This window comes from Microtus pennsylvanicus, chromosome 6 (assembly GCF_037038515.1).
Source record: "Microtus pennsylvanicus isolate mMicPen1 chromosome 6, mMicPen1.hap1, whole genome shotgun sequence".
Lineage (NCBI taxonomy): Eukaryota > Metazoa > Chordata > Mammalia > Rodentia > Cricetidae > Microtus > Microtus pennsylvanicus.
Genome location: NC_134584.1, coordinates 3,957,935 through 4,079,830, shown reverse-complemented (window position 1 = coordinate 4,079,830; position 121,896 = coordinate 3,957,935). Strand labels below are relative to the sequence as shown.

At 41.6% G+C, this 121,896-nt stretch overlaps 4 protein-coding genes and 1 pseudogene across 6 annotated transcripts; 2 read left to right on the top strand and 3 right to left on the bottom strand.

The window, feature by feature from the left end:
- Positions 1-6,050: 6,050 nt before the first annotated feature.
- Pdcd6 (programmed cell death 6) lies at positions 6,051-29,549 on the bottom strand. Of its 3 annotated transcripts, none has more exons than XM_075975686.1 (6): positions 29,312-29,549; positions 28,623-28,684; positions 16,780-16,824; positions 15,222-15,380; positions 11,060-11,169; positions 6,051-6,602 (listed from the first exon to the last, which is right to left on the bottom strand). In XM_075975686.1, exons 1-6 carry the CDS (start codon positions 29,410-29,412, stop codon positions 6,504-6,506), a joined length of 576 nt encoding a protein of 191 aa, XP_075831801.1. In that variant the 5' UTR covers positions 29,413-29,549; the 3' UTR covers positions 6,051-6,503. The 3 variants fall into 3 exon arrangements, with proteins under 3 accessions (XP_075831801.1, XP_075831799.1, XP_075831800.1); XM_075975684.1 differs by having other exon boundaries at positions 15,228-15,380; positions 29,312-29,548; XM_075975685.1 differs by having other exon boundaries at positions 6,366-6,602; positions 15,330-15,380; positions 29,312-29,516.
- Positions 29,550-34,352: 4,803 nt separating this feature from the next.
- Positions 34,353-62,516, bottom strand: Sdha (succinate dehydrogenase complex flavoprotein subunit A). Its single transcript, XM_075975681.1, has 15 exons — positions 62,134-62,516; positions 57,012-57,098; positions 53,837-53,998; positions 51,203-51,346; positions 50,718-50,882; positions 48,779-48,927; positions 45,393-45,517; positions 43,441-43,609; positions 42,478-42,673; positions 41,611-41,782; positions 39,116-39,234; positions 37,881-37,992; positions 37,564-37,694; positions 35,842-35,955; positions 34,353-35,296 (listed from the first exon to the last, which is right to left on the bottom strand). Exons 1-15 carry the CDS (start codon positions 62,194-62,196, stop codon positions 35,210-35,212), a joined length of 1,995 nt encoding a protein of 664 aa, XP_075831796.1. The 5' UTR covers positions 62,197-62,516; the 3' UTR covers positions 34,353-35,209.
- Ccdc127 (coiled-coil domain containing 127) lies at positions 62,282-71,979 on the top strand. Its single transcript, XM_075975683.1, has 3 exons — positions 62,282-62,392; positions 65,179-65,309; positions 68,348-71,979. The coding sequence occupies exons 2-3, from the start codon at positions 65,189-65,191 to the stop codon at positions 69,007-69,009; spliced, it is 783 nt and encodes a 260-aa protein (XP_075831798.1). The 5' UTR covers positions 62,282-62,392; positions 65,179-65,188; the 3' UTR covers positions 69,010-71,979.
- Positions 71,980-72,581: 602 nt separating this feature from the next.
- On the bottom strand, positions 72,582-75,688 carry Lrrc14b (leucine rich repeat containing 14B). Its single transcript, XM_075975682.1, has 2 exons — positions 74,723-75,688; positions 72,582-73,367 (listed from the first exon to the last, which is right to left on the bottom strand). The coding sequence occupies exons 1-2, from the start codon at positions 75,655-75,657 to the stop codon at positions 72,722-72,724; spliced, it is 1,581 nt and encodes a 526-aa protein (XP_075831797.1). The 5' UTR covers positions 75,658-75,688; the 3' UTR covers positions 72,582-72,721.
- A 10,685-nt stretch (positions 75,689-86,373) lies between these two features.
- Positions 86,374-91,394, top strand: LOC142852735 (ubiquitin carboxyl-terminal hydrolase 43 pseudogene; annotated as a pseudogene).
- The last annotated feature ends 30,502 nt before the right edge of the window (positions 91,395-121,896 follow it).

Below are 121,896 nucleotides of genomic sequence, written 5' to 3'. Positions count from 1 at the left end.
AGTTTGTGTGTTGTTATTTTGGGCATAAGCTAGCAGGTGGCTGGGGTGTTGGGTACGCAGCCCCGCCGCTCTTATTACTACAGAAAGTACTACCTTTAAAGCCAGGAACACAGCAGATAGAGCACCCAGTGTTGGAAGCCCTAACTCTTCGGGTATTCCACATCAAGATGACTCTGGATTCCTCAGCAGTGTTTCCTGGACACAGGGACTAGTCTGTACTTACATGATGTGGGTTTCTCCTCTGTATGCTATGAATATGTTTCATTACCTTTGGTTAATATCAGGGAAGTTTCTGTTCAGGTCACAATCGTAATTTTCCCTTCTGATACTGAATAATTGCTGCATTTCTTGACAACTTCAAACCCATCTGGGTTCATGGAAGCATGATGTGGATCTGAGTGCTATTAATTAGATGTGTGATTTTGGCATCTTTCCTGTGATATCGATCAGGTGGATCAGCAATTCTCATTCCACAGCCTCATCCCCAGGCGTATTAGCCATGTATCTGAACTCTGGAATTCTAACTCTGTGTTCCTCTGGAGACTGCCCCACAATGAGAATCCATAGGTTTCTACCGCTCACAGATTTCCTGATGCTGCACAAGTGCACGACTGAACTATAGTTCTGGGCAACCCTCTTTATGCCTTCATTCCTTCCTGGTGGTGGTATCAGAAATCCAGGGTGGCCACAACGGGCAGCAGAAGCAGAAGCCCCAGCCACAGGCATGTGAGGTCCATGTCCACCCACCAGGAGTACATCTTGGCCCAACTAGCTCAGTTGGTAGAGTATGAGACTCTTAATCTCAGAGTTGTTGGTTCATGTAGGAGGTCCTTCTGTCTATTTGTTGCTTTCATTAATGAATAAAGAAACTGCCTTGGCCTGTTGATGGGGCAGAACGTAGGTAGGTGGGGAAGACAAAACTGAATGCTGGGAGGAAAAGGGTGGAGTCAGGGAGAGACACATGGAGCCACCAAAGTCAGCCATGCTGAATCTTTGCCAGTAAGCCACTGCCATGTGGCAATATACAGATTAATAGAAATGGCTTAAATTAATATAAGAGTTAGTCAATAAGAAGGTAGAGCTAATGGGCCTAGCAGTGTTTTAATGAATATGGTTTCTGTGTGATTATTTCAGTTCTGGGCAGCTGGGACAAACAAGCAGCCTTCCTGTTCGAGCATGATTAATAAAAACTCAGAAATGGAAATTGGGGTTCAACCTGAAGGTCAAAAAAGCAAAATTGTAGGAGCCAGAGGGGTCAAGGACATCATAAGCAAACCCACAGAAACAACTAACCTGGGCTCATAAGAGCTCACAGAGTCTGAATCAACAGTCAGAGCGACTGCATGGAACTGACCAAGGCCTTTACATATATGTGACAGTTGTACAGCTTGGTCTTCTGTGGGACTCCTGATAGTGGGAACAGAGGATGTTTTTAATGCTTTGGCTGGCTTTTGGGAACCTCATACTGGGTTGCTTTGCTCAGCCTTACTACAAGGGGGAGGTGCTTAGTCCTACTGCAACTTGATATGCCATGTCTTGTTAGAACCTGCTCTTTTCTGAACAGAAACAGAAGAGGAGTGGATATGGGGAGGGGAGGTGGAGAGAGGAAATGGGAGAAAGAGAGGGAGGGGAAATTGTAGTCAGGATGTAAACATAAATAAATAAATAAATAAATTTAACTTAAAAAGAAAGTGACACTATAGACTCCTATATTTGAATGCTTGGTCCATAGTTGTTGGGGACTGTGGAGCCCCAAGACCCTAAATATCCTATGACCCCCTGCCTACTGGAGTGAACAACTTGTTTTCCTATGCTTTCAGCGGCTCTGAGCAAACAATTGGTTTTACAGTTGCTCTGAGCACGAGACCCTCAGGAGTTCCTGATGGCAGGAGAGTGGTTTCTGGTGGGCTTGCAGTTAAGAGTTAGGGTATGGCCATTAGTCAAGGAGACCATATATAAGCTTCCCTGGGACACAACAGAGGGAGCATTCTTGGGACATTCTTGGCATTACCCATGTCTGTGTGTGTGTGTGTTTCAATCTCCAACCCCTTGCCCGACTTGCGAACCATACCGTAGCACACAGCGTGTAGAGCAAACATTGTATTACAAGTGGAGGCCCCAGCAAGATCAGAAACTAGGGATCCCTGAGACATCATTCTCAGGAATAGCGAGGATAAATTGAAGATGGGTGTGTGTCTATATGTTTTTTCATCCCCAGACTCTTGCTTGATAGCAATTCCGCATGATGAAGGCACCACAGAAGGCACAGTTGAGATTGGGAACTAGAGACACTCCGAGGGTCGCCTTCTGAAAGACTGGTCAGCAGAAAAGTAATAAAGAGGAGGTGGGAGGGTGAATTAAAGGTCTCAAAAAGATAAAATGTACAAAGAAAATATGGATTACAGAGAGACATTTGATTCTGGGAATTGCTAAGAAAGGTATCCTAACTTTAAAATTTGGGTCTAAGGATCTGTTGCTTTGGAAAAGAGGTACTGCTTTTGTTTCCACAGAAGATGAAGACCTGTGAAATCCTTCTAGATTAATATGGTTTTATGGACCAAGATTCTCCCAAAAGATTGCTGTGATTACCCTTCTAAAAAATTACTTTACCCAACTAACAGCAGAAAGTAGTTTAAAAAAAAACAGAACAACAACAACAACAAAAAAGTCCAAATTCCCTAAATGATTGTTCACTGGATGTTGTGGGGCCAAGGAGGATGCTGTAGGTGGTGGTGGTGCCAGGAGCCACAGCGGGGAGTGAGGCTCATCGCAGCAACAAGTGCTAAAACCAAGGTAAGCCAGAGCCACCCAGACCCTGCCAGGCTGCCCATCTGCATGCGGTGTAAGGTGGTGGTGGGGGGCAGTGTGGCAGTGGCAGTCCCCCAATCTGCACACCCAAGAGTTTGTGGCATGAGAGGTGGGATTTTCTACAGGACCTCCGGCTAGACCAGGCATTGGTTTAACTGAACTGCCGGGATGTGAAAGGGACAAGTAACTTTCGAAAGGTCATGGGTATTAGGTTTAAAAAGAAATTCCTTCTTGTAAAACATAGACCTGGCGTGTTCAGTTTGTCCTTGGGGACATGATGGTATTCCCAATCTTTACAATGAGTAGAGGGGAGAAAAAGACATATTTCCTACTATTAATAAAAATGGTTATAGGTTAACATCTACTTCTTATCACCAGAGTGGTAACTATCCCATCTGGAGGAATAGACGAACTTAACCATTCTTCATGTACGATCTTCTGAAGTTTGAATACAAGTGACAGCTCCAGAGTCTGAAGTAGTTTCTTACCATGCAAAGTTGTATAGTGTTTAATCATGTGTCTGACTGGTTTGTATGGCTGGTCAGCATGGCCGGAGGATAGATACCCTGATCTCTCCTTTCTAAGGCTGCCTCCTCTTGGCAGGGCTTTGTCAACACGATGGCCAGCTCCTCACTCCTCCTTTGCTCATCAGCTGTCCATTCACCATAACCTAACAACCAGTTCTGAATGAACAAGAAGTAGCAAAGGATACAAACCTGCAGGAAATTCCCTCCAGATACCCACTTTAGCCAGCCCTAGGACTCCTGTTGCTTCTGCAAATGCCCTGAATGGGCAGGGCCCGTCGTGATGTGACTGCACTGCCCCCATGTGGCTAGGCTGAGCAAACCCATGGGGGTACAGAAATAAACATTCAACAGTTTTCCTACAACAGGCTTTCTTGCTTCTCTGCTAAAGGCTGGATGGAGTCTGTGCTGGGCAGTTTGCTGCTGGACTAGAACAGAGCACTGCTTCTTGTAAGGTGGGCACCTGCTTTGCCATTGACCCTCCCAAACCCCATGAGCCACTTCCTTCCCTGGCCTTTGAAAGAACAGCGAAGTCCCCACCCCACAGTCTCCAGCCCACTTGTCACTCTACCCACCTCAGCTGGAACCCTAAGTCCAGGCTATTTTGAATTTCTGAAAGTGACCCAGCCAAATCATACCCAGCTCAGGTCAAGAATCCAAGCTCAGGCCTTACCAATGACAGCACTGGACCCTGGCAGGTACTCTACTCAGGGTTATGACACAGGCACACCCACATATGTGGCACAGGCACTTCATTCTTGGGTGTGGCACACTCCCAGGTGTGTGGTATAAGCTCACATATGTGCAATCAAGGCACTCCATTCTCATGTGAGGTGCAGATACCCAGATGGGCAGAGCAGGTTCTCAGGCATGTAGTAAAGGTTATGCAAAGATTATGTGATGTAGAAACTCAGGAGTGCAGTACAGGTTTGGGGCAGGCTTTCAGGTGTACAGTAGAAGTACTCAGGCATATAAAGCAGGTGCTCAAATATGCTGTGTGAATTCTCAGGTGGTGCAAGTACTCAGACGTGTGTAGCAGATCCTCAGGTGTCTATGGGTGGGTCCTCAGATATACAGTACAGATACTCAGATGTGTAGAGCAATTTCTCAGTTGTATGGTATGGGGGCACAGGATTATGTAGCAGGACCTAAGGTATATTAGGTATGCAAGTACTCAGAAGTGTGATAGTTTCTTAGTTAGGGTTTTCATTGCCGTGAAGAAACACCATGACCACAGCAACACTTTTAAAGAAAACATTTAATTAGGATAGCTCACTCAGAGTTCCAGTCCATTATCATCATGGCAGGGAGCATGGTGATGTACAGGCAGATGCAGTGCTGGAACTGAGAGTGTTCCTGCAGGCAACAGGAAGTCAACTGAGACACTGGGTGGTATCCCGAGCATAGGAAACCTCAAAGTCCTCCCCACAGTGATACACTTCCTTTAACAAGGCCATACCCACTCCAACAAAACCACACCTAATAGTGCCGCTCCCTGAGATTATGAGGCCCAATTACATTCAAACAACCACATACAGGTACTCAAGTAAGCAATTCATGCACTAAGGTAGGCCATGAAAATGCTCAGATGTGCAATGCAAGTACATGTGGTCCTCATATTTAGTGCCATATAAACATGAACAGGTGAGTGCAGAAGCATTATGGTTCTGCCAGCTGAGGCTGTAAGAGGATGGATGCAGAGCTGGGAGGGAGCAGTCATGACTGGTGGTTAGAAGTGGAAGATGAGCCCAGGTAGTAGCCTTTACATAGATGGAGGCACCCTACATTACTAAATCATGGACTTAATTGTGTATTGGCTGACCTTGAGTCATTTGCTAGTGTGGGTCAATGTCTGGGAGATGACCAACAGGGATGGATCCTCAGAGCACATCTGGAGACTCTCATAATGGGGCAACACAACTCTGCCACCACAGAATATAGCCCCATCCCTCTGTGGTCTTATAAACCAGATAGCACAGGAAACAAACTCCCAGGGCCATCCTTGGCCAGAAACACGGACAGATCTCTATGGATTCTCATCTCTGACCACTATCCAATTGTCTTAATACCTCTGTCCCTCCTAAAGCATAACCTACTTCCTTTAAGCAAAGTTGACAAGTAGGGGACATGAAGGGGTTTCTAACCCCAGAGCTGGTGTAAGGTAATGTAACTTGGTTCTTATCTCTGATTGGTTAAATCTCATCTTCCTAGCCCATCTATCCTGCTTTTCTGTCGGACATATTTCATGTAGGAAAGTACATGTGAGACTGTGCATTTAGAGACATATGTGTTGGAACACAGTAGAAGAATGAAGTCATTTGAGAATTCTGAGTGCTTGTGAGAAAACCAGACAAGAGTTTTGTGACCTCAGTTTCTTCAAAACAGAGTTGTTCTTGAAATGTGTTTTTGTGCTCCTCCCAGGTGTGGCAAAGGTGAGTTTACTTCAGCGGTTATTATTCATATGCCTCCATGGAAAACATGTTTTTCCACATGTGGCTTGTCCTTGTGATTAAACACCTTACTCTTATGATTCTTGACCCTTAGAGTGTCTGATAAATTGTCTGATAATTAATAAAGTTGACTGTTGCATGAGACTTTAGTCGACCTCACTTTAGGCCCCACTCTCCCAGGTTCACACTGCCAACTAGAACATCAACAATGGGTACATCTCTTCCACCTGTTTGATTAAAAAGAAAAAACGCCAAAAGTAGGCAACCAGTCTGTATCATCACTTTATTGCTTATGTTACATAGTCCAATGAATACATAAACTCTTTTTTAAAAAAGTAAGGCACATGAAAAGCCTTCTGTGCAGGTTTCATATTATTTTAAAATTCTATTGGCTAATAAAAGCATTTCAACTACAGAATTAGAGACATCCAGAAAAGAACATGATAGTTTGAGAGCAGAAATCCCGAGCCATTATTAAGTTTCACCTCATGGCACATTTAGTCAGCAAATCCAAGGTTTGTATTCTAACAGTGTAGCTAGGGTGCCACTACAGAATCACTAACCGGGTTATTCACATATGTACAGCCAGGTACCCAAGTATCAATTATACACCCTAGGGAAGAACAGCATCTAACTGCACTTGTGCCCTGTTTTATCACAGGTAAGAGATTTGGCATTTCCAGTCTTTTTGCATGTTGTGCTTGCAGTTCACAGGACCTGGTTATACGATGCTGAAGACCATGGAGAGATACTGCTCATAAGACACCTGAATCCAGCCGTCCTGATCCGTGTCATAGCGTCTGAATATGTCTGTCAACCTCTGGGAGAAGCATAGACATTGAGAATTTACTACACAGAACAGTGTACTTAGATAAAAGACACCCGAGGACCCAATCTCAGAAGCAAAGCATTTCCCTTACTTCTTAGAAGGAGAGTGTATGGCATTCACACAGGAAAGCATGGGTATAGTCTTGAGCACCTCTAGTCAGTGCCTCTGTGGGCAACAAAAAATGGCAGATCTACTCAACTATATACCACACAGGCCCTTCTTCACATTTCACAACCATCTCATGAACCTGGTCTGGGCAGCCCAGGACAGAGACACTACAGTTTGGACCTCAATTATATCCCTTAGGGCACATGTGTTGAAGGGTGCAGTGGGGGAAGGGTTAACTACATGTAATATATAAGCATCATGCAGGGCTCAGCCTCCCCAGCCCACCTCCCCTTCAGCAGACTTTGGACCCAGACAGGTCAGAGGTAGATGAACAAGACCATTCTATTCCATTTATTTTGTTGCTATTTTATGTTTTTGAGACAGGGTCCCTCCCACTATGTAACCCTAGTTGGACTGGGACTAGGTCTGCAGACCAGACTGCTCTTGAACTCAGACACCTGCCTTTGCCTCTAGAGTGTTGGGGACTGGGATTAAAAGCAAGGTGCTACCATGCCCAGATTCCAACCATATTTTGTAAGACTAGGTTATGTCCATGACAATTTTGAATAAACTTATGAAGACCTTAAGTATGTTCTCAATATTTCTAAAGAAAACAAAACAAAAACAGACACAAGGGAATTCTTTTTTTTTTTTTTTTTTGGTTTTTCGAGACAGGGTTTCTCTGTAGCTTTGGTGCCTGTCCCGGAACTAGCTCTTGTAGACCAGGCTGGCCTCGAACTCCCAGAGATCAGCCTGCCTCTGCCTCCCAAGTGCTGGGATTAAAGGGGAATTCTATGTGTTAACAGAAATCAACAGCTCCAGCACATCAAGACTCAACAGTTCATGGTCTACCTCCTACTTTAGACATGAGTGGGGTTTTTTGTGGTTTTGTTTTAATGAAAAAGAAGGTCAGGTGGTGGCACAGACTTGAATCTCAGCATTGAGATCATCCTGGGCTACATTACAAGAGCCTGTCTTAATGTTCCCCACTCTCCAGAAAATAGCATTATCCGTAAAACGAACTACAGTCACATGGCCACAAAACTATGTGTTGGTCAGTGGTGGACTATAAGACACTACTATCTAAATCTTAAATATTTGCTAAAAAGGCCCATGCATCGTTTGATGGAACAAGACTCCCAAAAGGTTTCCATGAACCCTAAAAATACTTCGCCCAACAAAGAGCAGGAGCAGTTTGGAGAAAACTATGCCCAAATTTCCTAAATTATTGTTTATAACTGTTTATTTTCATTTTAAAAGGAAGAAAGCAATTAATGAACTTTGCCATTACAAGGCAAAACAGATCTTCAAATGTCCTGCTTCACTGAAAAGTCTACCAGATATTATTGGCCTGTAGGCTAAAGATGGATGCCCTAATGTTACAGAAGAACTTTGGGTTACTGTTCAGGCAGCAAGATGTCTCTATCAATTCTAAAGCTTTGGAAGTTGCTTATATCGCACTTTCTGTTTACATAGGTAATATTATATCCTTCTGGGGTCTTTGATGGAGTTGAAGACTAGATAGTTATAATTATAGTTTTCCTTAGTTATGATAAAAATAAATTTGATATAAAACTTTAGACTCACAAAGATAGGAGAGATAATAGAGAATTTTTCTTAATTTGCCAAATGTAAATGGATTAAATATTCTAATTCTTGCTTGATACTGTTCTATACATGTAATTTTACTATGTTAAAGTTAAAACTTTTCTTTTTAATTAGACAGAAAAGGGGAGATGATATGGGATGTCCTTCTGTATATGTGTTGCTTTTATTGGATAATGAATAAAGTTAGCTAGAATACATCTGAACCATTGGTCAAATAGCGTTGTAACCAACAGAGTTTCTGCGTGATTATTCGGGTCTGAGAGTCCGGGAAACAAAAACACAATCTCTGTTTACAAAACTCTGTCTAAATACACATAGTACATTAGGGAAATAGTGCCTAGTGGGAAGAAATTAGGCCTCTAGTGGTGTGCCCACAAAAGGAGTATTGGGACTCCAATCACCTTCTCATCTGTCTGCCATAAACCCCCACAGCAACAGGCCAGGTCTGGACTAAAACCTCTAAAATTGTGAACCTATATCTTATTTCCAATTGATTTATGGTTTTTTTTTAACAGTAAGAGAAAGAAAGGTAACACAGTGGATCTACCAAACAGTTCACATGTATAACAAGGTTCTGTCATCCAGATATGTATAAGCACACTCATGTTTGCACAATAACTTCATCTAATAACATATCCTCCAGAACATGTGTCTCTATCAGTGACAAATGACTATAGAAAAGAGTAAATCTGCCTAACCTGTGCAAGGCTCTGATTTCAATCCCAGTTCCATAAAACAAAATACAAAGAATAATGAATTACCCAGAGTGCTGGTTCAAGCCTATAATCCCAGAACTTGGGAGGTAGAGGCAGAAAGACCAGGAATTCAAGGCCACTCTCAGCTACATAGAGAAAAAAAATCAAAGCCAGTCTGGGCATTTTAGAAAAAAGAAATATGTTTCTGAGGAAACTTTTACCTACACTGCACATTGTTCTTTTTCCTTTCAGATTCTCCACCTTTCTAGCACTTCCAGTCATTTTTCAAAGGTAAAACTGATCCAAGAAACTGGCTGCCTACCCCACCCCATCCCATAGGAGACAATAGCAACAGAGTACAGGGTGTGAAGAATGGAGAGCTTCTTCTGGACTGGACTAAGCTACCCAGGAGGTTGAGAAAAAGCCTCAAACCTTTGTGTTAGGTTGGGAACCTACTAGGCCCCAGTCCCTGGCATCTATCTCAGCCCCCAGGCCTGGTCTGGACTTCAAATCCCAGCAGGCCAGTCCTGACCCCACCCCCAGGGAGGGGTCAGGACCACTCCCCAGGGTACTTAAGTGATCCCCCAAAAGAAGAACACGTGGTCCCCCTTTCTTCCTCCCGGGGGTCGCGTTCCTGCAGTTTCCTGGTTTTCCCCTCGGGGCCACCCGAGAGTGCAGATCTTCCATTAAACCTGGATATTTCTTAATTTGGCTTGGTTTGATTTGGTTTGATTGGGAATTTTTGCATTGTCAGAGAGCTTGGTTAGGAAATATTCCTAACACTTTGCATATTCAGAAATACAAGGATCAGAACTTCACTCTCAAATGCAAACTCTAAAAGTATAATAATTCAGACACAGTCTGTGAGATTTCACATCAAATGTCTTCTTACACTGTAAGCTTCCCTAACCTCACGGAAACTGAGAGTAGAGACAGAAGTAGTCTCTTTCAGAGACTTGAGGCTTGAATACCAATAGACCAATTCTCCAATAGCAAGAAGAACAGGAGGAGGCGACATGTCAAGATCTTTTTGGTTGTTGTTTATTTAAGACAGGGTATTGTTATGTAGCCAGGCTTGCTTAGAACTCATGAATCTTATTACTTTAGGCTCCTGGAAGCTAGGATTACAGGCCTACACCATACTTGGCCCAGAATGATTTACTTTTTTAAGATTTATTTTTATTTTATTTGTATGGGTGTTTTGCCAGAATGTATGTCTGTACACCATGTACACTCACTGCCCATGGAGGCCAGAAGATATTGGAATCTCTGGAACCAGAGTCACAGATGGTTGTTAGCTACCATGTGGGTACTGGGAATCAAACCTGGATCATCTAGAAGACCAGTGAGTGCGTTTACTGCCAAGTCAATCCCCCCAAGGTCTTCAAATTCATTTTTAAAGAAACCATGGAGTATTGTAATCAGCAGTTCAATAAGAGGAGGTGCACCTTTACTGACTTTCTTTGAACTAGAACAACACTGAGAATATATTCCAAAATTCTACACTGTATCTCTAGACTTTAGCAAGTAGAAAGTATATATACTGTAGTGATAAAAAGTAAAGCAAATGGTTAACTGCTATAATTCTATTATTTTAAAGGGCGAGTTCAAAGCCAGCACAGACTACATAGTGAACTTAAAGCCAGCCAGAGGTATAGAGACCTTGTTTCCCAAAATAAAAGTATAGTATTATACATTATTTCAATTATATAAGACAAGTATTTTGCCAAAAATTATGTACTATATACTAGCATATTGCTACACTTACATATGACTAGTACCAAGGTTCATCATACCCGCTTTACCATAAAAATGCAGTGTCTTATGTTACGATGCCATAACAGCTGTGACATCAATAGGGGACAACGTTTGAAACATCACAGCAAGGCAAATGATCCTAGTTCCAAGGGTTAAAAAATTTTTTTTTTCTATCTCCAAACCTTACATAGAAGGGAAGTACTCACTCTGATGGTTACTCCATTCCTGCCCCCCCCACCTCTGATGTCATAGCAAACCCATATGAAGTTGTTTGGTCACCTGCAAGACAATACAGCCCTGGATGAAGTCATCAAATGCAATCTGCCCTCGTCCTTGTCTGTCAAATTTGCGGATGAGGATGTCGTGGAACTGATCAGAGAGCCGGTAGCCTTGGAGAGGGAAGAAAAGAGTCAAGATAGGCTAGGAGAAGAATAAAGCATGATTTATAATTTATACTGCCTAACTTCTCCTTTCTAAAACCCTTCAGATCAAACAGTGATTAGATGGGAATACGAGAGAGAGAAAAAAAGTACAAATTTATTGAAAGGCACTCTGGAAACTAAGTATGCTACTTAAATACAATTTTCTGAAATAAATATGTTGTCAGAACTGTGAAGTGATCTTATGCACCAGTACCAACTTGCAGCTTCCTATGATCTCTCTGGTTTATGTTACTAACTGTACTCATTCTGCTTGTGCCTAATAAAACACCCACAAGGCAGTGAGACTTGGTATTCCTGAACCCAGTGGAGACCTCACTATATCAACTCATCTAGACATGAATGTTCTCAGTGACTTACTGTTCTTGGTCACTCATCATTAGAAGATACTAAAGCTAAAATATCACTGAAAGTTCTAGTTACATGTGTGTCAACATAAAGAAAGAAGTTAACTGACAGGGACTCCTACACAAACTAGTTCACTTCAGATCAGGGTTCTGAAAATGCAGCTAATTAGCCTCGTGAAGGTTAGAGTCAATAATGTGTCTTATGCAATACGATTCTAAGTTTCTGAGAGTACAGATAATCAGCCTCATTGAAGTTCAGGATCAATGAAAGATCACCTGGCATTATAATTCCATTTCCAAATTTTCAGTGTGTTTGAAAAGGTCTTTAGTAGGGGATGACAGATGTGAAAATGTGTGGACACACCAGACATACAGACATGACCAAAGGCCATGTTTAAGGAGGAGACTTCTCATCTGCTTCCTTCCCTTATCACCTGTGTGACCGTAGCATACTTACTGATTCCGGAGACAAAATCCAGGTACCAAAATATTTTTACTGGTTTTCAATCTTGTTGGAAACTTTGTAAGTATATGTACACCTATTGTCTGAATCTCACAGTTAATTGCTGTATAAAACTTAGCCATTATACTTATAAATGTGCAAACACAAAAACATGTTCACAGCACCTTCCAGAGCAATTGCAGGGAGTGGGGACAGGAACTTATATTCTGGAACCCTAAACTAATGTGTGATATTGAAACTGCTACAGGAACCCTCTTTCTTACAGATCAAACAGAAAACAGGACCTCTAATTTAAATCTGAAAGAAATAGCCCAAAGGAAAGTCTGCCATGCCTCACTTCCTTACACCCAGCATGTGAGGTAGTAGTCCTGGGTAAGCCCTGACCCTCTGAAAACAGAGCAAGACAGGTATTGTTGGTCTCCTGCCAGGACAAGGAAAGGACCAATGAAACGAGAACAAATATATAAGAGTTCTTGTCTGTGCATGAAAGGAACTCCACTGCTGCTAGAATTAACTTGAAATTTCTCTGACCATTGGCACTCTTGTAGAGAAAGCAAAGACAAAAGACAGACAGACTAGCAAAGTAAACTACAAAGAAGTAAAACAAAAGAGAACGCTCCCTAGAGGAGCTAAAATTTGGCAGCAAACTGGCCTCTAAAGAGCTCCTTGCTCAGCCCTGAGGTCTGGTTAGGATGACCAGTGAGATACATTATTAAACCCAACCTGCTGGCTGCCAGGTTGCACACCAACTTGTTTCCATCAAACAGGAAAAGGCCACCTTGAGGCCTCCACTCTTGCACAAGTAGCAAAATCAGATCATAATTCTCAACCAGGAAAGTGCCCTGGAGTCAGTCTTGTCTATCTCAGGATAGACCAGGTACAATACCCACAAGAGGCTGAAGGGTGAGTAAAGTAATATGGAGACATATCTACTTTCCAACACTGCCCTAAGTGTGTCAGGAATGTTCTTCTGTAGCTCCAGAGGTGAGAATCTCACTGAATGGAAATACTCTATTTCTACTTCCAACAGCCAACACCCTTGGTGATAGACAAAGTCCTTTCCTACCTAGAAACTAATAAAAGGTACGACACCACCAGAACAATAACTCCATTTACACCACTGGTTCAGGCTACTGACCTGTGGCCAGGTTGGTCAGCACCAGGAAGTGAGCACCTGGACAAGAAGTTCCACTACCAGAAGCAACATAGCCTTGTGCTCCCTGAGGAATCCCAAAGCAATCACACTCAGCCTGACTGAAATTAGTGACCTCTAGTGGATACAGGGATGATTTGCCTGGCACTAACCTCTGTTCCAACAACCAGCAAATGGCATGAGAAAGGCTCTATGTGGGCCTTGCCTAATCCTATTTCACTCAAAGCATTTTACAAACCAGTAACCTAGTGAAATGAGTCAATGGTAAGCAACCATATTACTTGGAGGTCATGCCACAGGCTTCAGATTTGCCTAAGCCTTCATGATAAAGGAGATAAGCAGATGCAACATGATTATTGAACATGGCTGAAAATATAGGTAAGTGGAAGTTCATTATACTTTCATGATTACAACAAACAAACAAAACCCCAAACTACATAAGTTGCCAGAGGCTACATGGAAAAGGGGATGCTCAAAGACCTGGAGGGTTTGGGATAAGGGAATATTCACTCCAACTGTGCTGCCCACCAGAACAGATGGCTGTACTGCAGGTGAAGTAATTAACAAGTAACAAAAGCCACACCTCCAGGGCAGTGTACATGACCATTCAGATCTCTGTACCTGGCCACAGAACTTAGTAGCAATGGTCTCCGTGAACAGACAATCATTAGACTCACCAGGTGTCCCATTAGATACCACAGGTACCACTGGGTCAGCATGAAACACTACAGATTCTCTTATTCTCTAATAAGGTCCTGTTTTCCCAACAGCAGTAACCATTTCAGGAGCCAAAATAAGAACTTTTGCTTCTAAAGCCAACTTCCTAATAGCTGCCACCAAAAATATCTCAAATTAGTGTGCAAACAGAAATACATTTCTTTTTCCTCAACACTTAAGAGAAATGCATCAGAACAAACAGGAGAAACCATGGCAGAACTACCAAGAGAGTTCACAGGGGATTGTTGAGCTGAGAGAGATGGTGGCACTGCCCAAGATGGCCCGCTGGCCCGCTGGCCCCTGAACAAACATGCTCTCCTATAGAAGATTCTGATCAAGACACGGAGGGCACTTATGCTGCTAACTGGCCCCAAGGACAAAGTGAGAAGAGAGAAGATTAAAGAAAAGTAGTGGTTATTACCATGCTGGAAGGAGAAAAGGCAGAATTATACAATCCACACAAGTGGGAAATAACATACTTTAGAAAAGTAAAACTCAAGATATTTACAATACATTAGATTATAATTCACTTTTTAATAAAACTTCTAGATGACATCTATTAACAACCTTTTAAAAAATAAAACACAGAAGAGCTTGGGAAGGGCAAAAGAACAGAGAGTACTCCATGAAACTGTTCCAAACCCAATCTAGGTAATGAGAGGCAAACACTTCACTGATTCTTTGTAAGTAAATCCCAGCTTTCTCTCAGACTCAAGGCTAGTTCTGGGAGCTTCTAATTACACTCTGGGCAGATACTATGAAAAAAAAAAAGAATATTTGTGAGAAACACACCACACTTTGCATGCCTAAGCCCACACCAAGCACACACACACTAAATGCATTTGAGAATGGGCACACATACTTTGTAATTTCCCACTGAAGCAAAATTTGAATAAACTGATGATTTTCTTTACAGAATTAGCTTTCTGTTATTTTATCACTGTGTTCACATACTTTGACAAACCACCACATAGAAGCTGCCAACTACTCCACAGTACTGTATTTCCATTTTTCTACTTTAAATTGTTCCAAAAGCCGCATTCTCAATTTTGCTAATGACACCATGTCACTTCACAAAAAATACATGATTTGCATAGCCCTTATCTCATTTTGGATGAAACACTGTGTGAAAGACTCCATGTCACATATAAATCTTCATGACAAAAATAGAATCAAAATATGAACCTGTACAACATAAACAGAAATTTCACATGGACTGGATTAAAAAAAAAATCAGTAAACTAAACAAAGTAAAACAAAACTTGAGGAACTCCTATATTCCAAAATGAAATATGCTATACAATTAAGACAAGTGAATTACCAAAACCTGAGAGTGCTTGCTTGAGCTCATTCTTGTCGATCATCCCAGAGTTGTCCCTGTCATAGGTACGGAAGACGTTCTGCCAGTCTGTGATGTACTTCCACACACCTGTAAACTCACTGAAGTTCACACCAGCCTTGTTTTCTCGGTCAAACATAGCTGAGATGCAGAGGAACAACAGACACACATTAGGTTTGTATGTTCAACACAAAAGACAACCACAGTACAGAACCGCTAGGGCAGGTGCTGGCAGAGCCACCAGCCGGCTAGTGAAGGTTAGTTTGTTGAACAAATTACTAGATTCCTAAAGGTCTAGTTATCCCTGCCTGAGGTGGAGAGAGTGTGGCGGACAGTAACCCAACACTAGCCCCTAAGTAATGACAACCAGAACACACATAGACAATTATGAAAAAATGCTTTACAGTTCAGAAAATTCTGAAAAACAAAAACACTTTATCAGAAGGAAATGGTATTCATTACCCTAGCTCCTAGTCCTGAGCCAGAGTAAACCCTTTTACTTGCTGCCCAGGTTGCACCTCCAGAAGGAGGTTCAGAGGAGTTCTCTCCTAGGGCAAGAATGCTTGTTTTAATTAGAAGATACTCTAGTCTAGTACCCTATTAACTTCGTTCTCCACGTGAGTTCTCAGTTTCGTGTTCATGACCCCAGGCCTGCTGTTTCCCACCATTATAAACTTTAACCTCCTGAAACTGTAAGCCCAAATAAACCCTTTCTTCTAAAAGTCGCTGTAGTCATGGTGTTTCATCATAGCAATTAATAAGTAACTAACACACAGGGAGAATCCAAACTGATAATCCATATCCTGGTAAGAAAGAAATGATGGGAATCCTTCCTGGATGACTCAGCTCCAGCTCAGGCCTTGGTACATGCATTTTATTTTATTTTATTTTTTTGGTTTGTTTGTTTCGTTTTTCAAGACAGGGTTTCTCTGTGTAGCTTTGGAGTCTGTCCTGGAACTCCGCAGACCAGACTGGCCTAGAACTCACAGAGATCTGCCTGCCTCTGCCTCCTGAGTGCTGAGATTAAAGGCGTGCATGACCACTGCCCCATTTGATACATGCATTTTGAATACCAAACACTAGCTTGCAAAACAGAGAAAAATTACTAAACCATGAAGGAAATCAGTTACATGTATGAAATTTAGCATAAAGAATTATTATATGTAGACTGCCTTTTTATAGACTTCAAAGTCATCAGTAACACAAGGTAAAGTAGTTATAAGCTAACATACATATAATTCTTAAGTAAATGTATTTCTTAAAGTTTAGAAACAAAAGTCACAAAAATGAATTTTTTAAAAGATACTATCAAAATAACAAAATAAGGCTTAAAGAAAACTAATGTGGAAATTTTATACATCTATAACCTCAGAACTAGAATTGGAAAGGAAAGACTACGATGTAAATATAAACAAGCAAGTGAAAACATCTAGAAATGCAGAAGCAGGGAGGATGAAACCTAGGAGCCCACTCAGTATGACTGAGGGTGCTTCTATGTCCCACAGAAACAACCACCCAGCCTGTCTGCATGAATACTTACAAATGATTGACCTAACAGTCACTGGATTAAACGGAGTCCAAGTACCTGAAAACAAATGACATAAAGGCAATTAGTCAAAAGAAGATAAACTTGTAAGATGTTCTAGATGCCTGGCCCATGACAGTCCATGAGACTCAGCAGCCTACTCTGAAATAGAGGTTACAAGCAGGGGCCTGCTCCCCAAGACACCAGAAGATCTGGCTGCCTTAACCTATAGGAGCCCTGAGCACTTCTGTACTTCCAAGTTTAAACTTTTTGTTATTACCAGAGGCTGGATGCTGTTTCTCTGTAGAATTTCAGTTGTGCAAATTTCTGGGGAGAGCAGATATGCCAGACTATGTGTAGGGATAAGTCCCGCCCCTTAGGGGGCGTGTTCGCTTCGGGCTAATGTTGGCCTATAAATTTGGCAAGTGTGCTCCCAGCCGTCCCTTCTTCTGCTTTTCCTGGTCTCCGAAGGAACGGTGGTTCTGTAAGTCTATTTTGCCATTAAAGCTGTCTATATAGTTTTACAATCTGTCTGCATTCATTTACGCCATTACATTTTGGCGTCCAATGTGGGCTATTTTGCCCCCGACTCAAGCAGGTAGCCAGCTAGCTAACACAGCACCCTCCCGGGTGCTGTTTTTTAGTTCGTGACTCCGGCCCCAGTGCCGAGTCCGAGACATACTCGGCCACACAGGCCCAATCTGCCTGCCTTGGCTAAGTTTGCAGCGGAACCCCACTGCCTGAATTAGCAGAAGCTCAAGTACCTGCGGTTTTGCAACAAAAGCTGCCACAGCAGCAGATTTGGTCTGATACAAAGTGACTTGGCCGGGCAGTGGTGGCGCACGCCTTTGATACCAGCACTTGGGAGGCAAAGGCAGGCAGATCTCAATGAGTTTGAGGCATGCCAGGCAGTGGTAGCGCACGCCTTTAATCCCAGCACTTGGGAAGCAGAGGCAGGCGGATCTCTGTGAGTTTGAGGCCGGCCAGGCGGTGGTAGCGCATGCCTTTAATCCCAGCACTTGGGAGGCAGAGACAGGCGGATCTCTGTGAGTTCGAGGCCAGCCTGGTCTACAAAAGCTAGTTCCAGGACAGGCTCCAAAAACACAGAGACCATCACTGGCAGGAACCGATCATTGCAGGTAAAAAATTTTTTCTTTTATAAATAAAATGTCTGAACACGTTAGTATTCAAGAATTTAACAGTTTTTTTAATTGTACCATGTGGGAGATTTTACAAGAGGTGTCTATCACCTCACATCTATGGATCCTTCTGGGATTCGTAGTTTTCATTGCCACTAAATGGTTTGATAATAGAAATATGATAAAGTCTTTACAAGACGAATCCAGGATTCTTAAGGCAGAGATTGAACGCTTAAAAACAATTGAGAATCAGTTTGAAGTTCTCCAGGCTGATGTTAAGGAGAAATTCATTACTATGGAAGAGGGAACAGCTGATCTGGATCGTAAGCTTCAGTCCCTTTCTGTAGGAACTGAAACATTAGTGGCTGATATTAAGGAGAAATTCATTACTATGGAAGAGGGAACAGCTGATTTGAATCGTAAGCTTCAGTCCCTTTCTGTAGGAACTGAAACATTAGTGGCTGATATTAAGGAGAAATTCATTACTATGGAAGAGGGAACAGCTGATTTGGATTGTAAGCTTCAGTCCCTTTCTGTAGGAAATGAAACATTAACTGAGAGAATCAAAACTGCTGAATGTGACAATCGGATTTTGTCTAAAGCTTATGACAGATTGACGGAAAGATTGTCAATACAGAAGGCACGGTTTATGCCATAAAAATTATGTCCAAAGATGAGATGTTATCTCTAAAGGACAAACTTCATACTTTAGAATCCTCAGTGAAGGCTTTGGAACATAATTCTGGACAGGAGATTCAGACATTGCAGAAGGCAATGGTGATTAGAATTGAAAAGATTGAGGAATTTCTAAATTCTGATGAAGAAGAGCAAAGGGTAGAAAGGCAAATTTTAACTACATCTGTGGGTAAATCTCTCCAGGACAATTTCCACAAAGCTCTACCTACAGCTCTACCTGCCTTTCCAGTAACAACAGAGACGGTGATTGGTTCCAGAAACCCTAGGGTCATCAAGGAGGATACATGGGAGCCTGTCCGTATGAATGACCTCAAGGAAATTAAACAGGCTGTTGTGACTTTTGGGATGCAAGCCTCTTTTGTTAAAGAGATGCTAAGATCTTGGGCCATGACAAGCAGAGCAACCCCCTCAGACTGGCTCCAGCTGAGCTCTGCGGTACTTAAGAGTGGACCGCAATTGAAATGGAAATGCTTATTCAGGCAAGAGGCTAGACTCTTAGAACAGCAGGAAAAAGTGAAGGGAATTGACATTTCCCTAGATAAAATTCTAGGTGAAGGGCTCTTTTCTGACCCTCAGGAACAAGCTAATTTGGATGAAAACACACTCTCCATGTGAACTACAGCAGCCTTAAGGGCTTGGGACAGGGTACAAGACCCAGGACAGAGAATGGAATCATTTGTCAGAGTTAAACAGGGTCAGAGAGAACCCTTTAGTGACTTTTTACAAAGATTAACTAAGGCTGTACAAATAGGGATATCTGACCCAGAAGCAAGACGTATAATGATTGAGTCTTTGGCTTATGAAAATGCAAATGTGGAACGCAAAAGAATTTGGGGGCCTTTAAAGCTCAGATCAGCGCCCTTGGAAGAATGGGTCTTGCATACACTCAATGTTGATACATTTGATTATGGCACTGAAGCATGGGTAGAAGAAGCAATTTCCAATGGTAAAAGGAGACACCAGAATACCAAATGTTTTAATTGTGGCAAAATGGGTCATATGAGAAGGAATTGTAGACAACGGATTTTCAGAAATAATAATAATAATAATAATGCATCTTCTAGAAATAACAGAAATAGGAGGACTCAGCCTTCAGGTTTATGTAGATGTGGAAAAGGCAGACATTGGACGAATGAGTGCAGGTCTACAAGAGACAGACAAAGCAACCTGATACAGTCGGGAAACGTGAGGGGGGGGCTCACAGGCCCCCATGGCAAACATGGTTCAGTCATTTCCAGTTTCTGCAGAGAACGTGCCTCATCAGGACAATTAGGAAGCCCCATGCCTACTGTTACAAGCAATAACGATCAGAAAAATAAGTTACGTGTGTTTTGGCAAACTTCTATAAATGATCAAAGACCTAAACTGAGAGTGTGTGTAAATGGCATTTTTATTACTGGCCTGCTGGACACAGGTGCTGATGTAAGTATCATTACCCCAGAATCTTGGCATCTGTATTGGCCTCTTCAGAATGTAAATGTCCAGCTCCTGGGAATTGGAACCCTATCTCGAGTAAGGCAGAGCACGAGATGGGTTGAATGTATAGGGCCAGAGGGACAAATAGGAAAATTAAAGCCATATATAGCCAATATCGCAATGAGTTTATGGGGTCGTGACCTAGTACAACAATGGAATACAGAAATTAACATTCCTGCTACTTCTAGAGCCTATATTTCTGAGAATAATATTAAAAGATATTACAAACGGAGAAAACCGGCCATTCGGGCTGTACAAGAACAAGCAATTGATGTCCCTTCAGAGATACCAACAGCCTTGCCTCTAAAATGGTTGACTGAGAAACCAATATGGACAAAGCAATGGCCTTTAGCTGAGGAAAAGTTACAGGCTTTAGAACAGCTGGTACAAGAACAATTAGATGCTGGACATATAGAAGAATCTACCAGCCCTTGGAATTCTCCTGTATTTGTGGTTAAGAAAAAATCAGGTAAATGGAGAATGGTGACAGATCTCAGGGCCATCAACAAGGTTATTCAACCTATGGGCCCTCTGCAATCTGGAATTCCTTTGCCCTCTTTATTACCAAAAGGATGGCCTCTCATAGTTATTGATTTAAAGGATGGTTTTTTCACTACATTCTATACTGATGCCAATAAATCAGGGAAGGGAGGTTACAAATCAGAAGACTTGGGTAAGGTGGAACAAAGTCCATATAATTCTGTCCAGAAGGTGAAATTATATGCCATTCTTATGGTGCTAAGGGATTTTAAAGAACCTATTAATATAGTCACTGATTCACAATACGCAGAAAGAGTTATTTTACATATTGAAACTGCTGAATTTATACCTGATGATACAGAACTAACCTCATTGTTTCTCCAGGTTCAAGATTTGATCAGGAACAGGCTTTGCCCTATGTACATAACACACATCCGATCCCATACGGGTCTGCCAGGTCCTCTAGCACAAGGTAATGCAGAAATTGATCAATTATTGATTGGCAGTGTGCTACAAGCCTCTGAATTTCATAAAAAAATCATGTTAATAGCAAAGGTTTGAAGAAAGAATTTTCAATTACATGGCAACAAGCTAAGGAGATTGTAAAGAAATGCCCTACTTGCTCTTTCTATAACCAAACGCCACTGCCTGCAGGGGCTAATCCAAAGGGCACCCAAAGGAATATAATCTGGCAGATAGATGTGTTCCACTTTGCAGAATTTGGCAAATTAAAATATGTTCATCACACCATTGACACTTATTCAGGCTTTCAGTGGGCAACTGCTTTAAGTTCAGAAAAAGCTGATTCAGTAATCACTCATTTATTAGAAGTCATGGCTATCATGGGTATACCTACACAAATAAAGACGGATAATGGTCCTGCTTATGTCTCTAGGAAAATGAAACGGTTTTTTGATTATTACAATATCAAGCATGTTACAGGTATACCATACAATCCTACAGGTCAAGCAGTCATAGAAAGATCAAATCGAACTATAAAGGATATGTTGAACAAACAGAAAGGGATGGAAAACACCCCCAGAAATAGGTTACATAATGCTTTGTTAACCTTGAATTTTCTCAATGCTAATGAGAAGGGAACAACAGCTGCAGAAAGACATTGGATAATGGAAAAGTCTACTGAACTAAATCAACCAGTTTATTTCAAGGATGTGCTGACCTCACAATGGAAGCCAGGAGATGTGCTACGTTGGGGAAGGGGTTTTGCTCTTATCTCCACAGGTGAGGAAAAATTGTGGATACCGTCAAAATTAATAAAGGTTCGGTTTGAAGAAGAGAAGCCACTTGGAAAAGATAAATAGCAATTCATTCACAAGGATGGTGAGCATACTGATGGTAAGAAATACAGATAGGTTGGGGGCAGGGTTCTTTTCTTATCTCCATAGGAAAATACTCATCTTCAAAGAAATTAAGGGACCCTGAATATTTAATTACTGATGGATGGACACATTTTTGTAAGTATTAATTTTATATATATATGTCTTATTAAACATTTCTTTATAAATATGTAGCGCTGGTTTTGAAGTTGGACTCTGGCTCAGTCCCTCTCCAATTCCAAGCCTGTTAATAAGAGAAAAATCCAGAGTTTCTGGAGTTTCTGTCTCATGTCAAGAGCCATGATATGAGACAGAAAGAAATATGAGTTTAGAAAACATCTTTGCTTTTCTCCATATCTATCATACTTTTCATTGAATATATCTATCATGCCTTTCATTGAATATATATATGTATGTCTATATGATTAATGTTTAAGTTTTTCACAATGAACAATGAGTTTTTCCTGAAGTGACATTTGAAGTTTCCAGGAAGAAGATGGGGCCCCACAACAACAACTCTACCTGGTTGATATGACGTCATGATACTGATAGCGCTACTACAAGACCTGTTTTGGATACCAGGTGCACAAGACAGTTCCAACTTGGTTAGCTGAAATGGTGCACATCTTGTACAACATTCTGGCCAGACCTCCACAAAATACTCAGAGATTATTTGCAATTTTAAAAGACATTGATCTTGAAATTTAACCATCATTTTACTTTCACAGGATCCCCCAGAAAGAACGTCGCCCCCATGACAGCTGGAAGTAATTCTAGAGGACGACATCCCCTCTCCCAGTAAAGTTTATCCCTGGGTTTAGGGACATCATTTAGCGGTTGGGAGGTTGGGGGAGGAATTTTATAAGCTCAGGGATCATTTTGAAAAAAAAAAAGAGGGAAAATGATGGGACAATAGATTTATAATTGTGAGTTACTGCTTTTAGACAAATATATTGGTATCAATTCTTGTATATTGATACAAAGTTAAATTATATTGACTATTGTATGCATGCATGTTTCTATCTCTGTTTAAAACATTTTTTATGTATTGACATATATTGTATTGATAAATATATATTGTATATATTTACCATATTGCAGTGTACATTTCTACCTCTGATTAAGATACTTATATAATGTTTGTGTATTGATATATATTTACCATATTGCAATGTATATTTCTACAGTGTTTATATTTGGAGGTTATTATCCTCATTTGTTACACAGTTGTTTATTGTCTTAGTCTTTAAGTTAGATAGATATTGAGAATTATATAGATAAATAGTCATCTAAGTTTGTCATTTATAATTAGACTAATCAGGTTCTCTAGATATACAGAGATTATACTCAGTATAGATAGATAATCTTCAACCTCTTCAAAGAGCTGTAGAAAATGGCCTTTAATCTAACTCAGAGTTTCGTGATAGTGAGACACAATTGCTCCTGGCAACACCGCTCTATTCCCGAGAGAATGTTGAGCACCAAAGACACTCCATCTGGAGCCTTTCTATTTGGCAGAACTGGCCTTTGGGCAAAGAAATGCCCATACCTCAACCACTGACAGAAATACAGAGCGTGCATCAATGGATAAAACAGGACTGTCATATCCTGCCAAGACAGGGTAAGATAGTTTTGAAAAGTTCCTTGCCTTTAATAATGGTATGTCAGTTATGTTAGGCCTTAGCCAAAATTGGTTGACTCAACGTTGCAAACGAGACTTTGGGTGATTGCCCAGGTAGTCAGTTGTCTCTGTCAATTGTTGCACATTTTGGATATATCTCGTTTGTTGAGTAGTGTTTATTCCCTTCTCAGATCTTTGACGGAGTTGAAGATTATATAATTGTAGTTACTCTCTACATAATTTGGACTCCTTGAGATAGAATGTTTAGCAAAGCTTTTGTTCTCAATATTGTTTGTTATATTTATTATTTGTTGTTATTGTATATAGTTGTATTTGGTTTAGTTCTGTCTTATTTAGACAAAAAGGGGAGATGCAGGGATAAGTCCCGCCCCTTAGGGGGCGTGTTCACCTCGGGCTAATGTTGGCCTATAAATTTGGCAAGCATGCTCCCAGCCGTCCCTTCTTCTGCTTTTCCTGGTCTCCGCGGGAACAGTGGTTCTGTAAGTCTATTTCGCCATTAAAGCCGTCTATATAGTTTTACAATCTGTCTGCATTCATTTACGCCGTTACAGCTATGTCCGGTGTCCCAAAGACCACCTTGAGGCTCAACAACTCTCTAGGACAAGATTCACCATAACAGCTCTTTACACAGAGGAAACAAAGAGTAAAAGTAGCAAGGGATAACTGGGTGGAAAACCAGGAATTGGCTCCTAGAATCAGTGAGAGATATACTCATACACAGGCCACCAGCAGGGCAACTGTCCTGAATCTGAGAGTCTATCATTTTTGGGTAATTAGCCACTAGGCTCTAGCTGTCCAGAGGAAAATAATGCTCTGCCACAAATCACATCTTTGCTGTAAACCATCACGCACAGAAGTCAGACATGATGGTGCATGCCTATGAATGATGCCAGTACTCAGAAGGCATAGACTGGAGGATGGACTGTTGAGACCAGCCTTGGCTATAGTGAGAGCCTATATCAAAAACCAAAAAAACCACACACACACACACACACACACACACACACACACCAAACAAACAAACAAAAAAACCCAAAACAACAAAAAGCAGATCTCAAGCTCCCTCTGCACCAACACAAGACAACAAAGATCGTCACCCATGTAACTAGGCCAGTGGTAGAGAAAAGACATAGTGACTGAATAATTTTACAGTAGATCATCTTGCTTATATATAAGTGTGATTTCCCTTTCCCTCAGCTCTTTTTTTATCCTAAACTAGAACTCTATTGATAAAAACATATCCAAAAGAAATTTTTTTAAAAAGAAAAAGAAGACTGTTTTCAAAACATGCATCTCAAATCCCTAATATATTCACTAAATCAAATCTACTTCAAAAGCACTAAAAAGAGGTGAGTGTGGTGACAAGTGCCTATAATCCCAGCACTTGGGAGGTAGAAGCAAGAGTTCAAAATCATCCTCAGCTAAGCAATAAGTTTAAGTTAAAGTCAGCCTGGGATATACTTCACAAAAGACTAATCAACAAGTAAACCAAAAAAGGAGATTGAGAAAAATTAATTTTTAATATATAACCAAGAAGTCCCCAAAAAATTTGTTACACATTATTTCATAAACATAAGAGAAATCCTGTGATAGTTGATCTTCACTGTTAACTTGATTGGATTTAAAAATCAATCACCTAGGAGATTAATAAGATAATAGTACCATGTGTATGAGGGTATGTCCAGATGGAATTAATTTAAGGGAATGACCTACCCTGAATGTAGGTGGCACTCTGCCCTGGGATGGGGCCCAGACAGAATGAAAGGGGAAAAGGAGACAGCTAGAGAAACAAGGGGACATCAGCATTCCCCTTTTAGGCTCCCTAGCTACCATGAAGTGAACAGTTCTGTCCCACCAAAACCTACCCTTCTGGATGGACTGAACCCAAACTGTGAACCAAAACAAATATTTCTTTCCATGAGTTGCTTCTAGCAGCTACTGTGGTTGCAGAGATGAGAAAACAAATCCTGTTCTGTGTTCTTTCTGTCCACTGACCATACTTGTTCCATGTAAACAAGTCTCATGTAAACAAGTCTCACAGAGGCCCAGTGTACCCATGAACACTCCTCACATGGTGTCAACTGCATAGCAACCAAGAGGTCTTAGAGACGACTAAACTGAAGTGAGAAACCAAGCTAGTTTAACTTCACAATTCCTTCCATAACATACTAATTAAATTTTCTAATATAGCAGAAAACCAATCCTAGAAGATTGACTGGAAATCAAAATAGTTTAAATCACAAAAACAGCAATTCTGAGAAGGGTAGTGAGAACTCAGATGCAACTATCTGATGATAAATGTCCCCTGCACAATATAGCTGTAGCCATTCTTTATGAAGATTATAATCTAAAAGCCAGAGAGTGCTAAAGTTTGAAAATTATTCCCCCTGAAACTAAAAGTAACATTTATTTGCCATTATTAAAAGGCCGGTCCTTTATGGAGAAGTAAGGTCATAAGAACTCCAGCCTTAGGAACAGAAGCCTACTTAAGAGAGAAAGAAGTTTAACAGTTGCTTGAAAGACACTTAAGCCCTAATTCATGTCAGAATCACTTTGAAATCAGTGCTCAAGCTAAAAAGGGAAAAGTCCTTGGCTCATGTTGGGAGCACAAGAACTGGCCCCATGTGTGCAAGGCCTTACACAGGTCCACAAACTGAATAGTCTGTGTGTTCCAAGAGGTTTTAGTGACTGTTTTTGTTTGCTTCTCGGAAAAACCAAGATTATATTAACTGAATACATGTTCCTCTTCACATTAGTTACTAAAAATTTTGAAGTCAAATTTAAGGCTTATTTTTAACCTTTCATCTTTACTGTCTTATTTTCTACCTCTCAGCTAACATAATTAAAATTTGCTTTATTTTCTGTATTCTGATTATTTGGAAATAGAGCAGATTGTCAATGAATACAAATTCTAAGTTCTTTCACAGCCTCACAGAGCAGGTGACAGTGATTTTTTTTTGCCCTCATACCTGAGGTGCTGTCAGTTCCTTTAACTCTGAAGCCTTTGAGTTTTTCTACCTTGTTTGAACAGTTGTAGGTCACACATGAGCCAAACCACTAAGCACCCATTTTTCTGCCTACATGCTGTCATGGACCCTAGGCTCCCCTGCTTCTCTTCATGAAAGATGTATTTCATATCACATGGGTGTGGCTACTCCTGCAGACTTGGCTTTTTCCCTGATAACCTGTCAAGCCTACTTCCCCAATCCTGTACTACAATACAGTAGTTAATTTATACAGCATCATTATATCATTAGGTGACAGAAAACCACCATGATTTAAAGTGGTCCCTCAATAACAGCATCTTGTGGTCCCCACAGCCTAGTAATAAAAACTGGGTCAGTTTAAAGGTCACTCTGAAAACACAAATGAAACAAGAATGCCTAGCAAAAGTGGACGGCAGAGGGCTTTCCTTTAATTGATGCCAAGGCTGCAAGGCACTATCTAGCATCTCACTTGCCTTCTCCCTTTGTCCAATCAATTACTGGAAAATGATCCCCATTATAATAAAAATGAGCCTTTTAGATTTTTCGTAATATCTTGAAACTAACTATAGCGATGTTTTGTTTGTGGTTTAACAAATAAAGCTTGCCTGAAGATCAGAGTGCATAGCTAAACCACTCGAGACCATGGACTGGTGGTACACCTTTAATCCCAGGACTGGGGACAGAGGCAGAGGAATCTGTTAGTTCAAGGTCACCCTGAGCTACACCAAATACGCCTAAAAGAGAACAGAGCTCACACAAAGGTGATCCTAGCACTAGGTAGGTAGAGACAGGAGTGGTAAGGCTGAGCAGAGAGAGGAACATAAGGTGGAAGGAGACAGGAGCCCTCCAGACAGTGCAGTCTAGGCAGTCAGAGGATGCAGTCTGAGGACAGGATCACCCTTTGGTCTGAACATGACAGAGGTGAGAACTTTCTAGTGGCCGCCGCTCTGCTTCTCCGACCCTTCAGCTTTCACCCCTAATATCTGACTCTGAGCTTTTATTATTAAGACCAACTAGAATTTGAGTTACAACTAATCCCTTCCAAAGCTTATATAGCACACCTGAGGAGAAACAAGCTCCCTCCATTAGAAAAGACAGCCACACCTTAAGAATTACAAATGACATTGAATAAGAAAAATGTCTTTAGGATTATGGGTGTACTCTGTTGGTAAGATGTTTACCTACTGTGCATGTAGTTCTAGGTTCTCTTCTCAGTACAGAATAAACCAGCACTCAGTATTAAAGGACTTGCAGGAAAGAGAAGTGCAAGTTCAAGGTCAAGAAAGAAAAATGTTGAAGCTGGAGAGACAGCTTCAAGGGTTTAAAGCACTTGCTGCTATTGCAGAGGACCCAGGTTTGATTCTCAGCAACTACATGGTGACTCACAACCATCTGTAATTCCAGTTCGAGAATCAGCAGCCCTCGTCTGTCCTCTGTGGGCAGCACACATACATCAAGCAGGTAAAACATTCACACCCATAAATAAATCTTAAAATTAAATAATTTTTAAAAGAAAAAAAGTCTCTAATGGCACCACTAAAGATGAGTGACCCTGACAGCAGCAGAAACGAGACTCCATGGAGAGCACCACACAAAGGCCACAACCCTGTTGATTCCGCTGGGACACATCTACATAAATACCGCCCCATGATCCTGCTGACAGCACTTGCCATACCTATTTCCCAAATTCTTACAGCAAATATATTTCCACAAAAGCACTTAAGGATTATCTTGAAACCGTTCAACAACTAAACAATTTCTTGTGGCAATTTTTCAGGTGATCCTCTTCAGAGGAGTTGCTAAGACTGATTTATCCAAGTAGGTCAAAGGCCTTCTGGGTAACTAAGGAACCTCTGACACAGAACTAGCCTTCTTACCTCTCCCCCAAGGCCTACACAGTGGTTCCCATTTCTCACAAAGCATTTTTTGAAGCTCACACACATCTGTTCTGGAGCTTGGTGAGACAACAATGATAATCAAGGAAATGTGGACACAGTAAGTTAGAAACACCTTTACCTTATACTGGTAATGACTGGACCTCAATACTTGGAAATTCCACTAAAGAAATTGCTTACTGGAAATGGATCAGGCTTCAACTCACCATTGGATAATGCTTGCTGAAGTTCATTGTCTGAAATCACTCCACTCCTGTCTTTATCAACCCTACAAAAACAAAAACAAAACAAAACAAAAGACCGGGTAAGCTAATGATTAAAAATAAAACATGGCTAAAACATCATTTTTACCAATTTACACTAGATCTGGAATGTTATGAAGCTCAGACCTTTCTCTTAGCTCAGCTGAGGTGTACCAGAGATTAAGGAACACTTTTTCTTCAAGTCCGTCTAAATTTACACCTGCACCAGTTCATATTTTTCATATTAGGTAAAGATTCTCTAGGACAAATGAGTCATTCCTTGACTACGAGTCAGTGGGATGACAATCAGGCAATTCATTAGGACGACCTGGGACAGAAGACGCTGCAGTTAAGCAGCCAGCTCCTTTTACTGATGCTATTTTTCTGACTCAAGATTTTTGCCCTGTTCCTGTATAGAGCACACCCGCCCCTGTAGGGCGGCTGGTCTGCGCCCCTCAGCCCTGAGCGAAAGGAACGGCCAACATGACCCTGAGCCTCGCGCCACTGCAGACGAGAGGAAGCCGGGGATGAAGAGGGGTAGGAAGGGCTGCGAAGGAGGTCAGAGGAAAAGAAGGGAGGAGAGAACCGGCAAGTAGGCCCTGGAAACCGAGGACCGCCCAAGGGCCAGAGGAGCAGGGCGGCCTCGGGCGCACCTCTGGAAGACGTTCCACAAGAAGCTCTGGTCTGGCAGCGCAGCTCCAGCTGCAGGACCAGGGCCTGCGCCCGGGCCTGGGCGGTAGGAGTAAGCCGCCATGGGCTGATGATGAACAGCGGTAAAGCGGCCCAGCTCCAAACGCTGTGCTTCCGCCTCCGTCCCGGGTAGGGCCAGGAGCCCACAACTTCCTGGGAACAACGGAAGCGCGTGCCTTTGAGTCACTCGGCAGGCGTGGTTAGTTGCCACGCAACGTCTGGGTCGGGCCTCCTACTCCTGCCCCGCCCTCCTGCTCAGTCCTGGTGTTGGTCTTGTCCCGGAGCTGCCTTAGCTGAGTTCAAAAGAGAGCAGACCGCGGGGCCAACCCAATCTTACACAACGCCTCGACCAGGAATGGGAAGTGGTGAAAAGCTTCACTTGAGTTGATGACCTCCCGTTATGTTTGCATAAAATAGTGGTGCAAACGTGATGTACACCAACTGCGTGATGTTCTCGGCAGAAACTCAAAGTGACATTTTAGGCACCCTGGAGTTTATCCCTCTGTCTGCACACCACCCTCCCGCCTTCCCACTTGCTTATATTGGTTGAACCTCAGCATCCCCTGAGTATGACTTCATTTGTGAATGGCCCTAGTAAGGTTTGGTTCTGAGGTAAAAGTTTCATTAACTGTGACCTCTATTTGGACTTCTGTGCTTAGATAACAGGTTTGTTGCTAACTCCTGTAATTATAAATCTGCCTCCTTCATTTTGGATACTAATTCTATGATGCCCCCGAGTTGGAAATGTCCAGCACTGGGGCAACTACTAACCTGTCATATTCAGATTCTGTCAGGCCACCCTTCCACCTAGATCTGTGTGCTGTGCAGAGCTCAAGATACTACAGTTATCCCAGTTCTGCCATGGGATTATTCCAGCTGTACCGACTTATCATCATAACTGCTGTGTTATCTTTGTGAGTTTTTAGTTTACTTGCTGAGGTCGAACAGCCCAAGGCCCAAGACTATTGCCTCGTACACCTGAAACTCTTCCATGTGGACAGTCATCCATTATTGAGCACAGCTATAGATCTGATCAACTCCCAACTGTATCATTTTGTTTCTTGTCCCATTTTTCTTGTTCTTGTCCATGAGGTTTTTCAAATTCTTCAAAGAAACTGTTTCATAGGTTTGGCATTTACCTCAAAATCTACAAAGTTCTTTAAAGTGGCTTCTCTTCCATGATTTAGTGAATTCATTTACTAAATTTCCCATAAATCATTCATCTCACTTGTTGAATAATCTTTCAGACTTTTTCAGTTCTTTTATTTAGATTCTGAAATCCATTTTTATTGTGTCTTCCCTTTATTCTGGCTCCTTTTCTCTTTCCAGTAATAAGAAAATATTAACACCCATAATTTTGCTACTTGATCTGGGAATTTCCTGGTACAAGCTTGACCTAAAAAGCAGTTGCTACTGCAGACCCGAGTCCTCTACCTACAAAACCTGGGACTCTACTAGCTATTTACTGGTAAGAGTCTCCAACTTGGGATGCTATAGAGGTCCAGTCCCAAGGAGATTACCTTCTCCAACAGTTTACACCATCTATCTCCTTACCCTATCTCAGGCTCAGTTTCTTCCTAACCAGGTCTGTTCTAAGCTTTCCAGGAGTTGAGAAATAAATGAGATAACACTATCCTCCCTACTGTAATGTTAATCATATCATGTGTCTGCATATTGGCCAGTCTTTCCTTTAGCCTAATTTCTCTGAGCTACTTTGAAAGCTCTTATTTTCCGTTAGAACTTTTCTAACCATTGGCCTTTTCTAGAGCTGGGATGCCTGATGCATTCTACAATGTTCACCAATGAAATGGGTGAGTCACTGTCTGTCCTATTCTTTGCATAAAGATATTTTTGTGTATGCACTGATGCATGCATGTTTTTATACATGAACTTAGCAGTGTACCACTAAGCCACATTGGTTCCTGTGCTTACTTTCACAGGTTGATTGCAACCCTGGGCATTTGCACAGGGAAGACAAGTCCTTTTACTGTAACTTTTCCATAAATGGCCTCTGGGACAGAGCCAAATGTGTTCAGTACACCCTTCTTTCTTTCTCAGATTAATGATGAAACTGTCCCTTGGTTCCAATATTTTGTATTTAGTTTTAAAGAGAACAACCTATTACTTTTTATGTAACACAGGCTTTTTAGTGAATGCTGTTGAATCTATCAAATGTGTGTTAGTTGGTGTGAGGACAGCAGCAAATGTCCATACACCACCATTGACTATGGATGGACTTGTTCTGATTGGCTTGGTCTGACACGATTGCCACTTGCCACATGAGGCTGCAAAGCAGAGATGGACCAGTACAACTGAAGTAGTTTTAAATTTCAAGTTAATTAATTAAAATGAAACATGTGGCTTTGATAAAGCATTGGCCCTTTTTGTTTCCTTCAAGGTGTCATCACATCTGGTATCCAACTTCCTTTACACATGGTCTGTTGTTTCTTTTATAGAATGTTTCATTTTGAAATTCTGAGACCTGCATTTTGAAAGATTCTGGTTCATGCCTCATTAGTGAAGTATAGACATTTACGTTTATGATTACGAGGAAACCATCACTCTACAGATGACTCTTGTTTTTAATTCAAGTACTAACTTTGAATATTGCTCTGACACTCTAGCACTCTAGCTTTGCATGTTCATTAAACCTTCTTAATTGGGCCAAGTTACTCAGCAGTCACAACTTGCCACTTGCTATCCTGCCTTTTGGTTGGATCATGTCATTCTAGTTTTCAAATTCCCTGGTCATTTAAGAAATGCAAATTCACGGATGCAACTAGAACCTTAGGAATTTACAGATCCTGGTTGGAATACTGCAGGCCAGTCTTCTGTTTCTCATTTTCCTTTTTCTCAATGCAAGCAAACAAGCATACATTCATATGGTATGAAATATAATGCCATGTGCATGTGTGTGTGTCTTCTTTTATAGCACAAACTGGGTTCAAAATTTTTTGGGTGTTTTCATTATTTTTAATTATGTGTGTGTCTGTGTAGGTGTGCACCTGAGTGCAGGTGCCCAAGAACAAAGGGATCAAATATCCATGGAAAAGGTAGTTATGAGCCACTCAATGTTGGTACTGGAGATTGAACTCAGTTCTAAGAACAGTATGAGCTCTTAACCTCTGAGCCATCTCTCCAGTCCCCACGTCTCAAACATTTGACCCTCGTATATCAGCCTCCAGTATACTGGGAAGGCATTACACATAAGGTCAAGATCTTCCTCATTCCTTCTCTCAGCTATACAGTACTTCTACCTTAGATGAATTCACCTGTTACCAAGCGACCAACTGTTGTTTTTAATATTAAGACAATAAAGCGTTCAACTTTGTAGTCATTTAAGGCAGGGCCTCAAACTATGATTCTCCTGCGTCAGCTTGAGCTCTGAAATTATAGGTATGCACCACCATGCTCTGCTTATCCTATCTGAAGTTTCATCCTGCCCTCTAACTAGATTATGAAAAATATGAGCACTCCATTATTCTGAAGACTCGATTTTAAAGCTCGCTTCATTTCTTTAGTCCTAGAGCTGTTGGGTCAAAGAGCAAATGCCTAAGTAGTTTTGTTAGCTATTGCCAAATTTTCTTTTACTTTTTAAAGATCTATTTATTATGTATACAACATTCTGCCTCCTTGTATGTCTATACACCAGAACCCATTATAGATTACTGTGGGCTATAATGTGGTTGCTGGGAATTGAACTCAGAACCTCCAGAAGAGTAGGCAGTGCTCTTCACCTCTCTAGACCATCAAATTCTCTTCTGCCACAGATGTGCTGCTCTGCACTCCCATCAGTCTTTAGCAAGAGTTCTTTTATACCACCAGTTTGCACGGTATGTTTACCAATTCTATAGGTGAGGAATTTTCTTTTCCTTAGTGTTTTCTAAAAACAGGGTCTTGGCTGGCTTCAACATGTGGCAACCCTTCTGCCTCAGCTTCTCAAGTGCTGGATTTATAGGCAAGCAGCACCATGTCTGGCTTTGAGAAATTATTAGTGTAGCTTTTCTATACCTTCAGTCACTTATTTTTTAAGTTTTTGAGGTATACCTAGAAAAAATATAATCAGCACACAAAACTTTCCTTCTAATCTTTGGGGCCATCTCCTTCTTCAATTCTGCACAGAACTACTGATCTGCTGTTGTTACATATTAGATTGCAGTTTCTAGACATTAAGTGGAATAAGTGGATGACTTGTCAGTAACACTGGAATCCATTCATACTGTTGTGTACATCAATAGCCTATCCCTTTCTCATAGTGATGAGCACTGTGCGGATACAATACAATCATCTTTCCCTTCATGTCAAAGCCACTTTTCTGTGGCTACTTTCTGTAATGGTCACAAAACTTCTAGGTTGTTTTCAGTGGCTAGATTTCTACCAACTTTCTTTTATGTCTGGTCTGACAACCTCAATATCAAGCTTTAGTGTCCACATAAGAATGCACTATGCTAGTTTCATTCCCTTGGTTATGATAAGACACCTTGATGAAAGGCAACTTTGAAAAAGGGTTTATGTTGCAGAATGTTACTTTAAGGTGTGTTACTTTTGTTTATGCTCTTGAACATTTGTTTAATGATGCAAAGATATGACTAAATAAAATTCACCCGCAATCCAGAGGCTGAGTCAGCAACTAGCTGATAAGAAGTTGTAGGGAGGAATGAGGCAGGAGTAAGGATAGGTGGGGCTGGCAGGCAGAGAAGATAAAAGGAGAAATGAGGAGCATGAGGAGCAACAAGAGAAAAGGAGGGGACACCAGGGATCAGCCACCCAGCCAGCCACAGAATAAGATACAGAAATACGAAGAGAAGGAAGTAAAGAAAGGTATACAGAAATAGAGAAAGATAAAAGCCCAAAGGCAAAAGGTAGTTGGGATAATTTAAGTAAAGAAAAGCTGGTAAGAAACAAGCCAAGCTAAGGCTAGGCATTCATAAGTAATAATAAGCTTCCACACGTGTCATTTATTTGGGAGCTGGGTGGTGGGCCCCTTAAAAAAAGCAAATGGAGTAAAATCTGACACAATAGGTTTATTTGACTTACAACTTCTGGTTAAAGTCCTTCATTTCACGGAAGCCAGAGCAGGAACTTGAAGCAACTAGTTACATCCACAGTGAAAAGCAGAGCAATGAATGAATACAGTCCAGGATCCATTGCCTAGGGTATGACAGTGCCCATAGTGGGCTGTCTTCCCTTATCAATTAGCATAATGAAGACAATCCCTCAAAGACATGCCTACAGGACAATCAAACTGGATCAGTCCTTCACCAAGACTCTTCTAGGTGATGCTAGATTGTGTCAAGCTGACAAAGCTAATTAGCACATACCCACCTCACATATATATGAATGTATGCATATACCTCTCCCACCAGGAACCTAAACAAGGCACTGGTTCTATACTTACCACATTCAAAACTTTCTTTCCAATTATTAAGGGCCCACCCTACTTCTCAATTTTATTTAGCATTACATCCTAACATTCTCCAAAGTCTAGTTTGGTATATAGCCCAAGAAACTTGATACTTGGAAAACATAACTGCTGGGGCTAGATAGGGAAGAAAATTACATTTCCTATTTCAGACAAATAGATAAACCTAAAACCAAATAAATGATTTTATTTGGAAATGAAAAATGTTCATTTGCATTTTATTTAAGAATTATGCCAGTTTTATCACTACACAAAAATAAATGGACAAAGTCTAGTGCAGTTGTCCCTCATATCAAGTACTAGCAAGCTGTTGCGCAATAATCTATGAAGTGACTCCTTGTTCATGAGAGTAGAATTTTAACCAGACAGGTATGACATGAAAACCTATGTAAGCACTGATATATAATCAAATAAGCTGGCCCTGTGGCTGCCAGGTTTGTCAGTAGGAACGGATAGCAGGGGGTACGGTAGCACAGTCAGCTTCATTCAAGGTCTTGTCAATCACAGGTCTGTACTCCAAAGCAACCTTGGAGAAAAGAATAAGCACAAGAACCTTAAGACAAAGGGAGTCGGTAGCTCCTCCTACCCTATCGCCCTCTACAGTCTATGCTAACCTCCAACTCAAGTTCCTCCCGCCTTAGCCTCCTGCTATGTGGTGAATAGCTGCCTCTGTCATGACATTCTGCTTAAGTGAATGAGTCCAAGCAACCATGAACTTTCTGAAACTAGGAAAAAAAAATTAATCTTTAATCCTTTGTTATTCATATCAGGTATTTCATTACAGTGATGTAAATGTACTAATAATTAGTCACCACTTCTTCCCTATCACAGGCCTCAGACATATTGTCATTGCTTAGGACTGTTTATCTGGTATGGAAGATGAGAGCTGGCCCTGAACTACCCAGGCATTGGATTCTGCTTCCAGCAAGAAGCATGACTCTTATTCTATTTGGTGATATCTCAGATCTGTTAACAGCTGGTTTAAAACTAGGCTGTTTCCCAAACTGGTCAATCATTAAAGGCCAAATAGAGTGGCTCAGCTCATCCCTAGTCTGATGCATGCCCACATACCTTCCCAGTCTTGATGTCCACATATGAGAGGGTGTGTTTCCTCCAGTGTTCCCCAAACGGCTTCTTCTGCTGTCCCTCGATGGGCTTGGAGTAATCATACTCATCAACCCGCACCTGAGGTAAAAAACATACCTCATCTGTCACCATAGAGCAACATCAGAAAACATGGAAAATATTAACAAATGCACAGGAGACCAGCCAAGGAGGTGGGCACCTTGGCAAAGAAAGGGGTTTGGAGCCAGGAGTACAAGCATAGAACAACCATTTCTGCATTTTCTCTTACAACTCTGTAGATAGAAATTGGAATTAAATATCATCTATGCAACTTTTCCTTTGGCTCCATGCATTGAGATTTCCTCAACTTTTCTCTTTAGCATTTTTAAGTTAAATGGGCTTTTTTTTTTTTTTTTTTTTGTGACTGAGTCTCTATATATAGCCTTAGCTGTCCTAAAACTTACTGTGTAGGCCAGGCAGGCCTCAAACTCACAGAGATCCACCACCTGCCTCTGCCTCCCAAGTGCTAGGATTAGGCATGCACCACCACACCCAGATTAATTTAGCTGTTTTCTTTCTTTTCTTTCTTTCTTTCTTTCTTTCTTTCTTTCTTTCTTTCTTTCTTTCTTTCTTTCTTTCTTTCTTTCTTTCTTTTCTTCTGTTTTCTTTTTTTGGTTTTTTGAGGCAGGGTTTCTCTGTAGTTTTGGAGCCTGTCCTGGAGCTAGCTCTTATAGACTAGGCTGGCCTCGAACTCACAGAGATCCACCTGCCTCTGCTGGGATTAAAGGCGTGCGCCACCACTGCCTGGCTAATTTAGTTGTTTTCTAAGTTTAGCATTTATATTGAAGAAAGTTTGTCAGTACACTGACTGCTAACAAAGAAAACTTTGCATGTAGGCGTTAAGTTAGACAAGCAAGTGGCTCTTCAGATAAAAACCAAAATCAGACACCTTGTTGCTTTTACTGAAAACAAGAAGGGAGGAGTGGCAGGTAGGAGGTTCCTTACCCGAGCCAAAGGGCTAAAGCAGGGTCCTACTTATAGACTAATTATAGCATAGGCCTGCCAAGAATAAGCAGAATCTACTTCAAATCTCCAAAGCCTTATTTATCTCAGCTCCTAACAGTTAGCTGGGGATATGCTTGCTCATGTTTCTTTTCATCAACTTGATTACTGCAGGTTAAATCAATACATGCTCATAGCAAATGAAAACTTCTACTTGCTCACTTTCCTATTTACTCACCATCCTACACTGTCCAGAACTTGTATACTCATCATGGGAAATGTTTCTGAACTTGGAGCTATACCCAAGCTTCTCCTTGTGCTTTCTACCATCACATGTAGAATCCAACATGTGTGCTCTTTTATGCTTTCTGCATAGAAGCCATGGTTAGGGCAGATCTCTAAATCCTATTCCCAGTCTCAGGATGTGTCTGAGCTAGTGACTCATGGACTAATAGTCTAATTGATTTTGGTCACTGGATGCACTTTACCCTTAGCCCTGTTAAGAACCAGGTCTATTCTGCTTACAGATGCTGAATGGGCTGACGCAAAGCAAGAAAAAGGTGCAAGGTTCTGAGATTGAGAATAAGAATAAAAAAATACTGGAGGAAAAGGTGTTTTCCTTGATTCACTTTTGGGAAAAATAAAATGGAATAGAGAAAGTGAGTAGGAATGAATAGAACCAGTTGGAAAAATGTCAGGTCACTGTGATATATCTTGAAAACATACTTTATAATCTTCCCTGGCATGAGCTCCCCGTGATTCCTTCCGTGCCTCTGCACCATATATGGTCTGTAGTGCACATAGCATCAGGTTCTGCAGCTCCAGGGTCTCCACCAGGTCTGTATTCCAGACCATTCCTGAGGACACACAAAAACCCATGAGAGACAGACAGGATCCAGTCAAGTAGGTACTCTGGACTTAACTAGCAACATATATCTGTGGGGAAGAAACAGCTGGACAGCATGGAGTAAGGTAATGGTAAACAGGATAGACACCAGCTTAGCCCCCAAAAGCAGTGTCCCCTCAGAATACTGTTGACTCACCTCTGTCAAATGTCTTTAGATGTTTCAGTTCTCCATAGAGCTGGCTTATTTTTTCACAGCCTTCTTGCAATACACTTCCCACGCGGAATACTGCAGCATGATTCTGCATCGACTATCATAAGATACCATTATAAACTTTTAATGCACAGAAAAAGACAGGCAAAATGCTCAGATCTTTTGTTTTTTGAAATTTTATATATTTACATATTTTAAATAAACTAGGAAATTTAGACTATGAGTTAAATTTAAACTTATTTTTTTTTCCTGGAGAAAGGGTCTTATATGCATGTGATCCTCCTACCATAATCTCCCAGATATGCCACTTTACCTTGGTAATAATAAAATTTTGATTAAACTTAAAACATGTTTCTAGCTAAGTGTTGGTGGTGCATGCCTTTAATTCCAACACTTGGAAGGCAGAGGCAGGCGGATCTCTGTGAGTCTGAGAACAGCCTGGTCTACAGAGCAAGTTCAGGATAGGCTCCAAAGTTAAAGAGAGAAACTGTCTTGAAAAAACAAACAAACAAACAAACAAACAAACAAAAAAACCCAAACCAAGCCAAAACAAAACCCCATATTTCTATGTGCTCCATTATGTATGTATCTCACAATAAATCTGTGTATATCTAAAAAATATTATAATCATTTTGCTTCTCTGGCAGCATTTCTAGAACACAACAGTCCCAGAGTCCAAGAGGGCTAATGGTGGTGGTGTAGTGGAGATCATAAAGTTAAAGGAAACGAGGGCCTGAGAACCTTGTGGCCAAGCCCTTCCCCACTGTCTAAGGGACTAGAGGTTAGCTCCTACACACCTCACTCTCCTCACTTTGTGATTCTGTGATGGTACAATTCAGTATGAGATCTCGCTCTCTCAGAGCTGAGGACGCTAAATAAAGTGACACAACCAGGTATGGGGTAGGCTGGCTCCCAAGTGACCTGGGACTCAGGTTCTGATGTTCTTCCCCTTCCTACTAGCTGCAAGACACATGACAAGCAGTACTGGTCTTAGGATGAACGTCAAGCTCATATACAGGAGTGCCAGACAAAGGAAAGTCCCCGTGCTAAAGTTGATGCTTATTTCTGCCCTGAACTAAGAACTCCAAAGTTCTACGTGGAAAGAAACACATTTAAGGCTGATTATTTTTATGCTCTGATTTGGAAAAATGAGGAACAGGTCCTCCTGTTGTCAACCCCCAGGCAGCCATGCAGGTGGCTTTGGTTGTGTCTATTCCTACCTTCTGCATGCTGAGGCGTAGTTCTGATGTTCTTATGCTTCCATCAGCAAATCTTAACTTGTCAAGATTCATAACCGACTCTTCTCCAGCATTTGCTTTAATTGAAGGAACTTTATCTCCTTAAAAGAAAGCCAGAATTTAACTTCAGAATCACTTAGGGGGAAAAAAAAGAGAATTGAATACCACTCGGATTACACCATAGCCATTCCAGGAGTCTGGAAAGCATAGAAGTAATCTGAATCAACACAGTCTTGGCACCAATCTAAGGTATTAAGATATTGACCTAGAGTCAATTGTTTTTTTGTTTTTTGTTTTCCCTAGACAGTGAATCTCTGTGTAATAGCTCTAGCTGTCTTAGAACTTACTCTGTAGACCAGGCTGGCCTCAAGTCACAGAGATCCACCTGCCTTGCCTCCCAAGTGTTGGTATTAGAGGCGTTGGCCATTTCCAGAATCAATTTTTAAGGACATATACAGAAACAAAGATACTGCAACACAGTAGATAACCATTTTTGAAACTAAGAGACCTATATGTAATCAGAATTGTTACTCTAGTAAGGAAACTGGATACCCTTGAGGTAGTGAAGGGTCACCGTCACACTTTTTCTCATGACAGGATAAATAGCTATCCTGTGTGTCTTGATTCTCCTGTTCTCTTAACTAGCCCTCAAGATCATGACTTTCAGGTAGGGGTACAACTTAGAAGTACAGTACCGGTTAGCGTTAGTAAGGCCCCAGGATTGATCCCCTGTACTCCACTGTCCCCTACAAAAATTAAAGAATCCTCTCCACGTAAAAAAAAAAAATAGTTCTGAGGTATTTAAAAAGTTGTTTTAGGTGGCATAAGTATTTTCTAATGAGAAAAAAAGGCAACACCTGCTTCCAGCCACCTCCTCTCCAAGGAGGTTCATTCCCTTCTTCTTTCCCTTTTATGTCTTGAGATAATCTAGACAGTCCAAATCAGTCTTGAACTAACAATCTTCTTACCTCAGCCTTTTACATATCCAAATTACAGATGTATGCGAGCCTAGCTCCTTTTTAGTGTTTAAAAAAATAATCACTCAGTAAAACTGACTTTTCTCATGGTGCACATTTTCACAAATTTCAACATACTATAAAAGGATTCCATACACTTATACTTTAGAAATATTAGGATATTACCATCTGGGGAAAATATTACAAACCTCTTCATCTTTAAAATTAAAGAAATACTGAATTTTATGCCTTTTGAGGTTATTGCTTTTAGTCATTTTAGTAGGGTTTTTCAGATTTTGGCAAACAGAATTGTATTTAAGCACACCAGCACTAGGACACCTAGCAGCTATAATCTGTTTCTTTCTTACAGTTTGCTATTTCCAGAGTTAAAATCACATGTACAGCCTTCTGAGTCTTACTCTAAGTACCCTGTCTGAGATGTTACTGACAGTACATTTGTTCCTTTCATCACTTAGTTTAAATAATCTTAGCATGTATTTGTAGAACCTTTGCTTTTATAAAACTTTTTCCCCTCATTCTCAAAGCAGGTCACTGGAATCTCTACTTTATTCTAGAAGTGATTTTAATCTTCACTGCTAAGGACAAGGCTACCAAAAGGCTACTTTTGGTGTCAGAGAAGATACTCTGAACCCTGCCTGTGCAGCTAGCTAGCACTAAGGACCAGAAATCATTTTCATATTCAAGATTATACTGTGGCATGACTAGAAGTGTGGAAGGCAAGAAGGTGCTAGTTTCCACATCACTGCTATTCATCTATAAAACACCGGACAGTTAACGAGAGGAACAGGGAGTCTCCACCCTTGTCCTCATGAGATGCCCTCTCACACCACTATTCTGAGCAAACAGACAAAACAGCTACCATGAAGGCTCCTTGGGTAACCTCCTGGTTCTAGTCTGTACAAGCAGAAATATACTCCAACACAAGGCACATTTTTCTTTTACATGTTGTTTAAAGCTACCATAAGAAGACATCAACTGAAATTCATTCTATTCCTGAGGGGTAGGGGCTTATGTCATCCTTTTACATATGAAATTCCATTATATTTTGTTTTTAAGAAGCTACAGATTTATTTTTACTATAAAAATATTTCACTGCAAAAATAATTTATAACAGGTAAATAATATATAATCAATTTTCCCTCAAAATACCAATTTCTTAGTAGTGTCTTTTAAGGATACAGTGACCAAGCCATACACGATGGCATACACAGCACTCAGGAAGCAGAGGCCATTGGATCTCTCTGAGGTCAAGGTCAGTCTGGCTAATATGTGTGCATTTTGGGCCAACCAGAGATATAGTGAAACCATACAGCTTTAAAAAAAAAAATCATGTCTGTAAAAAAAAAAGTGACCCAAATCCCTTACTTTCTTGACTATTAATACTACACAATCTGTTTCTATAGGAAAAAGCAGATTTCCTCTAGATCGCTAAGCAAATTTCCAGCAATAAAGACTACGCAGTCTCTTAAAATAGCTTGAGGGCTTGAAGAAAGTACGTACCAGGCCTGCAAGATTCTGCAATGCTCAGGGCACAGGCTCGGCCAAAGACTACGAGGTCCAATAGGGAATTTGCTCCAAGCCGGTTGGCACCATGCACTGAAGCACAGGCCGCCTCCCCACAGGCATACAGGCCAGGCACAATCTGATCCTGTCCATTCACATGCTTCAGCACCTGCAGGAATGTATTCAGATGAGGCATCAAAAATAGCCATGGCTCCATGTGCCTGCTTTCCTATCATAGTTCCCATGCCCAAGGTAGAAAAAGCAAAGATTGCATCTTCTATGTTTCACTCATTTTAGTATACCCTCAGTTCTCCTTTTGCTCCTGAACCCCTGATGTTTGTTATAAGCAGGTCAAGATGATTCAGGTTCCTCAGAGTCTCAGGCACCACCTGATTTAACTATGGAATGTGGTAGCTGATAGAACATTAAAGGGAAGAGAAAAACTGGGGATCATCTGTGAAGTGGGGTAGTAATCTCTACCTTTTGTCCTGACAGGAGTTCAAAGCAGAAGGACCAGTTGATGAGCATTTGTGAACTGCTCATAACCCAAGTACCAATTGTATATACAGACCACTAACTGATAAGGTCACTGTAAAAGTATCAGATTATATAGAAAAGCAATTATAAAATGGAAAAGGTGTACAATATTATAGCTATGGGGAATTAACATTCTATTGGTTATTGCCAAATAGATGCAAACCCAAGAACATAATCCAGCCTCTTACTGCCTAGCAGAAATGGTATTTCAGAATTTACATAAAAAAAACTGAACACACTGCACTTTTGGAGGGAAAAATGCCTGTTCTTGCTTCTACGCCTCTTAGCACTAAAAGGATCTTTGTGAAGTGGGCAGGTCACCATCACCTGCCCCTTGTAGTTAGTGGGAATCCCACCCATGTTGTAGTGCACAGTGGGGAGGACAGGGATGGGCTCCTTAGTGACATCCACACCAGCGAAGATCATGGCCGTCTCTGAAATCCCAGGCAGACGTGTAGCCAGCTGCTCAGGGGGCAGATGGTGCAACTGCAGGTAGACGTGATCTTTCTCGGGGCCACAGCCTCTGTAAATACAACACTGTAACATGAGGCAAAGAACAGTAAGAGCCAACTAAAATCTCTGAAGTATGTGAGCCTAAACAACCTTGGATCTTGAGGAAAATTTCAACTTCATCCATAGTCAGTGACTCATTAATTCTTTTTACTTCAAGTATTTTTTAATCACCTATAGTATGTCAGAACAGTTCTGTGCAGGAACACAAGAATAGAAACCCATACTCACCAAAGTCATGTTCTCATCGTGGGTGCCATGATCTCCTATGTTTTTCTTGGTAAATGTGTTAGAAAGTCTCCCATAACCACCAGACTTTCGTGTTTTAAGTTAAAGTGTCGTTAAGGAACAGGGCCAGGCCCTGGGAGGCTCAACTGATTTCACCAAAGGACAAGCGACACACAAGCCCTAAAGGTTACCTGCCAAGACACCTGTAGATATTGATTAAAACAACACAACTCCTAAGGCTCATGAGTATTGGCTGAGTGTGTGAATCTCATTCTCACACTGTGGGAGCATATGATATGTTTACTCTTACACACACACTGATGTGAAGAAGATTCTCAAAATGTAGGTCTTTAGGAAAACATCACAAACTAACAGATGTTAGCCAGAAAATAATGGGATAGCTTTATTCTTGTAGGTAGGTGCAGGGGTGCCTGTCTGCAAAGGTAAACTGCTAAAATACACAGATGTGACCTAATGGCTACCAAAGAGAAAAGAGGACACAAATTAGTCCCCCTGCCTACTACATTCATGTATCCCTGGAGGATTACAAACCTTCCTTCACGGATCTCGAGAGTCATGGATCGAGATACAACATCTCTGGATGCCAGGTCCTTGGCAACAGGGGCATATCTCTCCATAAACCTTTCACCTTGACTGTTGATGAGAATACCTCCCTCTCCACGGCATCCTTCTGTGATGAGACAGCCAGCGCCATATATACCTGTAAAAATCCAGGTGATTAAATGCTTACAAATGAATGATGAGTAGGTAGCTATTTTAAATGGCTAAATCCTTTTTTAGAAAACATTTTTTTTAAGCCGGGCAGTGGTGGCGCATGCCTTTAATGGGAGGCAGATGCAGGCAGATCTCTGTGAGTTCGAGGCCAGCCTGATCTATAAGAAGTAGTTCCAGGACAAGCTCTAAAGCTACACAGAGAAACCCTGTCTTGGGGGAAAAAATATGGGGGGAAGGAAAGGAAAAAAAAAATCAAAGAGCATTAAACTCAATAAGAAAAGTCAAGTAGGAGGTATGTGTGTGACAAGCAGCAGTGAACACTAGAAAGCACAACAGATCCAGGAAAAGGAGCTCACCCACAAGGTTCTAACCCGTATCTGAATAAACATCATGTATGCAAACTTAATTTTTAAAATAAACCTTTAAACCAAGAAATGTGGTAACAAGTTTAAGCAGGAATAAACCAGCTTGGAGAATTTCAAATTACCAAATTACCCAAACAGCAAAACTGACAAATTATTTTAGTGGTTAATATTTATGTTTATACCAATTCTAAACATTCACTCATTTAAGTTCTATGATGGTCCCAGGTAATAAGAAGCTCATAGACAAGAAAGTTGGAGCTTACTTAGTAACTCACCTAAATAACAGAGCTATTAAAGGGCAGAGCTCAAATTCAAATTTGAGGAGCATGTAGTCTGGGTTCTTAATATAACTATATCCCTCAAAGCAAGGAAAAACAAGGAATATCAAAAACTGAATTTCAACAGAAGAGGCTAAATAGGTGTTATTATAAAGCTAAAATTACCTTTCATATGTCAAAAGGATTACATGCTCTAAAGATAAGAATATAAGTTCTTACATTTCACCTGCTTTTCACTTTTCATAGCTTCAGTAACATCTTTTGGGTAGTTTATTTCTTATATATTGTGAAGGAAGCATAAAAAAAAAAGGGAATTCTAAACACAGTATATGACAGGAAATCCAGAGGCTCAGTAGACACTGGACAAAAATTGTAGGAAGAAGACAACTCTCTCCTCTGACTCAACGCTCTGACAGGCAGCGAGAGCTAATTTCTCCTACAACTAGCTCTTTCCCTCTTCTAAATCCAAACCCTCACTGTGGTGATATTTTGTTTATGCTGTAACAAATAAAGCTTGCCTGAAGGTTAGAGTGAAGAGTTAAGCCCCTAGTTAGTCAGAGAGGTCAGACAGTGGTGGCACACACCTTTAATCCCAGCACTCAGGAGACAGAGGAAGACTGACCTCTGTGAGTTCAAGGCCTCCCTGGGCTAGACTTAAATCTGTCTGAAAAAGAAACAGCTCACACAAATCCCTGCACTAGGGAGGTGAAGACAAGAACGATGTGGCTGGGTGGAGAGTGGAATGTAAGGCGGGAGGAGCAGGAGCTAAAGACAGTCTGAGAGCTTGTACAGACAGAATTGCCCATTTGGTCTAATCACTGGTAGAGGTAAGAACTATAGTGGCTGGCTGCTCTGCTTCTCAGGTCCTTCAGCTTTCACTCACTAATAGCTGAGTTTTGACTAAGACCAATTAGAATTTTTGTTATCCCTAACTATGGCATCAGGTAGAGTCTGATTTGTTCTAACTTCACATCCCTCTAACCATGGGTGCCTGAAACAAAATGGAACCAGGAGAAAACTCCTCTTGAGGACTCAAAACAGAAGAAGTGCACCACAGTACACTGAATAGGTATTGCATGTTTATAAGACACAGAAGAGTCCAGAGCCAGACAGGTACCCATCCTACCTGTGGGGTGGAACTGAACAAACTCTAAGTCTTGGCAAGGCAAGCCAGCCCTGGTGACCATGGCTGTGCCGTCCCCTGTGCTGGTATGGGCAGATGTACAGCTGAAGTAGGTCCGTCCATAACCCCTGAAAACAGAAAACAGTGACTATAAGCATCAGCCAACACCAAACCGTTTCTTATGACATCAAAAAACATATAATGTAGCTTCTGGAGCACCAACCTCTAAAAACCCCTTGTTTGTACTCTGACCTATGCATGTATATACATGGCACAATACTGGGAGGCCACATCTGTGATGCTGCTAACATGGATGGATGGAAGTTGGAAGACAGAGAATGGGAATTTTATAATTCTTTTCATATTTGGTACTCTGTGCTTTATTTTATCTTCAAAGAATTTTCCTGATAAGGATATATAACTTTTACAATGAAAAAATTTTTAAGTATTTATTGATTTATAATTTCTTCCCCAGTCTTACTGCTTATTTATAAGCTGTCTATATGATCTGATAAGTGTATATTAGGAACCAATTTCCACAATTTCATTAAGATATCCATAACCTTACATAATTATCCTTTCTTTGTGGTGTTGATCATTACTGTACCCAACATGCTATCTATCAGGTTTCAGAAACTGTTCATCTCATGACTCAAACTGTTCTTGTTTGAATATAGATGTCCTTCATAGGCTCATGTGTTGAAAAGGCTTAGTCCACAGCTAGTTGTATTATTTAAGAAATTGAAAACTTTAGGACATGGAACCTAACTAGAAGAAGAAGATCTTTGGGGATATATCCTTAGACTATATTCAATCGTGGATTAATGTCTTTCACTCTTTGCCAAATCACATACTAGTTACTAAAATATCCTGCTTACACACATGAATCCATGTCCCCATGCACTGAACCTGCTGAAAGCCAAAATAAACCCTTTTTTGTATAAACTGTATTTGGTCAGAGTGACAGTCTGGCTAATACATGCTTTAGGAATTCCTACTACCAGTGGCTTTTAAGTTACCCGCCTACTTGGGTGTGGCCTCTTGTACTATAAATGCCAATGTAAAGCAAACTTCTGGTTTCTCCTTTCCCAGTTGTGGGATTTTTGGTTGTTGTTCCCCATTCCAGCAGAGGATTGTGATCTATGACTCTACCCCTAATAAATAACCCTCTATTATACTCAATTCTGAGCTAGTGTGGGATTTCTTTTAAGCATCCTCCTTCAAATACAATCCCGTATCTTGGCCACTGTGAATAATACCACAACAAACATTTGCATTGATGATATATTCATCATGTGATTATGTTGACTTTATTTTCTTTATATATGCGGCCATGATAGGACTGCTGCACCATGTGAGTTTTACTCTTAGGGTATCTTTTTTTAATGGTATAAGTTTGATGTGCATACATGTCTATGAATGTCTGTAGGCCTGATGCTCACACTGGGTATCTTGCTTGATTGCTCTCTATTTTATTGAAGCAAAATTTCTTAACTAAGCCAAGAGCTAGTCAGTCCGTGCTCAGGAATCCTGACACTGCCTCTTAAGTCATAGAATTACAGACAAGGCCACAATTACTCAGCTTTATGTGGTTCTAGGCATCCATCCAAGGTCTGATTCTCATGTGTGAGTGGCAAATACCTTGTCTACTAAGCCATTTCCTCAGTCTTCTTTAGTTCCTGAGGAACTTTCACAATGACTACCAATTTATAATCCTAATAGTCTTTAGACTTTTGGGTCACTTTTCTCTGTATCTTTTTTTTTTAATTAAGATCTATTTTATTTATGTGTATGTTTCTGTGTGAATTATGCAACATATGTGCCAATGCCCAAAGAAGTTACGAGTCTTCTGAAGTGAGTGCCGGGACCAGATGTCAGGTCCTCTGCAAGAGTAGCAGCACTTAATATTGAGCCATCTTTCCAGGCCATTGTTTTGGTTAAATATACACATATATAAAATTATATAATAATATTATTATTATTGAGTGTATATGTTAAGTGTGGGCACAGGGATTGCCATGGCACATGTGTGGGAAGTCTGTTCTGTTCTATTTAAGTTCGAGAAATGGAACTCAGGTAGACTATCACACTTGTGTGGTAACTACTTTTACTCAGTACACTGGTCTGAATAAAAATGGCCCCCACAGGCTCATATATTTGAATGCTTGGTCCCCAGTTGGTGGAATAGTTCGAAAAGGATTGATTAGAAGGTGTACCAGTGGGAGTGTGCTTTGATATTTAAAAGACTCTGGACTCTCTCTGCCTCATGGTAGTGGATCAAGATTAAACATTTAGCTACTCCTTTATTTAGCCATCATGGATGGACTCTAGACCTCTGAAATTGGAGATCAGAATTAACACTTTCTTTTAAAAGTTGGTAATGGTGTTTTATCAAGCAATAGAAAAGTAACTAAGACAGCTGGCCAGTTGGGCAGTGGTGGCAGTGCACATCTTCAACCCGTGCACTTGGGAGGAAGAAGTAGGTGAATCTTTCTGAGTTCAAAGCAAACCTGGTCTACAGAGCAAGTTCCAGGACAGGCTTCAAAGCTACAGAGAAAACCTGTCTCGAAAAACTAAAAAAACAAACAAACAAACAAAAAAACAAAAAAACCTCCTCAGATGTTTAATGGTGCTGAGCACCTTTTATAAACCCGCTGACCATGTGTACCCTCTACCCTGGAAAACACTTATTCAGGTTCTGTAAGTTATTTAAACTTTCTTTTCTATTTTCTGAGAGGGTGGTGGTGATAATGGAGACCGAATCCAGGACCACATGCATTCTAGACAAGCAAATACTACACAACTGAGATATACCCTCAGCTCTTAATTTTTAAAATGGTAAAAAAGTCATATCAAGTGAAATTTACTTATTCTTATCATGCAAACAGTACTTCTTGATTCTAAGAATCATTATACATAGTAAACAAGAAAGCAGGAAAGTTTATCTGAAAATGCCATGCGATTCTCTAGGCTTATTCTTTACGTAAAACAGGCAGGGTAAGCTTCATAATCCCCAATTTTGTCCTATGATGCTCAGAGAACATCTGTATTGTGATGAAGGTAACAAGTCTGGGAAGGTTATAAGGTGATATAATGGCCTATGTCTGAACCACTGTTCTCAATTTTATTTAAGAAAAAAAGCAAACAAACCCTCCCCCTAAATTCTGAACTCAATTTTTTGGTTTTTTTTTTTTGGGGGGGGGGGGGGTTCGAGACAGGGTTTCTCTGTAGTTTTGGAGCCTGTCCTGGAACTAGCTCTGTAGACCAGGCTGGTCTCGAACTCACAGAGATCCGCCTGCCTCTGCCTCCCGAGTGCTGGGATTAAAGGCGTGCGCCACCAAGAAATTAAATACAGTAAACAAACAAACAAACAAAAATTCAGATCCTACCCAGTAGCAATAACAGTGTTCTTGGCTCTTATTCGGTGTATGGACCCATCTTCTATGCACAGTGCAATTACACCACGGCATTCCCCACTTTCCATCAAAAGATCCAAAGCAAAATACTCCACAAAATAGCTGGTGTCATATCGCAGAGACTGTAAGAAAAAAGAGTCCACATTTCAAATTGTTAATTAAGATTAAGATTAAACAAATGACACTTAAAACCCGAGTGGTTAAACCACGAGAACAGTTTGAAGGACTTGGTTTAGCCCTGTTAACAAATGAAGTTTAAAGAATACTAGGGTTTGTAATGAAGTTACATGTGCTTATATGAGCATCAATATTGACAGCAGTACAAAGCAAAAAAAGTTACCGTAGGTTCAGCAGTATATTCACAACAAAAAAAGTTACCGTAGGTTCAGCAGTATATTCACAACAAAAAAAGTTACCGTAGGTTCAGCAGTATATTCACAACAAAAAATGCAGAGAATAGAATGTGAAAGGCTCTGGGTTGCTCATATTTTAGTAACACCACTCTTATATTTACAAAAGCTTAGGAAGCACTCTAGGCTCTCCAGTGGTTCTATGTAATACTGAACGCCACTCAAGAATTTGGAACCCTCAATGAGGTCCATGGATCACAGAGTCATGACCCAGAAAAGCTGCTAGCTACATGTGGTCATGTGATTAATAGTATTAATAGAAAAATCCAGCTCAGCACAGACCAACCACATCTGTACCTGCAGTGGCCACAGGGGGTTGGTAGGAAGCAGACAGGGGAGTCAGCCCTGGACAATGCCATCCAGAGTGGATCTGATAGTCCTGATGGTGACTGCAAGGAGCTTTAAAGAGCTTAGATAAACTCTCAAAACAACCACAGAACAAGCACAAACTGTACATTTTTTTCAGTGTATTCAGCCTAAAGGAAGCTACTGATATTCTAATATTTTGATGCTAACTATCTGTCACTACTTTCTGAAAACAGAGTTCAGATTGTTGATTATCTGGACATGCCAGAGCAGACTGACTATCTAGTGTACTGGTTCTTAACCTTCCTAATGTTGCAATCCTTGAATACAGTTCCTCATGTTGTGGTGACCCCCAATCATAACATTATATTTGTTGCTACTTCATAATTGTAATTTAGCTACTGTAATGAATCATAATGTGAATATATATTTTCCAATGGTCTTTTATGGGTCGTGACCCATAGGTTGAGAACCACTGATCTAGTGGCTCCAGTCCCTCAAGACTTCATCCAGTTTAACTGGTATTAAAACATACCAGTAAGTTCAGGAACACAGAACTGATAAAAACATTCTAAAATATGTCCTCTCTTCTTGGCACGTGACGGATCACAAATGCAAGATGGTAAGCAATGACTACCAATTCAACTTTCCAAAACAGACACAAGGAATAACATACTGTTTTAAAGACAGCTTTTCATAATACCTGTTTAATACTTCATATTAATAATTACTTAGGACACCTTACTATTTGCGTTAGTTTTTGTCAATTTGGCACAGGCAGAACCATTAAGGAGGGAAACTCAACTAAGAAAATGTTCCCATCAGACTGGATTGGAGGCAAGCCAGTGGGGCCCCAGCCCACTGTGGGTGGTGTCATGCCTGTGTGTCCAGGGGTGTATAAAACGTAGGCTTAGCAAACCACAGGGAATAAGTCATTAAGCAGTATTCCTCCAAGGGTTCCACAGAGATCTCTGCCTCAAGTTCTGGCCCTGCCTTCCCTTCATAATGAACTATGATTATAGTGAAATAAATCCTTTCCTTCCTAAATTGATTTTGGTTATTCTTTGTCACAGCAATCAAAGTAGAATATTATTGTCATGTTTTTTGGTTTGTTTTTTTTTTTTAGCAACTGCCTCCTGTCTCATGCCATGCCCACTATCAATCCTAACCTTCCTTTACAACCAAGTCAGCCTCACCCTTCCATACAAGGTGTGCAAGAGTGAATGGCCTGTTCGATCAGCCACACAGCAGCACCGATGAGCCTGCCCGCCTTTCCCAAACTTGAGGCTCTGTCCACCAAATGCACGCTGATAAATCTTCCCATCTTCAGTTCTGCTAAATGGCATACCATAATTTTCTAGCTGTGAAATGCAAAACAAGCAAAAATATGTTACTTTAAACAAGTACAAATATTCATGGTTAATTTGCACCAAATCTGAAATCTAAACCTTCCATACTACCATATTCTTTGAAAACACTGACAATTTGGGAAAGAAAAATCTTGTTAAATGAACTGAATACTTACAGGAAAAACTTCCTTACTACCAGGGATGGGACCCTAGAGCTCTAATTTGCTAGGCATGAACTCTCTCCAAGAGCCATATCCCCAACACCTTCTTTTTACACTGGTTCTTTTGTAATATAAGCAGAGCACATGAACCAAAAGTTTCCTTTCAGTTACCTCGACCACGGAGGCAGGGGCTTGCTCTGTCATGTAATGGATGGCATCCTGATCCCCCAGCCAGTCAGATCCTTTCACGGTGTCGTAGAAATGCCACCTCCAGTTGTCTTCTTCCATGTTTCCAAGAGCAGCATTGATGCCTCCCTGGGAACACCATGCCAATTGTTTACATGCTCTAAGTGTGAGACCCCAGCAGCCTCTGCAGCCCATCTTCTCACTGAGATCTGATTTAGAGAAAGTCAACTCCTTATATTGCGAATCTTTATGAGGGTTAAGGAATAGCAAGGCAGACCCCAAGTCATGAAACTTCCCCTGACTACATGGACTAGATGGGTGGCTTAATCTGTATCTGTGATGGGGATGTTGCTTGATCTCCATGCTTATAAAGACTGGAAAAGGTCCTTATACCTTATCTATTGCTTATCTGACAGATATAGGCACTCAACAAGTCTGTCTAGAAATTTTATGATAAAACGTTTTCAATGGCACTTGTATGTGAATTAAAGTATTCCCTATCACGTAATATGCTCCTCATTCATTTAGATAATCGTGCACTCTGGTTTCCTCATCTGTTATGTGAGTATCACTCTATCTTACCGCTCAGAATCACTGGGACAAATCTCTTTCCTTCTTCTTTCACATTTTATTTCTTTTTTTGGAAAAAGAGTCTTACTATGTAACCCTTACTAGCTTGGAACTTTCTTTGTAGACTGGGAGGCTGGCCTTGAACTCAGAGATTCTCTGGCTATTTCTGCCTCCTTTGGTGCTAAGATCAAAAGCATGTGCCACCACACACAGCCTCCAACTTATATTTCAATTCATTCCTTTTAGATAATCTTCTTTTCACAAGGGAAGGCACCCTAGTATGACTTGATTGTTTCTCAACAGTTCATATATTGGAGGGAGACACAATCCACAGTGTGATGTATTAAAAGATGGTGGAACCTTTGAGAATATGTTAGATTTTGGGGGACGTATACCCTTGAGAAGAATTAAAGAAGTTTTTACTGAACCTTAGTTAGTTTCTGTATGTGTTCCTGCAAAAAAAAGCAACACTAACCCCTCCCATTTTCTAGTTTCTGGTCTGGCCCAATGACTTCTTCATCTCATAAGCGCTCATAATGCAAACTACCATGTTATGTTGTAGGTAAGGGAGTCCTCACTGAAGACCACATGCATAGGGCTACCCAATTTTTGGACTTTAAAAAATTTCCTTTCTTTATATGGTACCAAACATTGGACATTGTTTTATAGCAATGGGAAATAAATTCACACATCTTATTTCCTTCTCTTCTTCCCAATTGCTATTCAGTTAAGTTTTGAGCAGATGACCTATGCTAAATTCCTTCCCTTCTCATTATTGCTGTGCCTTGGTACTTCCAGTTATGGTATCTTTCAGTTTGGATGAGTCACTAGGAAGAACTAAAAACCTTGTAACTGAATAAACGTTACAGTTACTTTCTTTTCTTTTTTATCTAACACCTCCAATTGTAAAGCCAAGATGATCCTGATAGCAAACTTTAAGTCACACACTTGTAGCAAGATATAACAGCTACTTTGAAAAAAAAAAAGTGTAACTAATAGTAGCCATCACTTTACTGCTACCTGAAAACCAGGGCCACAAATGCTGGTCCTCTTCTCAGACCTTTTGAAACCTCTACAACTACATACAGTCTTACTCTACCTCCAGCCAATTCTCCTTAATAACCAGTAGTCAAATTTCTCCTTTCTCCTATTCTGTTACTACTAACCTACCTTAACATGACACTACAACTTCTGTTCAGGTCTCCTAGCCCCTGGAAGCCATCGAGCTCTGCTGTTGGCTTAGAAAAAAAAACAACAAAAACAACAACGACAAAAAAAAAAAAAAAAAAAAAAACACTCCAGATACTAGGAAAGATTGTCAAACATGAATATGCTAACCATAAAGATCAGTGTTACTTAGTGATCCTAGGATAAAAATTATTGTAGTTTTACTCAATTTGAGAGCATCAAAGGCCAATATTTTCCCATTCTTCACATCCATGCTATGAAAGCTCACTGTAATACACATTTAGCATAGGAGAACTTTTAGGAGGCAGGGCCTAAGGAAAAGAATTTAAGTCACTGGACATGCCCTTGAAAGTGACAGCACCCCTTCTCCCCCGCCCCCTTTTTTTTTACTTCCTGGCTGCCTTGAGATGAGGCAAGCAGTATTCTCTGCCACATGCCCCTTCAGTGATATAATATGCTGCCATAGGCCCAAAAAGCACATCCAAATGATCTTAGCCAAAAATCTCTGAAACCATAAACCAAAATAAGTCTCTCTTCCTTTTAAGTTTATTATCTCAGGTATTTGTCTCGGTGATTAAAAAAAGCTGACTAAACTTAAGATCTGGCCTATGCAAACATTTTATACCAGGAAGAACTGTGGGGGAAATGAAACAATGATGGGGAAACAGATAGGAGGCAGGAGAGCTGGAAAAGACCCACATGTGAGAATAAAAATAAGGTGCCAAGCCCAGCGTGGTCCTGAGGAGGAGACTGTAAGCACTGACTTGCGAAGTGAGAATGACTGATTAGGTGCTAACAACTGTTGCTGGAGCTCGATGAGAAGGCTGGTACTATGCATTGAAAGAGAGTTTTTTTTCTTACCTGTGCTGCAACAGTATGTGACCGGGTAGGAAAGAGCTTTGTAAGACATGCAGTATTAAACCCTGCCTCAGAAAGGCCAAATGCAGCTCGCAAGCCTGCCCCTCCAGCGCCTACCACCACGGCATCAAATTCATGATCCACAACTGGATACTGAGTAGAAATCTGAAAAGGAAATTCAGCTATTCATTACATATTCAACTTTATAAAACATTAAGGCTATAATTACAAAATAAAGAAAAGAACAGTTGCTGTACACAGGCGGCCTCAATCTTGTTCTGTGATGAGTATGTATTCTTGGTGTTGAAGTGTGTATGGTAGGAACAAAGGAACAGCAATCAGATTTTATGGACAAAAAGTTTGTTCCCACCCCCCCCAATTAATTACATTTATTCATTTATAATTTGCAGGCATTGTACTGGGTGGTTTTGTCTGTCAACTTGACATAAGCTAGAGTGATCAGAGGAAGGAGCCTCAGCTGAGGAAATGCCTCCTTGAGATCCAGCTGTAAGGCCTTTTCTCAATTAGTGATCAGTGGGGGAGGGTCCAGCCCATGGTGGGTGGTGCCATCTCTGGGCTGCTGGTCCTGGGTTCTATAAAAAGGCAGACTGAGGATGCCAGTGAAAGCAAGTCAGTATGCAGGGTCCTCTCCAAGGACTCTGCATTAGCTCCTGCTTCCGGAATCCTGCCCTGACTTCCTTCAGTGATGAAGAGCAATGCTGAAGTATAAGCCTAATAAACCCTTTCCTCCCCAAATTGCTCTCTGGTCATGGCATTTCATTGCAGCAATAGACACACCAAGACAGACATCTTGCTCAAGCTGGCTCAAAATTCATCATCTTCCTGTCTCTGCTTCCCAACACCTAGCTTTAAAAAACAAAAACAAAGTGTTTTTGAGATCACTTAAAATTACTAAAATTCCAGTCAGAAGAAAGTATCAATACAATGAGCTCTACTTATATCTTTTTCTCAATGTTTTTACTCCTGTCTATGATAATATCCATTTATTTATAGGATATTCAATATTTCTCCACCTGTGTGTACTAGTCCCTCTTGAAAACAATGTTGCTTTTGTTTAAATCATCACATTTCAGTTTTCCTGGGTGGAGACCACAACTACATTTCAGGCCTATATTTAGGAGCAGGGTCTGTGTGGGTAGATTTATCACAGAGAAACTGTCAAGCAGTATTCTCTAACTCCTGCTAGCTCATATGATAAGAACTTGTAAGCAATGTTCAGATTAAAAAACAAAACAAAACAACAGAAATCAGAACAGGTTAAATACAAAAAAATTTCAACTCCAGTAGCTAGCAGTCTTACACTGTTCATCACAGCATATACAATGTATTTTTTATACTGTTAGTTTACTTGCATTTAGAGTTTAGATAAAGATTTGCTAGCAAAAATGTACCTATCTATGTAAACATTTTTATAAGTATTGCACTACACATATATAAGCACACAATTAATACCGAAGAAATTCTTTTATTTTTAAAAGTTTAATTTTCATACCAATCCCAGTTCCCTCTCCCTCCTGTCCTCCCCATCTTCTCCCCAATCTACTCCTCAGAGAGGGTGAGGTTTCCCATGGGGAGTCAACAAGGTCTGTCACATTACTTGAGGCAGGACCAAGGCCCTCCCTCCTGTATCTAGGCTGAGCAAGGTATCCACTCCATAGGGAATGGGCTCCAAAGAGCCAGTTCATGCACTAGGGATTAAATACTGGTTCCACTGCTAGTTGTCCTACAAACTGCCCAAGCCACACAACTGTCAGCCACATTCAGAGGGCCTAGTTCTGTCTATGCAGGTTCCCAAGTTATCTATCGGTCCCACTAGCTTGGGTCAACTGTTTCTGTGGATTTCCCCATCATGATCTTGGTCCCTCTGGTCATAATATTTCCCTCTCCAGGAGTTTGGTCCAGAGCTGTGGATCTCTGCATCTGCTTCCATCAGTTGCTGGATGAAGGTTCTATGATGACAGTTAAGGTAGTCATCAATCTGATTACAGGGGAAGGGCATTTTAGGTACCCTCTCCACTATTGCTTAGGATCTTAGCTGGGGTCATCTTTGAGGATTAGTGGGAATTTCCCTAGTGTCTGGTTTCTCACTAACCCCATAATGGTATCTCTTTTCTTGCTCTCCCTCTGTCCTTCACCCAAATTGATCTTCCCAATCCCTCAAGTTCTCCTCCCCACTCCCCTTCACCCCTTTTCCACTTTCCACTCCCCTACCACCTCCCCTGTCCCCCAACGCTGCCATGTTACTTAAGAGATCTTGTCTACTGCCCCTTCCTGGGACTGGGGGGGCGGGGTGTCCAAGTATGTAGGGTTCTCCTTGTTTCCTGTCTTTTCTGGGGTTGTAGACTGTAGGCTGGTTATCCTTTGCTTTATGTCAAACATTCACTTATGAGTGAGTACATACCATGTTCATCTTTCTGTGTCTGTGTTACCTCACTCAGGATGTTTTTTTCTAGTTCCATCCATTTGCTTGCAAATTTCAATGTCATTTTTTTTTAACCACTGAGTACATTGTGTAAATGTACCACATTTTCTTTACCCTTTTTTTGGTTGAGGGGCATCTAGGTTGTTTCCAGGTTCTGGTTATTCCGAATAATACTGCTATGAACATAGCTGAGCAAAAGTTCTTGTGGTATGGGTCTGCATCCTTTGGGTATATGCCCAAGAGTGGTATTGCTGGGTCCTGAGGTAGGTTGACTGCCAATACTGATATCAAAAGTGGCTGTACAAGTTTGCACTCCCACTAGCAATAGAGGAGTGTTCCCCTTACTCTACACCCCCTCCAACATAAGCTATCATTGGTGTTTTTGATCTTAGCCATTCTGACTGGTATAAGATAGTATCTCAGAGTCGTTTTGCTTAGCATTTCCCTGATGGCTAAGGATGTTAACAGAGAATTCTCAACAGAGGAATCTCAAATGGCCAAAAGGCACTTAAGGAAAATCTTTTCTTTAAATTTGTGCAATATTCAAATACATTAAAATGATTATAGATTACTATCTTTCGAAGCAGAAAAAGTTGTTTACACGCTGGGCATAATGACATACACCTTTAATCCCAGCAGAGTCAGGCAGATCTCTGTGAGTTCATGGCCAGTTTAGTCTACATAGTGAGATCATGTCTTGGAAAAAAATTGTTTACAGTTGAGTAATGAACTTACCGCATCTGAAACCTTGGCAGATGCCTTCTTGCTCTCACCAACAGTGAAGTGAAAGCCACTGGTCTGTGTTTGGAATGCTGCTGGCCGCTGCAGAGATATGAATGGAACATCAACAGAGAGGAATCAATTAAAATTCTCTTTCTAAATTGCTTAGCTTCCTATGTACCATTTGCTTTTATTCTTCTAAAAGTTTACCTGGGACCCTGAAAGATAGATAGACCTAAGAGGGCAAGGACCCAGGTCTCATCCCCTCTACTCTGACATGGCATTCTAGGAAGAGCCTTTTCCAAAAAAAAAAAAAAACAAAACAAAACAAAAACACCTGTTTCTCAATAGAAAACTACTACTGACACTGGCTTTGCCACTATATTAATCTATGCAACTCAGCGAAGAATGGCAAAGAAATCTGTGTTGCTATAGTTTGCAAATAATGAAGCATTTTTACTGGATCCATCTTAACCCTTTGCATACTGGCTATCTGAATGTCCTTCAAGAATTTTCATTCTAAAAAAAATGAATCAGATTATGGTGGTATGTGCTTTAACAAATAGACAGGGTGGGACAATCCTTCAAAAATCCTGCTTCACCAGATGGTGTACTGAGAGATTTAAACTCTAGAACAGGTTACTGCTTATTGAAACAAAAACAAAAAAACATTAAGCTTAAGAATGACTCAACTATCTCTTTACCCAGTATACCAAGACTATAGCCATACCCCTCTCATGGGTCAGGCCTGTTCTCCCTAATGGGTTATCCCTGGCCTTCCTCTGAAAACCTCTATAATTCTCCACATCCAAGATTAAGATAAGCACATACTCAGAAAACCTAGTGACAGTGTGAATCCAGTCAGACATTAAGGGAATCATTTTCATTCTACTTGCTCTATTTTAAAAGACCAAAACATATGAAGAGATTTGGACATAATAAGGAACAGTTCTAGGTAGTTAAGTTCACTTAGCAATTAAAAAAGGAAAACTCACAAATGATCTTAAGAATTCCATGTTTTGGCGGGGAGGAGGCAGAAATCTTTAATAAACAAATAAATTAATTTAAAAGAAAGAAAAAGAAATGAAAAAGAAAAAAAGAATTCCATGTTTTTTTTAAAGAAACATTATGTGACATAAAAAAATCTGTAAGACAAGTAAGAGGTAATCAGAGAAAAATCTGACAATGTAAAATGAATAACTTCTTTGTTAAGTTGGAGGGCCTCAAGTCATGGTAGGTTCTAGTATTTACATTTATTTAATTAGTTTTTGATACAGGGTCTTACTGTGTAGGCTGGCTGGCTTTGAACTCAGAGACCCACCTGTTCTGCCTCAAGAGTGCTGATATTAAAAAGATGCACTGCTAGGGAAGACACATTTTTTTAAACCTTTTTAAAAAAATATCCCATAGTTAGTTAGGAGGTGGTGCATATGTGAGAAACCAGAGAAAGATGCCGTATCCTTCTTGATTACTATCTTTTGTCTAGCATAGGCCATCAGACTTGTGCAGCAAGCACTTTTATCCACAGAACCATCTTGTTGGGTTTCTACCTTATTTTTTGACAGTCTCAATTAACTAGAAGCTCACAGTATCAGCTAGGCTGGCCAGTCAGTGAACTCTCAAGATTCACTTGTCTCTACGTCTCAGCACAGGAGTTACGAACGTAACTGGCTATGTCTGGCTTTTATGTGGGTACTAGAGCTTGGAACTCAGGTCCTCTTGCTTTCAGAGCAAGTGTTCTTACACACTGAGATATTTTCTAATTTGGAAACATGAACATGAATGAGGACATTTACCTACACTGTAACAAAAAGTCCACTTATACCTTGTCCAGTAGGACAGACGTTCTCATTAAGGCGGTTGGGGAAGCAACGAGAAGAGAAGAGAAGAGACTATTAATTATCCCCAAGAAGCAAAGTGCCTCAATAAGCCAAGTGTCTAATCAGTTGAAGACTGGTATAAATCATCTTCTGCACAACCTTGCAATTATAAAAATCACCCAATGAAGACTTAAAACTGGCTGGCACTAGGAGGGGCAGGAGGTGGTTTAAGTGAACTGAAGTTCTTCTATCACTCAGAAAACACAGAAATGGAGGTAAACACCAGTGCACAATGACAAAATTTAGAAATTGTTTACATTACTGAACAGAATAGTTTATTCCTTTTCATTTATAAATCTTTTTAAATCTCAATGATTTAAAAAAATTAACCATGTTGAGATTATTTTCATTAAGAATTATATCTTTTAAGGCTAGTCAGATGATGCTTCTTGTTGAGCCGAAGGACCTAAGCTTGATTCCGCAGGACCCACACTTGTAAGAGAAAAGCCATACCTCCAAGTTGCCTACTGATTTCTATGTACTATGTGAACACACACAAATAAATGTAATAAGATTTTAAATTTTCATTATTTTTTAAGTAGAGAAGTTTAAAATAAAGTTCACAGGGATAGATATCCCTGACTTAGATGACTATAACTTAAACTTTCAGAGCCTGCCCCACAAAATTCTCACAAACCACACAGGAAAACCGGTCAATAGGGACTATGGACCCAGATCAACCACTATCAAAAGAACTTTGGAAAAACCTCTGAGAAACTCCAAATTCAGATTAAAATGCAGGTCACGAATAAATGCTAAGTCACAAGTCTACAAGTGAGTCAGGAACATAGAAAACACAGAACTGAATTTCATTGGTTCCAAGAAGCCAAACAAAATAGTATGACTGTACAGGCCTAACTAACTCATGTAATTCTAGATATAGCACTAAAACATTCAAAACAATTCATCTAAAGAAAAGATTTATTCTACCACAATGTTTCATATATTTTTCCTAAGAATTTGGAAAACTTTATAGAAGGGAGCTGTCCTTGTTTTTAGTTTTCCTATACACTGAACAATTTCAAATGTTTGTAAGTCACATCAGTATACTGGGACCATGAAAAGCAAACCGAAGGCAAAACAAATTTGATGAGTTGATAACTTGAAAGCATTTGACAATACAGAATAGCTTATAGATATTATTATTATTAATAGACAGGAGTAAACAATTCTTTCTTCAGCATTTCTCTGTTGGTGATCACAAATTTCTTTTTTACTAACTTGATTCTGTTCTTTTGTAAACTCAAATTTTTCATGAAAAAAACAAACTTCAAATGCCAATGACTATTTAGTTTGAGGGCAGAATTTCTATAGTAATAGCCATCTTCATGAAGAGACTAATTTAAAACCAAAAACCGTATTTTGAGAGGTCAATTGTCTTTTCTATCTTATTATCCTGTTTACTAGTACTTAACCACAGAGCATTATGAAGAGCCACAACAAAGATGGCAAAATGCTGGCAGTTAGCATGATTCAAATAAAGTTTGGGGGGGAAAAAAAGGCTTCCAACCAAGCCCCCATAAAAGAAAAGAGTTATGCAGCCTGATCTCACATGCTTAGAGTCTTCTTCTCACTTTCAACTGTAATTCTACTCTAGTCGGAATAAAAATTATACTGATGTAGAATCAACATTATAAATGATTTATTAATAGACTTGCTTAGGACACATTAAGACACAAAACAGTATTTAGCTAAGGAAAATACTTCAAAATACTCCAAAGATGAGTATACTAGCCAGTCCTGTTACAGATAAGTAAAATTAAGGATTCTGGAATGTAAATATTTTTTGACCAGGATTGACCAGCCACTAGGCTCCATTCCCATAATAAAAGGGACAACCTGACTTACAACCATTAGACCCATTTCTCTATCAGAATTGCTTCTAATATAATTGCCTCAAAACCCAGGGTGAAAACCATTTTTAAGTATGGTATGCCATAAAGCCAGATTTCTTTTCTCAAGAAAAGCCTATTTCTACCAGCTAGACAAGATGACCATAGGTAACAACTATTTGGAAAAGAACAATGGTGTACTTAAGAAAAACTCAGGCAATTTGGAATATCTTTGCTGTGTAAATCTCCCACCAGCATAAGTGGCCAGACTTATGCAGTCTCCAGTCTCTGTCTAAATTGGTCAAAGTGTAAACTGGACCTGGGAACTGAAAGGGATTTAAGGATGACAACACATGTGGAATGCATAAACCTAAGGTATAAACAAGTTAGTAAAATCTTCTATTCTTGACTGGCTCCTTTCTGGGCATTAGCCAGAGCTGGACTCCATTATTAAAAAGCTCTCTCCTTATTTTTTCCTGAGTGTGTGAACTGAATCCTGGGGATGGGGTGGATTCACATATTTCTGCTACAATACAATCCTGCTATATAACTACAGGTTGTTAATCTGTTATTTCCTGTTAAAGGCTTCAGTGATCAGTACTTATAACCCTCCTTTTATTGTTTTAAGAACCCAAGGGATAGAGGTGGAGGTCGAAGTCTATGGTAGTAAATAAAAATTACTGAAATTATCAAGTTTGAATAGCAACCAAGAATAGCTGCCAAGTAACCCTTGAACATTTAATTGAACTTAATTTTTAATATCTATTTCAAAAAGGAGACAATTGCAGCCATAATTATAGGCACAGTGCAAGTCGATACTGTTCAATGTATTGAGGCTTTTATTTCGTAATTAAATTATTAAGTAGGTAGGTGGGTCATTTCATTTAGTTTGCTTTAATAAAGCCCTAGAAATCTAACGCATAATATGTCATCGTCAAAGAGTACACTGGAACACAATCTGACAATCTGGCAAAGCCAACTCGGATCTTAGCATCCCAGGAGCACACTGTGCCCCTATTCCACTGCAATGCAAAATAGGGGTCGCAAGATCGGATGAACACGGTGCTTAAGGATCACCTGACAGCCTTAAGCAGTAGCCGAGGTCACTACACAAAGCCTATAAGCTCATCATTTACAATATTTTAATGTCAACATCGAGGCTACCAACTATTAATCGCAGATTTGCCCGCAACCAGGACACAGGTCGGTCCCGCCAGTTGACCTTGGAGAATTTAGCTGGGACAAGACTGGGAAGGCCGGGCTCGACTCCCGCGACTGTGGAGTCGTGACCTTCGCCGGAAAGCTGTCGGCTCTGGTACACTGCACCTTCCCAGCCCCAGCCCAATTAGGGTGGGTTCGCGGGATTAGGAGTACACTCGGATCTGGAGCACTCCTGGTGCCCGCTATCCCGTGGCACTGACTCACCGCCCCAGTTAGCGCCAAGCGCCGCCCGCGAAGAAGCCGCGAAACTGCTCCTACGCCGGCCATGTCTCTGCTGTCCCACAAGCCTCAGCGACAGACTGCGCTTGCGCACCACGCTACGGCGACGTCGGACTTGGATAACTCTGCGCCTGCGCACCACGACGGGCTCCGGTGAAAGGTGGTACGTCTGCGTGCTGCACTGGCCCGGTGGCTGTACTTTTGAGGTAGCTTGTTAGCTTCGCTGATGGACTCTGCTCCAGGAGTAAGTGGGTACCAATATCTTTGAAGTGCTTCTCGGGTAGTTCTTCGAGTTTACCAAAACAGAGAGAGTCGGAGGATCCGGGCAGTTTAAACTGCGGTCCGATGAGCAGCGACCTCAGCCCAATAAGAGCTCATTTTATTGGGTACTGGGTCCCAAGGAATCGGTGGGAGCTACCGCCCTGGATTTCTGGAGTGGGTAGGAATGATGCCTTGGTGGATGAACCAGGCCGGGCAGCTGCACTGCGCAGCACAGAAGCCAGGATACTGAACTAGAAACAATATCAAAAGCTTTCGTCTTCATTTTAGCTCGTGGAAAACTCAGGACAAGGCCTGTTGTAGCTTAGATCATGAAAGCTGCTTCCATCATAGCTAGGACTGACATCCTAATTCTTGCAAACTCGCTCTGATTTGATCAGTTTCAGATACTATTTCTATTTTTCTAGTGAAATAGCTAAAATTTTCGGTGGAATTAAATGTCATAAAAAGTAAACCAATAATCACAGTTGTTTCCTGAATTTTTACTTAATATTAGATTAAGTTCTTCTTTTGGTGCACAATCTTTATGAGCAGAATTTTGAATTATTATTTACAATGAATCATTCCCATTTAATTTCTTCTATTTGTTTTTATTATAAATAAGGAAATATGGAATATGTTTGTGCACAATGCTTTATATTTTGAATTATTTCCTTGGGACTTTTAACCCAGAAATGGATGTTATTGGTGTAGAGGGAATAAATAAGACAGTGGGCCCTCCGTATTGGTGGGTTCAACCAACCGCATATCATTTAGGAAAAATGAGTGTGTACAGACTTTTTTTTAAATATTTATTTATTTATTTGATATTCTGTCTGTGTGTATGTCTGCAGGCCAGAAGAGGGCACCAGACCTCATTACAGATGATTGTGAGCCACCATGTGGTTGCTGGGAATTGAACTCAGGACCTTTGGAAGAGCAGGCAATACTCTTAACCACTGAGCCATCTCTCCAGCCCCCTGTACAGACTTTTTTTAAAACAAGGAGGGAAATAAAGCATATCAGCTACTTAAGTGCCTTTATACCTTATTAAGTATTGATGATTTAGAGATAATACAAAGTATTGAACAGATTATATTCAAATATACCATTTATATGGGAGTCTTAACTAGGCTTTTGGTATCTACTCGGGTTCCCCATCACCACCCCTTTTCTGTCTAAATAAAAAGGAAGATTTTAACTTTAACATAGCAAGATTACATATAACAAGACAGTTATCAAGTAAGAATTACAGTTACAATATTTATATCTACTTTATCTTTTATCATAACTAAAGAAAACTATAATTATAACTATCTATTCTTCAACTCCATCAAAGACCCCAGAAGGATATAATATTACCTAAGTTAACAGAAAGTACACTGTAAGCAACTTCCAAAACTCTAGAATTGACAGACATCTTGCTACCCAGACAGTCGCCCAAAGTTCTTCTGTATCGTTGGGGGCATCCATCTTCACCTACAGGCCTATAATATCCAGCAGACTTTTCCACGGAGCAGGAAAGTCTAAAGACAGTTCTGCCTATATTGGCAGTTTGTCACTTACTGTCTTCTGTGTCTTACAGAGTGTCTGGCAGACTCCTTCATGAAGTAGGAACCCTGAAGGACTGTCTCACCTTCTTTAGGCAGCTTCAGCAGTCATTTTTCTGTGGGTCCTACAAGTCCAATCAAGCAGTTCAAGCAAGAGCAGTTTCATGCCCAAATGCCTAACAAACTCCATGAGGAGCCTCTTCACTGATTGAAGCCCATTATCCTCTTGAAGTAGATTGGTGTTGCCATGAGCAGATTTGTCTCACTATCATGAAAAGTCCTAAGTTTTTAAAACATTTTAAATGCTGTATTCTGTAGTCTTTAAAAGTGTTAAAGATTATCTAATTGAAATTTATCTCTATATATCTAGAAAACCTAATATGTATATTTCTATTCTTGACTAAGGTATTGTGTTTGTGCAGCTCGTTTAAAAATGTATAATTAAGAAATATAGGTTAATAGATAGTCATCTATGATAGTCAAACATGTAGTCATGTTAATTAGTTTTTCTAGATATATAGAGATATATTTCAATTAGATAGATAATCTATCTAGACTACTATCACATGTGTGGTTCATTGTCAACCATAATTTTTTAGGGCTTATCATGGTATGTGTAGGGTAAGAGAAAAATTTGATTTATTATAAGTAATCAATATTAGCACTCAAATGCTTACCAGTCATACAGAAACACTTTCCAGGCACACCTAGAATGATGTTTAACCAATTAGCTAGGCATGCTGAGATGCCTTCTCTCATTTATATTGACATATAATATTAATCATTGTTTGTTTGTTTGTTTTGATTTTTTGAGACAGGGTTTCTCTGTGGCTTTGGAGCCTGTCCTGGAACTAGCTCTGTAGACCAGGCTGGTCTCAAACTCACAGAGATCCACCTGCCTCTGCCTCCCGAGTGCTGGGATTAAAGGCGTGTGCCACCATCGCCTGGCCGTGCGCCACCATCGCCCGGCAATATTAATCATTACAATGACCATACATCTAAAAGTGAAGGGAGAACTCACCATATTTTGCTTGTACTTTACTTGAGACATACCTCTCATACTACAGTATGACTTACTTCTTGAAATCACATAGGATGCAGTGTTGTGCAGCACACAGAGCTGAAAAGTATTTTCTTGACAGAAATTTATGTAGAAGATATAATCATAACAGCTATACTCTGTTCTTTTTATATAATTAGTATCTTTTTCATTTTCTTCAAGGTATAGCTCCATGAATAACTTAAATGACCCCCCAAATTGGAACATCCAGCCCAATCCCAGGGCTGATGGGGGTGATGGAAGCAAGTGGAATTATGCCCTCTTGGTGCCAATGCTGGGATTGGCAGCATTTCGTAAGTTATAATTTTCTTGACATCTCTGTTTCCTGATCTAAAAATTATGCTAGGAGTAGATTGCTGCAGGTACTGGACACACTAAAGATTGTCTTTAGTACTTGACCAATACAGTGCAGTTTTACCCTTATACCAACTCTGTGACAGGATTAGCTTAGGCTTGTTTCCGACTAGCTGTTATAACTTAAATTAACTTGTTTCTATTAATCTACATTTTACCATGTGGCTCTTTACTTCTCCTTCATTCTAGATGTCTGATGTCCTCCATATCTCGCTGGTGAAATCCTTGTGCCTAGATTCATACTCTGAGTTCTTTTCTCTGCCCAGCAGACCTGTCTAACCTCTCCTGTCTAGCTATTGGTCATTCAACTTTTTATTAAACCAATGGCAAAGATACATCTTCACCCAGTGTAAACAAATATCCCACTACAGGTTAGCTTTGCTGATCCTCGGTTTACCTATTCCTAGAAGGTAGCTTATCATCCTTTAATACTTTGTCAGCATTAAATAAGTCAAAAACATTTGGTGTGGGCTAAGTTTTAGTAAGTCTTAGCTTTTTCTCATTGTCTCACTATTCTAAAGGTACTTCTTTACCTTAGTTGCCCTCCTCAGTACTGACAGGAAAATTGACCTGAAAGAAAACCAGTTAGGATGTTTGTTTAGTATTTTAAAAGTCAGGTATTTGGGTGAGTTTGCCCATGAAAACTACCTTGCAGACTAGAAATCCTCATATTTAAATTGACTGAATACCACTGAAACTCTTACCGGTAATAGACTATAGTACGTATGGGCATATGTGTGTTTGCAAATGTAGAGAAAGAAAATTTGAGAAAACCCTACCTCCTAACTGTTCTCCCACCTATGATCACTGATGTAGAAGAGCTGGTTTATATTCCTTCATGTCTTGTGGTTCTGGTTGTCATCTAAAAATATGAGAAGCTGATGATTCAGTAAATGAAAAGCAAATGCTGTGCCATATGTATAGTGATCATTTTTATACAGTAGCTTTTTATGTGTCTAAATTTCTCAGTTCAGAAGTTTGCCATAGAGAAAGAGGAAGGATCTGAGTATTGCCTGATGCCAGTCCAGATCCATCCTGGAGAGTGCTATTTAAAGGCTCCTGCCTGTCACCCTTTCTCAGGGCACTGTTCACATAAAAGGCATTTATTGCTGTGGTTCTGTGAGCGGCTTGGAAGCCTTAAAATCACACTTATTATGAGTAGATTCTCATCCATTAGTGGTGTTAGTTACTTTGAGTGAGTTATCTTTGAGAATGGGAGAAGCCCTTTCATTTTCCATGTATTTTTCAGACTTGTTTGTAGCTTTAATACGAACTCATAATTCCCAATTTCTTGCTTTCCCTTTTTGGATGTTAAGTTGATACTTTTTCTCCTGAGGACTGAAAAAATGATTTATATTTCTGTATTGATTATCCTGGCTAAATAATGTATTCAGGGATAACTGTTATTTTGTTGTTGTTGTTCCTTTACATCAGGGTCTCACTATGTTGGCCTTAAATTTACAATTCTCATATCTCAGCTTAGGTGTGTGCCAGGACAGCCTAGACTAAAGGTAATTTAAGAACTTTGCATTCTTATAAGGATTTTCTAAAAGTAAGTTACTATATGTTTGAGAAGATGTGTTGCAACTTGCATATGTTAACCAGCCTTCATAATGGTCTGGAAGTAACAGCAGGTGAATTGAATGCTTCATGGATGGATGAAAATCTACTTTTATTCTGATGATTTAAATTTCATGAACAACTCTGCTTTCTTTCTTCCTTCGTCCTTTCTTTCATGGTTCTGATGATCAAACACTGGGCTTTGTGTATGCTAGGTAAGAACTCTACCATTGAGCTACATCCATAGCCCCAAATTTCATAATTTTCAATACAATTCAGAACTGGTAAAGTTGTGCTAACCTTGAAGAGTTCTGTCACCCTTTGGCAGTCTTAGATCTTCTTGTCTCTGTTTTGCCTTCTGTCTCATTCTCTATTTCTCTGTTCATTCTCCCCTTCTTCCTTCACCCCTTTCCCTCACTCACTTTTTCTTGAGTAGAAAAGAAACTGTCTTAGATCTAAAACATGAAGTGTCCGGTATACTGAGCTTAATCACATAGTACAATTCAGTGTAGTCAAAAGAGACAATTTTGAGACCATTGTAGACCACATACAGTTGTAATAAGTAGCACAGAGAGTTCAGTAGCCTTTACTCAGTTTCCCCTACTGGTTACCTCATACAGACTCATGTGAGACTCAGGATCGTATGGTTGGCACAGGCAAGAAGATAACCTCACATTATGAAGGAACACCTGTTACTTCATAGCCACAGTTTCCTCTGAAATCTGGGAACCAGTTGATCCATAATATTATATAACTGGAAGAATGAAGTTATGTGACTGTCTTAAAGTCTTTGTCAGATAACACCAAAATATCTGATCTTCCTGGGCTTTGGTGTGACTATTTTGCTTTGAAACCTGCAAATTTTGGATGTCCAGCCTGGCCTTGAGCTTGGAATACTCCTCCTTCTTAGTCTCCCAAGTACTGGGATTACAAGTATTTGCTACAAGTCCAACCTAAGTTGAACGTCTTCACCTTATTCTTGTAAAACATAATAGCAAACTCACCAGACTTAAGCTGTATACAGATGATAATTGGGTAAACCCAAGTATGACTTCCAACAATATTTGAAGCCTACTATGTTAATTTTTTAAACATTGTCAATAAGTCATGGAGCACCAAGGCAGAGCACATAAATGATAGATTTGAAAACAAAACAGTGATAATTTTTTCCAGCCATGGAAGTTAGACACCAGAACATGGGCATTGAATGTACTACTTTAGGTGTCCAGTACTGATCTGAGTTTAGGATAAGAACTTTGCCTATTTTGTTATCTATGAAATTTCAGTGTCTTAGTACTTTGAATTCTTAGTCTTTTACTGAAATGCTGTCATCACTGTGTTATATATTTTCCTTTAGTAGTCATAGGATTTTAGTTGTGTCTCTTCATGTGTCTTCCTCATCTCTTCCTCCTGTCAGGTTGGATTTGGTCTAGGGAATCCCAGAAAGAAATAGAAAAAGCAAAAGAAGCATATCATCAGAGAACAACTGCTTTCCAACAGGATCTTGAAGCTAAATACCATGCTGTGATCTCAGAACATCGGCGTGCAATTGCTCAACTATCTTTGGAACTGGAAAAGGAGCAAAATAGAACAACTAGTTTTCGAGAAGCTCTTATCTCTCAGGGGTGTAAGTTGGCAGAAGAAAGGAAGCTTCTTGAGCAGGAACGAGCTCAGATAATGCAAGAGAAAAGCCAGCTGCAGCCTCTGAAAAGTGTCTATCTGAGCTGCCTGGAAGAAGAGGATGACTGGCAGAGGAGAGCCCAGCTTATGCTGAAGGAGGTGGGAGAAGCTCTCGTAGAACGTCAGAATATCTACTGCAGCCTGGTCCTTCCCCGTAGTACAAGGCTAGAGCTGGAGAAGAGCTTACTGGTACGCTCGTCCATTGATCCGGTGGCTGCTGACCTAGAGATGGCCGCTGGCTTATCTGACATATTTAAGCATGATAAGCATTGTGGAGATGTCTGGAACACCAACAAACGTCAAAACGGGAAGCTCATGTGGATGTATCTCAAATATTGGGAACTACTTGTTGAACTTAAAAAGTTTAAGAAAGTAGAAAAAGTCATACTAGAAAAATAAGAATGAAATGAAACTTAAGGCCAGATGGCAATGGCAACTTGCATTCTGGGCTCTCTGATATTTAGTCTGTTCCTTACCAGATGTGACCCAGTACAGCTATTCTTTGTGAGAACTCAAGTCTTTCCACCCTTTGAACAGTGCAGTAGGGACTTAGCAGATAAGTTTTTTTCTCTGATCCTCTGTAGCTATTAGAGATTCAGTTTTTTGAAGCATTTTTGAGCTGTTAATATTTAGTAGAAAAAGTACAACTTTATATTTTAGTTCTAGGTTAAAGAAAAGATTTAAAGCTCAAATAGAATATTCTTACTCTAAGAAATGTTCTATCAGTTTTTACCTCTCCTCCAATTACTGGTCTCCCCTGATTCCATCTAGAAGTTATTGGTTAATGTAGTTGTGTAACATGTGGGGCTGGCTTTTTGGGGTTTGTGTCCTGCTCAGTTCCCACAGCCAGCAAGTCCCAAAGAAAAATCACACAGTCTGCATTAGATATGAACTGATTTGCCCATTTGCTCAGGCTTCGTATTAGCTCTTATAACTCATATTAGCCCATTATTCTTGTCTATGTTAGTCACATGACTTGGTACCTTTTTTAGCAAGGCAGATTGCATCTTGCCTCTCTCGTGGTCTGGGCAGGACTGCTGAGGAATGGACTTCCTCCTTCCCTGTTCTCATTATCCTACCTTTACTTCCTCTCTGGTTGTCCCACCTATACTTCCTGCCTGGCCAATCAGTGTTTATTTAAAACACGATTGACAGAATACAGGCAGTTCTCCCACACCATAGTTGTATTTTCAAGATTTATCTTGTTTGGGGCATTTTTTCCCATAACGAAAAAAAAGAAAACACAAACAACCACCAAATGTTTCTTCTTCCCAGATTGTGTCCCAGTGAACACCTAGAAGTGAGCTGTTCCTGTATCCAATAAGCATGTTTATTAGCAATGTACGCAGACAATATCTGTCATTTAAAATAATAGTGCCACTTTTTATTTGTGCAATTCTTTACTATTTTTTTGAGACAGAGTGTTGCTGCATAGTTCAAGTAGGCCTCATATGTGCAGCCCTCCTGCCTCAGGCTCCCAAGTGCTGGACTTAGAAATGTGTATAACTACTCTTGGGTTGGTAATTTCACATGTATTGTCTCAGTTTTTAACATTATTTAAAATATAGATAAGTACTTATAACCTATTTACATACAGCTTATATGAGTTGACTTTTTGTCATGCAATCTGGTTTTATGAGCTAAGTACTATTTTTTATCTTGTAAATGATAATTTCCCAAGATATTCAGATTCTATGACTTGCCATGGTTTTCTAAGATTTCACCTGTGGTTCCCCTCATGGCTAACATCTCTTATAACAAGAAAATCAGCAAAGAAAAGGCATGTAGATCAAGTCTAGAGGAACCAGGTGGAGCCCCTAAAAGTCATAATCTATGGAATCACAGGGAACATTTTTTAGTTAGGAGCAAACCGTGATATATGACAGGTACCCTGGAAAGCTCACTGGTGACTATCAAGATTTTGATGGGGTGAGGGCTATTCATGTAACTGTTCTATATAATATATAACAGTTCCATTCCCAAAGAAGGGAAAGTGGTAGACATCACTCACTAGTTACAGTTCTGGGAACTCCCAGCGTCCAGGTTCCCAGCCGCCTGTTAGGTACTAGCCTTGTGCTTGTATGCAGTCAGCATGAAGTCTTTTAAGTGAGTTCTACATAGCTTTATTTTCTGGAGGACAGGATCTGGAGCCTGATAGAGAGATGGTAATCTGCCTGGGTCATGGTAGTATTTTGTGGAGTGGGTCTGAACTGAGTATTTCTAAAACTAGGAAGCCTATATGTGGTTATTTGTCAGTGGAAAGGCAGGAAGTGAATAAAGTGGTTAGTTTATGTTCAGATCCTGTATTCCACCATGTGCATATCCTTCTCAATAGAAATATGACAAACTTGAAAATACTTACACAGAAAACAGTTCAGTTATGGAATGATTGAGGAGCACTAGAGTTGACAGCAGGCTCTCTCAGCTACAGCCAGCTGATTCCAGCTTCAGTTAAAGCTCTTCTCAATGGATACTTACCATACCTTTCTGTTGTATTACCAGAACTATGTCTGAGAAGTTATTTGTTCTAGTAATCTAAAAAAACAGTTTTCTCAGATTGTTTCCTAATGCATTTAGTTTCTGTTAATTCACTGATCTGTCATGTGATCTTGGACAGATTATTTCATGGATTTCTCTGAGGTTTATCTTTTAAAATGAGGACACGCTGGGCGATGGTGGCGCATGCCTTTAATCCCAGCACTCGGGAGGCAGAGGCAGGCGGATCTCTGTACGTTCGAGACTAGCTTGGTCTACAAAGGGAGTTCCAGGACAGGCTCCAAAGCCACAGAGAAACCCTGTCTCGAAAAACCAAAAAAAATAAAATAAAATGAGAACACATTTTACATGAGAATCACATCAGCAGTTTGCATCTATGACATGACCGCTTTCTGTCCTTTTTAAACTGAAATTGTTAGTAGCATATTTTTATTGCTGTTCAGGGGTCAAATGGAAGTAAGTACTCTGGTATGGGGACTTGGGGGGGGGGGGGATAGCACGGCAGACCCTTGGCTGGTACATGAGTGATTATGGAGCTAAGCTTTTACTCTGTCCCAAGAAAATTATTTTCATATTCTAATTTTAAAATTGAGAATATTAATGAAATAGACTGTACATAAATTAAGCCACACTCCTTTTTTATTAGCATTTAATTACACTAATACTTTTGCAAGGCAGATACTGTAAATGAAGTCCAAACAGATCTTCCTCATGTGGTGATTTTTTCCTTAAAGGAGTTGCAAAGTGCCAGACGCAGTCATTCTGAGGAACATCACAAAGGAGTGATTTGGAGGCATTATAGACATGTTATCATCTACAAAGTTCATGCTTGAAAACTGTATAATTGACTCATAACAAGTTTCATAAAAATAATCTGTCTTAAGTCTATAATTTTGTCATGGGCTGCATTCACAGTTATCCCTGACACTTGTGGTTGTTCAGGCTGGACTTGCCTGTCTTAGGGTTGGATGCAGAGCAGAAAATAGGGTCAGAATATTTCAAGAAATACTGGGAATATTTCAGCAACTAGATGTCCTCAGTCACCAAAAGATGGTGCAAAACTGCCAAGATTGGAAACAAAGCCAAGAAAGCTGTGGACAGAAAAATGATCACCACACCTTTCTGTGTAGTCAGATGTCATCTGGTAAAAAGTACAACAGATATAACAAAGCAAGCTTCTGCTGGGCTCAGTGCTTCAGTTCACTTTTATTTTCATTTTCAGTGTCTTTTTCTTGTTATGTTTTATGGGATGCTGCTTTTATACATTTTTCTGTGATGAATTTTCTCTTTTCTTCCTCCTCACTGCATCAGAGTCAAGTTGACCCTGCTCACAGTACATTCTTCCCTGGTGTCCACATTTTCCACCTTCTACCTAGGTGATAGGTCCTTCACTCTGGGTGACTTCCCCTCTGCTTTAGGCTCCTGCTGTACTGACACACACCCATTTATATATCTGGGCTTCCTTTTAAAGCATGTAATGCGGATGCCTGTAGTTTTCCCTAAGGAATTCTGTGGCAGTGATGCTGCTGGTGACAGATCCAGGACTGACCTCAGGGCACCATGCTAGTTGAAATGCACAGCCTTTTTTCCTTTTTTTAAAGCATAATTGCAGGAGCTACTCCATTTGTTCTAGTGCTCTGGAAAAGTTTTCCAAAGCAGTTTTGAAAGCTTGCATCAAGAAAGTACCAAGTTCATTGCTGGTTTCATGAATGTCTGGGTCAAAACTTCCAAAAAGGGGAGTGGAGGCCTGGATGTCCTCCCGGTTAGCTTGAAGCAGTACTGCTCGCAAATCCGCTGCAATCATGTCATATTTCTGTTGATCAAATTTGGACACAGACAGCTCATCCTGGGGGTAGGTAGTGCCCTCAGGGTAGCAGTCTTTTGGCACTGGAAACTCAATGTGGCGCAGCCTAGGGAGTTCGCAGAGTGCAGCAAAAAGGCGCTGGAGAGCACTGGCTGACAGTGGGTTTCCAAGGAACTTGAACTCCTGGAGCTGGTTGCAAGGACTGAGGCCCAGAATCATCATGCCAACATGGTTATCTGTGATGTTGCACTCCTCTAATGTGAGCACTCTTAGTGTTTGGGCCGCCTGGCTCAGCAGCTGGAAGAAGGTAGAAGGGTACAGATGGACCAGGTTGTGTCCACTGAGGTCCAGCACCTCCAAGTGGGCAGTATGCTTACAATCTGCTAAGAAGGACATGTCTTCATGATTAAGGGCACAGTTGGCTAGGTCCAACACTCTTAGTGGAGTCTTCAAGGGGCTGTGAGGTAGGCAAAAACATCACAATGTTATGAGGGTCCCAGGTGAGCTAGAGTTTTGGTGGCAATGGACAATCCATCCACCTTTCTCTCTTAGGGACCATAGATGGCAGCCTACCAGAAACTCCAGCTGACACTTCATTTCACGTGGCTTCTGAGTTAAGAATGACTGATATTTTTAAGCAATTAGAAAAATCAAAATAGTTTGACATGTGAAAGTTACACGTTTCTTCTGGCAGTCTATGGCTGCTGGTCCTGCTTAACTGTCAATAATTAAACCTAAAATTGACCAACACCATACTTCAAGTTGGGTTAGGAAAGTTATACACATGATCTCAGAATTGTCAGAATATTGACTGGGGTCATCAGAAGACAGAATTGGCTAGAAAGAAGGTATCGTCACTCTGATGACAGTAGAACCAATACAGTTTCAGGGCTGGGAAGGGAAATCCAGCATGCTGAATTTGGACTCCATATCCTGAATTCACTAGGCATTCTGTATCAGATGGGGGAGGTGTGTCTCTGAAATAAATCTCCACCCAGGATTCATGAGAATATACATTTTCAGGCCAGACGCTGGATTTCTCTGGGAACATGTCCATCACTGCCCTTGTTAGGCAAGGCAGTATGCACTGGGATCTTGTTCTTTGTCCTAAATACCCTGTTTTTGCTGTCTCCCCACGGCCTGACCACACATGGTCCTACATGAAGATAACTTTATCATTACCTGGCTGCTGCCCTCCTGCCCTTCTTCAATAACGGAGTTGCTGAGGAGGCTACAACAGTGCCAGGGTTTCAGGTGAGAACAGTTCACCTGACAACTGACCCAACATTCTCACTATGCTGAACTATATTCCCATTCCTTACCTGGGAAAATGTTTTAAGACACTAAACATTGGGTAATTTGTTATACAACAATAGTAGAAGATCTAGTTGTGCCTCCTGTGTTGTTTACTTTCTAATTAGTGCCCTCTTTCCCTCCTTTTTCTTCCCTTCTTCTCTGATGCTGAGAATTAAAACTGGGATCTGCTAGTGCTTTATTACTGAACTGCACTATATGCTCAGCCCTTGTTTTCTGCTTTATGTTGAGATAAGGCCTTTCTTTATAGTTGGCCTCAAATGTAAAATGATTATGCTTCCTGCATGCTGGGATTATGCCCAAGCCCCCACGACTGGCTTTTGTTAATTGAAAGGAACCTTCCAAGTTGTCTCAGTGCTCTGATTCTTTCCTGATGGTTCTTAACTCCTGTCAAACATTCCCAGAGAGCATTGTGTAAGCAGATCCCATCTCTATCCTTATCTTCATCTCTATCTTCAGTAACTCCACCCAATCTGTGCCCAGTTTTCTGAGACTTACCTAAGCAGTGTTCGGATCTTTCCAGTCAGTATAGAGAAAGCTACACTTAGCTCGGTGAGCTTGTTCATCTGGCTGAGCTCCCAGGCAATAGAGGTGAGGAGGGGATCTTCACCCTCTGGAGTTGGGGCACAGGTAGGGGGTGCATCAAAGGCCTTCGTGGGTAGGGTGAGTGAGGTCAGCTGAGGGAGGCCCACCTGGGCCAGCAGCTGCTGTACATGGCCAGCATGCAATCGTACATTATGAACTACCTCCAACTTTCTTAGCTTGCTTGGCCCAGCTAGGCCGAGCACTTGTAGGAGCTGCCCAGGACTCAGGCTATCTGCCCGGAGTGAAGGGCAGCAGACTTGCAGAGGGGCTGGGCCTGCTGGCTTCAAGGCCTGCACCACCATGTCAAAGTTGCCTTCCGTGACAAAGAGGTCAGCAAAGACTTCAATAGGGTGCCTGGCTGTACAAGGCTGTCCTTGGAGCTGGCAGCAGATCCTGGCCAGCACCTTAGTGCGGCCCCACCTTCCTAGTGCCCTCCCACAAGGACATTGCTGCACCTGTACATCCTGGATGCCTGTAAAATCAGCTACCCGAAGCCGGTTGCTCCTACTTTGCAGCACATGGTCAGCAAGGCCCTGCATACAGGCCTCTAAGCAGGCCTTGCAGGCACGATCACGCAGGTCTTCTGGGTGGTCAGTGTTTGGCCCCAGCAGCACAGCCAACCGGAACTCCTCTAGTGGCCAGTGACTCAGCACAGCACGGGTTACTTCTGCCTGCTCTAGCAGGTAACTGGCCTTGAACAGGAGTGGATAGAGGTTGTAGGCTATATGGTCCAGGCTCTCCTGGGCCACCCGAGGATGGGATACCAAGGCTTCAGCAGAAATGAAACGGAGCGACCTCATTGTGTCCCTCTCAGGACAGTGCTGTCCCTGCTGTTCCTCCCAAAGCATGTGAGTTTTGTGCCTACTTTTAGCTGCTGCTGTTTCTGGGTTCTGGACAGAAAGTGGTAAGCTGGCCCTTGTGGTCATCTGACTGCTATTTTGGTCCTTGGATACTAGTTTGGCTGTGACTGTGGAGGCATCTGTCTGTTTCATGGCATTCTGCTGATGAAATCGGAGCTGCTTGGCTTTGTTGCCCAATGTGGAGTCAATCAAAAGCTGAGCTTAAGGTACTTACTTGCCCAAATACACTAAGACTTGCAATACAAATGAATACTCTGCCCAACCCTGACCTCTCTCAGTTAAAGGATCTGCGTGAAGCCAGATCCTCAGCTGCACTTGGATGGATGAGACAACTGTCTTTGGGTAAAGCTCTTCTTTTTTTATACCTTAGAGTCAGAGATACAAGGACCAGGATTATGGGAATAAGCATATTACACAACTCTTTTCAAATTTTAAGAATACTGGCCCATGAAGCTCACCATCTCTTATTCTCAAGGTCCATCTTTGCACAAGAGGGAGAAATATTTTCCCTGTAGAACATACACAGACGAGTGACGCTGCAAATAAATGCAACTTCCCATAGGCTGTTAACTTTCAGCCCTGGCCTACGTAGGTGTTGAATAACTGCTGAATGGTTAGATCCTGCCTTATCATTATCCCATAAACTGGGATAGGGCAGCAGTCCTGGCTTGTAGGTCCCCATGGTGCCAGCTGTACAAGAGGGTCATAGTAGAGAAAAAGAGGGAGAGGCAGGAGTCAGACAGTGGACAATCCAGGTGAGTGTGCTGCCCTCAGGTGTCCCCTAGTTTCCCTGTGTGACCGTCTTTGACTTCTTCCTCCTGATCTAGAGCCTTATCTCTCCCAAAGACTCTGTCATGGCTGTAGATGTGAATATGCTACCGTGGTGAAGCACCAGGCACTGCCAGGTGGGCAGGATTTCTATGGAAGGTAATCCATGGCACGATTTTACCCTAATTTCACCACTTGCCCCTATTCCCAGTCTTGGCTATTGTTGGTTGTTTTTTACTCTTTACGCTTTGCTTTTTTTGTGGGGCCTGCCAGCCAGCTCCCAAATGAATCAGAGAGAGGCCTATTCTTTCTTATGAATGCTCAGGATTAGCTTGGCTTGTTTCTAGCCAACTTTTCTTAACTTAAAGTATCCCCTCTACCTTTACCTTTCTCTATTTCTATATATCTTTTCTTTCCTTCTTATTCCATGTCTGGCTGTGTGACTGGGTGACTGGTCCCTTTTTTCTGGCTCCTCGATAATTTCTCCCCAGATTTCTCCGCCTATTTATTCTCTCTGCCTGCCAGCCCTGCCTAACGTTTCTCCTGCCTTGCTATTGGCCGTTCAGCTCTTAATTAGATGACCAATCAGTTGTTTCAAACAGGTAAGGTAATACAGCTTCACAGAGTTAAACAAATGCAACATAAAAGAATCTAATGCATGTTTGTATCATTAAATAAATGTTCTACAGCTTAAACAAATATAACACATACTAATATTATACAACACTTGGCCTCTGAACTGTTACCATGTCTGTTAAATAAGAACCCAAAATTAGTGATACCAACATCTGTCTTTTAAGCTATAAATTTTGAAGTACACATGACTAGGTTATTAGTGATCTAGGTTTAAATTCACTGCTGTATGAATCGCTTTGAAATGTGTTTGGAAATAATAGTATGCATAGTGAATTATATCATTTTTAAATGTTCCATGAGTACCTTGAGCCTCCTGTCATGCTTATAGAATTTCACAGCTGAAATGGACACTTAAAAAATTACATTTATTTATTTGTGTATATACATCTGTATGTGTGTGTTCACAAGCACAAGCATGTGGAGTCAGAGAAGAACTTGCATGAGTTAGTTCTTTCTGTTTATAATGTGAGTTCTGGGAATCTAACTCTGGTTGTCAGCCAGCAAGTGGACTACAAGACACCCCATTGTCCCTGAAATGGATAATTTGACATAATATCTCTGCTTGTGCAATAAAGCTTACTTGCATTTTGTATTGATCTTCATTGTGGTTAATTCTTAAATGATATCTCAGTGTTCATATCTACCCTATTTCATGAGCTGTATTTCAAAACTTATGTCTTTTCTTGTTTGTAACTACTCATGACTTCATATTTCTGATTTCATGTGAAATCTTCAACTTTAAGAGAAATATCACTCTTTTTCTCTTTGTTTTGATACAGGATTTCATTAAGCTCAGGATAGCCTAGAACTTGCTATGTACCTGAAGATAAATTTGAACCTGTGATCCTCCTACTCCACCTCCCAAGTTCAGGTATTATAAGGATGCATCACTAAATCAATCTAGGAAACCTTTTGAGTTTAATTTCTAAAACTCCAGCACTACCTCATCCTTTCTCTTTACCATTTAACATTTATTTATTTATTTATTTATTTATTTATTGTGTATACAATATCCTGTCTGTGTGTATGCCTGCTGGCCAGAAGAGGGCACAAGACCCCATTACAGATGGTTGTGAGCCACCATGTGGTTGCTGGGAATTGAACTCAGGACCTTTTATAGAGCAGGCAAGGCTCTTAACCTCAGCTATCTCTCCAGCCCCCATTTAACTTTTAAAGAATAGTTATCATTTCTTCCCAATCCAAGTAAGTTTTGACTTGCAAACTCTCTGTGATTGTTGCTTTATTAATATAAATAATGTCTTCCATTAAAATATGAATACAATCATCTGTCTTCCCTTACATAAAATCACTGAATGTTCGTATTTTCATCTTACTAGGCATGGAAAAAATGATACATGAGAATTATTTGAGATAATTTTGTGATTATTTCTTTCTTGGCTCTTTAAAAAAATAATTATATGAAAATTTTGTATCCATTCAATGTGTTTTGACCCAGTTCACATAGCCAATCCCGCTGTGGAATGGTCTTTCTGTACACTGCGAATGTGTTGCTGTCATTAGTTGACAAATAAAGCTGGAGGGGCGTCTGCCGAGATTTTGCTGTCTCATCCTTACTCACTGGTTTTGAGACTACCCTTTAAACTTGAGTCAGACTTTTCTATGTCCTACAGGCCTCAAGGTACAAGCTCTGAGATAATTTTGGCCCAACACATAGAATTATACCATCTGCAAATAAGGATACTTTGACTTCATTTCCTACTGGTATCCCTTTTATCGCCTTCACTTGCTGATTTAGGAGTCCATTTCTAAATTTGAACAGCAGTGGAAATAAATAACTCACTAGCCAGGTGTGATGGCACATACCTTTAATACTAGCACTCAGGAAGCAAAGCCAGGAATATTTGTATGATTTCCAGGACAGCTTGATCTCCATAGTGAGTTAGACCAGCCAAAGCTGCATTTTGGGAACTTGCCTTAAAAACAAAAAACCCAGAACAAACAAAACAGAAAATAAACCAACTTAAAAACCCACACCAGGGCTGGAGAGATGGTTCAGAGGTTAAGAGCATTGCCTGCTTTTCCAAAGGTCCTGAGTTCAATTCCCAGCAACCACATGGTGGCTTACAACCATCTGTAATGGGGTCTGGTGCCCTCTTCTGGTCTGCAGGCATACACACAGACAGAATATTGTATACATAATAAATAAATAAATAAATATATATATTTAAAAAACCACACCAGTGAGTGAGAATTGGGTCAAGAATGAAATTTAAGAATTTCTAGACTTCAATAAAAAAAAAAAGAAAAGCAAACTCCAGTTGACTCAATGAAAGCAATCATTCAGGGAAAGTTTATAGCACCAGTGTCAAAATAAATAATGACACACAGGATGTATGCTAGCTAGTTTGTGTCATTTGAAAAGAACTAAGTTCAATTGAGAAAATTCCCCTATCAGATTATCCTATAGGCAAACCTGTAGGTTATTGTCTTGATTAATGATTTTTGTAGGGGGGCACAGCCCATTGTGGGCAATGCTACTTCTGGGAAGGGAGTTCTTGAAGATACAAGAAAACAGGATGAGCAAGCTAGCAAACAGCATTACTCTATGGCCTCTACATCAGTGTCTGACTCTAGAATCCTGCCTTCAGTTCCTGCCCTGACTCTTCTAGATTATGGAACATCAATCATCCAAGTTACATTAGTCATGGTGTTTTATCACAGCAGTTGCAACTCTAATACAGAAATTGGTACCAAGAATGAGGTATTGCTGTGACAGGTCTGAGCATGTTTGGAAAGAATTGTGGTCACATTTGAACTTTCTGCTGGAAAAGCCATTGAGTGTTCTGGGCTCAATGAACTAGTACAGGAACGTAGAAGTTAATACCAGGAATATTACAGATAATAGAGGTGTCATTTATAAAATTTCAGAGGGAATTTTGTGAGTCCTTAAAAGGCTCTATCAAGATGATTTATGAGATATTTTGAATTTAAAACCACCAATGTGATACCTTTGCTTCGCTGGGACAATCAATGCTAATCATTTGGGACTGAGAAACCGGCTGTGATTAAGAAGAAACCAGCATCATCGAGGTAAAATCTGTGAAGTGTTTCCTCAGGGTCAGCACAGACACTATGATGTGTGTGTGGGGGGTCAATGTTGTATCTTGTGCTTACAACTGAACTTGGTAACCTGTAGGAGTTTCCCAGGTGATGTTGATTAGTCATTAAGGGATCATGGAAATCAGTAGAGGCTTATAACTGTAAGAGGCCAGGAGAAGCCATTGGTGAATATGCAACCTCTGTTGAAATTGAAACCCCAGAATTGATGGGGTCATGGAGAGAAGCTGACAACTGGCACCGTGTGGCAGGGTCAGAGTCCCTAAAGATAGCCCAGAAGAAATGTTTTGTTTGTTTGTTTGTTTTCTTTTTTTAAATTTATTTATTTATTAAAAATTTCTGTCTCTTCCCCGCCACTGCCTCCCATTTCCCTCCCCCTCCCCCAATCAAGTCCCTCTCCCTGGTCAGCCTCTTCCCTGCCCTGTGGGAAGTCCAAGGAACCCCCACCTCCATCCAGGTCTAGTAAGGTGAGCATCCAAACTGACTAGGCTCCCACAAAGCCAATACGTGCAGTAGGATCAAAAACCCATTGCCATTGTTCTTGAGTTCTCAGTAGTCCTCATTGTCCGCTATGCTCAGCGAGTCCGGTTTTATCCCAGGCTTTTTCAGACCCAGACCAGCTGGCCTTGGTGAGTTACCAGTAGAACATCCCCATTGTCTCAGTGTGTGGGTGCACCCCTCGTGGTCCTGAGTTCCTTGCTCGTGCTCTCTCTCCTTCTGCTCCTGATTTAGACCTTGAGATTTCTGTCAGGTGCTCCAATGTGGGTCTCTGTCTCTGTCTCCTTTCATCACCTGATGAAGGTTAATATTCAGGAGGATGCCTATATGTTTTTCTTTGGGTTCTCCTTATTTAGCTTCTCTAGGATCACTAATTATAGGCTCAATGTCCTTTGTTTATGACTAGAAACCAAATATGAGTGAGTACATCCCATGTTCCTATTTTTGGGTCTGGCTTACCTCGCTCAGGATAGTGTTCTCTATTTCCATCCATTTGCATGCAAAATTCAAGAAGTCCTTGTTTTTTACTGCTGAGTAGTACTCTAATATGTATATTTTCCATACTTTCTTCATCCATTCTTCCATGGAAGGGCATCTAGGTTGTTTCGAGGTTCTGGCTATTACAAACAATGCTGCTATGAACATAGTAGAGCATATACTTTTGTTGTATGATAAGGCCTCTCTTGGGTATATATATTCCCAAGAGTGGTATTGCTGGGTCCAGGGGTAAGTTGATCCCGAATTTCCTGAGAAACCGCCACACTGCTTTCCAAAGTGGTTGCACAAATTTGCATTCCCACCAGCAATGGATGAGTGTACCCCTTTCTCCACAACCTCTCCAGCAAAGGCTATCATTGGTGTTTTTTATTTTAGCCATTCTGACAGGTGTAAGATGGTATCTTAAAGTTGTCTTGATTTGCATTTCCCTGATCGCTAAGGAAGTTGAACATGACCTTAAGTGTCTTTTGGCCATTTGAACTTCTTCTGTTGAGAATTCTCTGTTCAGCTCAGTGCCCCATTTTATAATTGGGTTGATTAGCCTTTTACGGTCTAGTTTCTTCAGTTCTTTATATATTTTGGAGATCAGACCTTTGTCAGTTACGGGGTTGGTGAAGATCTTCTCCCAGTCAGTGGGTTGCCTTTGTGTCTTAGCGACAGTGTCCTTTGCTTTACAGAAGCTTCTGTCTCAGGAGGTCCCATTTATTCAATGAGGCCCTTAATGTCTGTGCTGCTGTGGTTATACGTAGGAAGTGGTCTTCTGTGCCCATGTGTTGTAGAGTACTTCCCACTTTCTCTTCTATCAGGTTCAGTGTGTTAGGACTGATATTGAAGTCTTTAATCCATTTGGACTTGACTTTTGTGCATGGTGATAGATATGGATCTATTTTCATTCTTCTACATGTTGACATCCAGATTTGCCAGCACAATTTGTTGAAGATGCTCTCTTTCTTCCATTGTATACTTTTAGCTCCTTTATCGAAAATCAAGTGTTCTTAGGTTTGTGGGTTAATGTCAGGGTCTTCTATTCGATTCCATTGGTTGACTTCTCTGTTTTTATGCCAATACCAAGCTGTTTTCAATACTGTAGCTCTGTAGTAGAGTTTGAAGTCAGGGATGGTAATGCCTCCAGATGATCCTTTATTGTATAAGATTGTTTCGGCTATCCTGGGTTTTTTTTTTACTTATATATAAAGTTGATTATTGTCTTCTCCAGATCTGTGAAGAATTTTGATGGGGATTGCATTGAATCTATAGATTGCTTTTGGTAGAATTGCCAATTTTACTATGTTGATCCTCCCAATCCAAGAGCAAGGGAGATCCATTTTCTGGTGTCCTCTTCAATTTCTTTCTTCAAAGACTTAAAGTTCTTGTCAAATAGATCTTTCACTTCCTTGGTCAGAGTTACCCCAAGATATTTTATGCTATTTGTGGCTATCGTAAAAGTTGATGCTTCTCTGATTTCCCTCTCTGTTTCCTTATCCTTAGTGTATAGGAAGGGCACTGATTTTTTGGAGTTGATCTTGTATCCTGCCACATTACTAAAGGTGTTTATCAGCTGTAGGTGTTCTTTGGTAGAGTGTTTGGGGTCGCTTATATATACTATCATATCATCTGCAAATAACGAGAGCTTAACTTCTTCTTTTCCAATACGAATCCCCTTGATCCCCTTATGTTGTCTTATTGCTATTGCTAGAACTTCAAGCACTATATTGAAGAGGTATGGAGAGAGTGGACATCCTTGTCGTGTTCCTGATTTTAGTGGGATGGCTTTGAGTTTTTCTCCATTTAATTTAATGTTAGCTGTCGGCTTGCTGTAAATAGCTTTTATTAAATTTAGGTATGACCCTTGTATCCCTAATCTCTTCAAGACCTTTATCATAAAGGGATGTTGAATTTTGTCTTGGTTTAGCTTTGGTATATGGTACTTATCTAAATTTGTTTGTTTTTTCAAGACAGGGTTTCTCTGTGTTTTGGAGCCTGTCCTGGAACTAGCTCTTATAGACCAGGCTGGTCTCGAACTCACAGTGATCTGCCTGCCTCTGCCTCCCAAGTACTGGGATTAAAAGGCGTGCGCCACCACCGCCCCGCCAGAAGAAACTATTGGCAAAAGTTTAGCAATAAGGTCTTCTTTTCAGTGATTTATTTAAATATAGATAAATGAAACCACCCAATAAAGATGTAAAAATAGACTGGTGGGAACAAATCTGAAATAATCCAAATATATGAATTATATTGTAGATTTTCTCTTAGGTTCAAGAACACATAAAAGATAAAGCTGAAAGAATGAAAAAATACTTTGGGAAAATAGTGACCAAAAGGGATAATTATTTTGTATATGATAAAATTGAAAACAAAGTATGTCACACCAAAGAAAATTATCTTTTAAAAAGATTTAAGTGTGTGTGTGTGTGTGTGTGTGTGTGCATGCCTGTGCCTATACCTATGGAAGCCAGAGATAACAGATAACTCTGGAACTGGAGTTGCTGATGGTTGTTGAGTTTATCTGACACGCACACTTGGAAGCAAATTCAGAATCTCTGCAATAACAGTCTGTGTTCTTAAACACTGAGCCATTCCTTCCGGTCCAGAAAATACTATTTATGAAAAACTTTTTGGAAAAACATAAAAGACAGCCAGGTGGTGGTGGCACACGCCTTTAATCCCAGCACTTGGGAGGCAGAGGCAGGTGGATCTCTGTGAGTTCGAGGCCAGCCTGGTCTACAAGAGCTAGTTCCAGGACAGGCTCCAAAGCTACAGAGAAACCCTGTCTTGAAAAACCAAAAAAAAAAAAAAAAAAAAAAAAAAAAAACATAAAAGACTACTATATGACAATAAAAAGAATTTCTCCCTAGGATAATATAATGATAATTAATGTATATAAAACTCACTTCATATTTCCTAAACATAGAAAGCTATCATGAGTAAAACTGAAGAAATAAAGAAGTACCATAGTATCTTATATGAGACTTGACTTTCCAAATTTATTTATTGAAAAAGGAGCCAGGGACCAGTCTCAGCAGAGAAGTGGGTCTCAAATTTGGGATGTCTGGAAGGCAAAGTGAGCACATGAACATAGGATTCTGATGCAAGCTGACAGGCTATCAGCTGCAGGACAGGTACTTCTTCTACCCCAAGCTTTAAACCTCAGTCTTTTATTGTAAATTTTGCAAAAGGAAAATGATTTTGTCTCAGGTTAATCATTACATGGGCAAAGTAGTTAAAAAAAAATACAAAGATTCTTTGAAATCAGAACATCATCATTCATCATCACATTTTCCTAGTTCCCAAGCCCCATTCTTTTTTTTTTTCCCTCTTTTTGGTTTTTCAAGACAGGGTTTCTCTGTGGCTTTGGAGCCTGTCCTGGAACTCCCTTTGTAGACCAGGCTGGCCTCGAACTCACAGAGATCCGCCTGCCTCTGCCTCCCAAGTGCTGGGATTAAAAGCGTGCGCCACCATCGCCTGGCTCCAAGCCCCATTCTTAATTCTTAGCTGAGTTAATCATAAAACAACTTCTGACCTTTCACTCAGAGGTCAACTACTTATGGTTTATAAAAGCACAGTTCACTGGGTTTTACTCCATGGTCATATCTTTCCCATTGTTGTTCCTCACAATTCCAATACTTATCGTTTTGATTTATAAGGCCATAGGCAGTCAGTCCCCAAACTCTAGGTTCTTCAGAAATATTAGTCATCATAGCCAAGTTCCTTTCTGTTTCAGTGTTGTTGTTTTTTTGTTTGTTTGTTTTTTGTTTTTTGATTTTCGAGATAGGAACCAAAAGCTACGGAGAAACCCTGTCTCAAAAATTAAAAAAAAAAGTGTTATTTTTTTAAAGATTTATTTATTTATTATGTATACAGCGTTCTGCATGCCTATATGCCAGAAGAGGGCAGCAGACCTCATTATAGGTACCTGGGAGGCACCATGTGGTTGCTGGGAATTGAACTCATGACCTCTGGAAGAATAGCTAGTGCTCTTAACCTCTGAGCCATCTCTCCAGTCCCCCAGTGTTATTCTTTTGCCAAGTTTCATAATCAGGCAAAGCACAATTTCTGCACTTTCCCCAAATTTCCCCAATTCTCTCATCAGTCATGTTTTTTCCCATGACCTGCTTTACAGCTTCAATGCCTGCCTGCTCTATCAAATCAGGAGGATTCATGTCAGTGTTCAGCATATCCATATTTTCAGAAGCCACTGGTGTGGAAGGAGAAAAGAACATGAAAAACAAGTACACTGGTAGAATTGCTATGGCCAGAATCATTTGTATCATTGCCAAGTGCTTATACAGATGCCATAGAAGCAGTCCTGGGGCATGTAGGTGTTTTTGCCTTTGCCCTCAAGTAACACACTCATTTAGCTGCCACTAGGTTGCCTGGAGGGAATTGCTTCCTGCATCTCAGAAACTGTGTGTGGAGGGAGGCTGTGCTTTGTCGTCCCTAGCATCTCCCCCCTTTTGTTTTAACTGAAGTGTGCATACATCAATGGTCAATGAAGATATAGTGGAATGAATCAGGCTGATGAAGACTGGAAAAAGAATAAGAAGAATTGAAAAAGACCACCAGAAATGGCTGCATTATAAAGAAAGAATTGCCAATTAAATTCTGTAGTATATTCCTTGACAGAGCTGGCAAAGGCTGTGGTCACTTCCTCTAGAGAAGCAAAGCCAACATGAGATTTACTTATATCAGAAATGTGGAATGAAGCTCATCTATATCCATAGTGAGGTTTGGTTGCCAGAGGCCATTAATATGTTGTTGAATGGAGGACTACTCATGTTCTGTGGAGTTGTACTGCAATGGACTAACACAAATCCATCTAAACATAGAGTGACATTGAACAGAGAACCTGATTTTATCATTCTGATTTTTATTCCCAATAAAAAGTACAGTTTCTTCAAGACCCTAGAGTCTATCCTCCAACCCTCTATCTATTTGCTCCTGCATCATTAAAGCAGCATTAACATTTTTGGATAATTGATCAATATGATTGGCCTCTTTAATTAAGGATGTAGCTGACAAGACAAAAGATGAGACAATTCTTCAACTGCACCAACAAAATGCTTACCCCACTTAAGAGCCAGAGAGGGTTGGTGTATAGCCTCTATTCCAGGATTAGAAAACCAGGTACCATTAATAGCAACAGGCAAAAGCATATAAGGAGTTTGACGCAACATAAGTATTCTTAGAAGAGGTCATAAGACAGTTAGAAAGAACACAGTTAACACAATGAAAATGAAAGACCCCGTTAATGTTACCTCCAAGAAGCAAGCGACCCGAAGTACCAGAAGAATGAAGATGGGAACTGCCACACAGGCTGAGACCAGAGCAGAAGTTTGCCTGGTAACAGAACCAGGGGGAATTAAAGTAACCTTTTGTGTGGCAGCAAACAAGCTAAAAAGATCTGGTTTAGTAGGAATAAATGAATTTCCTCTTTGAGGTAAATACCAGGTGAAATCCAGCCAGGGACATACCAAGCATTAGCAGGGAAGTGGGGAGATGGATATCTCCTTTAGCATATTTTGCCTTGCTCAATTGCATACTATAATCAAAAGTAGGACTTAATAGACCAATCCTGTAGTTCAATACTTGTTGAATTAAAAGGTTTAAGGAGAACAGTATTGGAATGGAAGCCGGAGAACCACCATAAAGGGTACCCATTTTCAGGTACTCTAGACCAGACAGAGGAGAGCTTGGAGCCAGTCTTACAGGGTGGTAAACGAGACGGAAATGGTGAAGGTGGTAACTGCACTGAATAAGTTTTGCCACCTTTTTTTTCTGGCAAAAATAAGTTCAGAAACCAATCATCTCTATTAGTATTAAGGTCACTCCTAGTTGAACTAGGAGGAGAAGGGACGTCTGAAATTAATTGCCTTTCTTGTATATTAAAGCAACCTAGAACTTCTGTATGTATGGTAAAAAAGAGTCCGCAACTTCAGTGTAATTCAAAAGGTGTTTTTTCGGCCCGGCGCGCAGGGCTTGAAGAATCACGGCAACACCTGTTTCATGAACACAGCGGTGCAGTGTCCCAGCAACACGGACCTGCTGGCCGAGCGAGCAGCTGGCGGCGCTGGTGCGCTCGCTCTGGACTCTCGAATACACGCCCCAACTTTCTGCTGAGTTCAAGAATGCCGTTTCCAAATATGGCTCTCAGTTCCAAGGCAATTCCCAGCACGATGCCCTGGAGTTCCTGCTCTGGCTGCTGGACCCTGAACATGAGGACTTGGAGGGCTCAGCTCATGGACTGGCGTCTGAGCAGCTGCCCCCAGACGCCAGTAAGGCCTCGGAGGACCTCCGGCCATCTGCAGCTCCTCTCCCCCTAGGCCCCAGCTTTGTGCAGAGCCACTTTCAAGCACAGTACAGATCTTCCTTGACTTGTCCTCACTGCCTGAAGCAAAGCAACACCTTGGATCCTTTCCTGTGTGTGTCCTTTCCCATCCCCTTGCGCCAGACGAGATTCTTGAGTGTCACTTTGGTCTTCCCCTCCAAGAGCCAGCGGTTTCTGCGGGTTGGCCTGGCTGTGCCGATCCTCAGCACTGTGGCGGCCTTGGGGAAGATGGTTGCTGAAGAAGGAGGCCTCCCTGCAGAGGAGGTGATCTTGGTTGAACTGTATCCCAATGGATTCCAGCGTTCATTCTTTGATGAAGAGGATCTGAATACCATTGCGGAGGGTGATAATGTGTATGCTTTCCAAGTCCCTCCCTTACCCGGTCCAGGGACACTCTCAGCTCATCCATCTGGTCTGTCAGTGTCACCGCGCTTGGCAGTCCGTGATAGCCAGTGGTTCTCGAAGCCTCTCCACAGTGAGAGGGTGCTCATCCTCTTCTGTAACCTGGTAGGGTCAGGGCAGCAGGCAAGCAGGTTTGGGCCACCGTTCCTGCTACGGGAAGACAGAACCATATCCTGGGCCCAGCTACAACAGTGTATTCTCAGCAAGGTTCGGTGCCTCATGAGGAGTGAAGTCCCTGCACAGGACCTGGGGACTCTGTTCTCCATCCAGGTTGTGGGGCTCTCCTTGGCCTGCAGCTACTTATCTCCACAGGATAGCCGGCTCCTCTGTCACTGGGTAGTTGACAGGGCTTTGCACCTCAGGAAGCCAGGAGGCCTTCCTCATGTCAAGCTGGCTGTGGAGTGGGATAGCTCTGTCATGGAGCGCCTGTTTGGCAGTCTCCAGGAGGAGTGGGTTCAGGATGCAGAGAGTGTGTGGCGGCAGCAGCAGGCACACCAGCAGCCCAGCTGTACTCTGGATGAATGTTTTCAGTCCTATACCAAGGAGGAGCAGCTAGCCCAGGACGATGCATGGAAGTGCCCCCACTGCCAAGTCCTCCAGCAGGGTGTGGTAAAGCTGAGCCTGTGGACCCTGCCTGACATCCTGATCATCCACCTGAAGCAGTTCTGTCAGGTCGGGGAGAGAAGGAACAAGCTCTCCACGCTGGTGAAGTTCCCACTGTCTGGGCTCAACATGGCTCCCCATGTCGCACGAAGGAGCACCAACTCTAAGGCAGGGACTGGAACCTGGTCCTCCTGGAAGCAGCCGATCTGCCTCCCCACCACCTACCCCATGGACTTCCTCTACGACTTGTATGCTGTCTGCAACCACCACGGCAGTCTGCAAGGTGGGCATTACACAGCCTATTGCTGGAACTCCTACCGAGAGGATGAGGTCAACAGCAGGGGGGCTTACATCCTGTTCTATCAAAAGCGGAACAGCATCCCTCCGTGGTCAGCCAGCAGCTCCATAAGAGGCTCCACCAGCTCCTCCTTGTCTGACCATTGGCTCATGAGGCTCGGGAGCTACAACAACAGCACATGAGGAAGCCTGCTGTCCTGGAGCTCAGCCCCCTGTCCCTCTGTGGACCGGGTCCCTGACTCCCCTGTCTTCACCAATGGTGTCTGCCTCCAGGACAAGGGAGGGGTTGAATCCAAGCCTTTGGTTGGGAGTGTTGGTGGCTGAAGTATTAGCATAAAGACACCTCCTGCTTCCTGATCCAGGCATGGGCCCTTGTCGTGGCCCGTGAGGGTCCAACATAAATTCCCTAATTCCTCAAACCGGCTGGAACGGAGTCGCGAGGAAAAGAACCGACACAGCTTACACCGTCATCATGGAAATGGCCAGCTCGCCGTTTATTCTCCAAACATTTTATATACCCACACCAAATTGAGCGGGGAAGGGGGAAAACACATTACACCATTACCTAGGCAGCCAAGTGCCTGGACTCAAATCACATCCGCATCTAGCAGTCAGGTAGGCCCTGAATTAGCATCTCTATAAGACATCCTTCCAAATTACAAAAGGAAAGAAGCACCAAATATCTGAACTCTTAAGTCATCAGCTTCAGTCAAACATCTCTTCTCAGGTAATCCACATCTTAACAAAAGAAGCTAGGAGCAGGCATCCTGGCCTTTGTTAAGGGCAGAGACAGCTTGTCTGCAGAGCTACGTGGTCAGCTTGGACTGGGCTAATGGCTTTTGTGCCATATCGAAATATGGGCCCACAATCCACTCTCTCTTATTAATTTTAATAACTCCTGTGTTTCTGCAACAGGACAGATACATCGCGCCTGACTTGGGCAAAGTCCTCTTCATTTACCCAAATTTTCTCGTCATTGGAACAGGCATCTTTTATGCAAGCCCCTGTCTTAGGCATCTGGGGAGAAGAAGCTTCAAACCCGTCATTGACTGCCGACCTCTGTAAAGAGAAGAGATTAGTGGAGAGAAATATATTTTTTAGGCCCTGTGTATCAGCCATATCTTGTCAGGATGCATCACAATGTTTTATGTATAATTACGCTCCCAAAGACTATATTCTCCTATCTTAAAGGAGAGTAGAATCACCTGAGTTAGAAATGTTTCTTCCGCTGGTACAGAACATCACTCAGAGTTTACTTTCTCAGCATGTGTATAAACTCTCAACATTCATAGTCACAACCTCTCTTTCAGCCAACTGTCAATCGCAGCAACTTACAATCATGATTTTTCCACATCATCGGTCAATACCGATCTTTAGACACATCATCGGTCAATACCGATCTTTAAATTTCTAATATCGTATTTTCATGTTTAGCCGGTAAAAACCAGCTTTCTCAATTATTGATAATTTCATATTTAGCCGGTCAGTACCAGCTCTCCAATTATTTATAATTTCCAATTATTCGTAACTTCATGTTTAGCCGGTCAGTACCAGCTCTCCAATTATTTATAATTTCATGTTTAGCCGGTCAGTACCAGCTCTCCAATTATTAATTTTCTTTACCATAAATTCATATTCCTTTCGGTCATTACTGATGTATTTAGCACCATTGGTCATTACCAGATTTTTCCCATCACCTTATGCGCAGCTGTAAATATCAGGTCATTACCGTTAAGAGCATAATACCATTCACTGTTATTAAATCTCATTTTCAGTCTTTGTGTAACTGTTAAAACCTCAGTCTGTCCCCTTGTTAAGTGAAGGGGTTTTTTTGACATACTTTATTTTGCATCTTTCTTTCCCTGAGGGGAAAGCTTAGGTCTTAGTTCTTAGGTTTAATATTTTATTCAAAATAAGTCCTGTCCCATAAACCGAGAACACTCAAATGTTCAGTTTGTATCTTAGTTTTTTTTTTTTTTTTTTTTTTTTTTTTTTTTGTGCTTTCTTTTTTTTTTTTTTTTTTTTTTTTTTAAATTTATTTATTTATTAAAGCTTTCTGTCTCTTCCCCGCCACCGCCTCCAGGACTGCGAGGGGTGCACCCACACATTGAGACAATGGGGATGTTCTATTGGGAACTCACCAAGGCCAGCTTGCCTGGGTCTGGAAAAGCCTGGGATAAAACCGGACTCTCTGAACATAGCGGACAATGAGGACTACTGAGAACTCAAGAACAATGGCAATGGGTTTCTGATCCTACTGCACGCACTGGCTTTGTGGGAGCCTAGGCAGTTTGGATGCTCAACCTACTAGACCTGGATGGAGGTGGGGGTTCCTTGGACTTCCCACAGGACAGGGAACCCTGATTGTATCTTAGTTTTGAAGCAACAGGTTTCACACCACCGCCAGCAGCAGACACAGCAGTCAGCTCATCTCAGGAGGATCTCTTTGTGCGAAGTCTCTTTGTAGTGCTGTGAGTTGCAGGTCCGGATCAGGCTCCTCTCTGTGGGCTGGGTTACTGGATTTCTCCTGGAGCCGATTTCCTTCTGTTCCTTCTGTGGTGCAGTTGTCAGCTACGCTGTCCTTAGGTCCGTTGTCCTTCTGCTGAATGCATCGAATTAGACGTTCTGGAAGCCATCTCACTTGGTTTTCATCCTGTGAGAAAACACAGACATGCCCTCGACCCCAAATTAAAATGGGGTCGGGTCCCTTCCAAGTCCCATTGCAAGGATCTTTCCATTTGGCTTTAGCAAATGTGGTTTTTGTACCATTATGCCACAATCTGTCCGCAGCTGATAGCTCATGGACATCTGTATTTAGAAAGTTTAGCGTAAACAATGCATGATTTAAGGCATTGTGTGGCGTCTGAGGATACAACTCCCCTGTCTTTATTTTTTGGAGTTGTGTTTTCAAGGAGCTGTGTGCCCGCTCCACAATTCCTTGTCCTTGAGGATTATATGGAATACCAGTCTTATGAACAATATTCCATTGAGTACAGAATCTTTGAAAAGCTTTGTTAACATATCCGGATCCATTGTCCGTCTTTATTACCTTTGGGGTTCCCATGCATGAAAAGCATTTTAAGTTATTACATGCTTGGAAGCTTCTCCAGTTTGTGCTGTGGCCATTATGAATCCTGAGTAACTATCAATTGTCACATGCACATATCTCAATTTTCCAAACTCAGTAATGTGAGTTACATCCATTTGCCATATATGATTTGGAAGGAGCCCTCGAGGATTTACCCCCAAATGAGGCACAGGTAGATATTGTGGGCATCTTTCACATTGTTTAACAATTTGCCGAGCAGCTTCTTTGGTCAGCTTAAACTGTTTTCTTAAACAAGCTGTTTTGAGGATGCAAAGCATGTGACTGCTGTGCAAGTTTAACCTGAGATACAGCAATTACTTTTGTAAGTTCGTCAGCTAGAGCATTCATTACCTTTAGCTAAAGGTCCAGGAAGACTTGAATGTGCTCTGATATGTCCCACAAAACATGGTAACTTTCTGCATTGTATGGCTTTCTGAATCTGTTGAAACAATATTTTAACTTGTCCATTGCTAGTTGCTATATATGACACTGTTTTGAGGATTCTTAATGCTTCATAAATATACCGGCTATCAGTATATAAATTAAAGGCCTTATTATCAAAATTCTTAAATACCAGAGCTACAGCCCACAGTTCAACTATTTGAGCTGAAGCTGGTTCTGTCTGTACCACGTGTCCTTTGCCATTGACAATATAAGTAGCTTTTCCATTAGATGAGCCATCAGTAAAAATCAACAAAGCATCCTTTAAGGGATTCTTTGCTACTATTTTAGGAAAAATGAATGAATGCTGTTGCGCAAACTGCAGTAACTGGTCAGCTAGGAAAAGATTATTAATCTGACCTTGAAATTGAGCAAACACAATTGCCCATGAGTCACTATTTTGAAATAACCATTCAATTTGCTGCTTAGTGTAAGGAACATTGATTACAGCTGGTTCTTTGCCAAAGTATTTTCTAGATTCCATTCTGCTTTTCTGTGCTAAGCATGCTACTGCTTCAAAATAAGGATTTAATACTTTTGCTGGTGATACAGGCAGATGCATCCATAAGATTGGTCCATTCTGCCATAAGACTGCTGTAGGAGTCAGTCTTGTAGGTAATACACGCTTGCCATGTCTTGCTGTAATCAATATAGCACACCTGCTGTTCCTGTATAGCCCACTCTATCTGTGAGAGAGTCTGTCTGGCAGCTTCTGAAAGCTGCCTGCTAGAATTTGGATCACTGTCTCGTTTAAGTATCTCACTTAAAGGCTCAAGGTCTCCTGTAGGAAACCTCAAATCAGGTCTTAGCCATTGTATATTTCCTAATAGCCTTTGAAAGTCATTAAGAGTCTTTAAGTCATCCTTCCTGATTTCTATCTTTTGAGGCTTAATTTCTTTGGGGTATAACATATGACCTAGATATTGAAAAGGCGGGTGCCTCTGTACTTTCTCAGGAGCGATAACTAAACCTACTTGGCTTAGACATTGCTGTAATAATCCATATGTCTCTAGTAAAGTATCTTCATTTCTATGAGCCAACAAGATGTCGTCTGTGTAATGAATTGCGTACACCTGCGGACATTGATTTCTAACTTCCTGTATAGCTTGGGCTATGAATTTTTGGCATAATGTAGCACTATTTAACATACCCTGGGGTAAGACATTCCATTGATACCTCCTCATTGGCTCTTTGAAATTAACTGAAGGAATGCTAAAAGCAAATCTTTGACAGTCTTGTGGCGCTAAAGGAATTGTATAAAAACAATCTTTCAAGTCTAAGATAATCTTATGTGTGCCTTTTGGAATGGCTGCCGGGGACGGCAATCCTGGTTGCAATGCTCCCATTGGCTGTATGGTTGCATTAACCTCTCTTAAATCCTGAATTAATCTCCATTTTTTCGATTTTTTTTAATAACAAAAATTGGAGAGTTCCATGGAGAATTAGATGGTGAAATATGTCCACTATCCAGCTGTTCCTGCACTAACCGCTGGGCAGCTTGCAATTTTTCTTGTGTTAAAGGCCACTGACTCACCCATACAGGGTCATCATTTTTCCATATTATAGGGTCTGCATGGAGTGCAGGTCTTTCAGTGACCTCTCCTAAAAATACCCTAATCCTGCTCTAGAAGATCTATTATACTTGTGAACGAAAACCCAGGACTGTACATATAATAACTGTGTGTCAACAAAAGCCAGGGGTTCCAATAAATACTCCCCCATTCTCTGCTCTCTTCCAATTAAAGAGTTTATGTTAGTCAGAAAGTGGAGATTTTGAAAGTTTAGGTTTGTGGCTGATAAAAGCTGATTAGAACTGTGTGTGATGGCTTACACCTGTAACCCAAGCACTTGGGAGGTTGATGCAGGAGGATTATGCATTTCAGTTTAGCCCTAGATGCTTGGTAGCACTCTACTTCAAAAAAAAAAAACAGGAATGAGTGAACAGATGTCTAAGGACGTGGTCCATGGGCTTCCTGGTACTCCACTGCAGTGCTGTTCTCTGGGGAGCTCCACCACATAGGCCAGCAGCTGCTGATGAGGAAGCCTGGGCTCTTCTGCCATGTCTGGCGTTCCTCTGAGGGGACGGAGAGCTGTCTCCTGTGAGGTTCCAGTGAAGAGATGTAAAGTGTGGCTTTGGTTTCTCTGCTAGAAATACCGTTCTCACTGGAACCTCTGGTTTGTGTTCTGCTTAGGTCCCAGACGTGGAGTCCCGGGAAGACATAATCAAGAACCACTACATGGCAAGGATAGCGGAGCTCACGTCTCAGCTACAGCTGGCGGACAGCAAATCAGTGCACCTCTAAGCAGAGGTGAGTGGAGCTAATAAGACTGCCACTTCCCCCTGCCCCTTCCAGTCGGGTCATGGTTCTGGTTCTGTTCTCCGTCTGCTGGGAGAGACGTCACCACCAATGCGCTTTCTGTCCTCCTGTGTCTGGGTCGGTCATGGCTGATGGCGACCAGTTTGTCCGCCACTCCAGCACCTTCAATTTAGTAAGTGTAAGACTTCATGCATCGTTCCCAGGTTCCTGCAAGAGAGATGACAGGTTTGTGCAGCCTTTCTGTGGCCCTGTGTTGTGAGTTTTGGAGGATTACTTGTGTTGGTGGTAGAGGACATGCATAGATGAAGGGATTTTCACATGTGCAGAGTGAAAAGTAAACCGCATCTGACCTTTTTTGGTTTTATATGTCCTTACTATGCAGGTGTGGGAGTGCCAGCAGGTGTAGACATGAGAGGACAGTTTGCAGGAGTTGCCTCTTTTCAGGGATCAGACTCAGGTTATTAGGTTGATAGCACCTTTATCCCCTGAGCCATCTCTCCAGCCCATCTTTAAATTCTCTTCAGTGTCTTTATGTCTCTTTGTATTGAGGGGGACTGTGGATGTGCATGTGCACACACCTGTGCACGCACATGTGGACTCCAGAGGTCAGCATCAGGTACCTTCCTCCATCATTCTCCAGCTGTCTCTTTCAGACACGGCCTCGCACTGAACCAGAGCTCTTGGTCGGATAGACTGGCTGGCTAGAGCCCAGGCTCCTCTTGTGTCTGCCTCCCTAGCTCTGCAGTTACAGCCCTGTGCTGCCATACCTGGCTTTTTTGCATGGCTGCTGGGGATCCTAGGTCCTCATGCCTGCACAGCAAGCAGTTGACCTGCAGAGCCATCTCTCCAGCCCAGCAAGCTCACATTTCCAAAGGAGAAGTTTATAGGACTGGATTTAAATGATAAAATGGAAAATGGCACCCATTTTAACTTATAAAAGATACAAAATCTTACTTTTGTCACCTTTTCTTCTTCCTTTACTCCATAATTCATATAAATAAAACCCACTGTTCACTATACATAGAATTTGCAAAGTTGAAGGGGAAGTTGTAGACTGAGACTGCTCGTTTGTTTCCCAGCTGTCCAGACACGAATAATCACACAAACTATATTAATTACAACACTGCTTGGCCAAAAGTTTAGGCATATTTCTGGCTAATTCTTATAACCCATTTCTATTAATTTGTGTTTCGCCAAGAGGCTCTGGCCTACCGGTAAGGTTTTGGCATTCTGCCATCTTTTTCCTTCAGCAGCTACATGGAGTCTCTCTGACTCTACCTATTCTCTCTCTCTCTCTCTCTCTCTCTCTCTCTCTCTCTCTCTCTCTCTCTCTCTCTCTGTTCTGATTTCTGCGAAGCCATTGGCTGGAACAGCTTTATTCAACAACCAATAAAAGCAACACATATAAAGAAGGAGATCCCACATCAGGAAGTGAATGAAATCAGTACAACTGTTCAAGAATAAGGAAGGAAGAAGGCTGGGTGGGTACATGCAGGGTTTTAAGTCTTCGGTTCGCACTTTATAGTAAGAATTAATTAAAGAGACGGTCAGAGAATTATAGCACTTTAAGGTGTTAAACCGCAAAGGAAGGGACTCTTTCTTGGACCTAGTGTCATCTGTGATTGTCTCCGACATTGCAGAGATGAAGAGGTTGACAGGCAGCCAGTTGCTGGAGGTAGAAGAGCACCTTATGTTTCTTCTTTTAAAGTAAATCAGCCCCGCCCAGTGTGCAGGGAGTTGCTGCGCCCCCTTTCATTGGTGGTCTCTTATGATTGTTATGTTACAGTATAGAAGGGGGCACAGCAAACAGCCTGGCCAATGGTGGAACTGCTGCCTCTTGAGCTGGGCCTGCAACTGATACCACATTTCTGCTTCCCTGTCTGCTCTCCGGGTTAGTGTTCCCAATGTGATTGTCATCTTCCTATGGACCGTGCCTTGCTTGCTTTCTCCCTCTTGGTCAGGGTCAGTGCTGAGCACAGAGGGAAGTAGCTGATTTGATCATACAGATTGTCCTGAAGTTTTCTCGAGAACAAATGAGTAACAGGGAATTTTAGTCTGTCTCATTTTCATGAGATCTGCCTATTTTAGTACATGTTTTTAGCACAATTATGATAGAAGAATTTTTAGATTGTCCCAGTTTGTTCTCATCTATAAACAGGAAGTAGTGCCCCCCCCGTATGACTTCACTGCAAAGGATACTTGGAGATCCTGATGTCTACACAGTATTCAGTGTGTGTCTTCAAATTGCCCTTGTCTGAACAATAGTGAAATAAAATTTCCCCTTTTCCTTTTCATCTGCTCTGTTTTGAATCATCTGGGCTTAGTAAAACTCTGAAGAGATTTGTCTTCTCCGTATCGTCAGCATAAGTCTTACGGTGGGATTATAAAGATGTCATGGTTCCTTCCTGCATTGGGGTCTCTACAGAATAACTTTAAACCCAAATCCCAGATAGGGCCCCTGGTTGGCAACCTGTGATCACTTTTGAGATAACCAGTGTCCTCTATCCACAGGAGTATAAATGGATCCTGTGTAAATAGAGAATGTTCTCGTGTGCTTTGTAGTCACTGCAGCTGAGAACACTGATGAACTTGGACTGCTGGCCTTTTTTACCTTATTAAAACAAGAGGGTGTGGCTTCATCTTCTGTCCTCTTTCTCCGGCACATGTTCAGTAGAGAGTTTTGGAATGGATGATGGCCTTTGGTGACTATAACCTACTAACCTTCCCAGGATAAAGTCTGATGTTTTATTGTACAGTGCCGAGCGCTCTCGAAGAGACTAGCCCTGGCGGAGAAGTGCAAGGAGACGCTGACCGAGGAGCTGAAGCTAGCCAGTCTGCAGGTGGGTTCCTGAAGGTGACCTCTGCGCCAGTGCCTTCCCTTGGGAAGTGATTGGATCGCTGGCCTTAAACACACCGTTCTGCAGTTCATGTCTAACTCACCTGAAAGGCATGCATTACTTATACTAGGCAAAGAGTGGTCATCTTACTTGTTTCTGATTTGAATTTCAAATTCTGTTTATTTTCACTTACCCATAATACTTCTTTCTCTTCTTCCTGGTCATGACTGGCTGCAGGCTTATTTTGCCCACATTATTCTGTCTTGTTTCAGAAACTGACCTAAATAAACCTAAGAGGGTGGCTGCAAACCATTCCTCCTTCTTCACTGCTGGGTTTCATACACTCGTTTTTGCTAGACATGGTGGCACACGCCTTTAATCCTAGTACTTGGGAGGAAGAGGCAGGTGGATCTCTGAGGCCAACCTGGTCTACAGTCTGGGTTCCAGGGCAGCCAGGAATACATAGTGAGACCCTGCTTCAGTATGTATATACAAATACATAAGCAGACGATCAAATTCCAGTTTCTGACATTGCCTTCCAGGAAGCCCTTGTTGGTGTCAACATGAGAGAGACACAGGAAAACCCAGGAATACAGTGGTCCGTGTTTCAGATCAACTTCTCAGATTACTTAGGAGACATTGAAGAGGCTGGGGAGAGCATGAAGTGCAGGCGAGAAGGTGTCCTCCTGGGAGGGAGCAGAAGGCCAGGTCTATGCAGAGCCTTTGAAAACCTGGGGTGGTTTGGAAGCATCAATTCACCTCAGGCTTTTGACAGTCCTGTACCCAGCCAAGGAGGGAATGCTTATATTTTGGACATGCAGGAACATTTGTGCAAGCATGCCTGTATTCAGACTTGCTAAGTAGACTGGCTAGCTCATCAGTGAGTCCAGCGATCTGTCTCCTCCCCAGCATTGCGATTCCTAGTGTGCCGCACAGGCCCAGTTTCTCGGGCACTTGGGGCCTCCATGCTTGCAAAGCAAACACTTAACAAGCTAAGATAGCTCTCGAGCCCGTAAGTTTTCCCAAATAAGTTACGAACGCATTCTTTGAAGGCTGATACATTTCCCCATTTCTTTTCGGTTCAACCTGTGCCTTACCTTTGTGTGAACTAATCAGCTAGGCTGCTCTCCAGATGTTTGTAATAAAGAAGTAACTTTGACAAGCCTTCTCCTTCCCCTGCTCTTAGGATGAGCTGACGACCACCAAGAGGAGCTACGAGGATCAGTTAAGCATGATGAGTGACCACCTGTGCAGCATGAACGAGACACTGTCCAAGCAGAGGGAAGAGATCGACACGCTGAAGATGTCCAGTAAGGTGTGTGCAGGGCGGGGAGTGGGAATGGCTGATGCAGCTGGTAGAAGACACATCACTGTGATGTTTCAAGAGCAAGTGTGAGAGCACGTACTTGTGAGTCACTGTCCTGCGCCTCATTTCCCTGTCCAGAAAGAAAAATGGTTTCTTTGGCTTAGTCTAAGCTGCAGTTTGACCTGCTGCCTTTTGACATTTATGCTTTTGTGCGTGAGTGAGGGGGACCAGCAGATGGCCTTAGGAGGGGAGCATGCTCTGTCTGTAGAAGATCCTAACACTATTTGTGGAACCCTTAGCAAATTGTTTCATTCAGTAAAATCATTTATTCTCGTTAATCCACAAGTAAAACCTCACACAGCTTAAGGAAGCCACTGAGACACTTATCAGTCCCAAACTCTGGCCTCTCAGTGAGCTGCAGTTTGAGACTGTAGACTTGACTTAGGGTTTTATTCTTTCAGTATCTACTACATTTTAATTCGGTTATCTACCACACAGAAAGAAGAAACAGAGTAGAAACTGGCAAAAACAACAGCAAGCACAACAAAATTAGCCTAATATCCTCTTTCCTGGCTCATGTGTCCCCCGCCTGCACTCTGTCCTCACATTGCCCTCTCTTGATTTCTTTCCTAAGTGTTGTACCAGATCGACACTTAGACCTGTTTCCACGTATCCATATATTAGAGGCTAGCATCCGTATATGAGAGGGAGCATGCGCTTCTTCTTTTTCAGCTTAGGTCACCTCTGTTAATGTTATGCTTTCTGAGTCTGTCCATTTTCCTGCAAATCTCATTTTTCTTTACAGCTGAATAATATTGCATATCATCTGTCTCCCACCTCTTTATCAGTTGGTGGGCGTCGAGGCTGGTTCTATTCCCTTGCTATTCTGAGTAGAGCAGAAATTCATGTGGATGTGCAGAAGTCTCTGCAGTAGGAAATGACCTTTGGGTATATGCCCAGGAGTGGAATGGAGTCCTTCGCGTAATTGTCCATATAACCTAGGGATGCTAACCATTTTATCTCTAGGATTGCTGTTGACTCTGTTTCTCGGGGGGCCTCTGTCTGAGCCAGTCTATAAATACTGAGTAATGTGCTTAGGTAGGCATGCATCTCCATATATGGCATACCATGTCTCTGTTAGGGAATGTCAGCTTCACGACACCAGGTGCTCAGTTCTTGTGTGTCATCTCAGATGGTCGGAGCACTTCTGTAAGCCAGGCCTTTATCACCCATCCATGAGCTGAAGAGGCTGTAGAGTGTGGCTGCAGTCTTGCACTGGTGGAGCAGACCAATTCTTTGCTTGGCGAGATTTCCCCAGAGAACATTCTGGGTTGCTACACTGGAGTCTGCACTACACAACCCTCCCCAGCATCATTTGAGGGTAGCCATCGACTTCTCACGGTGTAGAGAGGGTTCCTGGCACTTTCTGGGCCATCTTTGTGATGACGATCAGCCAATATACTTCCAGTTATATCATAGCAGTTGCAGAATTACAGTTATGAAGCAGCAATGAAAATAATTGTATGGTTGGGTCGCCACAACATGAGGAATTGTCTTAAAGGGTCACAACATTAGGGAAGTTGAGAGCCACTGCTGTCAAACCTGTTTATTTAAACAACAGAAAAACACATTGGAGCTAAAACTATTTGCTTCATGAAATCACATAAGAAAAGGAATTTGGTAAACTGGGTGTCGCTGGCCCTGAGAGGGGTTGGATCCATATCCATGGAAGTTGGGAAAAGGGAAAGTCAAAGTAACAGCAGCTTTGTGGTCACTGAAGAAAAGCTGACCTGCAGGTTCTCTCAGCTGCTGTCCACATGGGAAGCCGGAGTGTTCTGTGGGACAGCATGGTCCCCAGACAGCCTGTTTTATAAGCTGTGAACGCTTTTCATGAAGCTTGTGTTCTGATGGTGGTTGCTGTTCCTTGCACAGGGAAATTCTAAGAAGAACAGAAGTCAATAGTTGACAAAGAGCTCGTCAGTGACTGTTCCCTCCAGACCGGCTGCAGATGCTGCCAAGAGTTTCGGGGTCAGACCCCGCAACCAGTGCTGGCGACCTCTGGGAAGCTGAAGTGCGGTTGGACCTAGTAAACTAGCCAGTGTTGTCCGTGACCTTGAGACATTTGAAGTATATTTGTAAACATCAAGGCAAATACAGAATTTGATGTTGACAGTCAAATGGAAAACAATAGACATAACCATGGATATTGTGGTCTCCTTATGCTATTTTTACTGTGCACTTTTTGAAATTAGGACCTAATTTCAGTATGTAAGAGCAACAAACATTTTGTATATTTTCAAGCTTGATTATATGGCAATGGATCTTGTATCTGTGGAATAGATATATGTTTCTGGATAAAATGCTTAAATTGTCAGATGTCATTACATCCTGTATTTTCATTTCTTCTTATAATTGAAAATTGAAAGATGTCTCAGATTCTTTTTAAAAGATTCTCTCCCTTCCCTCCCCTTCCTCCCCATCTCCCCCTCCCTCCTCCCCCTTCCCTCCATTCCTCGAAGGTGATGAGCCTCCCATCCTTCGCATCCCATGGGTTTGCTGTTGTGTCTGCAACTGTGCAGCACTCTCTGTGTTAGAATAATTGCTCAAGGAAATTCATGTCAATAAATTCCTACCCACACGAACCTTGCAGGCTGTCTGTGACAACGTGATAAAGGAGCTTCAAATGCATCCAGTCCCACTGACCTAGAGATAAACTTCCTAGTTGAGCTGTCGGACAGTCCGGCCTCTAGAAGGCCCTTGAGTTTTGGGGCACCCACCTTTCAAGCAGAGACCCCTGGTCTCTCCTAGACATGTGCCATTTCAGTGCAAACCCCTGGGTGCCTGTCCCTGCACCCTACTCCCAAGACCGCAAGCAGATGTTTTGTGCTTGGTGGCTTGTCATTGCCTCCCGGATAGAAACTAAGGCTTAGAGGGCCTAGGCAACCCGGCCACAGCCACACGAGTGCACCCCTGAGCCCGCTCCTCAGGAGGGCTTTTGAATGGGCATTCCGCTCCAGGTGCTGTTTCTGGGAGGTAAACTATGACATTTCTCAGTAACTCCATTACTTCATCCTGCCTCCTCTTTCATACCTTCATTCAAAAGCCTGTAAAGTCTTTAGCTAGTTAGCTTCTCAGATTCATTTAAAGGCCAGATATAATATTTGCCCTTGATATATATTTTTATTTTTAAAAGGTTTTATTTTTAAAAGTTATGTAGGTGTGTGTGTGTGTACACAGGAGAGCAGGTGCCTGCAGAGGCTGGAGGTATAGCACCTCCTGGGGCTGGAGCTCTCAGTAGCTGTGAGCGACCAATGGGTGGAACCTGGACTCAGGTCCTTTGCAAGAGCAGCAGATGCTCCTAACTGCCATTGTCTCTCCAGTCCTTGGCGTGATTATTTTTCTCCTTTGACATAAAAACATTACCTATTTTTTGTGTGTATGATTGCTTTGTCTACATGTATGTACATGTACTGCATGTGTGCCTGGTACCTGGAGAGGCCAAAAGAAGACATTGGATCACTTGGAACTCGAGTCACGCTGTTGCAAGCTGTCATGTGGGTGCTGGGAGCTGGGCCTGGGTCCTCTGCAAGAGTGATCTTAACCACTGAGCCACCTCTCTAGCCCCGACTTCTCTGCTATACAGACCTTGCCAACTATCACGCAAGTCTAGTGTATTTGTGCCGCTAACTTGTTTGTCATGGCTCATTTATAATGAGAGTTTCAAAATGTACACAGATGTGGAGAGAACAGATTTGTGTCCCTGTCAGTTATCAGAAATACTTTGGTAAGCTTGCTTACCCTGTTGCACACACTTTTTTTTCTTGGAGTGTTTAAGGTAAGTCTAAGACACTGGGTTATTTCATCTGAATGCTTCAGTTCTACACGTGTGTCGGTGAGTATGGTTAGCACTGGTTTCTGAACCTGTCTTATTCATTAGTCATCATGATCGATTAGTGCAGGGAAGGTGTGCTCAGGTACTGCACACAGTGTGTGGGGGGAGGGGGTACAAACAGCTACATCAACTGTCTGGAGAGCTGCGTTGCAACATAGCGGTGATATAATCATGAACTCTCTCATCCTGTTCTGAGATTGTCTCAAATTAAGAAACACTAATACATAAAGGCTTTTTCCCTTCAACTTCTCTGTGTTTCATTTCTTAATTTTTAAATTATTCTTAATTATGTGTATGTCTTTGTGTGTATAATAGGGTACACATAAGTGGAGGAGGCCAGAGGCATTGGGTCTCCTGGAACCGAGTCACAGGCTCTATGAGCTGCATGACATAGGTCTGGGAACTGAACTCCGGTCCTCTGCAAGAGCAGTATGAGCCTCAGTGTGAGTCAGGCTGTTCTAACATACATGTTCCTGATGGAAAACAAACAAAAAAACTGTCCCCAGTCCTCCTCCCACTCTGTAGAGAGAAAACCCTTCCACTTTAAATTGGTTGCTTCACCTTTTGATCGTGTTGATATTCAATATAAACTTCCCTGTGACTGTTCAGATGCACGTGGTAGCCAAGCCACATAATGTACGACATCTCTGTTTTCTCTGATGACCTTTAAAACATGTATTTAGTGGGTGCCATTTGTTCATTCCTGAACTTTTTCCCGGAAGTGTAATTCTCCTTTCACTGAAGCCAAATTTGGTTGGGAATTCAGCCAGGACATCTTCAAGAAACCCCAAGTCGGCTATGAGTCCCAGCTGCTGGGGAGCACAGGTAGAGGAGCCTTTGAAGCTACACCAGGCAACATGTGAGACACCATGTCAGGGGAACAGGTCTCTCTTGAGCCCTCGGACTCACTGGGGGCTGTCCTGGTTGCTCCCTGGGCTGTAGGATTGCCGCGTCCTGGGCAGTCACTGTCTCTCACCCTCTCTCAGTTCCGGAAGCCTTCTCATGACAGCCCTCTACTTACCACCTACGCCTCCTTTCAGAAATGTCCTCTCCACTGCATAGGCCTCTCATGGCACGGGCAATGAAAACTGAGAGGAGATTTCCGGTCTCGGCAGTGGAGACTCAGATAGTGACTGAGGTGCGTGTGTACCAAAAGCCACAAACGCAACAGCATAAAGACTTGTGTGCTAGTTTGAATGTGATTGGTCCCCATAATCTCATAAGGGAGCGGCACAATTAGGAAGTGAGGCTTTGTTGAGTGGGTATGGCCTTCTTAGAGGAAGTGTGTCACTGTGGGGGTGGGATTTGAGGTTTCCCATGCTCAGGATACTGCCCAGTGTCTCAGTTAACTTCCTCTTGCTTGCAAGATGTAGGACTCCCAGCTCCTACTCCAGTATCACATCTGCCTGCACGATGCCATGATGACAGTGGACTGAAGCTCTGAACTGTAAGCCAGCCCCAATTAAATGTTTTCCTTTATAGGAGTTGCTGTGGCCATGGTGTCTCTCCACAGCAATAAAAACCCTAAGACCACTTGTTTTCTGAAGAACGTATTAAAATGACATTTCCTACCTTTTCTTGATTATATATTACATGCATATTGTTGCAAATTTGGAAAACTAGGAAATAGATGAAGAACATAATCTCTTAATAAAGATTTAGTTTTTAACATTTTAACTTATTCATGGGGCTGGAGAGATGGCTCAATGATTAAGGGTACCTGCTTTTGTAGAAAACTGAAATTGTAGCCCCAGCACCCACATGAAGTGGCTCACCACCTGTAACTTCAGCTTCAGGGGCTCTGACATCATCTTCTGGTTTCTGTGAATATCATATTCATTTGTACAAACACACAGACACACACAGAAAAAAAGAACTAATTTTAGAAAAGTAATTATCTAATTATCTAATGCTCACATATGTTTTAATAAAAGGTAAATTATGTGATGAGAAATTTCAAATGGAAAAAGGATTGTCTAATGGGAAAGGGAAGGCCTTTGCATGGCTCCTAGTGCCTGGAGGCACCATACACAAGGAAAGCAGCCAGAAGCATGGAGACGAGCCTTCAGGCACAGCTTGAGAGACTGACAAATATGTGTCTTGTCATGTCGTTTGTCAATGTTACCCTCAATTAAGTTGTCACATGCAGTGCTGCTGGCTTCTAAAGCTGATAAACTGGATTGTCATATAAAATGGGATTTAACATGAACATAACATCATTGGCAGATAATGTCTGGGAAGGCATGTGAGAGCCACTCTGATGAGGGATAGTTTGTTCTGTGTCTAAAGAGGAAGTTTCCATTCTCCAGGCAGAGCTGTTGCTTTTGGTGTGATGGTTAGATACTGTTGGGTAAACTGGCATGACCATTAACATGACTGCTTCTAAGGCCCTGGTCCATTGTCGCCATTTATATCTGAGGAGACATCCCTCACAGGCTCATGCTTTGGTTGCTCAGCGCCCATCTCATGCACCATTTTGAAGGCTGTAGAGTCTTCAGATGTAAGGCCTACCTGGTAGAAGTGGGTCATGGGGGTTGACCCCCACAGTCCAGTCTGTTCTTCCTGAACCACAAAGAAATGAACAACCCTGGCATGTATTACCACTGCCAGACCTCCCCTTCTGGGATAGACTGACATCTCTCCAAACCCAGTGACGAAAATAAAACTTTCCTCCATTGAGTTTTTTCTGCCAACTATCTGGTCACTGCAAGACAGAGGTAACTTAGCACTGTTAAAAAACGGCAAACAACCAAAAAGTCAGAGTGTTTGCAAACAAGTTAAAACAAGCGGAACCGACTAGCTGAAAGGCACAGATTGAGTTGCAATCAAAGCTTTCTTCAGTCAATGGAAAGCCTTCTCCATGGTAAAAATGCCCATACAGAAAAGGTACAGTTTATAGATCTGTTTTATGCATCGTTATCTCTTGAGGTTGACCCCGGTCTTTAAAAATAGTATTTTTAATACTTATTTGATTCTATGTGCATGCGTGTTAGTCTGCATGCATGTATGTGTGCCATGCACATGTGTGATGGTCACGGATGTCAGAAGAGAGGCAGTTTCCTGGAACTGGAGTTGTAGGTGGTTGTAACCATGTCAGTGCTGGGAATTGAACCAGGGTCCTCTACAAGAGCAATGGGTGCTCTTACCTGCTCAGCCCTCCCTGGTCTTCAAAGTCCTAAACATTCTCCATAACTTTAACAAGAAGAGAACCATAGACAATGGCAGATGATACTGAGAAACATCCCAGATCCAGACCAACAAGGGCTGTCTGTTCTGTTTGCAGAGGAAGTTCCTGTTCTCGGCCGAGAGCCACGTCCTTAGATACCATGGTCATGAATGGGAAGGCAGTCAGCAAGCACATTCCTCTGCCTCACATTTCTGAGCAGTTCAGTAATTAGCTCCAAATTAGGAGGCTAGCTGGCAAGGGCAGCTCTGTTCTTCCAAATCTTTGACCAACTTTCTGTGAACAGACTCAGCAGAGAAAGCATGCTGGAGCCTGAAGTGGAGGGGCCTCCAAAGGCAACTTGCCAGTTGGAACCTTAGTGTTGGTTTTACTGGGGTCTTCAATTACTCCTGAACTCCACTGCTTTTCTAAGCACCAGGGAGTACGGTGGGATGGGCCAGAAGGGAAATCTCTGGGGCCCTAGAATAGAAACAGCATAATCCAGCCAACAGAATGTCAGTCATACCCTGTTCAAATACTGAAGAATATTCTCCCTCGGCCTCTCTCCCTCCCTCCATTTACCTGACTGTTCCTTCCTTCTTGCTAGACCTTGACTTCATGATCTTCCTTCCTCAGTCTCCTGAGTTCTGTAGGCATTGCATCATTTCAGTCTTTCCTACCTAGGTCACCTCCTTAGTTGGGTTAAAGGGACAATTTTCACATTGTATTTTAATGTATGACATCGACCTCTACCCCTGCAGGAACTTGAAGACTGATGTTTGCTGCATAGCAGGGTATCTTCTACACAGAAAGCAGGCAATAGATAGTCAGTCTCAGGCACTGAGCCACGAACCAGCTGTAGCCAGCAGTCAGGGTAGCTCAAACCATACCAGAAGTGTCATCTTTATGCTAAAAGACTGACAATGGCTGCCTGGTTAGAATCGATTGCTTCTGGTTGGCATTCTCTGTTGAAGATATGTAGGCTTTTTAGCTCAGGAAATGTTCATCCAAAGCGCAGCTGCATTTCCTCAGGAAAGGACATAGCAGTAGCTTGGGTCGGCTCAGAACATTTCGTGAGTGTAAAATGTCTGTGTACCAAGTTCTTTCCTCTCTAATACATTTCCCCCACAGCTATCACTTTGTCCTGAACGGTTCTTGTCATCCAAACAGAGACTATGGCTGTGAAGTTTGAGAGAAATAGTGTTCTCGTTAACCATTTGAGACTAGCCTGGCCCTCCTCTTGAAGGTCTATTGATCCTAACAGCTTCAGCTGACTTGGATTTGAAGAATTCTAAGGTAGCTGAGTTTTCCCCAGGTCCTATTGCAAAAACCTTGAAGATCTTCTCGTGATACTGAATCCTGAATTCCAGTGGCTGGACAAACTATTTCAATATCTTTTTATTTACTAGGCTTTCCAAGGTCACAAAGACAATAGCAGAAGTGTTTAAAACAGAATCCCACTGCTGTGTGAATTCAGGAATCTCCTAAGAAGTTCTTAGTGGATCCGTCCTCCTGAAGACTTCACCGTGGCTCAGAAATTCCATCTATTCACATTTATTTTAACTCCTAATGACCTTGACTGGGGCCCGTGAGAACACTGACTGGGTCTGACCCCAAGAGGGCATAACCATAGCTTAAGCAACAGAAGGGCGCTCCCTGTCAGCTGTGTGCCAAAGGAGAGGAAGGGGCTAAAAAGGACCAAATCCTGCCTGCCTTAGGTTTCCTTGAACCTTCTTGATTCAGGATCAGAGCAGACAGCAGCTCAAAGAGGAAGACAGACATCTCAGAAGGAATTGAGCCTGAGACTCCACTCCATGATGTACTCCTGGGACTAGGAAGTCCTGTTTAGCTAAAGTCTCCTACAGTTCCTACCATCTCTAGACGCATTTCAGGTGACTAACACAAGTGTGAGGGCACAGGCAAAGGGAAGAAAATAGCAACAGAGTTTTACATGATTGTATCTAAATGTTAGGAAACTTGGGTATAAAACTAGGCATCATTTATTGAAACTTCATTTCAAAGAAGGATTATCTAGAAAGAGTTCTAATGACTCCTGGGAAAATTAAAATGAACTCTTAGTGAATAAATATGTGGTGAACACAACATGTACATTAAAAAAAAAGTTTGGGAGGTGGAGTGGGGGGGGAAGCTCTGAATAAAATTGAGATGGGTGGGGGCAGGAGAAATGACTCAGCAGTTAAGAGCACCGGCTGCTCTTCCAGAGGACGTGAGTTCAATTCCCAGCACCGCATGATGGCTCGCAACTGTCTGTAACTCCAAGATATGACACTCTCACGCAGACATACATGTAGGCAAAATGCTAATGCACATAAAATAAAAATAAATGTTATTTAAAAAGTTGAGAAGTATGTTCTCTGAGGGTCTGTTTTGTGCAGCAGGAAAAGGAGTTGGAATGAGGTCCCCAGCTGGTGACATGGCTGTGGTGGCTTAGCTGAGGATAGGCTAAGCTGTTTGCCACCAGATTTGATTACAGAAAGGACCCTGCCAGAGAGGCTCCCATGGAGATATGTGATGGAGTTAGGAGAAAGAGATCTGTGTTGAGGAAAGTGGCAAGCTCCAGAGCAACGCGGAAAGGGAAGGAACGTCCCTGGTTAAGAGATAAAGCAGGTGCCAGCGAACTGTAGAAGTCTTTAGAAAAGTCCACGCCCGTCTGCTCCCTAGAGAAGCGTCAGGGTTTCCCTGCTATTCTTTCACCAGTTGAGCTCCCCACCCCACTAACCAGAGCAATACTGCTTATCTCAAAGACAGCGAGAGTAAAAAGGTGCACTCTGAAAGTCGTTGTAGTGGTAGTGACTTCTGCATGTGTGTTGATTTCTGTATGCTTCTTCTCTTCAGTTAGCTGTGCCATTTCTGAGATGGGCTGGCCTCCTGGGAAGCTAGAGGTAGAACAAGGCACAGCAACAGCATAACTCAGCCACCTACTTTATTTTTAAATATATCATCTATCTTCTATCTCTATTTACCTATCATCTATCTATCTATCATCTATCTATCTATCTATCTATCTTCTATCTCTATTTATCTATCTATCTATCTATCTATCTATCTATCTATCTATCTATCTATCTATCTATCTATCTATCTATCTATCTATCTTCTATCTCTATTTATCTATCTATCTATCTATCTATCTATCTATCTATCTATCTATCTATCTATCTCTAAATCTATCTATCACCTATTTATCTCTATATCTATCATCTATCTATCTATCATCTATCTCTCTATACTTATCTATCTATTATCTATTTATCTCTCTATCGTCTATCTATCTATCTATCTATCCATCTATCTATCTATCTATCTATCATCTATCTATCATCTATCTGTCATCTATCTCTATCCATCTATCATCTACCATCTACTTCCATCCCTCTTTTCCTCTGAGATGACCAGCCAGGCCAAGCCAGCCAGGCCAAGGGGTCCACACACAGGCGTCAGAACACTCTGCCATAGGGTTTGTTGCAGCAATGTCTTGTGCCTGGATTAGGCATGTGAACCCTGTGGGTGCAGGTGCGAACGAATTTAAATAGATTCCCTTTAGGACTACTATATGTATGGTTCGGTAGCACCCATCCTGGGTATCTAGTTGTCTATCTTATATCTCCTTTCTTCCCAAATGTATACCCCCCCAACAATGATAGTTAATCTAATTAGACGGCAAAACTTATAATACAACATAGAATGCTAGCCAAAAAGAATGTGTTCAGGACCAGTTAGATGACTCAGGAAGTAAAGGTGATTGCTGCTAAGCCTTGACAACTTGAGTTGGATTGCTGGGAACCCCAGACAGTGCAAGGAGAAAACCCACTCCCTCACATTGTTCTCCATATTCAACCCACGCACCATGGTGCATGCTATCCCCCCTCCACTGCCGCCACAGAAAGGAAACAAACAAACAAACAAGCAGCAAAAAAGCAGCAAACAGTAAATAAAACATACCGTGCAGAAGCTGGTCTTCTCAAAGTGAGGACTTCAGTCTCCACTAACTGTTAGTGAAGCTTTTTTTTCTTCTTTTTTGACTGCTCTAACCCAGCTATTACAGCCTCCCCCAGGCTAGAGGTTTTAATTTGCCTGACTTGCTTGGACAGAAAGGCTGTTGGTCTGCAGTTGTGCAAACAAGCAAAAGAATGGAAGAGGCTAAAATGAGAAGGACCACAAACAAAATAAAACACAGTGCTAGTTTCTAGCCCTGAGGCTGCGGCTTTAGCTGCGTTCTGATTGGGAGGAAGAGCTGTTTAGTTCATTTGTGTGGTTTTTAGGTCGGGTTCTATTATGGCTGAATCAATGTTTCCATGATGGGCTTGGTTCTATGGCTGCTTCCAGAGAGCCTCTCAAGTCTTTCCTGGAACTACGCAGATGGATTCGGGGGTAGTTTTTGTTGTCGTTCGTTGTTTGTGTTTTAGGGATTGAGTGATTTTGACTGTCTGCCTCACCGGCTCAGAATCAGAGCTGTTGGAAGCAGCCAGGGCTTCATCAAAACTTTGTTGTGTGGGAGGAACTGCAGGGGAATGCTGCGCTTCACCGTATGTGAGAAACACATACTTCTGTTGGTTTCTTGAAGGTGTGTTTATGTGTGTGTTGTGTATGCATGTGTGCACGCATCTATGGATGGCAGGGGAGGATGTTATTCCCTTGAGACAGAGTCTCTCACTGAACCTGGAGCTCACTGTTTTCTCCAACAGACTGGCAAACACCAGCATCACCCTGTCTCTGCTCAGGCATGCCTCGTTTTGGCCAAGTTGAATGTTCTATGTGAGTGCATGGGGATCCGAACTCAGATCCCTCAGCTAGCCCTTAAAGAAGACAAGCTTCTGGAAAACTATTCTCTTTCTCTACAAACAATAATGAGACCATAACACATGTTGCCAACAACCTTTTAAAGCAGGTCAGGGGAGAAATAAAGATTTAAAGACCATGGTAATGGGGAAAATTGTACCGGCATTTAGTCTTGAGAATAAGAGACTGTTGGTTAGCCATCTGCATCCTCCCCTGCAAGTCTCAGGGAACATGGCGGAGAAGGCAAATGGAGTGGAAGAAGTGAAGTATGGGAAGGCACACTAAGGAAACCTATTCTTTTCAGCATGGTATGGATGATGCCCCATGAACTCAAAGCCACAAAATGGGGCCCTCCTGCTGTCCATCATGGATGGGGAAGGGCTCATAAGGCCCCACCCTTCCCTGAGGAGTTTCTAGGGGATGTTCCTAGTGATATAGCTATTGGTAAGTTGCCCTTGCTCGAGTATTTAACTCCTACCCATGCTAGAACAAGCAATCCTAATAAAGTGAAGTGGAACACACACACACACACACACACACACAGCTGGAGAGGGAGAAAGGGATAAGAGGACAATGGGAGGGAGATGATCAAAGTACACTTTATATATGTATGACATTGTGAAAGAATAAATAAAACATAAAAAGGATTTAAAAATTGAATTCACTGAAAATGGGGGAGGGCTCATTTTAAAAATGCTCTAACTCACTTCTGCCCAGTTTGACAGCTCACATTTATATGAGTTAGTAAGGCTTTGTCAGTAGTCTCAGTGTGTAAAGACCGCCTTCATTTAAGTGCAGGTCCTAAGTGTTGAACTTGTGTGGCCTCATTGCTTAGAAAAACAATGGACCCCATAAGAATCTTTTGTTTCGCTGTTTAGTTGCTGAGGAATCCCATCAGGACGGGTGAGTGTGTGCTATCCAGGGGCGGACTGTCCCTGAAGAGAGCACAAACCCCCCTCCCCCGGCTCCTTCTGCAGGGCTGTCTTTCTTTTGTACGACCCAGCCCCCCCAGCACTCCTCCCCAACCCTGCCCTGCTGTAAGTTTTAAGCTCCTACACTAAGGCTACCCACCCAGAGCGGTGAGTGCTTGCCTACCAGGCAGGCCTCAGGGTCCCCTGTAAGGGAGCCCTGGCACCTTCAGCTCCAGCGCCAGGCTTCCTGTGTGCTCCTGGAAACCACCCCCCCCTTGCTCCGTTCATCCTTTTGGCCCTGGATCATTGGGCTACCGGCGGCCCTGATTAGTTGCTGAGGAATCCCATCTGGACAGGAACGGTTCCTGCTTCTACACTGAAGAGATACACCCAGAGAGTCAATCACAGCAAAGACTGAACCAAGACACCAGGCCTCTCCTGGCTCCATTTGAAGGAAGAGATGGGAAGGCGCCAATGCAAGAATTCCTCCAACAACCTGAAAGGCAACATGACACCACCAGAACCCAGGGATCCCGAAATAAGAAGAATTGTACACCCTACTCCTGAAGAAATAGAAGAAATCGACTCAAAAGTGAACTATATGAAAATAATAGAGGACCTTAAACAGCAGGTGAAAAACTGCCATAAACAATTAGAGATTACAAACAAAAAGGTAGAGGAAATGAATAAATCGCTCAAAGACACGCAAGAAAACCAAGAGAAACAAGAAAAAGCAATTAAACAGGTTAGGGAAGGGGTTCAAGACTTGAAGAATGAAATGGAAGGAATGAAGAAAGCACAAACCTAGGGAAGAATGGAGATGGAAAATCTGGGTAAACGAACAGGAACTACAGAGACAAGTACTAACAACAGATTACAAGAGATAGAGAATGTCAGACACTGAAGATACCATAGAGAAAATAAACACACTGATCAAAGAAAACAGCAAAACCAACAAATTCTCATCACAAAACATTCAGGAAATCTGGGACACAATAAAAAGACCAAACCTAAGAATAATTGGAGTAGAAGAAGGAGAAGAAGTGCAGCTCAACGGTACAGAAAATATACTTAATAAAATTATAGAAGAAAACTTTCCCAACCTGAAGAAAGATGTACCTATGAAGGTTCAAGAAGCATACAGAACACCAAATAGGCTGGATCAAAAAAAAACATCCCCTCACCATATAATAATCAAAACTCAAAATATACAGAATAAAGAAAGAATATTAAGAGCCGCAAAGGAAAAAGGCCAAGTTACTTATAAAGGTAAACCTATCAGACTTACACCTGACTTCTCTATGGAAACCATGAAAGAGAGAAGATAGATGTACTGCAAAAACTAAGAGATCATGGATGCAAGCCCAGACTACTATATCCAGCCAAGCTTTCGTTCACTATAAATGGAGAAAACAAAATTTTCCAGGATAAAAACAAATTTAAATAATACGTAGCCACAAATCCAGCCTTACAGAAAATAATAGAAGGAAAATTACTAACCAAGGAGTCCAACAATGCCCACAATAACTCAGTCATCTAGAGACCTTTCACCAGCGCAACTCAAAGAAGGGAAACACACAAACCCTACTACTAAAAAAGTGACCAGAGTTAACAACCACTGGTCATTAATATCACTTAATGTTAATGGGCTCAACTCACCTATAAAAAGGCACAGGCTAAGAGATTGGATACAAAAACAGGATCCAACATTCTGCTGTTTACAAGAAACACACCTCAACCACAAAGACAGGCACCTACTCAGAGTAAAGGGCTGGAAAAAGGCTTATCAAGCAAATGGACATAAGAAACAAGCAGGTGTGGCCATACTAATTTCTAACAAAGTTGACATCAAACTTAAATCAATCAGAAGAGATGGAGAGGGACATTTTATACTCATAACAGGAACAATTCATCAGGATGAAGTCTCAATCCTGAATATCTACGCCCCTAATATAAAAGCGCCCACGTACGTAAAAGAAACATTACTAAAACTCAAGGCAGCCATCAAACCACACACACTAATAGTAGGAGACTTCAACACTCCTCTCTCACCAATAGACAGGTCAATCAAACAGAAACCTAACAGAGAAATTAGAGAATTAATGGAGGTAATGAAACAAATGGACTTAACAGACATCTATAGATTATTCCACCCAAATAGGAGAGAATATACCTTCTTCTCTGCAGCTCATGGAACCTTCTCGAAAATTGACCACATACTCGGTAGCAAAGCTAACTTACACAGTTACAAAAAAATATTAGTAATCACCTGTGTCTTATCAGATCACCATGGATTAAAGTTAGAATTCAACAACAATGCTACCCCCAGAAAGCCTACAAACTCATGGAAACTGAACAGTCAACTACTGAACCATACCTGGATTAAGGAAGAAATAAAGAAAGAAATTAAAGTCTTCCTTGAATTCAATGAAAATAAAGAAACAACATACTCGAACTTATGGGACACTATGAAATCAGTGCTAAGAGGAAAGTTCATAGCACGAAGTGCCCACTTAAAGAAAACAGAAAAAGCACATATTGGAGACTTAACAGCCCACCTGAAAGCTCTAGAAAAAAAAGAAGCAGACTCACTTAGGAGGAGTAGAAGACTGGAAATAATCAAACTGAGGGCGGAAATCAACAAAATAGAAACACAGAAAACAATACAAAGAATCAATGAAACAAAAAGCTGGTTCTTGGAGAAAATCAACAAGATTGATAAACCCCTATCCAAACTAATCAAACGGCAGAGAGAGAATACGCAAATTAATAAGATCAGAAATGAAAAAGGGGACATAACCACAGACACAGAGGAAATTCAGAGAGTCATTAGATCTTATTACAAAAGCCTGTATAACACAAAACTGGAAAATGTACAAGAAATGGACACTTTTTTAGATAAATATCATATACCAAAGTTACACCAGGACCAGGTGAACAATCTAAACAGACCTGTTGGTCGCAAAGAATTAGAAGCTGTTATCAAAAACCTCAGTACCTAAAAAAGCCCAGGACCAGATGGTTTCAATGCGGAATTCTACCAGAACTTCCAAGAAGAGCTAATACCTATACTCCTTAATGTATTCCACAATATAGAAACAGATGGGTCATTACCTAATTCCTTTTATGAAGCTACAGTTACTCTGATACCAAAACCACACAAAGTCTCAACCAGGAAAGAGAATTACAGGCCAATCTCACTCATGAACATAGACGCAAAAATCCTCAACAAAATACTGGCAAAGCGAATCCAAGAACACATCCAAAAAATTATCCATTATGATCAAGTAGGCTTCATTCCTGAGATGCAGGGCTGGTTCAACATACGAAAATCTATCAATGTAATCCAGCATATAAATAAACTGAAAGAAAAAAACCATATGATCATCTCAGTAGATGCTGAAAAAGCATTTGATAAAATTCAACATCCCTTTATGATAAAAGTATTGGAGAGATTAGGGATACAAGGGTCATACCTAAATATAATAAAAGCTATATACAGCAAGCCGACAGCTAACATCAAATTAAATGGAGAGAAACTCAAAGCCATCCCATTAAACTCAGGAACACGACAAGGCTGTCCACTCTCGCCATACCTCTTCAATATAGTGCTTGAAGTTCTAGCAATAGCAATAAGACAACATAAGGGGATCAAGGGGATTCGAATTGGAAAGGAAGAAGTGAAACTTTCGTTATTTGCAGATGATATGATAGTGTACATAAGCAACCCCCAAAACTCCACCAAAGAACTTTTACAGCTGATAAACACCTTTAGTAATATGGCAGGATACAAGATCAACTCCAAAAAATCAGTCGCCCTCTTATACACAAAGGATATGGAAGCAGAGAGGGAAATCAGAGAAGCTTCACCTTTCACGATAGCCACAAACAGCATAAAATATCGGGGTAACTCTAACCAAGGAAGTGAAAGATCTATTTGACAAGAACTTTAAGGCATTGAAGAAAGAAACGGAGGAGTATACCAGAAAGTGGAAGGACCTCCCTTGCTCTTGGATTGGGAGGATCAACATAGTAAAAATGGCAATTCTACCAAAGGCAATTTATAGATTCAATGCAATCCCCATCAAGGTCCCATCAAAATTCTTCACAGATCTTTATATGGAAAAACAAAAAACCTAGGATAGCCAAAACAATCTTATACAATAAAGGATCTTCTGGAGGCATTACCATCCCTGACTTCAAACTCTATTACAGAGCTACAGTAATGAAAACAGTGTGGTACTGGCATAAAAACAGAGAAGTCGACCAATGGAATCATATAGAAGACCCGGATTTTAACCCACAAACCTATGAACACCTCATTTTTGATAAAGGAGCTAAAAGTATACAATGGAAGAAAGAAAGCATCTTCAACAAATGGTGCTGGCACAACTGGATGTCAACCTGTAGAAGAATGAAAATAGACCCATATCTATCACCGTGCACAAAACTCAAGTCCAAATGGATTAAAGACCTCAATATCAGCCCGAACACACTGAAAATGATAGAAGAGAAAGTGGGAAATACCCTACAACAGATGGGCACAGGAGATCGCTTCCTATGTATAACCCCAGAAGCACAGACATTAAGGGCAACATTGAATAAATGGGACCTACTAAAACTGAGAAGCTTCTGTAAAGCAAAGGACACTGTCACTAAGACACAAAGGCAACCTACTGACTGGGAGAAGATCTTCACCAACCCCGCAACAGACAAAGGTCTGATCTCCAAAATATATAGAGAACGCAAGAAACTAGACTTTAAAATGCTAATTAACCCAATTAAAAAATGGGGCACTGAACTGAACAGAGAATTCTCAACAGAAGAACTTCAAATGGCCAAAAGACACTTAAGGTCATGCTCTATCTCCTTAGCAATCAGGGAAATGCAAATTAAAACAACTTTGAGATATCATCTTACACCTGTCAGAATGGCTAAAGTCAAAAACAGCAAGGATAGCCTTTGCTGGAGAGGCTGTAGAGGAAGGGGTACCCTCATCCATTGCTGGTGGGAATGCAATCTTGTGCAACCACTGTGGAAGTCAGTGTTTCGGTTTCTCAGGAAATTCGGGATCAACCTACCCCTGGACCCAGCAATACCACTCTTGGGAATATACCCAAGAGGTGCCCTATCATATGACAAAAGCGTTTGTTCAACTATGTTCATAGCAGTATTATTAGTAATAGCCAGAACCTGGAAACAACCTAGATGCCCTTCAATGGAAGAATGGATGAAGAAAGTATGGAATATATACACATTAGAGTACTACACTGCAGTAAAAAACAATGACTTCTTGAATTTTGCATGCAAATGGATGGAAATAGAAAACACTATCCTGAGTGAGGTATCCCAGACCCAAAAAGATGAACATGGGATGTACTCACTCATAATTGTTTTCTAGCCATAAATAAGGGTCACGGAGTCTACAATTGGTGATTCTAAAGAAGCTAAGTAAGAAGGTGAACCCAAGGAAAAACATATAGTTATCCTCTTGGCTAAGGGAAGTAGACAAAATTGCCAGGGAGAAAATTGGGATCTTGGGGGTGGGGTGGGATGGGGGTAAGGGGAGATGGGCAGAGAAAAGTTAGAAGGGAAGGAGGTGGGGCCTTGGGGAAACAGGAGGATTGGGATAAAGGAAGGTTGGACAGGGGAGTACGGAACCACAATTCTTAGTTAAGGGAGCCACTTTAGGGTTGGCAAGAGACCTGACGCTAGAGGGGCTCCCAGGTGCCCAAGCCGAGTTCCCCAGTTAGTTCCTTGGGCAGCTGAGGATAGGGAACCTGAAATGACCCTATCCTAGAGCAATACTGACGAATATCTTGCATATCATCATAGAACCTTCATCTGGTGATGGATGGAGATAGAGACAGAGACCCACACTGAAGCACTGGACTGAGCTCCCAAGGTCCCAATGAGGAGCAGAAGGAGGGAGATCATGAGCAAAGAAGTCGGGACCACGAGGGGTGCACCCACCCACTGAGACAGTGGAGCTGATCTATTGGGAGCTCACCAAGGCCAGCTGGACTGTGACTGAAAAAGCATGAGATAAAACTGGACTCTCTGAACATGGTGAACAATGAGAGCTGATGAGACGCCAAGGACAATGGCAAGGGGTTTAGATCCTACGTAATGTGCTGGCTTTGTGGGAGCCTAGCCAGTTTGGATGTTCACCTTCCTAGATATGGACGGAGGTGGGAGGTCCTAGGACTTACCACAGGGCAGAAAACCCTGACTGCTCTTTGGACTGGAGAGGGATGGGGAAAGGAGTGGGGGGAGGGGGAGAAGGGTGGGAGGAGGGGGAGAAATGGGAGGCTGGGAGGAGGTGGAAACTTGTTTTTTTTTTCTCCTTTTCTCAATAAAAAAAAAAATAAAAATAAAAAGAAAGAATCTTTTCTTTCTTCCTCTTCCTGGGAATTTCTAATCACGTCCTAAAGCCCTGGAAGTCAACCTTCTGCTGTTTGGAGAAAACTGCCCTCTGGTAATGTTCCCTTCCGTACCTTGTGGAATGAATCTAGTTAAACAGGGTTGTCTGCCTGGCATCCAGCAGCAAAGTCTGACTAAGTGGCCTCGGAGTAGGCTTTGTGTTTTACGGTGAGATTCTGGAGATGTCAGCCGACCACAGAAGGGTCCCTGACCTCGGGTGAGTGTGATGGATAGTGAGGTGGAGGCCATATCTCCAAACGGCCAAGAGAAAGTCAGCCACCATCTGGCCAAGGCACATGGGTTAGAAACCTGCATATTGAGAGAAGAGAGTAGGGATTGTCATTATCATTCACGAAGAGGTGGGACCCGAGGCTGGTCCCATGAGGGGCGGTGGTCCCATGAGGGGCAGCAGTTGGCCACCCAAGGCCTCACGGGTCCTCTGGCGGGTGGCCTGAGGCCAAGGGGAAGACAGACAGACAGATATGTCATGCAGAGACAGCTGGGGTATAGAGTTTATTTAGTGGGTTATGGAGGTGAAAGGGAAGGGGAGAAAAGGGGAAGGGGAGGGTGGGAGAAGGGAGAGAAGCAGAAGCTGCCTCTTCAGAAGGGCAGAGAGAGAGAGAGAATGGAGAGGAGGTGGGAGATCCACTTGCCTTGGCAGAAGGGGGAGGTTGGGAGTGGGAGGGGCTTGTCTCTTGAAGGGACAGGGTACCCGGGTGACAGACCAGGCCAGCAGATTACAACAGTTGTCAAAAAGTAGACTCACCGGAGGAACACTATGTGGCCTTTAAACACTGTACCATACTGAATATTGAGTTACATAGGAGATCCTCGGAGTATGGGGTAAATTTAAATAGCAAGTTTACGGATTAGAAAGCACTAGCCTTTTGCTCTTTGAAAACACACCTGTAACAACTGGAATTATATGCTCTGAAATGGATGGGGGGATTATAGTTGCTTTTTCTTTTTCTGTGTGTTTGCCAGGGTTATTCAGCTTTTGACAGTAATGATAGCTAACATTCAACGAGTGTTAAACACGCACATGGAAAATTTCATTTTTTTTTTTTTTTTTTTTTTTTTTTTGGTTTTTCGAGACAGGGTTTCTCTGTGGTTTTGGAGCCTATCCTAGAACTAGCTCTTGTAGACCAGGCTGGCCTCGAACTCACAGAGATCCACCTGTCTCTGCCTCCCGAGTGCTGGGATTAAAGGCGTGCGCCACCACCGCCCGGCTCTCATTTTCAAAGTCTCTGGAAAGAACTGTTATTATTTTCATTGTGGAGATTCAGAAACCAAGACTAGAGGGAAACTTGCCATGGCTGTACAGGCACTAACTGTGGAAAGCAAACTTCAGACTTAGGTCAGTAGTGAAAGTCTAATATTATTATGGAAAAATCAAAAAGGGAAATAGTTCTTGTTTTAATAGAGTCAATTATTTTGATTGCTTTTAAAAATCTGCCTCCCAAATCCTTCGTCTTCCCCTGTCTTTTCTTTTTGAAAGTCTTTGAGAATTGCTCCAGACTTACAGCATAGTTGGAAACAGCTCTACCTCATGAGATGTATTCAGAATTCTCTGAAAGTTTCCCAGCCAGACTGGAGTTCCAGGAATCCCATGGGATTCCGGCACAGCTCCAGTATAAGGCTGGAAGTTTTGAAATAGACTCGGCAGACCATGCTCCAGAGCTGTCTGTTGAGGTCACCGTTCTTTACAGCAGTGTGAGGGGATGGGAGTGAGTGAGTCCTGATGCTCAGTTCTCTGTGAACAGGGTAATGAGCTGGCATCTGGAAGCCTGGCTCCAGGGGTGATCTCATGCGTTGCCAAGGGTTTAATGCACATGGGATATTCTGAAGCTCCGTCACATAGCACTGGCTACTCTCTCAGGCAGCCAGGCCCTGGAGATCACTTTTATCCTTCTCCTTTATGGTACCTACCTACTATCTTCAGAAAGTTCAGTTTGTTTGATACCCCCACCCCCATCCCAAAACAAAACAAAGCAAAACAAAAACAACCCTGCTGACTTAGATGCCCGGAGGATGTCTCTCTTCTATTTCTCAAGGAGAGATTTCTGGAAGACTAATGATTCCAATAACTGTGACCTCCTCATTCAAAACATGTTGTAGCCAGGTGTACACACGCCTTTAATCCCAGCACTCAGGAGGCAGAGGCAGGTGGATCTCTGTGAGTTCCAGGACAGCCTGGTCTACAGAGTGAGTTTAGGACAGCCAGGGCTGAGTAGCAAGAGCCTGGCTGAGAGTGAGTACTGCTGTTGCAGAGGACTGGTTTGGTTCCCAGCACTCGGGCTAGGTGGCTCACGGCCACTTGTAACTCAGGCTCCAAGGGATCAGATGCCCTCCTCTGGCTCCCATGGGCATCTGCACTCACAAGCCCACCCCACCACATACAATATAAAAAATAAATCAATAAATCTCAAATAAAAAAAAAAGATCACTATAAGGGTAAAGGATCCCTCCCCAAACGATCACACTTAGACTGTTGTGAGGTCTTGTTTAAATTTAACAAATAAGAAGTTTCTTTCTGTTCTCAGTGTATGTCCCTACACTTAGAAAAAAGAGGCAGGCAGATTTTTATGAGTTTGAGGCCAGGCTTATCTACATAGCAAGTTGCAGGACAGCCAAGGCCATGCAGTGTTCTTCAAAAATTGGTAAACTGACCAACTCTAAAACAGTTTAGGTCACTTACACAGAGAACGTGTGTCAAGTTCCTCACACCGTCGTGTTCTCTCTTTTTTTTTTGATACAAGGTCTCACGTAGTCTACACTGGCCTTGAACCTGCTGTGTAACCAAGGTTGTCCTTGAATTCCTGATCCTCCTGCCTCCACCGGCCAGGTACTGGGATTATGGATACATTTTACCATGTCCTGAAATGACAACTAAGTTTTAAGATTGATTATTAATTCATTTGATTTCCCCTTTGTTCTCAATTCAGCTTTGATTATTAATAATATGATCCACTTAGGTGTTCTCAAATTTACTTTTTTATTTGTTAATTAATTAGTTTTTATTTTATGTGTAAATGTGTTTTGTCTGTGTGTGTGTGGCGGGGCCAGAGGTGCTGTGGGGCGTGGTTAGGTATTGGGTTAGGCCTAGGGTTAGCGCGTGGCTACGGGTGGGGCAGCAACTCCACTGCTCCGCGGGACTACATCTCCCATGATTCCCCGGGGCGTCCATTTGGACTGTAGTCAGGGATGGACTCGGTCCAGCAGAATGTCCCTGGCCTCAAAGGCCGGGCTCCTTCCTTCCTGCCTGCCCGGTGCTCCAAGGGACTACATCTCCCATGACTCCCCGTGCCTGCCAATTTCCCCCCCGTACCGCCCCCCTCCCGCTCTGCATCCATATTCAGTCATCCGCCTATTTCATCGATGTTAATTAGATTCATATTTAATACTAGTTAATATCATGGACGATTAATTATGTTGAATAATAAATAGATCGTTTCTATTCAATCAGTGCAGGGCAGGGGTGAGGGGGCGGAGCTCTGTGTCCCCGCGGCGCCGCATCTGCTTCCCGCCAGGAAAATTAGAATATTGTACACATAATAAATAAATATATATAAAAATTAGGATATTGTGTACATCATAAATAAATAAATATTTTTTAAAAATAAATAAAAATAAAAAATAAACACCTCTTCTATACACAAAGGATAGAGAAGAAGAGGGAGAAACAAGAGAAACTTTGTCTTTCACAACAGCGACAAACAGCATAAAGTATCTTGGGGTCACCATAACCGATAATGAAAAATCCATTTGATAAGACTTTAAGGCTTTGAAGAAAACCTGAAAAGGACCCAAAAATATTGAAAAATCTCCCAAGGTCTTGTAGGAGTAGGATCAACAAATATGGGAGCTACAGAAATGGCGATCTATAAATTTGATACATTACCCATGAAAACGTAAAATAAATTTTTACAGACCTTGAGGAAAC

What these genes read in the sequence shown, in the direction of transcription:
- Lrrc14b (XM_075975682.1), bottom strand. Translation starts at nt 75,657, where the DNA reads ATGCTTTGGGAGGAACAGCAGGGACAGCACTGTCCTGAGAGGGACACA. An exon ending in AAGATCCGAACACTGCTTAG is followed by an intron (nt 73,368 to 74,722) that starts GTAAGTCTCAGA and finishes CCTACCTCACAG; the next exon opens with CCCCTTGAAGACTCCACTAA.
- Ccdc127 (XM_075975683.1), top strand. Translation starts at nt 65,189, where the DNA reads ATGAATAACTTAAATGACCCCCCAAATTGGAACATCCAGCCCAATCCC. An exon ending in GCTGGGATTGGCAGCATTTC is followed by an intron (nt 65,310 to 68,347) that starts GTAAGTTATAAT and finishes TCCTCCTGTCAG; the next exon opens with GTTGGATTTGGTCTAGGGAA.
- Pdcd6 (XM_075975686.1), bottom strand. Translation starts at nt 29,412, where the DNA reads ATGGCGGCTTACTCCTACCGCCCAGGCCCGGGCGCAGGCCCTGGTCCT. An exon ending in TTGTGGAACGTCTTCCAGAG is followed by an intron (nt 28,685 to 29,311) that starts GTGCGCCCGAGG and finishes TTGTTTTTGTAG; the next exon opens with GGTTGATAAAGACAGGAGTG. An exon ending in AGGGCTGTATTGTCTTGCAG is followed by an intron (nt 6,603 to 11,059) that starts GTGACCAAACAA and finishes TGCTTCTCCCAG; the next exon opens with AGGTTGACAGACATATTCAG.
- Sdha (XM_075975681.1), bottom strand. Translation starts at nt 62,196, where the DNA reads ATGGCCGGCGTAGGAGCAGTTTCGCGGCTTCTTCGCGGGCGGCGCTTG. An exon ending in TGCACACCTTGTATGGAAGG is followed by an intron (nt 48,928 to 50,717) that starts GTGAGGCTGACT and finishes TTTTTCTTACAG; the next exon opens with TCTCTGCGATATGACACCAG. An exon ending in TCTAAAGACATTTGACAGAG is followed by an intron (nt 37,695 to 37,880) that starts GTGAGTCAACAG and finishes GTGTGTCCTCAG; the next exon opens with GAATGGTCTGGAATACAGAC.